The sequence below is a fragment of the Neoarius graeffei genome, chromosome 6 (genome assembly GCF_027579695.1).
Source record: "Neoarius graeffei isolate fNeoGra1 chromosome 6, fNeoGra1.pri, whole genome shotgun sequence".
Classification (NCBI taxonomy): Eukaryota; Metazoa; Chordata; class Actinopteri; order Siluriformes; family Ariidae; genus Neoarius; species Neoarius graeffei.
The window spans coordinates 31,619,152-31,763,330 of NC_083574.1; the positions used below are offsets into that span (position 1 = coordinate 31,619,152).

Below are 144,179 nucleotides of genomic sequence, written 5' to 3' on the forward strand. Positions count from 1 at the left end.
TTGCATCAAAACCACCAAAGGTTTTTTTGTGTGTGTATGTGTCATGGTAGCTATTAAAGCTGGATTGATTCAGGGGAAAAAGCAAGACAAACTGAATCAATGTACAGTACTAGTCAAAAGTTTGGAAATGTCTTCTAATTCAATGTTTTCTCTTGATTTTTATTCATTAGATACTTCATATATTAAAGTAATGATGGATTGTTTCTCTTTACTTAGTTGAGCGTTTCTTGACATAATATGGATTACTACAGTTGTGGAATAGAGCTATTTACTGTATTTTTATTATTTATTGTTTACTGTTTGATTATCTCAAATGCATTAACAAGGCAACAAATTCCACTAATGAACTTTTGACAAAGCACACCTGTTAATTGAAAAGCAATCCAGGTGACTATCTCATGAAGTTGCTATATAGACCTTGTGCACCTATGTCATAGGTCAGAGGTCAAGTTTGTTTATCCGCCATATTGGGTATCAAGCCGCAGCTCACTTAACACACGGAAATTTTTGGAGAGTAATTAACATTTTCAGTCAGAATGGCTTGTTGTGTGGCAGTAGGGTGCTCTAACAGAAAAAGCACGAAGGGTTTATCGTTTTACTGGTTCCCCGCTGATCAAGAGTGGAGGAAGAAGTGGATTGCTGCCATTAAACGTGTTGGCTGGGAACCAAGCGAACACTCGCTTTATATTTCATGATCCAATTACATGAAATATAATTACTCAAAATTTGATTTAAATAGTTGAAAATTAATATTAGAAACACTAAAGCTGTGCCATTCTCAAAAGGAAATAGCTTACAAGTTTCAACAGCAAAAAGTGTTGCTGCTACGTGTGAGCAGACTTCTCCCAGACCTGCCATACATGTGCAGTGGCCACTCACAATAACACCATCCTGCTCGCATATGATCCACACATAGAGTGGTTTGTTGCTGAGCCATTGAGAGTGTAACACCTTTATGATTATAAACATGGAGATTAGACTGGGACACGAGTATATAATACTGAATGTCATTATTTATATTACTATTACAGTATTCCTAGACCCTGGTACTATTTGTATTACTACCGTATAAGTTCTTATTTTTGTTCAAACAGGATTATGTTTCGTTTCAACATTGATAATAGCAATATGCAAATAAGATCTATTCTGAAAAGTCAATGCATGGTACGGACCTGTGAAGAAATAACAAAACGCTTTTCAGGCATATGAACTAGCACGTTCCGTACCCATCCTGAGGAGAAATATCTGTAAGCTTCTAGTGACTTGTAGGCTTTTAGTGACTGACCACTGTAACCCCCTGGCGTGTTGATTAGATAGTGATATACATCGGGGTAACTTATGTCTGGCAGCTCATTACTTGAACAATCAAGCGCAGATTTGGTTTCACTCTTATATGTGGGTCGACCCCTAAGACAGCAATCTTATCTCTATAGTGATTTTTTGCTGTGACATCCAGAGATTCAGCATAAGTCAAGAGGCAGACTTGAGAAGACGACATCGCGACAGCGGGTATCACTTACAAACTTGTGAAAGCGTGATCCCCAATATGACGGTGTAAACAGATAATCACGTGACCATAACGTCACATGCACAAGGTCTATACTCACTTTAGTAACACATGATAGACAGAAGACCATAAATGACTTCTATCAGAGAACCTGCTGAAAGACCAAGGTAAATGATGACAACCAATGACAGATCTTCCATGTGAACTGACAACAAAATACAATATTTTCATTCAAACATCATACTGTTTAAGGAAAAGATTTTAACGTGGGTGCATTTGTTAAACTTTTTTTTTCTTTTTTTTTAAATGGATGCAATTTCAGATATCCGGACATCATTGCTGTGTGAAGACTGGTGGAGAGAAATAACTACAAGTAGGTATTTCTTACATAAATATGGATTGATAAAGGAGAACAAGGGATGTGGAGGGCCCCATGGCTGTGTTTGCCTTAGGCCCCAAAATACTAAATCTGCCCCTGAGCAAGGGTCCAAAGAACTGATTGTGGCAATGCAACTGGCCGGTGAACTGGTCAATGAAGTACTAAGCTCTTTCTTCCTAAGAGCTTAGTAGCATACTTTATCATAGTTTAAGGCCCACCTTTGGCAGAGAGTGCTGAAAGCCTGCAACCAGAGTCAAATAATCAGAGGGTAATGCAGGAGTGCGGCTCAGCAGCAGCACTTAATGCATTGCAAGCTGGTTTTAAAGTTGCCTTTGTGAAAATGGAACTGGGCCTTCCACACAACACAGCCTGGGGCTTCCACACAACACAGCCTAACCTAACTCGTACAATTTGTTAATGCATTTATGAATCTACACAGTTAGATGGGTAGGCTGTAAAGAAGTTTAAATGCTAATTCTATAAGGATGGAACCATTCATTTGTTCAATTATTTATTCATTTTCATGAAAAGTTTTATCATGGTCATGGTTGTGGTCAACCCACAAAATAACACTGGACACAATGCAAGACTCCACCCTTGATGGGATGCCAGTCCATTTTACTATGTCCCAAATACACATGAATTCACACACAAGGGAAATTTAGAGTTGCCAATCCACCTACCTATTTTTTCTAGGTGGGAGGAAACAGCAAAACCCTAAAGAAACCCAAATGGACACAGTAAGAACAATGGAAACTTTTTGGAATTAGGCCTAATGATGACATCGTGATGTAACAAACAGACCTTTTGACCTTTATTATTCCTCATCAGAATATTCAACAGAATAGCAGTTGGCGACACACAGTCCTTCCCCATTTTATTTTGATAACTTTTGGGAGTTGCCTCACCTTCATGCAGCTGTGTGTGTGTGGGTCTGGAAACAGCAGGAAGTGCTAGTTAATTAATAACTTTGCTACAGGTGTTACAGGGCCAAGGACATGAGCTGATAAGCAGAGAGCGCGAGAAGAGAGTCACAGTTACCTCGCCTATTCTTTTGCTGTCAAAATTACCCTTTTCACATTATTACTAAAAGTGGAATTAGATAAAAAAAATTCAATATGATTGTTTCTCTACTTATTTTATTATTTAATTCATATTTATATTGTTGAACTGATGTTAGGGATATTTTTAACTGCCTGTGTTCCAAATGCTTCACTGTTCACTGGCGAGCACAATGTAGCACACTAATAGACCACATTAGTGAAGTACACATCCATTTCTGAGACAAAGACAATATTCAGAATAATTACAGAGAAACAATTAAATGATTGATAAATGTATTTAATTTATTAAACAATTAATTACAATTGTTCATTAAAATGCTTAGTATTCCATCCATCTCTTATTTTTCATTCCTGACCTCAGGCAGAGCCCTGAACATGGAAAGGTATTTGGGACTTTTCAATTGTTTTTACTGATCATCAATGAGAGGGAAATAAGATAGACGACAAATAAGACAAAACTTACATAAAATATTGGATACATATTGCAGTATTGCTTTAAAATCTGAATAGACTTCTGAGGTCAGTGAGACAGCACAGCTAAGTTAGTGTGGACTAAAGATGATCCAGTCAAGTGATTTAAATGGGCAGTCAGTACTATAAACTTCTAAATTTCAATTAAATTGTGCTAAAGTTCAAATCAATATTACATGCTCCTTTTCCCGTAGATCATCTGCGTTCGATCTGATGGGTAATGAATAAACTGCCCCATCTGCCCCTTTTATCGCTTTACCTTGATGAACAAACTGTTTGTAAAACCCACTCAACCAACCAACACACACACATCCGTATGTTTGTATGTCTATTCGACCAGTCTCACAACTGCAAATTATTTTTTTTATAAACACAACAACATGCTCCATTTTTTCCATAGGTATGTGCTGATAGACAGTTATATGAAAAATGCACATAGATAAAAAGATGTATTTTATTTAGTACATTTAGTTTCATATTTAGTGTTAACTTTTTAGTACTTAAGGGTCTGGATGCTCACCTGAGATAATCTGGCAATATAGGGATGACAGGAGGACACACACTCAAAAACATCATACATGCATGTGTGCATGCAACATTCATGCACGTGTGCGCACACACACTACAATTACATTACAGTTAACAAACTACAAATGTCTGAACTTTGCTTTTAGTATTTCTTGTTTGTAATAACAAACATCTTTCTATCTTTTTCTCATATATATATATATGTTACAAAAAAGGCAATACATTTGCAAAGTGACCAAGCAATTAACTGTCTGACTATCAAACAATTCTAAAGCACATTACACTTTACATACATACAGTCTTTGTTACTACTGATATATCATGATGTGATTTCCATTTCCATTATAAACTATTATAATAAACTATTATAATGGAAACTATTATAATTATCAGCACCACTCACCTATGTCAACAAGTTTTAACTCATGATTAAAGCATATTTCATAGACTGTATATATGTACAAATCATGCATAAAAGTCATGGGTATAAAAACATTTAAATTGTGGCCATGGATATAAAAAAAATTTAATTCTGCACAAAGTTCTTTATTCATTCATTCATTCATTCATTATCTCTAGCCGCTTTATCCTTCTACAGGGTCGCAGGCAAGCTGGAGCCTATCCCAGCTGACTACGGGCGAAAGGCGGGGTACACCCTGGACAAGTCGCCAGGTCATCACAGGGCTGACACATAGACACAGACAACCATTCACACTCACATTCACACCTACGGTCAATTTAGAGTCACCAGTTAACCTAACCTGCATGTCTTTGGACTGTGGGGGAAACCGGAGCACCCGGAGGAAACCCACGCGGACACGGGGAGAACATGCAAACTCCGCACAGAAAGGCCCTCGCCGGCCCCGGGGCTCGAACCCAGGACCTTCTTGCTGTGAGGCGACAGCGCTAACCACTACACCACCGTGCCGCCCTACAAAGTTCTTTATATGCTACATAATTAACATGTTTGGAGGCATTGAATTTTTTATTTATTGATTTTTTTTTTAGCTCTGAAGCCATAGTGAAGAATATTACTCATGAAATCCCATAATAGTGCCCAGATATGATTGATTAATGCTTAGCAGTTACAAAGTACATGTGAATGCCATTTTATATTTGCAGGGAATAGAGAGAATTGTCTGCCTGTTGGTCTATCTTCTATTTATCTGTCTATCTATTAATCTAAGTTTATCTGCCTTTTTATCTATTTGTCTGTCTGCATATCTATATTATGTTGTCAGTCTCTCTATCTGTTTGTCTATCTGTCTATTTATGATAATCACCCATAACCTCCAGTATACTTCTTTCTCTCTTCATATTGTTGATAAACTCAGTGTTAATGGTTGGCCATGTCTCACACCATTGTTTTACTTGGCTCATTTTCTCATTTTTATGACTCTGGGTGCTGCTCAATCGCTTCTGCCTCTGGATGCTTATAAATGAAAATAAAAACTGGAGCATTTAACTGTTTAAAGCCCAGCCTGTCTCCAGTTTCTTTCTTTTCTTTTAATATAAGGATTATAACTAAAGGAGCCAGTCATCCATATTAAGATGTTCCATCAGTGCGAAACATATACTGACTGCTTTTTCCATAATCTGTCAGTTGTTTCAGTTGCATTTTTATAAAATAGCTACTGATTTGTATTTGCTTGGTCACTGCTGTCGAGTTTCTTGTCCTCCCTGATGTTTGGCTGCATCATTCCCATTGTGTTTCTCACTAAATAAAATCTATGTACAGGACTTTCCCACTGCAGAAAAGTATGTTATGTATTGAGTAAAAGCTGCATCTTCTCAAGTTTCAGAAAGTGACTGGTAAGTCACAATATCACCAACACTGTGTTAACACGAAGCAAGCAAAGTACCATAAAGGTTTTCTCCATTTTATGTAAATTAGTTGTGACATAGTAAAACCGCAATTCAAATACTTGGCACAGAAAAATTATTGGACCAATCCTGTTTGCAACATCGAGCAATACAATGCAAGATTATCCATATTACAAGGTATGAATACATTTTGGCTACAATCCATCCTTTTCCTTATCTAAATTTTCCAGCATGGATCTGCAGTTGGTAATTGTTGGTAATATACACTGCCTGGCCAAAACAAAAATCACCATTTGAATTTAAATAAGCTAATACTTAAGAGCTTTTGATTGGATAATTACTGCTGTGATTGATATGTTTCAGCTGGCAATAATTTGTTTAACCCTAACTGATGCAGTGAGTAGCTTCTTATTTCTTTAAAAACCATGCTGGAAGACATATCCCGTGGTCATGAAAAAGATGCTATTGTGTTTCAGAAGAGTTAAATTATTGGCCTGTGTCAAGGAAAGAAAACAACTAAGAAGATTGCTGAAATTACTGGAATTGGGTTAAGAACTGTCAAACACATTATTTAAACCTGGAAGGATAGTGGTGAAGTGTCAACTTTGTGGAAGAAATGTGGTCTTGACTGACCGTGATTGGAGATCACTTAAATGCTTGGTGAAGTTGAATTGTAAAAAATTGACAGCAGAACTCACAGCTATCTTTATTAGTGAAATTAAAATTTCCACATGCACAATGTGATGAAAACTCACAGGATTGGGACTAAACAGCTGTGTGGCCAAAAGATAACCACTTATTAGTGAGGATAATCAGAAAAAAAGGCTTCTATTTGTTGGGAGCATAACAACCGGACTCTGCAGCAATGGAAAGACATCATGTGGTCTGATGAGTTCAGATTTACCCCATACCAGGGCGACGGGTGTGTCAGGGTAAGAAGGGAACTGCATGAAGTGATGCACCCATTATGCACAGTGGCCACTGTACAAGCCTCTGGAGGCAGTGTTATGATATGGGGTTGCTTCAGTTGGTCAGGCTGAGGCTCAGCAGCATCATATGGCAATAAAATGAAGTCAGCTGATGACCTGAATGTACTGAATGAGCAATTTATCCCATCAATTGATCATTTATTAACTGATGGCATGGGCATACAATTAGGGCTCAAATTTTGAAAAAGTGGTTCAGGGAGCAAGATGAATTATTTTCACATGAAATGGCCACCACAGAGTCCTGAGCTTAACCCCATTAAAAGTTTCTGGGATGTGCTGGAGAAGACTTTACAGAGTGTTTCAACTCATCCATTGTCAAGACAAAATATTGGCAAAAAACGAATGCAGCTCTGGATGGAAATACATATAATGTTGTGACGTTGCATAAGGTTGTTGAAACAATGCCACAGCAAATGCACACCATAATCAAGACTAAAGACAGTCTAAAGAAATATTAGTGTTTGCCTTTTTTTGGATGGGCACTGTATGTCAAAAATTTTTGATTGATGAAACTGTAGGCACTACAAGTGTGGGCCATTCATGTGCCCATTCATTAGCAATAAAGACAGTTGGATAAGCCATGTTCTCATGCCACAAAATTAGTGGTTGCCACATAACTACAAGAGTCAAACTGGGTGCAATTGGGTTGCCCCATCCAGACCAATTACCTTTTTATGAGATATACTCTATACCAGGGGTTCTCAACCTTTTCTGTTTTGAGGCCCATCTATTCATACTTGTAATGAGTCAGGGCCCATTAAAAAAATTCCCAATTATTTTTGCTCATCTATTCTATTAGAATCTAATAATCTATTGTAAATTGTATTCATGGAATGCAACATCACTCCCTGTTACAGATGGGGGCCCAGGAATTAAGTAAGTAAGTAAGTAAGTAAGTAAGTAAGTAAGTAAGTAAGTAAGTCAACTTTATTATCAGTAATGCCATATGTGCAGGACATACAGAGAATTGAAATTGTGTTTCCCTCTTATAGTCTGATGCCATGGGACAAGTTGGCTCTTGCTGATCTCAGACCAGCCTCATCACCTGCTCTGAAAGCAGCGTTCCAGGCTTTCAGTAACCGATAGACTTCCCCCCCGTCAGCCATGATTTCTGGTTGGCCCGTATTGTGATGGTCTTAATGTCCGTGACATCATCAATGCATTTACTAATGTAGGTTGTAACAGTGTCTGAATACTCCTGGATGTTGATCTGGTGGTTGTAGCTGGCTGCCTGCTTAAACATGTCCCAGTCTGTGATGTTAAAGCAATCCTGAAGTGCTGAGGAAGCACCCTCTGGCCACACCCATACCTGCTTCTGGATCAGTCTGGTGACTTTGACCTTCAGCCTGTATGCTGGCATTAGCATAACAGTGAGGTGGTCTGAAGCACCGAGATGGGGGAGGGGTGAGGTCTTGTATGCTCTTCTAAGTGTTGGGTAAACCAGGTCCAGTGTGTTGTTTCCCCATGTTGCAAAGTCAATGTGTTGATGTAACTGAGGAAACACTGTTTTGAGATTTGCGTGGTTGAAATCTCCAGCTACGATGAGAAGTCCCTCTGGATGGGCTGTCTGTTGGTCACTGATGGCGCAGTACAGTTCACTCAGTGCCTTGTCCCTATCATTGTTGTTGCAGCTGGGAGGAATGTAAACTGCAACAAGCAGGATGGCAGAAAACTCCCTCGGTAGATAGAAGGGCCGGCACTTGATGATCATAAACTCCACAAGGGGTGAACAGTGTCTGCAAACTACCACAGCGTCCTGACACCAAGCATCCCTGATGTAAACACAGACCCTGCCACTGCGGGTCTTACCTCCTTCAATGAGGGCTTTGTCTGCTCGGTAGCATGTTGGCCAGTCGAGCTGGATGGCGGAATCTGGTATGCTGTCGTTGAGCCATGTTTCTGTGAACACAAAAACACAGCACTCTCTCACAGCCTGCTGGGTCACTCTCAAAAGGTGTATATAGTCCAGTTTGTTATCCAAGGAGTGTACATTGGTGAGTACGATGGACGGTATAGCCGGCTTGTGTGGATTAGCCACTAGCCTGGCCCGGATACCCCTGCGCTTTCCCCGCTTCTGCCTCCTCTCGCACCACCTACGGCGCTTCCTCTGCGGGTGTGCAGCAGTAGTGGGAGTCAATGTCAAAGCGGGGCACTGGAGTAGGCCAAGGTCGTGTAGCTCCTTAGCGTGTGCCTGGCTTAACTTACAGAAAAAAGTGTTGCCAATGTCAAAAAGAGTCCCACGGCTGTATGTGCGCCTAGGGACGGACAAACGCGACGAAAACATACAATCACGCGAGCACACCGACGAAGACAAATATGTAAATACCACATTATTGGGACAGAGAGGGGCTGCTGCGTCCGCACGCGCCACCATCTTGAAGGATTAAATAAATACAATAAAAACAAACTGTTTTTAATTGTAGGTATTGTATTTAAAACTGTATGGATGTGCCAGAAGCCAAGTAAGGCATTCTCAGTCAAAAGGGATTAATGATCCAAAGTGGAGTCTGGTCCATTAACATGAGAACTTATTGCCATGTCTGTGTACAGCAAAGAAGCAAGTTATTAAAACCAAGAAGTACATTCTAAAGAAGTGGATATAGAAACCACTCAATGGGATAGATCCTTATATGTTAACAAAGAAGTATTTTTCTTATGAGTTGGAAAATCATCCACCCATTGAGTTCCCTGACATCTTAAACTACCTGGTTCTGCAGATATCGTTCTACATGGACAAACAGATGAAAACCTGGAAGAGCATGGAGGCGTACAACTTTTTATATGTGGCTGGGTTAAAGATCTAGGAATCAAGACACTACAAGATAGATGGCTGTAGATGGATCTAAGTGCGGGAAGAGTATTTATTAGGAGGTGTGATATTTATAAAAGTGAAAGCAAATGAGAATCATAAAGCAGAGTATTTAAATAGTGTTATAAACATGGCTAGAAACTAACATGACAATGATAATACTTCATAAAGCCTCTGTGAAAACAGCATCCATATCTGCATGTGTTGATTGCGCTTAAATCAGTATCAGGTGTTTCCCATAATGACTGGGTCTCAAGAGCACGCACAAAGTGCTCTGTGAGTGAGCGTAGCTCAAGTGCACGAAGGCGTGACAGTCCATTGTTCACCTGCTGTGTGACCACAACTTTTAGCTCACGTGTATATCACCATGCATCACCACCAAAATGCTTCATTTTCATCAATAACCCATCACAAAGCATCACGAGCTGTAGTGTGACCGTATCTTAATGAGGCAAATGTGATGTCAGATGCAACCCAGCAATTGTACCCTACTATGAGTAAAAATGAGCTTCAGCTTGGAAAAAAAAAATTTGCGGCCCACTAGATGGTGCTTCGCAGCCCACTAATGGGTCACAGCCCAGTGGTTGAGAAACACTGCTCTATACAGCATAAAGGTAAGAACAGCACCAAATACACACCAGGAAATAGCAAAAAACTGACAAAAATGATCAGCACTGGGCGGCACAGTGGTGTAGTGGTTAGCACTGTTGTCACACAGCAAGAAGGTTCTGGGTTCGATCTCAGTGGCCGATGGGGGCCTCTCTGTGTGGCGTTTGCATGTTCTCCCTGTGTCTGCATGGGTTTCCTCCAGGTGCTCTGGTTTCCCCCACAGTCCAAAGACATGCAGGTTAGACTAATTGGTGGCTCTAAATTGACCGTAGGTGTGAATGGTTGTTTGTCTGTATGTGTCAGCCCTGTGATGATCTGGCGACTTGTCCAGGGTGTACCCCGCCTCTCACCCATACTCAGCTGGGATAGGCTCCAGCTTGCCCACGGACCTGCACAGGATAAGAGGTTACAGATAATGGATGGATGGATGGATGATCAGCACTGATAAAGTACAACCCCGATTCCAAAAAAGTTGGGACAAAGTACAAATTGTAAATAAAAACGGAATGCAATAATTTACAAATCTCAAAAACTGATATTGTATTCACAATAGAACATAGACAACATATCAAATGTCGAAAGTGAGACATTTTGAAATTTCATGCCAAATATTGGCTCATTTGAAATTTCATGACAGCAACACTTCTCAAAAAAGTTGGGACGGGGCAATAAGAGGCTGGAAAAGTTAAAGGTACAAAAAAGGAACAGCTGGAGGACCAAATTGCAACTCATTAGGTCAATTGGCAATAGGTCATTAACATGACTGGGTATAAAAAGAGCATCTTGGAGTGGCAGTGGCTCTCAGAAGTAAAGATGGGAAGAGGATCACCAATCCCCCGAATTCTGTGCTGACAAATAGTGGAGCAATATCAGAAAGGAGTTCGACAGTGTAAAATTGCAAAGAGTTTGAACATATCATCATCTACAGTGCATAATATCATCAGAAGATTCAGAGAATCTGGAAGAATCTCTGTGCGTAAGGGTCAAGGCCGGAAAACCATACTGGGTGCCCGTGATCTTCGGGCCCTTAGACGGCACTGCATCACATACAGGCATGTTTCTGTATTGGAAATCACAAAATGGGCTCAGGAATATTTCCAGAGAACATTATCTGTGAACACAATTCACCGTGCCATCCACTGTTGCCAGCTAAAACTCTATAGTTCAAAGAAGAAGCCATATCTAACCATGATCCAGAAGCGCAGACGTCTTCTCTGGGCCAAGGCTCATTTAAAATGGACTGTGGCAAAGTGTAAAACTGTTCTGTGGTCAGACGAATCAAAATTTGAAGTTCTTTATGGAAATCAGGGACGCCGTGTCATTCGGACTAAAGAGGAGAAGGATGACCCAAGTTGTTATCAGTGCTCAGTTCAGAAGCCTGCATCTCTGATGGTATGGGGGTGCATGTGGCATGGGCAGCTTACACATCTGGAAAGACACCATCAATGCTGAAAGGTATATCCAGGTTCTAGAGCAACATATGCTCCCATCCAGACGACGTCTCTTTCAGGGAAGACCTTGCATTTTCCAACATGACAATGCCAAACCGCATACTGCATCAATTATAGCATCATGGCTGCATAGAAGAAGGGTCCGGGTACTGAACTGGCCAGCCTGCAGTCCAGATCTTTCACCCATAGAAAACATTTAGCGCATCATATAATGGAAGATACGACAAAAAAGACCTAAGACAGTTAAGCAACCAGAATCCTACATTAGACAAGAATGGGTTAACATTCCTATCCCTAAACTTGAGCAATTTGTCTCCTCAGTCCCCAGACGTTTACAGACTGTTGTAAAGAGAAAAGGGGATGTCTCACAGTGGTAAACATGGCCTTGTCCCAACTTTTTTGAGATGTGTTGTTGTCATGAAATTTAAAATCACCTAATTTTTTCTTTAAATGATACATTTTCTCAGTTTAAACATTTGATATGTCATCAATGTTCTATTCTGAATAAAATATGGAATTTTGAAACTTCCACATCATTGCATTCCGTTTTTATTTACAATTTGTACTTTGTCCCAACTTTTTTGGAATCAGGGTTGTATAATAGAAAATAAACATATGTTTAACATGGGTAGACCTTCAAACAATCTCATTCCTCATGGCTTGGCTTCGCAAACAAAGATTTATGATGGGGCTGTCCACGTCTCCTACAGGCACGCTCGTGGCTAAAGAGTCCTATGCAAGATAAACAGGCATGACCACACAGGCTGCAGGGTAGGGTCTGGTAAGGAATAGGAGCTATGGATTGCCTGGCTTTCCTCCTTGCTCGCTTGTCCTCGAGGCTGGCATGACGGGTGTTCTCAAAGGATGCAATTGCATTGTGCACAGTACTTCTCCAGCAGTCTCGGTCAGCGGCTAGGGAGGACCAGTGAGTGGGGCTGATGTTGCAGTCCTGGAGGGAAGCCTTGAGTAAGTCTTTAAACTGTTTATTGGGGGCTCCTATGTTTGTGCCTATGGTGGTGCCTTTCTTCATATGCTGTATGTCCAAAATTCTTTGGGTGCATGCATATATCATATCATATCATATCATATCATATCATATCATATATCATATCATATCATATCATATCATTCTCTCATTCTTCACAAGTCCTCACACAGGTCAAGGTGGCAAGACAAAGCCTTTCCCAAGCGTTTCCCTAAAAATCCAAACCCGCCTAATTACCCTAAGCCAGTGGTTCTCGAACTGGGGGGCACACCCCCCCGGGGGGGTCGTGGACACTCAGTGAGTGGGGCATGTGGTCACAGACCACTCAGTGGCAAATGCAAGGGGCTGGTTTACAGTTGCACGAACAAATAACGAACGTCTTCATCTTCAGTCCAGCCAATGAAAACAGAGAGTTATTATTTGAAATCTCAGCAAGGAACTTTTATAGACACACCTCAAGTACATAAGAGATCACAGACATTGGAAACACATCACTGTGCAATCGAATCGAGCTCATACCATTGCAGCTTTCATATAGCCTACTATTAGCTTTTCAATTACCTTTTATCAACAGCCTTTTTAAAGGCTATATCCTTGCATATATAGCTAGCCTTCCAGCACTGCTATTGCAGTAATAATTTAAACAGTCTTTTTAAAGACTATTTCAGCCCTCTTTTCTCGCTTTAAAACTCCATTTAAATCCAATCTTACCATCTCTCTTTCCTACTTGTCAACTTACTTTCTCTGTCTCCTTTGCTTACTTGTCAACCTACTCTTTCATCTTTCTTTAATCTTTCTCCTACTTTTTTCTCTCTTTCCTCCACCTTTTTTCTTCGATTAAAATTGTAAGGTCCAACACTGTATCACAGTTAATTATATTTTAACTTAATTACATTAAGCACAGTTTGTAGATTGCTCATTTTAGCAGAGCTAAGTCTGGTGCGTGATGGTAAGGTGCTAGCATTCTTAGCTGAGCAAGTTCCTTTGCTACATTCACACTTACAGCATAATGATCTTTTATTGAGTTAATAAACAATATGGACAAATTTCTAATTCCTGAAAAAAGAGCTGGTTCCACTGATGCACCAGTTCCCAAAAAAACCAAAACTCTGCAAATATGACAAAAGTTATTTACAATACGGTTTTTCTGTTACTGGCACACTGTAATCACGTCTGCAATGTGTCGTTTGTGTGGAGGTGCTTGCCAATGACAGCATGAAACCATGCAAATTAAAGAGGCATTTGGACACCAAGCACCCTGACATGAAAAACAAACCGGTGGATTATTTCAAAAGAAAGCGTGATGCCCTTCATCTACAAAAGTCCACCATAACCAAACATACCACCGTGTCTAGTCAGTGTCTCAAAGCTTCGTGCGTGGTCTCCCAAAGAATAGCTAAACTTGGGAAGCCACATACTATAGCCAAGACGCTGAATTTGCCTGCAGCACAGGATATTTGCAGAATAATGCTGGGGGAAAGTGCCGCCACTAAACTTAGTGACATTCCACTATCCAGTGACACTGTAGCTCGCTGGATCTCTGATTTGGCCAGTGATGTTAAGGAGCAATTGCTACAACTAGTTAGACAGAGTCCTTACTATGCATTGCAGTTAGATGAGTCGACTGATATTGCTGGGCAGGCTCAGGTGCTTACCTATGTAAGGTTTGTGAAAGACCAGGGGATTGAAGAGAATGTTCTGTTTTGTCTTCCTCTTCAAACCCGTACAACTGGGGAAGTAATCTTTCATTTTATTGACTCGTTTGTCAAAAATGCAGACTTGGTCTGGGAGAAGTATGTTGGTATTTGTACCGATGGGGCACGATCAATGACAGGATGTGAGAGTGGCCTAGTGATACACCTTCAACAGGTAGCTCCGTTAGCAAGATGGACTCATTGCATGATCCATCGCGAGGCACTTGCAGCTAAAAAAAATGCCGATGCTCTTCCAGTCTGTGCTTCAACAGGCAGTTCAGATGATAAATTACATTAAGTCACGTCCATTGAACTCATGGTTATTCTGGGTCCTCTGTCAGGAAATGGGTTCTGGGGATGAACAGCTGCTCTTGAGGTGAAGTTGTTTTTGACCGAAAGCAATTCAGAACTGGCCAAGCACCTCCATGATTCCCTGTGGCTAGCTTCCTTGTCGTATTTGGTCGACATATTTGACTGAATAGTTTGACTCTGTCTTTCCAAGGCCGAGATTCCAATGTGTTGGTCCTTGCTGACAGAGTGGATGCTTTCATCCAAAAACTTTTCCTCTGGCATGACTGCATAATTGTCGGAAATTGTGACATGTTCCCCAGCCTCACAGACTTCATCACTGAGGCACGCGGCAGTGATTTCTCCTCTATTTTTCAATCAGCTGCAGATCACATGTCTGGGCTTAAGCAGCAGTTAGTTTCTTATTTCAAGGAGGACTACCAGTCATTTTCATGGGTTCGGGACCGCAAACGATTTGTCACTGCAAATGCAAGAGCAGCTTATTGAGCTGAAGAGTGACAGCAGGCTGAAGCACCTTTTTAGCACCTGTTCTCTTACATCCTTCCTGGTAACACTGATGCAGGAGTACCTCCAGCTCTGTGATGTGGCCTTAAAAATTCTCCTACCTTTCACGTCAACATACTTGTGTGAAGCAGGCTTTTCAAAACTGACCACACTCAAAACTAAGTACCGCAATTGCACACAGATTGAGGATAACCTGAGGCTGTGTTTAACTAAAATTGAGCCTAGAATTTGAGAATTCGAGAACTCTGCCAAACAAAGCAGGCTCATGTGTCACACTGAGACATTCGGTACGCCGGTAGAGTTTGTTTGTTCATTCATATGTTTGTTTGTGAGCAACTTTGCAGAAAAAAATGTACAGATGGATTTTCATGAAAATTTTACAAGATACATGTCTTGGCCCAATGAAGAACTTAAATTTTGGAGGTAATCCGGAACTGTGTCTGGATCCAGAAATTTTTAAAAGCATTTAGGGCAAAATTGAAGATTTTCAGTCTCGGACTGTGTTGTCTAACATTGTATCCATCCACTGCATCCATTATCTGTAGCCGCTTATCCTGTTCTACAGGGTCGCAGGCAAACTGGAGCCTATCCCACCTGACTATGGGTGAGAGGCAGGGTACACCCTGGACAAGTCACCAGGTAATCACAGGGCTGACACATAGACAAAGACAACCATTCACACTCACATTCACACCTACGGTCAATTTAGAGCCACCAATTAGCCTAACCTCCATGTCTTTGGACTGTGGGGGAAACCGGAGCACCCAGAGGAAACCCACACAGACACAGGGAGAACATGCAAACTCCACACAGAAAGGCCCTCACCGGCCACTGGGCTCAAACCCAGGACCTTCTTGCTGTGAGGCAACAGTACTAACCACTACACCACCATGCTGCCATCTAACATTGTAATAATACAATAATACACAACAATAAAAAACAGCCCAATAATAATAATAATAATAATAATAATCTCGTCTTGTCTTCTTCCGCTTATCCGGGGCCGGGTCGCGGAGGCAGCAGTCTGAGCCTGGAAGCCCAAACTTCCCTTTCCCCAGACACGTCGGCCAGTTCCTCGGGAAGAACACTGAGGCGTTCCCAGGCCAGCCAAGAGACATAGTCCCTCCAGCGTGTCCTGGGTCTTCCCCGGGGCCTCCTCCCAGGAGGACATGCCTGGAACACCTCCCCAGGGAGTCGTCCAGGAGGCATCCAAAAGAGATGCCCGAGCCACCTCAGCTGATTCCTCTCGATGTGGAGGAGCAGCGGCTCTACTCCAAGCTCCTCCCAAGTGACTGTGCTTCTCACCCTATCTCTAAGGGAGCGCCCAGCCACCCTGCGAAGGAAACTTATTTCGGCCACTTGTATCCGTGATCTTGTTCTTTCGGTCATTACCCAAAGCTCATGACCATAGGTGAGAGTCAGAACGTAGATCGACCAGTAAATCGAGAGCTTCGCCTTTTGGTTCAGCTCCTTCTTCACCACGATGGACCAGTAAAGTGACCGCATCACTGCGGAGGCCACACCGATCCTCCTGTCGATCTCACGCTCTATCCTTCCCTCACTCGTGAACAAGATCCTGAGATACTTAAACTCCTCCACTTGAGGCAGGACTTCTCCACCAACCTGGAGAGGGCAAGCCACCCTTTTCCGGTTGAGAACCATGGCCTCGGACTTGGAGGTGCTGATTCTCATCCCAGCTGCTTCACACTCAACTGCAAACCGCCCCAGTGCATGCTGAAGGTCCTGGTTTGAAGAGGCCAACAGGACAATATCATCTGCAAAAAGCAGAGATGAAATCCTGTGGTTCCCAAACAGGATTACTTCCGGCCCCTGGCTGCACCTAGAAATTCTGTCCATAAAGATTATGAACAGAACCGGTGACAAAGGGCAGCCCTGCCGGAGTCCAACATGCACTGGGAACAGGTCTGACTTACTGTCGGCAATGCGAACCAGACTCCTGCTCTGTTCGTACAGGGACCGGACGGCCCTTAGCAAAGAGCCCCGAACCCCATACTCCTGAAGCACCCCCCACAGAATACCATGAGGGACACGGTCGAATGCCTTCTCCAGATCCAGAAAGCACATGTGGACTGGTTGGGCAAACTCCCATGAACCCTCAAGCTGTTAGGACTTGGACTGTTTTGGCCTCTAGAGGCCGCTGTTATTTCCTTTTCGTGTCTTGTTTATTTTGGCCTCTAGAGGCCGCCACTGTTCCTGTGTTTTGTGTTTTTGTTAATTGCCTGTTAGTCCTAATTATCTTCACCTGTGTCCTTAATTAGTTTGTGTATTTATACCCCTGAGTTCAGTCCTCTTGTCACGGAGTCTTTGTGCTGTTATGTTTATCTCCAGTTTCCTTTGTACTGTGTTTTGTGGATCTTCTGAGCTTTTGCATTTTTGCCTTTTTCTTTTTGAATTATACTCTTTGTTTTTGTTTTTTGTTTTGCCCTGGATTGTATATAGTGTACATAGTATAAATAAACCTTTTGTTACTTTTTCTACTTCCGCCTCACGCCTCTGCATTTGAGTCATTCCCCTGGTGGCCTAGTGGGGGTTTGCTGGATCATCACACCAACGAACCAGGTTCGAATCCCAGCAAAACCCTAACAGAAAGACTCCGTCTTGACCGACTCAGCAGAGGCTGCTTCAACTGTCTACCCGGCCAACCTTCAGGGAATTATGGCAGCTTTGACACGCTTCGGAGCGACCATGGACGCTCATGGACGTACGCTCACCAGCCAACGTGAGGCCCTTGCTCACCACGAGGAACTGCTTCAGCAAATTGGGAAAACCCTGGCACAGCTGACATCTCTGCCTGCATCTCCTGCTCCTGATCCAGTTCCTGCTCCTGATCCAGCTCCCACTCCTGCTCCAGTGCCTCCTGCCATGCTGCCTTCTTCACCTCGCGAACCCAGCCTTCCTGCACCACAGAGGTATGACGGCAAGCACAGTGAGTGCCGAGAGTTCCTTACCCAGTGTCAACTCACCTTTGAGCTTCAGCCTACCACCTACACTACGGATCGCCGCAAGATTGCCTTTGTGATCACCTTATTAGCTGGTAAGGCGCGAGCCTGGGCTACTGCTATCTGGCAAAGACAGGGACCTGAGTGCTTTGATTTCCAGCTGTTTTCTGAAGCGATGCTTCGGGTCTTCGATCAGGCAGACATCAGTACTGACGCAGCCCGAAAGCTCATGTCCATCCGGCAAGGAGGAAGCGTCGCAGATTACGCCATCTCGTTCCGAACACTCGCAGCAGTAAGTGGATGGAACGAGACTGCCCTGGTGTCAGCCTTCCACCATGGTCTGTCTGACCCCATCAAGGATGGTCTGGCCTCTATTGGATGCCCAAGTGACCTCGAAACCCTCATCTCACATGCTATTCGTCTGGACAACAGGATGAGAGAACGCCACCAAGCCTTGAGCCCCCCCAGCCTCCCTACCTCTACCTGGAGACCATCTACCTCCTTCAGTGACTGTCCAGAACCCATGCAAGTGGGTCGTACTCGCCTCTCCGCATCTGAGAGGGAGCGCAGAAGGAGGGACAAGTGCTGCATCTACTGTGGCAAGCCTGGTCACTTCCGAGCATCATGTCCCGAACTCTTGGGAAAAGGACCGCCCCGTCCAGCCGAGGGAGGGTTGTGACGGGGCCTACCCTCTCTCCCGGACTCCCTGGTCAAGGAATCTACATCCCGGTCTCCATCTCCTGGGGTGAGTCTGTCCACTCTTGTCAAGCTTTGATAGACTCAGGGGCGGCTGGGAACTTTATGGATATTCACTTCGCCCAAAGCATCAATATACCTACTGCACCTCTTGAAGTCCCTCTGTCTGTGTCTGCCCTCGATGGCCAAGCGTTAGGTGATGGAAGAGTCACCCAAGTTACTTCTCCAGTCTTCCTCCAGTCTCAAGGTCACAAGGAAGAAATATCCCTGCACCTGATTCCTTCACCTGAGTTCCCAGTAATTCTAGGCCTTCCTTGGCTTATTCGCCACAACCCTCGCATAGACTGGGTAACAAGCCAGGTTGTGGAATGGGGCCCTGCATGCCATGCCTCTTGTCTGCTCTCTAGCTCTCCTGTGTCTCCTGCCGAGCCCCCTGATCTCACCGAGTTATCTCAAGTTCCCACAGAGTACTGGGATCTCAAGGAAGTATTCAGCAAGAGCAGGGCCGCCGTTCTTCCTCCGCACCGGGCCTACGACTGTGCCATCGACTTGCTCCCTGGGACTACCCCTCCTCGTGGCAGACTGTTTTCCCTCTCTCAGCCAGAACGCAAGGCTATGGAGGAATACCTCAAAGACGCCCTGGTCTCTGGGTTCATTCGACCCTCCACCTCACCTGCTGGTGCCGGCTTCTTCTTTGTCGGCAAGAAGGATGGGGGGCTTCGACCATGTATTGACTACAGGGGCCTGAACAAGATCACTGTGCGCAACCGATATCCCCTTCCGCTGATGTCCACTGCTTTCGACCTGCTCCAAGGCGCCACCGTCTTCACCAAGTTGGACCTACGGAACGCATACCACCTCATCCGTATCCGACAGGGAGACGAGTGGAAGACTGCGGAAGACTGCCTTTAACACCCCGTCTGGGCACTACGAATACCAGGTGATGCCCTTCGGACTCACCAACGCACCAGCTGTTTTTCAGGCCCTAATCAACGACGTCTTAAGGGACATGATTAACCTGTACGTCTTTGTCTACCTCGATGACATCCTTATCTTTTCCAAGACCATGCAGGAGCACCGCCACCATGTCCGCCAGGTTCTCCAGAGGCTGCTACAGAACAATCTGTTCGCCAAGGCCCAGAAATGCGAATTTCATGTTCCCGAGGTCTCCTTTCTGGGATTTATTGTACGGACAGGCCAACTCCAAATGGACCCTGCCAAGACCCTGGCCGTCCGGGACTGGCCTACTCCCAAGTCCGTTAAGGAGGTTCAGCGGTTCTTAGGATTCGCTAACTTCTACCGCAAGTTCATCAGGAACTTCAGTTCTGTGGCAGCACCCATGTCAGACCTCACCAAAGGGACAGGTGGATCTTATGGCTGGTCTCCTCAGGCAGAAAAGGCGTTCAAAGACCTCAAGGCCCGCTTCTGCACGGCACCCATTCTGGTCCTCCCGGACACCTCCCAACCATTCATCGTGGAGGTGGACGCCTCAGACAGTGGTGTCGGCGCGGTACTCTCTCAACGTTCGGAAGGAAAGCTGCACCCCTGCGCTTACTTCTCCCACCGCCTGAGTCCTGCGGAGTCCCGGTACGATGTGGGGGATCGAGAACTGTTAGCGGTCAAACTGGCCCTTGAGGAGTGGAGGCACTGGCTGGAGGGAGCGCAACATCCATTCCTGGTTTGGACTGACCACAAGAACCTGGAGTACCTCCAGCAAGCCAAGAGACTGAACCCTCGACAGGCTAGGTGGGCCCTGTTTTTCAGTCGGTTTGACTTCACCCTCTCGTACCGTCCCGGCTCCAAGAACACCAAACCTGACGCACTGTCCAGGCTGTTCTCTGCCACTAACAGGGAGAATGAAGTCGGGCCTATTATCCCGGTGTCCCGGATTGTGGCCCCTGTCCGCTGGGGTATTGAGGAGGCTGTTCGACGAGCCCAACGCCAGGACCCCGGTCCTGGGACGAGGCCACCGGGCCTCTTGTACGTCCCACATCAAGCCCGGGCCAAGGTTCTCCAGTGGGGTCACTCTTCCCCTCTCACCGCCCACCCGGGAGCTCGGAGGACCCTGGACTTCCTGAAAAGACGCTTCTGGTGGCCTAACATGGAGCAGGAAGTAAGGTCATTTGTCCTGTCCTGTGAGGTTTGCACCAGAACCAAGAACCCACGACAGCGTCCCCAGGGTCTCCTGCATCCTCTGACCATTCCCCGGCGTCCCTGGTCCCACGTGGCAGTCGACTTCATCACGGGTCTCCCTGAGTCACAAGGTAACATGGTCATTTTGGTCATTGTTGACAGATTCTCCAAGGCCTGCCGCTTCATACCTCTGTGCAAACTCCCCTCTGCTCTTGAAACAGCTAAACTTATATTTAATCATGTCTTCCGAGTCTTTGGTCTTCCACAGGACATTGTCTCAGACCGAGGGCCCCAGTTCTCCTCCCGAGTGTGGCACGGGTTCTGCAAGGTCATCGGAGCCACTGCCAGCCTCTCCTCTGGGTTTCACCCACAGTCCAATGGTCAGACGGAGAGGCTCAACCAGGACCTGGAAACCACCCTGCGAGGCCTGGCTATGGATAACCCGACATTGTGGAGCACCTGGCTGCCATGGGCAGAGTACGCCCACAACACCCTGCAGTCATCGGCCACCAAGCTGTCGCCATTCCAGTGCCAATTCGGGTTCCAGCCACCTCTGTTCCCGGACCAGGAGGAGGACGCGGGGGTGCCCTCGGTCAACCAATATGTGAGACGGTGTCGCAAGACCTGGAGCAAGGTCAGGAAGACCCTCATACAGACCTCCAGAACCAACCAGACTCAGGCCAACCGCCACAGAAGACCTGCACACACTTTCCGCCCTGGGCAGCGGGTTTGGCTGTCCACTAAGGACCTTCCGCTGCGGGTGGAGAACCACAAGCTTGCTCCTCGCTACATTGGCCCCTTCAAGGTGGTGCGCAGGGTGAACCCTGTCTCCTACCGGCTCCAGTTGCCCCGGACTCTGAGGATCAACCCCACTTTCCATGTTTCCCTGTTGCGGCCTGTACTGACGTCTACGTATGCCCCTGCCCCTAGGAACCCCCCACCCCCCCGCATCTTCCAGGGGCAGACTGTGTTCACTGTGCATCGCCTGCTTGACTCCCGCTGGGTCCGCGGCGGGTTGCAATATCTGGTGGACTGGGAGGGCTATGGTCCTGAGGAGCGCTGCTGGGTTCCTGCTCGGGATGTCCTAGATAAAGAACTGTGTCGGGACTTCCATTCAGCCCATCCGGATCGCCCTGGGAACGTCAGGAGACGCTCCTAGAGGGGGGGGTCCTGTTAGGACTTGGACTGTTTTGGCCTCTAGAGGCCGCTGTTATTTCCTTTTCGTGTCTTGTTTATTTTGGCCTCTAGAGGCCGCCACTGTTCCTGTGTTTTGTGTTTTTGTTAATTGCCTGTTAGTCCTAATTATCTTCACCTGTGTCCTTAATTAGTTTGTGTATTTATACCCCTGAGTTCAGTCCTCTTGTCACGGAGTCTTTGTGCTGTTATGTTTATCTCCAGTTTCCTTTGTACTGTGTTTTGTGGATCTTCTGAGCTTTTGCATTTTTGCCTTTTTCTTTTTGAATTATACTCTTTGTTTTTGTTTTTGTTTTTTGTTTTGCCCTGGATTGTATATAGTGTACATAGTATAAATAAACCTTTTGTTACTTTTTCTACTTCCGCCTCACGCCTCTGCATTTGAGTCATTCCCCTGGTGGCCTAGTGGGGGTTTGCTGGATCATCATACCAACGAACCAGGTTCGAATCCCAGCAAAACCCTAACACAAGCACCCTATGAAGGGTATAGAGCTGGTCCAGTGTTCCACGACCAGGACAAAAACCGCATTGTTCCTCCTGGATCCAAGGTTCGACTATTGGCCGAATTCTCCTCTCCAGTACCCTGGAGTAAACCTTCCCTGGGAGGCTGAGAAGTGTGATTCCCCTATAATTGGAGCACACTCTCCGGTCCCCTTTCTTAAAAAGAGGGACCACCACCCCTGTCTGCCACTCCAGAGGCACTGTCCCCAACCGCCATGTGATGTTGCAGAGGTGTGTCAGCCAAGACAGCCCCACAACATCCAGAGACTTGAGATACTCGGGGCGGATCTCATCCACCCCCGGTGCCTTGCCACCGAGGAGCTTGCTAACCACCTCAGTGACTTCAGCTTGGGTAATGGACGAGTCCACCTCTGAGTCATCAGCCTCTGCTTCCTCAATAGAAGACGTGACAGTGGGATTGAGGAGATCCTCGAAGTATTCCTTCCACTGCCCAACAATGTCCCTAGTCGAGGTCAACAGCTCCCCACCCGCACTGTAAATAGTGTTGGCAGAGTACTGCTTCCCCCTCCTGAGGCGCCAGACAGTTTGCCAGAATTTCTTTGAGGCCGACCTATAGTCCTCCTCTGTGGCCTCACCAAACTCCTCCCAGTTCCAAGTTTTTGCCTCCACAACTGCCCGAGCTGCGACACGCCTGGCCTGCTGATACCCGTCAGCTGCCTCAGGAGTCCTGGAGGCCAACGTGGCCCGATAGGACTCCTTCTTTAGCTTGATGGCATCCCTTACTTCCGGTGTCCACCACCGGGTTCGGGGATTGCTGCCACGACAGGCACCGGAGACCTTGCGGCCACAGCTCTGAACAGCCGCATTGACAATGGAGGCAGAGAACATGGTCCACTCAGACTCAATGTCCCCACCTCCCTCGGAAGCTGGGAGAAGCTCTCCTGGAGGTGGGAGTTAAAGACCTCCCCGACAGAGTGCTCGGCCAGACGTTCCCAGCAGACCCTCACCATACATTTCGGCCTGCCAGGTCTGTCCAGCTTCCACCTCCGCCAGCGGATCCAACTCACCACCAGGTGGTGATCAGTTGACAGCTCAGCCCCTCTTCACCCGAGTGTTCAAGACATAAGGCCAGAGATCCGATGAAACGAAAACAAAGTCGATCATCGACCTCTGACCTAAGGTGTCCTGGTGCCACGTGCACTTATGGACACTGATATGCTCGAACATGGTGTTCGTTATGGACAAACCATGACTAGTACAGAAGTCCAATAACAAAACACCACTCAGGTTCAGATCGGGGAGGCCGTTCCTCCCAATCACGCCCCTCCAGGTATCACTGTCGTCGCCCACATGAGCGTCGAAGTCCCCCAGTAGAACAATGGAGTCCCCAGTCTGAGCACCTCTCTGTACCCCTCCCAGGGACTCCAAGAAGGCCAGATACTCTATACTGCTATTCGGCCCGTAGGCACAAACAACAGCAAGAGCCCTCTCCCCGATCCGAAGGCGCAGAGAGGCAACCCTCTCGTTCACTGGGGTAAACTCCAACACATGGAGGCTGAGCTGGGGAGCTATAAGCAAGCCCACACCAGCCCGCCGCCATTCACCATGGGTGACTCCAGAGAAGTGGAGAGTCCAGCCCCTCTCGAGGAGCTGGGTTCTGGAGCCCAAGCTGTGCGTGGAAGTGAGCCCAACTATCTCTAGCCGGTACCTCTCAACCTCCCGCACAAGCTCAGGCTCTTTCCCTCCCAGCGAAGTGACATTCCCTGTCCCAACAGCTAGCCGCTGTGTTCAGGGATCAGGTCGTTGAGGCCCCTGCCTTCGACTGCTGCCCAATCCACACTGCACCAATCCCCTACGGCTACCTCTGTGGGTGGTGAACCCACAGGAGGTTGGGCCCACATCACTGCTTCGGGCTGAGCCTGGCCAGGCCCTGTGGGCAAAGGCCTGGCCACCAAGTGCTAGCATACGAGCCCCAACCCCGGGCCTGGCTCCAGGGTGGGGCCCCGGCTGCACCATACCAGGCGACGTCACGGTCCTTGATCGATTGTTATTCATAAGTGGTTTTGGTGAACTGCTCTTAGTCTGGCCTGTCACCTAGGACCTGTCTGCCTTGGGAGACCCTAACAGGGGTGTAATTCCCCCGACAACATAGCTCCTAGGATCATTCAAGCACACAAACCCCTCCACCACAATAAGGTGGCAGTTCTAGGAGGGGAATAATAATAATAATAATAATAATAGCAGTTTATCTATCTTTTTTCACCCGGGGGGCTCAAAGTACACTTGCTCCAGTCGGGGGGGCCCAGATCGCAAATGTTTTTAGAACCCCTGCCATAAGCCATGTGGCAAAATGTGGTTTGGTCTGATAGACAAAGGTGGAACTTTTTGGCCATAATTCTAAAAGATATGTTTGCAAAAAGCCAGCTTATCACCCAAAGAACACGATACCCACAGAGAAGTATGGTGGTGGCTGCATCATGCTATGGGGCTGCTTCTCTTCAACCGGGACTGAGCATTTAGTCAACATAGAAGAAATCATGGATAGCTCCAAATAGCACAAAACCTGCAGGCCTTTGCTAGACAGCTGAAGATAAAATTTCACCTTCCAGCATGAAAATGACCCAAAGTACAAATCCAAAACAACGGAGTAACTGCAGCAGAAGAAGATCGATGTTTTAGAATGGCCCAGTCAGAGCCCAGAAATAACTAATCAGTGTGAAAATTGGTTGTTTGATGTTAAATCCACATTGTCACAGTATTTTTGTTTTTGTTTTTTTAACAACACTGACACTAGAATAATGTTCCTTCCATGTGCAAGCCCTTTAAAGTGGTGTAAATTAAAGAAAGCCAGTTGTTCTGATGTACTTGTGATTTACACATATTAAAAAGGATATTAAAGGTCTATATACCTTCAAAATAGTAGCCATAACCAAAGAGGGGAAAATATTTAAAAGAATATTGATGCTTAACCACACAAAACATTCTAGAAGCCTGCTCTGTCACATCAGTTCACTGCCTCCTAGCTGAATAAGAATACTTCATATTATCTTGCTGGCAGCAGAGTTGCTATGATGGTTGTTTACTGTAATGGTACATGCTGTACTTTTTAATAAATTGCACAAATATTTTTACAGGCCTACGTCTTGATATATTATTGAAAAGACAACTGCTTCAATTTATAATTAAATGGTTGGTTAAACTCTTATTGCTGAATAGTCATCTTACATAAATGTGAATTTTGATTAAATATGTTTTATTAAAGAAATCATCTACATAAGAACAAATATAAGATAAAAATTTAAAGTAAAAACCTGCTAAAATCCAACATTCAAGCTAAACAATTAAGCAAAAAAGAATGCGTACACAAAAAGAAAATGAAGAATGAGAACAACAGTGACAGAATTGGGTCACGGTCTTGCATACTACAGAAATTGTTGTTCCTCCTTCACTTTTATCCTATTGTCAATCCCGGATCTGTAAAAGAGGACATTTAATAGGTGCACTCACTTGCTATTGAGGAATATATTTATCTAAGCAAATTAGAGGCACCTGCTCAGGTAAGCAGGATGTAGGTGATAAAAGTGTCATGGCTAGGTAAAACTTTCTCAAACACACCATCAAAACACATGAGTCAGGGTCAAAATAATAATGAAGGATCAAATTAAGTAAATTAATCAGTTAATTCAACATACATCATATTCTTGTGTGTGTGTGTGTGTGTGTGCTTGCGCATTTTGGTGTCTGTGTGTGTGTACGTGCATGTGTGTTTTCCCTTCCCCTTGACTACTTAATTGTATCCTGGATTTGTGGCGGAGGTTCTTGACTCACCCATAACGACTCTCAGGTTATAAAGTGTTAAATGCTAAACTCACTATGCATCACGAATAATTCAGTAAGGGAGAATGCCTTTACCATAAAAAAGTGTCATAGTGGAATAATGTATGTAGGCTATATTGCACTATGAACTCCTAGAATTGGGTTGTAGGATTGGGATGATCATTAGAATAATGACATGGTGCATGCTAGCTTATCTTAAGTGTCTAAAAAAACAAGTATGAGATAAAGTAAATAATATGAATGACATTAGCACCATGTAGTAACAGAGTAAAGCCATGGTCACACTGGACATGAATAAAATTCACCTGGAGAAAAAAACCCCCAAACATTTACTGAATAGCAGACTATGCAGTACACAATAAAGGGGGTTGCTTGTAGTACAGGTTAATTTCACATCCAACTCCTCCAATTTAATTTTGCATCCGGTTCAACCAAAATGAACTTTAACCCTGTGAATCTGCCAATCTTGGAAGCATGGACCAATAGAAATCAAGTCTCCAGGGCAGGGTCAAGTCTTTCTGGAAGATTCAACATAAAGGAACTTAAGGTTGCCTCCTTTTCCACATGCTAAAACCAGACATCCCCATTGCCCAACACACATTTGAAATTTTTATTTTATTAATATTTCTTTGGGGCGGCACGGTGGTGTAGTGGTTAGCGCTGTCGCCTCACAGCAAGAAGGTCCGGGTTCGAGCCCCATGGCCGATGAGGGCCTTTCTGTGCGGAGTTTGCATGTTCTCCCTGTGTCCGTGTGGGTGTGCTCCAGTTTCCCCCAAAGTAAGGGACCACAATGGAAACAAGTTTTTATGCTTTTTTGTGTCATCCCTGCCACACCTGTACCGTTTTTATTGTACGTTTATGGCCAAATAAACAAACAAACAAAAAAAGACATGCGGTTAGGTTAACTGGTGACTCTAAATTGACCGTAGGTGTGAATGTGAGTGTGAATGGTTGTCTGTGTCTATGTGTCAGCCCTGTGATGACCTGGCGACTTGTCCAGGGTGTACCCCGCCTTTCACCCATAGTCAGCTGGGATAGCCTCCAGCTTGCCTGCGACCCTGTAGAACAGGATAAAGCGGCTAGAGATAATGAGATGAGATGAGAATATTTCTTTGCTTGTTTCTTCCAGCTGCACATTGTATTTTACCTGACTCCTATTAGCAGTAGTTTGTTCTTCAAAATAAACTTTCAGAAGTCATGGCAATCCAACACTATATCGAATGCACATTTCAGCCTTGAAAAGACTGTTACATTTTGAATGTTTCATTTTCTCTCCTTTTTTAGGGATTTTTGGCCATTTCTTTGTGCTTCATCTTCATTTTAGGCAGATGCTGTGACTTGTGGTAGCTCTTGCCATTGCTTAAAAAAATTATGCTAAATGACACAATTATGCTAAATGTCTGTAGGGTATGAGTGGGGCATGACAAACAAACTGACCAACATTTGTACAAACACTCCAACAGCCAGACAAAAGACAGTTAAAACAGAACACCAGCTGGTCAATATTATTTTCAGGCTGTGTGTCCGGGTGTCCTGTTTTAACCGGGTGTTCTGAAAACCGAACTGCTTGCAACACTTGAGGAACTGCTTAGAGTTACCCTTACAATGGCAAGAAGTGCACACAGTACATACATATTTTAGAAATTAGTTAGTGGACGCTAACAACCAATCACAAACTAACTAAATAGAGCCGCTTATAATATTCTACTTAATGAATTATCAAGCTAGCAATACGTCACAGAGACTAATAAACATAAAGTCTCTTATTGAGGTATTTCACCTGACGTCACAGGGTCACGTGACGCCCCGGTGTCCGCCATTTTGAACGTCAAGCTAGCTAATGTCAACAACAGTAGCTGGTATGTTACTGTAGCAATGTTTACATTCAGTCATTTGGATGACTGTTAAAACCTTTCAGTCTCAAGTTTTTCCTTTACTGGATTTACTAGTTTACTGAGCTAGCGCGCCGGCCGCCGGCAGGCTAGCGCGCGCTAGCTCCCAGCTTGCCCGAGCACGCTAGCTCAGTAAACTAGTAAATACAGTAAAGGAAAAACTTGAGACTGAAAGGTTTTAACAGTCATCCAAATGACTGAACGTAAACATTGCTACAGTAACATACCAGCTATGATGTTGTTGACATTAGCTAGTGCTAACAGCTAGTTGCTAATACACTGCTACAACACAGACACCGACCCTAATAATACAGTTCTTGGTCATTGCCTGGTAACAGCAAATTTATAACGGGCCATGTCTCAACAGACTAAGAAGTTATTTCAATGACATTTAATAACATTTTGTTTATCCTGAGGACCGAAAGTAAATGAAAATGTGAACAAACCTTAGCTGTAATAAGATGGCGACCACCGGTTCCAGGGACGACCCGCTGATGTAGGCATGTTACCCAGCCTGACACAAAATATTTGTAGGTATCCAAACTCTTATATGCTTTCAGATCAATACCTGTGTATGGCGATGGGTTTTTAACGACATAGGTATACAGATCATGTGGGCCGAAGTCAGGTAAAGACGAGGGCTTCGTGTACTTCCGTACGTCAGTGAACAATCCTGGTGGAAGCAGGTAAACGTCGTTCTCTAAGCCTGCTAACCTCAATTTTTGTAAATACCGCTCCCTCTGCTCACCCTGTAAATGCCATACGTCGCTGGATAGTGAAGGTGTTTTCTGCATCTCGCTCCTTTTTCTTTTATGTTTTTCGTTTGTCGCCTTCCTCGCATTCAAACTGATTCGAGCTGTGCCGTCCAAAATGGCAGCATCACATGACTTGGTCACGTGGGTGAAATACCTCAATAACTGAAATAACAAACAACAAAGTAGCAGCCGAATAAGATAATCTGTCCACTATTTTCTCCCCAGAAACATATCACACCAGGACTGCCAATAATTGCTTGGTTTTACAAACTCTGGCAAAATCTTAAAGGCAATCTTTCAAATTTGTGGCGTAATTGTGGCTTAAAGTAGCACTAAAGTCCCTGAAGCATGCTGTAGATAAAGAGGCTAATTAGCATAACAACCACTGTCATCAACCAACTGGCAGCCTTTGCTAACATTTCTTATTTTATTTAGAGAACTCTTGAAGTGAACACAACAATGCCACCAAGGTTAAGGGGTGTAGGAATTAATTAACATTACAATAAAGTACAATGCATATAAAATAAAGTACATTAAAATATCATAGATCTAATTTGTATTTATACAGCCTACTTAGCATATTGGCCTCTATTATCTACCTACTATTTCTTTTATTTATTTATTTATTTACTTGTGACTACAACGGGGTATTGTATAATATGGGTATCATGAACAGACATGGAGATGGTGGTGAAAAAAGTTAAAGAGTTAAATACATTGTGCACTAACATCAACAAGTAGGTTAAATATAAAGAGTAATTAGCATAATGATTACAATGAGCAATGGATCAGATGGCAGCATTAATGTTTTTTCTTTTTTGTTGTTTAAAGGTGTTAAAGATTAATAGGATAGTGTAAACAACAGTCGGAGCCACATGAAATGAATTACAGTAACAAGTTTTAGATAGGGTAATTATATTTATTTCTTCGAAATATCTAAACAGTTTAGCAACAGAAGTTAGCAGTGCAGGCACAGTGTATAACATTGCTGCTCAGTGGGTCCAGGGCCCTAAATTTGATCCTGAGCTCCAGCTAATGTTTGCATGGAAAAGGTACAGTGTATGTATTCTTTCCATCTTTCTGCTTGGGTTTCCTCTGAGCTTCCTTCTACCTCCCAAAAATATGCATGTAGGTGAATGGCTAAAATAAATTGCCCCAGGTGTGTGTGTGTGTGTGGTGCCCTGCGATGGACTGTCCAATCCAGGGTGTATTCTTCACGCTGAGTGTTCCAGGAATAGATCTTGGAGCCACCTAGACCTGATCCAGGATAACGGTAACTGTGAGTGAGTGAGTGAGTGAGTGAATGCTTGAGCCAGTAATACAGTGATAAATGGAGTAATTGAGTGTGTAAATTGATAGACTCTTTTTGGCTGGGCATACGGGGACAAGAACGGTTCTTTGTCGCCCTCTGCTGGAGAAGCACCAGAAACTCCTTTTTCAATCTTATACTAAATAAATAAATAAATAAATAAATAAATAAACATTTCACTACACTTTTAAAACTGGATTAGAGACTGAAGGAAAGGCAACCATCAATATGTCAGCTATAAGTTATATATAGTATTCGTTATTATTCTAAAAATAGTACAAAATGCAATCGATTTTCTCAAATGGAAAAACATCAAAGCAGCATGACGTTGCTGGACTTTCTCTCTGCCCATTGGTCGGCGCTTTAAACACTGGTCACATGATCACACGTGCCCGAGCAAGGAAGAAACGAAAACAGACCCAAGCGAAACTGCAGATTCAGGATATTTGTGTTTCATTTCTCTTTTATAAGTTGTTCTTTTTTCTGCTCATTATTGTCTTAAGCCCTTCAGTCAGTCTGTATGTTCATTAGAGAGGAAGGCATCATTAAAGGTGAGACTGTTGTTTGATTAGTACATGTTCACTTTACGTTTGTTTCTTTTATCTGAATCTAGGTGAAAGTTTAGTGAGATCTATGCAAATGATGTTTGTCTAAATAAAGGTAGAAAATGCATAACTCTGCACATCCTCTATACACATTGCTGATTTTTGTCAATGTTTATAAAACTGCTTTGTGTATATGAGAAACTTGTGTTAGTATATGCCTTAGGGAACTAATCTAACTCCTAGGGGTAGGCAACAGTTTGGGGAGATAAACAAAAGGTCTGTCTTCAGTTTGGGAAATATTTATGCCAACATTTTTTTGTTCTTTTCTCAACCTAGGCAACATTTCATAAGTCCCTGACTTATGACAAATATGGTGGAAAGAACAGATACTTGAATGAAGAATAATTTTGTTAGTGACAAAATTATGGTTTGAAAAAGGATATAGTGTAATAAAAGTTTATTTTGAGCACAATAAACTTTTATTATCTATCCTTTATCATATTACTGTTATTATTAGAGTGGTGGCTACCATTATTGACAGTCCATAATTATTGACACCTTTTCAGATTTACCAATAAAAAAGCAATTTTACAAAGGTGAATTTCAGTTACAACAGTTATTATTGGTTAATTAATCAACCAGAAGACACCCCCCCCCTCGCCCTTTGACCTTGTCGTCTGATGACATAGCTCATCCGAGATGGAGGGTTTTTTTTTAGCACCAACAGCAATTTGAGGAAAACCCGGATGTTATCACCACATGGTGGAAAGATCATGGACATGTTTTTACTTATCAAATTCACAAATATTTCATGATATCCTTGTTGAAACCTACTGTGTTTCTTACTTTTTCATTTGACAGTCACGATTTTGTATCTAAATGTGTGTTTGAGAAGTCACGTGATGTGTCGATAATAGTGATCACTTTCACCGGTGTCCACCATTATCGACACCCTGTGGAATTAAGTTACATTTATTGATCTTTGTGTAACATTGTTGAAGTAGATAAAGTACTTAAATAAAAGTAATTATATATATATATATATATATATATATATATATATATATATATATATATATATATATATATATGTGTTTTTTTTGTAATTTGTTGTAAATATCTACCACATATTACAATATCAGGAGATGTTTTATATTTTTAGATCAAAAATATAAAGTTTTGGTTCGAGGAATGACATGCGACCTTTGACCTGGATTTTCATGTAGTTACAGTGTCAATTGGCTGTTGACATTTATGGGTAAACTACAAAACTAGAAATTAATACAAACAACAATGAATGATTAAAAAAATGTGATCTACGAAAATACTTAGAAAGTGGGTAGAAAATGGAACAAAAATATTTTCTGACACAGGTTAAACATTATCGGTTCATTTGCGTACAAACATTAGAATTACTTCCTCATTTACATAAGCACCGACATCGATATATTTATATAAAATATATTTTGTACTAAATATAAGTCTATGCAAAACAAATTTTAAATAAAAACTATGTGTTAACACATACTGATTTTTTTAAAATAAATAATCATCTAGATAACGATAATTTTGGAGCGGTGTCACGTGATCTGATATGCTAAGTAATCAGGAATCAACTCATTTTTTCCAGTGGAAGTTTGAGTAATTATTCATGCACATATTGAAAATCTTTTCTACTTTTGCAATGGCCAAAAGATTGTTAAGATATCGATAATTGTAGCCGTCGCTCTGTATAAGAATTTCATATAAGAAAGTTTTAGTTTTGCTTGTGCATCTGTGTTTTGCACAGTTCCTCTTACTGTGTTGTCTTTTTAATCATATTTAACATTCTAATCATCTCTGATATATGTATGTCATTTGGACTGTAGGGACACTTCTTATTTCATTGTATTAACAGACATGACTGCATGTTTATCTGTCACTATTCTCATTGATCACGGTTTAATTTCAGAGTCAGACTATATGAATTCAGCCTGATTTTGACATGATTTATTTATCAATTTTCCAATGTCGGGAATGGCAAATGGGCCATGTACTGGGGCGGTACGGTGGTGTAGTGGTTAGCACGGTCGCCTCACAGCAAGAAGGTTCTGGGTTTGAACCCAGCGGCTGGCAAGGGCCTTTCTGTGTGGAGTTTGCATGTTCTCCCCGTGTCTGTGTGGGTTTCCTCCGGGTGCTCTGGTTTCCCCCACAATCCAAAGACATGCAGGTTAGGTTGATATGGGACAGCCTTGGGCTGAGATGCCCTTGAATGAGGCACCTAACTCCCACCTGCTCCCTGGGCGCTGTTAGCATGGCTGCCCACTGCTCTGGGTATGTATGTGTGCTCATTGCGCATGCGTGTGTTCACTGCTTCAGACGGGTTAAATGCAGAGAGGAAATTTCACAACCAAATAATAAAATAAAATATTGAAATAAAAAGGATAAAATTTATTTTCAAAATTGAAATAGCAACAATAATTATCAGAACAGTGACGATAGACACGACTGTGCCACTTTCGCGGGGAAATAACACATTGAAATGGCCTGTCGGCTGAAAGGGTCGCAAGTGGCTCTGATTTATCTCAACTTACGATAGTTTTCCTCCAGAAAATTTTAAATATGAATGCACAAATATATTCTCAATGTTTCTATCGTCAAAAAGTTCTATCGTCAGGATAGCTGACAGAAAATCTTACCTTGATTTATTTGATGAAATCTAGCTGTCAGAACTCCAAGTCTTGCCCGGAAGTAAATGTCTGCTGTCACAAAAATCATGCGCAGTAGAATTTCCTCTTTGCATCAGTTAACATGTGCGTGGTGAGGGCTTGAATTTTGCTATCGTCAGGTGCATTTGACTGACAGACTGACGATAGCATTTTTTAAAAATAACTGTGGGCTTCTCTCGTGAACGAAATAGTTTTTTCGCTGTTGATCTATTTCAACTCTATCTGTTGACACCCAAAAATTATAAAGCCTGCTTCCACACGATAACTACCAAAGATCCATAATGGCTGAGTCTATCGTCAGGTCATCTGACAGAAATTCACTGACCATAGCAACAGGGATAATGAAAGTGATTTTTAAAATGGGAGTTATGTCTGTCAGATATGTCAAAGAAATAGAACTTTATTCTTTAAAAATCTTTTATTGATAAATTCAGTGTATTTTTAAATGGTGTGCTGTTTTAGAAGACCAAATACCATATTTTCAATCTTGAAAATATTACCTCACTGAAAAAAGGACAAGAAAAATTTCTTATTTTGTGGGCAAGTGGTTAATGGATCCAGTTACGGTAGAATCTGCCGTATGTTGAAATTTAAATTATTTACAAAGCATTGTTTTCAGTTTTAATCTTTGACCTGCATTGCACTCAGAACAATAAATCAGCACATTATTTGATGCTTTACCTCACAAATTTTATTGTGTTTTCAAAATAAACACTTCAATTTTGATTCTTGCAACTCATTTCAAAAAACGCTGGGACAGTTAAGTGTTTACCACTTTGTAATGTTGTCATTCCTTCTCACAACACTTAAAAGATGTTTAGGGACTGAAGACACCAAGTGATGAAGTGTTTCAGGTGTTATTTTGTCCCATCCTTCCTGCAAACAGGTCTTAAGGTCTTCTCATTTCAAAATTCACCACATATTGTCTATCGGGGACAGGTCAGGACTGCAGGCAGGCCAGTCCAGCACCTGCACTCTTCGTCATGCCTTTGGAATGTGGTTTTCCATTGTCTTGCTGAAATATGAATGGGCATCTCTGGAAAAGATGTCTTGATGGCGGCATATTTTGCTCCAAAGCCCCAGTGTACATTTCAGCATTAATGCTGCCATCACAGCAGTGTAAATTACCTTTGCCAAGTTCACTGCCAGAACCCCATACCATGACAGACCCTGGATTTTGGACTTGTTGCTGGAAACAGTCTGGATGGTCCATTTTATCTTTGGTTTGGAGTACACAGCAACTATTTCTTTCAAAAAGGACCTGCAATACTGATTTGTCTGACCACAATACACGTTTCCACTGTGTGATGGTCCATCCCAGATGTCCCTGAGCCCAGACAAGTTGATGGCACTTCTGGACACAATTAACATAAGGCTTCCTTTTCCCACAGTAAAATTTTAACTGCCATTTGTGGATGTAACTTTGTATTGTAGTGTTTGCCAAAGTGATCCTGAGCCCATGTGGTTATATCAGCTATAGATGAATGACAGTTCTTGATGCAGTGCCGTCTGAGGGATCAGAGATCACGGGTGTTCAGCTTAGGCTTGCGCCCTTACCTTTTATGCACTGAAATTCCCCCAGATTCTTTGAAATGTTTTATGATATGCACCATGGAGGGTCAAGTATCCACATCCTCCCATGTTTCTTTGAGGAACATTGTTTTTAAACATTTCAGGAATTTTCTCATGCATTGTTGATAAACTGGAGATTCTTGGCCCATCTTTGCTTCCCAAAGACTAGGCCTTTCCTGGATACTTCTTTTGTACTGAATCATGATTACAATCATGTTTCAAATCACATCATAATTTAATTGTTTAACCTCACTACTAGCCTTAAATTTCCCCCGTCCCAGCTTTTTGGGAATGTGTTGCAGGCCTGAAATGCAGGAATGGATTATATTAACAAATTAAATGAAGTTGACCAGACAAAACATGAAATATCTTGTGAACCCAAGATGTTACCCAAGTGAAATACAAGGCAAAGTAAATTTAGAAATCACTGCATTCTTTTTATTTATTTATTTATTTATTTATTTGTGTTTTCCATATTGTCTCAACTTTTTCTGATTTGGGGTTGTATAACCAGCACATTTACTGGCACTTTTCTAGTAACAAAAGGCATTAAAATGTTATTTTCATGCTAGAATCAGTGTGTTAAATCTCATACATGTGGAGTATTCTCAGGGATTGTGGCATGTATGTACCTCTAGTGTATTCACACTGTGAACTACATGTACTAGTAGTGCAGGTAAAAAGAAGCAGAACTGTATATCAAATATGAAGAGATGTACATTTTCAGCACTATCTTGTCCCATCATGCACATGCAACAGAATGTGAAGGGTTTGTGATTGAACTGCCGTGGCTACTGATGACTGCCATAATGAGCTCGTGACTGGTGGCAGTTCTGTCTCAAATTTGTGAGTTGTAAAATAAAATTAATTATACCACAGTGCTGTTGAAGTCTCCATTTTGATTGGTCACGAGGTGATAATTTATTTTCTATAACAGCACAACTCAGAAAATATTGCTATTTCTATAGTAACAATTTCTATTGGGACTTGAAAAACGTGCTGTTTATTTAACAAAGAGCTTAGAGCAGGGGTGGGCAATTATTTTTTCCATGGGGCCACATGAGAAACAGAAAATTTTGTGGAGGGCCGGACCAAAAGGCTGAACTAAATTCTGCATAATATTAATTGTATTTCTTTATATAAAGCAGTAAATAACATTGTTTTTACAAGCTGCTAAGACTGGTAAGAGTATGGAAAAAACGAGGTTGCCTTACAAAAAATGTAATTAGGGGCCAAGCAGCGAAGCTGGCGAAGGCCCCTAATGAGTTTGTCGGTTTTCTTATTATTATTATTATTATTATTATTATTCAACTTTCTTCTCCTATGGGAAGTCAATGGCAGCCCATAGAACCACACATAGGAAAATGCTCAAATTTGGCAGACACATTCGAGACAGTCTCAGCATTCCCCACAACAATTTTTAGGTCCCCAGCCCCAACCCTCTAGCGCCACCAGCAGGTCAAAGTTGCAGGTACATTTCTGCTTGTAACTTTTGAACCGTTGGTCCGATTTTCAAAAACTTGGTATCCCTGGAATCCTTGGGTCAAGACGAATCCAAAGCACCCCATGACGTCATTTTCCGCCCATATAGTTTTCCCGCCATTTTGAATTTTGTGAAAATCACTTAAAATGCTTCTCCTCCCTCAATTTTGGACCAATTTCTCCCAAACTTGGTAGATGGCAACTGTGGACTAAGCTGCACAAGAAACTTACCCGGTTTTTAGAAGTTCATAAGCGTTTGGCCGTGGCAGCCAATCAAAATTGGCGGCGCAGACGCCAAACAGGAAGTGTGCTCATATTTCGGCCGCCCTTTGGCGTATCTTAACGAAACTTGGTGACTTTATGCCACACCCCTCCATGAAGGACCCCAAAAAATTTGGAACAAATTGGCTGCTAGGGGGTGCTATAACTAGGAAAAATGTCTTTTGGCTCATATCTCATGATGCGTTTTGGCTAGAAACAAAATTCCACTGCCTATGGAATCCTTGGGTCAAGTCGAATCTATCGCACCCTATGACGTCATATTCTGCCTTGAGGATTTTCCGCCATTTTGAATTTTGTTAAAATCAATGAAATTCTATGGAAACCCATAGAACCGTCTGACGACAGGTTTTCAAATTTGGCACACTGATTCTAGGCTGCCTCACGGTTCTTGTCAGCAAATTTCAACTCAGCATCTCAAACTCTCTAGCGCCAACAACAGGTCAAATTTGCAAGTACATTTCTGCTTGTTACTTTTGAACCGTATGTCTGATCGTCAAAATCTTAGTATGGCTGGAATCCTTGGGTCAACCCGAATCCAACGCACCCTATGGCGTCATATTCGGCCTGGTATATTTTCCGCCATTTTGAATTTTGTGAAAATCAATTAAAATGCTTCTCCTCCCTCAATTTTTGACCAATTCCTTCCAAACTTGGTAGATGGCAACGTTGGACTAAGCTGCACTAAAAACTTACCCGGTTTTTCGAATTTCATAAGCGTTTGGCCGTGGCTGCCAATCAAATTTGGCTGTGCAGACGCGAAACAGGAAGTGTGCTCATATCTCGGCAGCCCTTTGACCTTTCTTAACCAAACTTGGTGGGATTATGCACCACCCCTCCAAAATGGCCCATACCACATTTGGTGCACATTGGCCATTAGGGGGCGCTATAACTTTCCAAAATGTGTTTTGGCTCTTACATCATTGAGCTCATATCTCAGCAGTCTTTTAGCACAGACACACACACACACACCTAGTACACTGGAAGTAATTTCAGCCATCACAGTCAGTCGAATTTGACGGTGAAGCCGTGCATGCCTCTAACCGTCTGGTTGGAGGTACATTCCTGCTTGTAAACACTTCCTGTGCGTGCCTATGACCGTCTGCCTGGTCAGTTCTTTCTGTTGCCATGGCAACTTAGGCTGGGTCACACTGCTTGGCCCCGGATTGCTGCTTGCAGCTATATTTTATTCAATCAAATTTCCCAAAACAATGGTTAGCAAAATGTGAATGTTTGTACCTTTTTTTCCCCAGTCACATTCACCCCAAAACACAATAAAGACATCACAATATTGTCTTTCTACTCCAAATATCAAGCAAGATACATCATATTATAATAATGATGCCCACAGGGATGTGATTTTTCCGCGAATTCGTGGAATTCCGCTTTTTTCACCTCAAAACTTGAAGAAAATTTTTTTTTCCCGATTTTTCCCTCATCCACATTCGTATCCAATTCGTTCTGACTTTGTTTGAAAGATGGCAGCCTCGGATTTGCATCTTTACGCCTCGATCACGGAGGCTGCCATCTTTCAACTCTTTGTTTGAAGCGAGCTTACGTACAGCTATCTAACAGCTTCTTTGCTTGCGTTGAGGTTCACAGACATGCAAACACACTGCCTCCCTCCAACCCCAACACCCACATGCTCTCTCTTCAGGAACATGAAGTGAGACGTATACTGAGGACAGTGAACCCGAGGAAAGCTGCTGGACCTGACGGCATCCTAGGGAAGGTGCTCAAAGCATGCGCAGACCAGCTGTCAGGAACCCTCACCAAGATCTTCAGTCTTTCCCTGACGCATGCTACCATCCCACCCTGCCTGAAGTCTGCCATCATCATCCCCGTACCCAAGAAAACAGCCATTGACAGTCTGTGACTACAGACCCATAGCTCTCACATCTGTAGTCATGAAGTGCTTCGAGAGGCTGGTCTCACAACACATCAGAGACTGCCTTCTTACATCCTTCAACCTTCACCAGTTTGCCAACAGGGCAAACTGATCAATGGAGGATGCCATCGCCACAGCACTTTACAGAGCGCTGAGCCACCTGGAACATCAGAAGAGCTATGTGAGTATGCTCTTTGTGGACGGTCAGCCTTCAATACCATCATCCCAGGCATATTAGTCAGTAAACTGTCTGACCTACAAATCCCCTCTCCCACCTGTGGCTGGATAAAAGACTTCCTCACCAACCGGCCACAGTCGGTCAAATTTGGCCCCCACCTCTCCTCCACCCTCACGCTCAGCACAGGCTTTCCACAGGGCTGTGTGCTGAGCCCTCTACTCTACGCACTTTACACATACGACCGCACTCCATCCCACCCCACCAACACCATCATCAAGTTCACCATGGTTAGGCTCATCTCCAATGGAGATGAGACTGCGTACAGAGACAAAGTGGAAAAATCGACTGCCTGGTGCTCAGGAAACAACCTTTTACTGAACACCAGTAAAACAAAAGAACTTCTCATTGACTTCAGGAAGCACAGAACAGACCCCGTCCCTCTCTTCATCAGCGGAGAATGTGTGGAAATGGTTAGCTCATTCAAGTTCCTGGGCACCCACATCTCTGCCTACCTTTCCTGGACTATTAACACCACAGCTGTCGTGAAGAAGGCACAGCAGTGGCTGTGGAAAACCAACCTGGAAAAGATGCTGCTGGCTGGCTTTTTACCGCTCCTCTGTGGAGACTGTGCTCAGTACGTGTCTGCGTGTGGTATGCAGGCTGCACAACAAAGGGGAAGAAACTGTTAGAAAGCCCTGCAGAGAGTGATAGATACGGCACAAAAAATCATTGGCTGCTCTCTGCCCTCCCTGGACGATATCTCAAGGTCCCGCTGCCTCAGAAGGGTCGACTCAGACCCCTCACATCCAGCCCATCATCTGTTTAACCTCTTGCCCTCTGGAAAGCGCTATAGGTCACTCAAATCCCACACCACTAGACTTTCTAACAGTTTCTTCCCCTGGGCCATATGCACCATAAACAATCACTCAGTGCATTTACATGCACATCCAAATCGAGCTACTGTCGGTAATTGAGCTAAGGGTCCCAGCAGGGGTGCCAGAGAAATCCAATCCTACATGCACACAAGGAAATCAAGCTGTTGTGTGAGGTACATTGTGCACCCGAGCCACAGGTGGCGCTACACGCCCCATCATGTTGGTACACTTCTGGTTGTCGTCATGAAGAAGAGGAGTGATTTCCACTTTACATTCACACCATGTCATTGCCACCTGTTGGCTACAAACTGTCCTACACAGACCACTGTTTTGTAAGACAACTTATTTTGCACAATTGTATATTTTTCTAAAGTCCATTTTTTGCTTACAATTTAACTTATGTCTTAATAAACACACAAAAAGTTCAATTGTTTTTGTTTTTTGTCCCCTTGTTCCTCCTGACCTCTTCTGCTGCTCGCTACTACTACTGTTGTCATGCCGACCGAGGCTGTTGTGTTTCCCGCTTGTGGTCTCGTCACTCGTCACTTCCGGAAGGGAAGTACAGTAAGTAGCTCGACTACGTAGCTCAATAGGGTTACATGCACTAAGTAGCTCGGCTACAATCGCATAATCTAGGTCACGTAGCTCGATTACGAGAAATCCAGTTCGTTTCGATTTCAGCCGAGCTAAGGTGTATCCATGGCATTTAGAACTTCGATTTCAGTCGAGCTACGGCAGAAATTCGATTTTCTCTATGTGCATGTAAACGCACTGACTGACACCTTCCCCCCAATCCAGTCCAATTCAATTCAATTCAATTCAGTTCACTTACACATACATGTACGCATGCGTGCTCACACATGCGCGCGCGCGCGCGCGCGCACACACACACACACACACACACATGCTCCTTTACCTGCTTCAAGAACTATTGCACTATTTTAAGAACTTTTTTATTAAAAGTTTTAACTTTTATTGCATGTTTGAAAATGCCACCTTTTTATGTTGTTTTATTTTATTGTTTTATTCTATTATTTGTTTCTGTACACTGTTTTGAGTAGAGCTACCAGAATTTCATTGTACCCCACTGTGCAATGACGATAAGAGTCTATTCTGTTCTTCTGTTCTAACAGGAACTAACTTATTTTGTAGATGTTCCACAACATTTAAATGTCAATAATAAACTGATTAAAAATAAATAAAAGTAAATACAATTTAAATTATTGACAAATTGCTCTGGGACAAGTGGAATAAAACTATTTGGGACGTGTTGTTAAAGGACAATAACTCTGTCACATCACCCAATTGTTGATTTATTTTTCAATCACAACATGTCTTTTTTTTTTTTTTTTTAACAAACACAAAATGCATAGCACCCTGAACGCTGTTGGTTAAGTTAGAAACAGCACTGGGGGGGAAAAAAACAGTGCAGTTGCTTCAGCTGTATTTTATCTTTCAAGCCAAAATTTCCAGTGGTTAAACTAAACAAACATTTCATGTACAAACCCATTTACAGGTGGTTTGAGATTAATATGTAGTAAATATGTTTAAACATGTGATTTGTGGTTGATTTGGATGCGGGAATAATATCTTGTGTAGAACACTGCTTTGTCACACTAGCAGTATGCTGTATAGTAATAGTGTTTTGTTTTTGATTGACATTGTGACCATTATAGTACAAACGTTATGATGTGCTGCGGTAACACGAGACTTCTTCCTCATGACTAAGATCACCTGCCCTTCCTTAATTTTTTTCCTATGACAAGAAAAATCACTTCCTCTTTCAGGCTGTATTGTGATTCGTGTGTGTGTGTGTGTGCGTGTGCGCGCATGCGTGCAGTGTGCACAGTCATCAAAAACAACCCTCAAGCACTTTCTGCATTGTGAGCTGGCTGAACACTCCATATAGAAAATTATTGTGTGTTTAGGAGCAACAGTAGTTTGTAAAGGGCTTTTACAAACATGTGCGTGCACACATACAGTGTCTTGCAAAAGTATTCATCCCCCTTGGTGTTTGTCCTATTTTGTTGAATTACAAGCTAGAATTAAAATAGATTTTTTTTTTTGGGGGGGGGGGGGGGGGTTAGCACCATTTGATTTACACAACATGCCTACCACTATAAAGGTGATTTTATTTTTTTTTAAATTTTTTAATTGTGACACAAGCAATAATTAAAATGAAAAAACAGAAATCTGGAGTGTGCAAAGGTATTCAACCCCCCTCATTAGTATGTCTCTATTAGCTTAGCACATCTAGCCACTGGGATTTTTGCCCATTCCTCAAGGCAAAACTGCTTGAACTCCTTCAGGTTAGATGGGTTGTGTTGGTGTACAGCAGTCTTCAAGTTATGCCACAGATTCTCAATTGGATTGAGATCAGGGTTTTGACTAGGCCATTCCAAGACATTTAAATTTTTTCCTTTAAACCACGCCAGTGTAGTATTAGCAGTATGCTTAGGGTCTTTGTCCTGCTGGAACATGAACCTTCGTCCCAGTCTCAAACCTCTGGCTGACTCAAATAGGTTTTCCTACAGAATTGCCCTGTATTTATTGCCATCCATCTTTCCCTCAGTCCTGACCAGGTTTCCTGTCCCTGCAGATGAAGAATATCCCCACAGCATGATGCTGCCACCACCATGCTTCACTGTAGGAATAGTGTTCTCAGGGTTTGCGCCACACATGGCATTTCCCATGATGGCCAGAAAGATCAATTTTAGTCTAATTTGACCAGAGAATCTTCTTCCATGTGTTTGGGGAGTCTGCCACGTGCTGTTGGGCAAACTCCAAATGTGTTTTCTTAAACAATGGCTTTTTTTCTGGCCACTCTTCCATAAAGCCCCACTCTGTGGAGTGTACAGCTTAAAGTGGTCCTATGGACAGATACTCCCATCTCCGCTGTGGATCTTTTCAGCTCCTTCAGTGTTATCTTTGGTGTTTTTGTTGCATCTCTGATCAATGCCCAGTCTGTGAGTTTTGGTGGACGGCCTTCTCTTGTCAGGTTTGTAGTGGTGCCATATTCTTTCCCTTTTGCTCTAATGGATTTAATGGTGCTCCCTTGGATAGTCAGAGTTTGGGATATTTTTTTTATAACCCAACCCTGATCTTCTCCACAGCTTTGTCTCTGACATATTTGGAGTGCTCCTTGGTTTTCATGTTGCTTGCTTAGTAGTGTTGCAGAGTCAGGGTCCTTGCAGAACAGGTTGATTTATACAGACATCATGTGACCGATCATGTGACACTTTAATTGCACACAGGTGGATCTTAATCGACTAAGTATATGACTTATGAAATTAATTGGTTGGACCAACTCTTACTTAGGGGTTTCATATGAAAGGGAGTGCATACCTATGCACACTCCAGATTTCTTTTTTTTTCATCTTAATTATTGTGTGTGTCACAATAAAACAGCAATTTTTCACTTTTAAAGTGGTAGGCATATTGTGTAAATCAAATGGTGCTAACCCTCCAAAAATCCATTTTAATTCCAGTTTGTAATGTGAAAAAACAGGACAAACACAAAGGGGGATGAATATTTTTGCAAGACACTGTACCTCTGCGCACCATACACATGCAAAAAAAAAAATCCATAAAAGTGTTGCAGATCAAAGTGTGGATCCAGTTCTTCTTAAAGCATCCAACACAGCCTTCTGATTTCTTGCTAACATAACAAGCTGCATTTCAAGAGTGAGAGAAAAAAGAGGGAACAACACATTAACAATGATAACTTGTTTTGTGGACATTACCATATTAAATGTGAGCATAGATGGTTAGAAGGTATGACGTCCCTCGTGTTAATAAATAAATCAAAGTAATTGTGAACATATTGCTTTGGTTATAAGATAAATAACAGCGATTCAGGACATGCTGTTAAAACACACCTGTAGTATGAGAGCGGGTGGGTGGAGCACAGAAGTATGGCAGGCCAGAACTGAGTTCCAGAAAAACTCTTTATTTTCCACTTTTCAGTGTAAAGTTATTCTCCCAGCCACACACGCGCGCACACACACACACAAGTCGCCTGGTTGGGGAGAGAGCTCCCTTCCTCTGCTCTCTCTCTCTCCTTATATAGGGCGTGGTCACTGGGGAAGACACACAAACACAGATTAACAGACATCAGGTGCAGTGATTCTGCCACTTACCTTCCCTGACTCCACCCTCCGGTCACAGACCGACGCTTGACCACACCCCAGCTGCCACATACCCCCACCGCCCGACTCAGGCCGGGCAGCCGTCTGGCCTGCAGCCGACTCCCCCCCCCCCCTTGACGGAAGAGGAAGTCCGCCACGACCATCTGCTCCCCCGGCCTGTGGATCACCTTGAAATTAAAGGGCTGGAGTGCCAGATACCAACAGGTGATCCGTGCGTTGGAATCCTTCATGCAGTGGAGCCACGGGAGGGGCGCGTGGTCAGAACAGAGGGTGAAAGGGCGCCCCAGGAGGTAGTAGCGGAGGGCAAGGACCACCCACTTGATCGCCACGCACTCCTTCTCTATGGTGCTGTAGCGCCCCTCATGCACCGACAGCTTCCTACTGATGTAGAGCACGGGGCAGTCCTCCCCCTCCACCTCCTGGGACAGAACGGCCCCCAGCCCTCTGTCCAAGGCGTCCGTCTGCAACATAAAGGGGAGAGAAAAATCAGGGGAGTGTAACAGTGGCCCCCCACACAGTGCAGCCTTCACCTCAGAGAAAGCCCACTGGCATTGCTCCATCCACTGGACCAGATCTGGTGCCCCCTTTTTAGTGAGATCAGTCAGCGGGCTGGTGACATCCGAATAATTAGGTATAAACCTACGATAGTAGCCAGCCAGCCCCAGGAACTGTCTCACCCCTTTTTTGGTCTTGGGCCTCGGGCAGGCCGCAATCGCTGCAGTCTTATTAATTTGGGGACGCACCTGCCCATTGCCCAAGTGGAAGCCCAGATACCATACTTTCACCCACCCAATCGCACACTTCTTCGGGTTGGCTGTGAGACCCGCTCACCTCAGCGACCCAAGGACGGCCCTCAGGTGTTGCAGGTGCCGCAGCCAGTCGTTACTATAGATTATGATGTCGTCTAAGTACGCGGCCGCATAAGTGGTGTGGAGGCAGAGGACCCTGTCCATAATCCGCTGGAACGTAGCAGATGCCCCAAACAGCCCAAAAGGAAGTGTGACAAATTGGTGTAAGCCAAATGGTGTGGAAAAGGCCATTTTTTTTCTCAGGATAGTGGAGTCAAGGGGATCTGCCAATAACCCTTTGTCAAATCCAGTGTCAAATAAAAGCGAGCCGTGCCTAGTTGATCCAGCAACTCGTCAGTACGAGGCATTGGGTACGCATCGAATTTAGACACTGCGTTGACTTTTCTATAGTCCACACAGAAGCAGACCGACCCATCGGGCTTGGGAACCAAGACCACTGGGCTGCTCCAGTCACTGTGGGACTCCTCGACGATGCCCATTTCAAGCATGGCCTTGAGTTCTTCCCGAACCACCTTTTTCTTGTGCTCAGGCAGCCTGTAAGGGCGGCTGCGCACTACCACCCCCGGGGGCATCTCAATGTGGTGTTCTATGAGGTGGGTGCAGCCGGGCAGGGGCGAGAACACGTCTGAAAATTCTGTCTGCAACTGGGCAACCTCTGTGAGTTGGGTTGGGGAGAGGTGGTCTCCACAGGGGACCAGAGAGGTACGCAATGTCAATGTTCCCTTTTGAACCTCCGGCCCCAGCTCTGCCTTCCCCAGAACCAACGAAACCAATGCCACGGGACCTCCTCATTCCAGAGTTTGAGTAGATTGAGGTGGTAAATCTGTAGCGCCCCGCCCCTGTCCGTCCGTCTCACCTCATAGTCAACGTCCCCGACTCACTGTGTGACCTCAAAGGGTCCTTGCCACTTGGCGATCAATTTGGAGCTCGACGTGGGCAACAGTATGAGTACTTTAACTCCTGGTGTGAACTCCCTAAGGTGCATACCCCTGTCGTACAGGCAGATTTGCTGTTCTTGGGCCTGCTGCAAATTCTCCTGGGTTAGGTGTGTGAGTGTGTGGAGTTTTGCGTGCAGGTCGATAACGTATTAGATTTCATTTTTGCTCGATGAAGGTCCCTCCTCCCAATTTTCCCGCAGTACATCTAGGATGCCGCGCGGCTTACGCCCATATAATAATTTGAATGGGGAGAACCCTTAGGAGGCTTGTGGGACCTCTCGCACTGCGAATAACAGGGGTTCTAGCCATTTATCCCAATTACGTGCGTCCTCGCGTACAAACTTTTTAATTATGTTCTTGAGGGTGCGATTGAACCGTTTGACTAAACCGTCCGTTTGTGGGTGATAAACACTGGTGCGGATCGGCTTAATTCTCATTAACCCATACAGTTCGCGCAGTGTGCGTGACATTCACAAAGTGCCTTGATCAGTCAGAATCTCTTTGGGGATTCTGACTCGGGAGATGACGTGGAAAAATGCTTCCGCAATACTATGTGCTGAGATATTGTGAAGAGGCACTGCTTCCGGGTATCGCATTGCATAGTCCACCAGAACTAAAATAAAGCGATACCCTCGTGTTGACCGATCTAATGGCCCGACGAGATCCATCCCAATTCTTTCGAATGGGGTCTTGATTAATGGCAGAGGGCGCAAAGGCGCTTTTGGAATGGCTGCTGGATTTACTAATTGGCATTTGCGGCACGCCGTACACCACCTATGGACATCGCCACGAATCCCTGGCCAATAGAACCAGGCCATTATTCGGGCTAGTGTCTTATCCTGCCCTAAGTGTCCAGCCATGGGATTAAAGTGAGCCGCCTGGAATACCAATTCCCAGCAGCTCTTTGGGATCAAAAGTTGTGTAATCGGCTCCTTAGTCTGAGTGTCCTGTGTCACTCGGTATAACCTATTCTTCATAATGGAGAAATAGGGGAAGGACGGGGTGGCGTTTGGCTGGAGCGTTTGACCATCGATTACTCTCACTTGGTCAAACGCATGCCGCAGAGTCTCGTCTTGCGACTGCTCTAACGGGTAGTCCGCGAGGGATTCCCCGAGAGAGGGAGGAGGAGCCAGCGGCTCCTCACTCTGACGCAGAGATGACGTAGACTGCTCTGTGACAGCTGCTCCCGCCAATGCCACACTGGGACCTCCCCCTGCTGAGCTACAGCAGGACCCACTCTTCACTAAATGAGTCATTAATTCCCGAAATCCCGGCCAATCAGTCCCCAAAATTATCGAGTGGGTAAGGCAAGGATTAACCGCCACCTTTACACTAGATTTCTCCCCTCGAAATAGAATGTGGACCGACACTAAAGGGTAGTTGTGAACATCCCCGTGCACACACAACACCTTCACCAACTGTGCTCCCCCCAATGCGTCATCTTGCACCAGGCTTTGGTGGATTGAGGACTGATTACAGCCGGAGTCCACCAAAGCCTGATACGTATCCCCTTGGACACTCACCGTTATGCGATACGCTCCGGCCCGATTGAGGGCGGTTCCTGGCGCATCGGGGATCCAGACCACCGCACCCACCTCCATTGCCGAGCACTGATGCTGGAGGTGCCCTGGCTCCCCGCAGCGCCAGCAAACTGGCCCAGGCTCTCTCTCTGCATTGGCGCTCTGGGGCTCGCTCACCTGGGGGGGGGGGAGACAGACATGGAAGCGGGAAATGATAGGGCACCGCGGGTGCGGCAGGCCGGCTGGGGTAGAGCCGGCCCCTGCCTCCGCGGTGGGGGACCAGGGCGAGGACGAGGAACAGAAAGTGAGTGGGAGAGAGGAGAAGAGGAAACATGCTGTCCTGCCATTGGAACAGCCGCCAAATGGTCCTCCGCCAGCTCAATGGTCTGGTTCAGCGACGCCGGGCGATGGCACTGGACCCACTCCGCGGTCCCCTCGGGCAGCCGGGCGATGAAATGCTCCAGTACCACCAGATCAATGATTCCCTCGGCGTCGCAGTTGTCAGCCCTCAGCCACCGCCGGTAGGCGTCCTGGAGTTGCTGGCCAAACACGAATGGCCAACCTCCTCTAGGCGTAGAGCACGGAAGCGCTGGCGTTGTTCAGGGTTGCGCCCACATGCTGGAGGATGGCCTGGCGCAGGTCTGCGTAGACCAGCCGGCTGTCGGCAGGGAGCTGTAGCGCGGCCAGCTGCGCCTCGCCCGTTAGCAGGGGGAGGAGGCACGCTGCGCGCTGTTCCACCGGCCAGCCCCAGGCCTCTGCTGCTTGCTCAAAGAGCGCTAGGAAGGCCTCGGGGTCGTCATGCGGGCCCATCTTCATTAGGGTGAGGTGGGGAGGGCCCGTGGAGGTGGTGGACCCCACTGACGCGAGGAGGTGCCGGAACGCCTGACGATCTTCCTGTTGCTCCAGCACCAAGGCCTCGAACCTTTGCTCTTGCTCCTTTCGGAGGGCGATCAGCGCTTGGTGCTGGCTCTGTTGGGCTGTGGTGAGGGTGTGGATCAGGTCCACAAAGGGGGAGGACTCCATGGGGCTGTTCTCCTCTGTGCTCCAAGTCCCGGGTTTCGGCACCACTGTAGTATGAGAGCGGGTGGGTGGAGCACAGAAGTACGGCAGGCCAGAACTGAGTTCCAAAAAAACTCTTTTATTTTCCACTTTTCAATGTAAAGTTATTCTCCCAGCCACACACGTGCACACACACACACACACACAAGTCGCCTGGTTGGGGAGAGAGCTCCCTTCCTCTGCTCTCTCTCTCCTTATATAGGGCGCGGTCACTGAGGAAGACACACAAACACAGATTAACAGATATCAGGTGCAGTTCCCTGACTCCGCCGTCCGGTCACAGACCAACGCTTGACCATGCCCCCGCTGCCACAACACTCTTTCATGCTTTTGTTCCTTATGTATTGCATTTTGTTTCAGTTTAATTAAGTTATTAATTTTTTATTTCTTTTTTTTTGTTGTTGGCCCTTTTTTTGTTGTTGTTGTTTTTTGCCCCAGAGTGTGCATCCAATGATGTTTCTTATACATCTTGTTCTGTATAGGCATCAGTATTAAATTCTTAAATCAAAATAATTACTGAAGAGTTTTGTCATAGCACGTTATCATTAGGATGGATCACTGAAACTGTAGATTGCCATTTAAATTATAGAATTGCCTTTGCTGAGCAGAACACACACAACGCTTCTTTAAAATGGAGACAAATTACTGACTTTTAGTAAGGTAAACTAAGCAAGGCTGTAGAAGACATCTGTCCTTTCAGTGGCTTCTGTTCTGACGGATATTCTTTATCTCTGCCTAAAAATTCTACCTATTTAGGCAGCCTCTTTATTTCTGTAATGTAGGGAAATCATATTTGCATAACAGTGTGTATCTGCTAGCTGTTTATTGATGTGTCAATTTCTATCCATTTTAGTATAACACAAAAATTGAAAATTTTAGTTTAATTTTCTCTTTGTAAATATGGAGCAAGAGATTACACAAATAAATATTATAACTGCATGGATTGCAGTGTGTGTTAAAATGCCTGCTTGATTTCTGAGTTTGTTTGTGACATTTCTCCTTCTAGTCCTGATTCCTGTTTTGCCTCCCATGTGTTGGTGATGTTCGCAAACATGAAGTCTGATATTGCATATGAAAAGGTACAGTTTTGCACGATTTCCAATTTAAGAGTCTAAAGCCTCATAGGGTCTCTATGACTGCATCACGGCTGTGACAATGTATTGGTATGACGATATAATGTGACTTGAAAATCCAAAGTTGATTCTCATTCTTACAGTCATGCTGCACTTACAAGGTGTGTGTTTGTGATTTGGGAACAGGAGAAGTTCATCCTTTTGTCAATAGACAACTGTAATAAAATGTTAGAACTCCAGTGTGATTAATGTAGATTAGATAGCTGAATAAAGACTTTTTTGTGTTATCCATCAAAAATCATCATCTGACAAATAACCTAATTTGCAGCTGAAATCTCTGAAGATTTTTAAGGCCCTTGTAGAAATGAGACAATGGCTGCATCCTAAATCACTCACGCATTCATTACTCCCTACTCACTATCTAGGGAATTCTATATAGAGGATTATATAGTGAGCTCATTGGTAAAATGAAAAAAAAAAAACCCACTTTCGGACACTACTCCTCTGCGCCGTTATATATGTCATTATTGCCGCACAATTAAAGCGTGCCAGATCAGTTGGCTAGTGGGTTTTCAAAATAATAAATACATGCAGGTATTTTTGTGATAAATGCATATTATACTGAGCGTATTTCCCACATTAATAAATACAAAGTACTTTGTGTCTGCCGCATCTTTCAGTTCTTTTAAATCAAGGCTGAATACTTTCTTCTTTGCTGCTGTCTTTTATTAAATCAAATTTGAGGCTTTTGATTAATTCCCTGCTCTGCACTGTAACTTTTATTCTTGTATTTTATCTGTCTTATTCTATTTTAGCTTATTTTTTATTCTCTTACTATTTTTAATTGTACTTGAATGTCCGTTTATAATGTGTTTCTTCTTCCGTTCATTCACCCCAACAAACACACTTTTTTTTCTTTCAGCACGACCGCAATGCATGATGGTATATATTGCTTGGTTAGTGACCATTGATTGTACACTACTTTTCACGGTGCATTGTGGGATACTATGAGTCCTCTATATAGGGTGTAATAATTCTCACTATACATTCTGACAGCACTACAAAATGGTGAACTCACTATGTAGTCTGCTGTATAGTGAGTCGTGAATGATTTCAGACACACGGAATGCGGTGTGTGTAATAAAGTACTGAATAAGACGAACATTGACCCTTAAAATGTCTTGTTTAAACATAAATATCTGCTTACAGATAAGCAGGGGGTTATTAGACCAGGAGATTATTATTAATCCTATATAATTTGTTCATTTTTGCAATCTGTGTTTTAATTTGGTGGTCTAATTTCTCTTCAGATGGCTGAGGTGGAGTCGAGTAAAGGAGAGAGTCTTCTGAAACCTCAAAAGGTACAAAAGAATGCAATATAAATAAAATACATTTGACAGAGAAGCTTTGGAGATTCATTTACATGTATAATTTGCATGCACACAGAATGGGTCCTCAGTTATGAATCTTTTAGTAAAGTTGCATGAAACTGAGCGAAAAAAATGTCCACCGGTTTTACAGAAGTTTTCAGAAACATTGATATTCTTTTTTTAATTGCCTGTAAAGTGCACAGCACAGTTGACTAGCTTTTGGTGACACCCACAAAACCCCATTTAGGACAAAGGACTCATAGCTGAAATGACAAGCAAACAGCAAAAAAGACTTTCTCAGAGGTAGAAGTAAAAGTTATTTTGACACACATCTATGCCAATGAAAATATATTATTTAACAGTGTAGCACCTGAAAAGGTTAAAATATAGAGACAACTTATGGAAAAAACGAATTACATGTAAATTGAGGTGAAAAGAAAAAGGTCTTGCATGAAAATGGGGGAGAAAAAAACATTTACGCTGTACCCAGGTGATCAGCACGTCACACAGGGAAACTATTATTACCTCCGCCAAGGAGGTTATGTTTTCGGTAGCGTTGGTTTGTTTGTTTGTCTGTTAGCAACATTACGGAAAAAGTTATGAACAGATTGCTCTGAAATTTTTTCCAGAGGTGTGACTAGGCACAAGTAACAATCCATTAAATTTTGGCGGTGATCCGGATCACTGTCTGGATCCCGGAATTTTTTAAAGGATTCTTGGAGGAGGTCTGCGCTCTCTGAGTGCTTTTCTTGTTTTTAATTAACCCCGCCGACAGTAGTCGGAGGGGTTATTATTTTCACCTGCGTCAGTCTGTGTGTGTGTGTATCTGTCTGTCTGTCTGTGTGTCTGCAAGATATCTCAAGAACCAATGGATCGATTTGGACCAAATTTTGTACATGTGTTGCCAATCACCCAGGAAGGAAACCATTAAATTTTGGAGGTCAAAGGTCAAGGTCATGGCAGAACTTCGAAATTTTCGCCCAATGTATTTTAATAGGGAAAAGGCAGGGTTTGCACTCGTTAGAGTGTCCCTGTCTAGTTAGTTTTAAATGACTTGGCTGATGTGCTGGATCCAAAATGTTGCACGGTGTGAAACGATGATGAGGTACCAAAAAAAACTGATTTAAATGCCACCTTTCATCCTCTTTTTTCATCCATTTTTATTTTACATATCCTGTGATAAATGCTAATATTGTAAAATGACCAGAGTTTCACAAAATTTTATTGAATGGTATAACACACTACACTTCGTCCCTGACCTCGTGAACTAGCATGATGTTTTTAATATAGAACTGCTTTATAGTCCCGAATTCGCTCTGGATAAGGGCATCTGCTAAATACTGTAAATATAAATACTAAATAAGCAGTTTAAACTGACAGTATATTCAATATACAAAAGTGTGTTAATTAAGTACATAACAATATATTGTGCGATGATAAATCGCAATACAAATTTATGATGATTTAAATAAAAAATGAATCACAATTATTTTCAGGCTGTGTAATCACAGTTTTTCCTAGCTGTAGTTGCGTAATTGTATTATTTAGTCACAATAATATACAATAGCAAAAATGCATGTGACATCACCCTTGGTGGAAGTAAAATGGCCCTAATGCCCCCACCCACACACACATATCTAAAATGGGAAAGAGCTATTGTGCTCTTTCTCTTCTCTCTTTACAGAGTGCTGAAAGCAAAAGAAAAGAGAAGCAAACGGAGGTAGTACAATGTTCATAAGTTTATTAAGCACATTGACCCTTAAAATGTCTGGTTTAAACAATAAATATCTGCTTACAGATAAACATGAAAGAGAAAGACTCGTCTTTGACTCATTCAATATCATGCTAACTGAATGGAATATATCTGATATACCACGAAAAAAAGCCAGCCAATATTATTATTATTATTATTATTATTATTATACATTACTTTCAGGTGTTCAATGTATCTTTCTCTTTCAAAATTCTCTCAAAATCTTTGGTATTTAACAAAGCAAACCTGGCGGCCATGTTTGTTTACAAATTGTCACAGTCGCTCGCTGGAACAGAAGATTTATGTCTCTGACGCAGGGCTAGAATTTTGGCGCGAATCTGCGAATCAATTCGCGTGAGTATTCACATAAATTGTTCCCCAGGCGAATCTCAACTGATTCGCGCAAAATATTCAAGAAATATCGTAATTTTATCGTAAAATATCAAAGTAATCACTTCAACACAAAAATTCCACAAACAGTTTCGATAAACAAACGTTCTGCGCGTGTGCAAAGTGTGTTTCACTCACTTGGTGTCGCTTGCATCTAGTCCGCTGAGTACTCGCCAGGTGGCTTTTGTTGTCAAGAATAACAAGATGGCGTACTCCAGCTCAAGTGATAGTCAGCCAAACACCTCAAAATCCGTTGAAAAAATGAAAAGAATATCGCGGCGCGGTTTACAGGTGTGGGGCGATGACCTACTAGACAATTATGACTTCGACTTTGAAGACGATTTCGTGGTCAAGGCGAGGTGTAAGACATGCAGCCTGCACTATGACAAAATCAAAGCACGGTGGGCATTCTGTTTCACGGTTGATGATCGTCACACATATAATGATATATAGCCTATACAGGAGTCTGACACACACACACTAGTGCAGTCATTCGAAATCAGAAAGACAAGACCAATGAAATGAATAAATATATGATAAACACACAAAAATACAGGTTACTGACATGAGAAAAGACATAAACAAGATCCTCCATGGCTTGACCCCAGAATGTCACAGACAGTGCAAGCTCTACTTCTGCCAGTACTGACTTATATGCCGTTGTGCATTCTGACCCTGACTCTAGTGTGGTTGCTAGTAGTGATGATGATTCAGACTCAGCTGTCAGTGATGAGACAGAGTAAACTAAATGATAGTTTGGCATGACCCTGACACATTGGTGCAGTTAGGTTTCTGGCATTCAGATGTTCTCTATTGTTCAGTTTTTGATGATTAAGGATTGAAATAGAGTGATGTTTGTTACTGTGAATAACTCTGTGTATTGTAATGTTTACTGTAACAGTTACTGTATTTGCGGCAGGCTTTTGAAGATGTTGTCCTTGGCTCCATTCTTCAGTTGTTGACTTGATGATTAAGGAGTGAAATAAAGTGATAATGAGTTTGATAGTGTGTATAAATATGTGTATTTTAATTACTGTAACTGGTACTGTATTTGTGGTTTGAGGGCTGAGTTGGAGGCCAACTGACTGCCTGTGAAAAGAATTCAAACTCGTACACACAGTCACAACAAACACAAAAGTTGTTGAAATTATTTTATTGGATTCTCAGGATTCTCGCAAAATGGTTTTGCGAGAATCCAAACAGATTCCTGCAAATTTTCACGAACTTCTAGCCCTGCGACCTGTGACGTCATGTCTTGACAGCCATGCAACATCGTAATCCACATTCAAGGCTTATTCTCCATTGGGTAGTGACGTAATACACGTAGGATAAGCGATATGTTGACAATATTGCATACTATCAAACCAAATGAATGAAACCCACTAGGTCTAATGTGTAGAGAAGCAGCTTTGGGACCAAAAGATCACCAGTTTGATTCCCTAGACCAGCAGGAATGGCTGCTTGAGCAAGGCACCTAACCCTTAACTGCTTCCCAGGCTGCTCTGGGTATGTTGCATGTCGCTCTGGATAAAAGCGTCTGCTAAATGCCTGTAATGTAATGTAGAAGGCAATAGAATACATGTTTTTATTCCATTGAAAAATTGTCCTGTATGTATATTTTCTTCCAACCTTTACAAATATGCTCAAATAATTACTGTTTGTTTTTAAGAAAAGGAAGCATTTTTTAAATTTAATAAAAGGCATATTTAAGTTGATAAAGAATAGGAAAGTAAATGTTTCTTTTTTTGGTAATAAAATTTTTATTTAATTTCTTTTCAGAAATACTGTGGGAAAATCAAATCATGAATCGAATCATGAATTGGGTGAATCTTTACATATCTAGCAGTTATCCATGCAAATTATATGATTTAAATTCAGTCAATCACGGTTTATGTTGGTTAGCCTAACTGTGTGTAAATTTACACACATTCAGGAAGTGGAATGTGTGTGTTTGTGTGTGTGTGTGTGTGTGTGTGTGTGTGTGTGTGGGTGGGTGAATGCTTCTACAAAGGATTTATGAATATTGTGGCCAGTGTAACATTGTCAGTTATCAGGACACTATGGAGATCTGTGTGTAATAAGAACTTTCGGTGTCTCCCATGTTAATCAGAGCGACTATAGTCAGTTGCATCTGGTTCGTGTTTAGCCGCCTTGTTACATGGCAACTTCATACGTCTTAGTGGATGCATGTGCTGGTCTTCAGCTTTAGGGTTGAAAACTCTGTGTGTGTGTGTGTGTGGGGGGGTGTCCTTGCTTATTTTATGTCCATTTAACACTGTGTGAGTCTGTGTGTTTGTGTAGTATTACAGGTGTATTTTGATCATCACCTGTCTCACTGCTTTGCTGCTCGTGATGTTTAGCCTCCAAACACTCCTTCTGCCCTCAATCTTATCATCTGGCCTGAAGAAAAATCCTCCCATCACGCACACCTGCACTGATGCCTGCAGGTGAGAAAATAAACACACATACACACACACATGCTTATAGGATGCACCTTGTACACACACTTGTAAAACTATATCTTTATTTCTATTTGTTTGTCTATCTGGATAGTATTGCCCTCTGTAGGTAAAACTGTATCTCTGCCCTCAATTTGTGTTTTCTGTCACGCATTCTTTCTAAAACTCTTTTACCCTGTTTTTTTTTCCCTCAGTGGTACTTTTAGACATTTATCCTCTCTTCAGCTATGTGTTTTTATAATATATTGATTTTGTGTGTGTGTGTGTTTTACAGACTGGTTCTGGTAGAGAGCATCCCAGTGGGGGTAGAATTCAACTCGTCTGTTGGTCATCCATCCATCTATCAGTCGTGGCTGAGTCTCTTGTCAGAGGCACAGAGCAGTCTGGACATTGCCTCATTCTACTGGAGCCTCACTAACGAGGACACACACACACACGAGCCCACAGCCAATCAGGCAAGGATACTTTGGGAACGATGTTATACAATTATGAAATCTGAAATAGTTACCTGCCTGCTCTCTGTTAGTCTACTTGTCTTTCTACCTGTTTATCTTTCTGCTTGTGTATTCTTTTTCATCTATTTATCAGTATTTTTTCTTTGTCTGTTCTTCTGTCTATTTCTGCGTCTGTATTTCCATCTTTCTTCCAGAATAATACATTATGATTAGCATAATTATAGTAATTAGAATAGTCACAGGCTTATCAGATGAGGAATAAAATTCTCTGTAATATTTGGCATAATTCTATGGTGTGTGTCTGTGTGTGTTTTATAGGGTGAGAAGATCCTGCAGGAACTTGTAGAGCTTTCTGGGAAAATCTCAGTGCGCATCGCTGTGAACACTTTTCGGGACAATCAGCCACAGCATGACATCCAGCAACTTGTTAATGCTGGTCAGTTTCTGTCTGTCCATTTCACACAGCCTGACGTTCGAGCAGTAATGAGCAGTGTTGAGCTATGATGAGTTCTCACTCCACATGAGTGTTCAGCAGCTCATGTTCATTATTTTATTACTTATTTTTCATTTCCTTATTGTTTTGGAGTAAAGAAGGGTACAACATTGCCTGTCTCTACCTGTCTCTCACTCTGTCTAGCTAGCTGGTAGACAATTGCTCTCATTTTTTTTTTAGCTCACCAGCCGTAGGGCGATGAGCTATTGCTGTCGTGCGCCGTCCGTCCGTCCGTCCACAATTCACAAAAATTGCTACTCCTCCCTGAGTTTTCAATGGATTTTGATTCTGATTGTTTTGTTTGGAAGATCTACTGTATTTGTTCTAATTGTTCTCATGAAGAACAATTTAGTTAATTATAAACAAGTCTAGTTTCTCATGGTGCGGCTGTGTGAGCTACTGTGTCGCTGACGCTCTGGGGTTTTTTTTTGTCTCTCTTTACTAGCCATTTGGAAAACTCGAAAAAGCAAGTGAAAAGGCGCATACTTTGGCAACACAGTAAATGTTTTAAAGTTTTATTAGCAGCCTGGATCAGGATTATATATTTTTAAACTAACGAATAACATCAGAGTGTTCAGAAGTGTGGTGGGGTTTATGTAAAGTTGGGGTAGATAGTTGGTCTTAAAGGATATGGGACATGGATTTTTACCTGGGCATAATTATGTATAAAGGACATAAGAAATGCCATCTAAATCACTGCAGGGCGTCAAAAATGTGAAAATCATTACATTATTCAAGTTTTTTTATATATCAGCGTAAAACAAGGATTCGTTAATGAGCTAGGTGGTCACATGACCCGTGACACAACAAAAACTTTCCAAGGAGCCAGTGCTTGGGAATCTAATGTAAACAGGTTACTGAAATGGACACCATCGACAGTGATATTCCCGATGTTTCACAGAGATGTGAAGTTAGACCCTATCAGTTTGAACCGATAGCTGGAAATTCACATGAACATAGATCTTGTCTTTACTCTGACGGGTCAGATGATTCTGAGAGTGAGAGTTCATTCAGCCCTCATGAAACTGAAAGTGGTCGGCTGGATAACACTTCCTGGTAAGTTAAAAACAATTCTGCTCAAAGGCTAATGATCTGTTGAAAGAAGTATTATTTTTGTATCATACATTGAAAGTTCATCATAGATCTAGCTAAAGTCCGTTGCAAGCTAGTTTTTTTTTTGCTGATATTTTTCGAGATTGATTGAGATACAATGCTTCCAGAGTCCGAGATGAAAACATTCAAAATGGCGAAACGAGTCAGAATTATGATAATCAATAATTGATACACCCAAAATTATAATACTAATCCTTACCTCGGCTTTCAGTCGCTTAGCGCAGAGGTCTTCAACAGGGGGGTCGCGAAATCGCACCGGATCACTCATATCAACAAAAATATTCCTGCCCTGTCCCCTGGCCTCCGTGCAGGGTTGCAAACAGCGCGCCTTTCGGCGGATGCCGCCTTTTTCACGGCTGAATCGCGCAGATCCGATTAAAAAAAAAAATAGCGATATTAATTCATGAAACATGAAGTATAAGGATGAGAAAAAAACAGTTTAAATTGGGAAGCTGCGCACATTTGTGCAGCCTGGCGCAAATGTGCGCAGCTTCCCGATTTAAACTGTTTTTTTTTTCTCATCCTTATACTTCCTGTTTCATGTTTCATGAATTAATATCGCTCAGTACCTGAGTATTAATGTTGAAAGAATCCTCAGTGAAATGGTCCGAACACAGTTTGTGGGAAACAGTAGGTGCAAAGTTTTTTCAACAGGTGTTCTGTAAAGTTATCCTACCTCTTGGATTTGTCCTACCAAGCCTACTGCGCATGCGCGAAGCCTACTGCGCATGCGCGAAGCCTACTGCGCATGCGCAGGTGAGCCCACATTTTCCTCAGCTTCGGGTCCTTGGGGAATGCAAAAAAACTTACTCCAAGGCATTTCCCATTGGAATTATTACAACCATAAGCAGCACAATACACCATGATGTCCAATGTACGTTAAAGACTATAAAAACAATTTTCTTGTCATCCACTTCTCCATTCATCTACCCGCTTGTGCTGTGCCCGAAAGTTTTTGTTACGTATGATCACATGACAGCGGCTCTTCCGGTTGCAAAAAATGCATATCGGAAGTCGAGCAGAAATGCCATATAATCATCACGAATATAACGATTTTGCTGAATTTAATAGATGATTTTGTATTTGTTGATGCAATTAATTCATATTTTTAATGGAAAGAAACTGATATAGCGTGCTTTTATGTTTCATGTCCCATATCCTTTAACTCCTTATACTTTTACATTTTTTTCACCATTTTATTTGGATCCATCCATCCATCCATCCATCCATCCCAATGAGTATGAATTCTTATTAGTTAGTGTTTTACAAATGAAATAATCACTACACATACAAAATGGTTAAATAAAGGATTGTTAACCCCCCCTCCCCCATTGTCTCTCTCTGTCTCTCTCCATTTATTTGTGCCTGCCTGCTTGTGTTGAAATATCAAAGAAATCTGCATACAAAGAGTTGGGATTTGAAACAGCCCAAGAAACATGCCACAAAAATCAAGCACAGCTTACACTCATAAAAAAATAACCTGAAACATTTTAAAAACATTTCTTTATATATGTAACAAAATCTAGGTTAAGATCATAGAGCTGTTTTTTGGAAAAGTTTTCTGTTTCCCTTTTGGTAGCCATGTTAAATGCTTTGTTGTATGTTGTGTCTCTAAGGTGCTGATGTGAGGGATGTAGACATGCAGCATTTAACATCTGGTGTGCTGCACACTAAGTTCTGGGTGGTGGATAAGAAGCACATTTACATTGGTAGTGCCAACATGGACTGGAGATCCTTAACTCAGGTGACTTATTATATACAGCATATATTTAATAAATTCTTCACTACTGTCTGATAAATAACTTGTAGTTACAGTAATTGCTGTATTTGTGTACCAACATTTCTGTGGGACTTCTGGAAATTTCAGAAAACCATGTTTTGTTTTGATATTTATTACTTTAAACTATTTGATTAGAGTATTTTGTTCCCTATTGTTTCACTCACACTTGGTAGGAGTGATTAAGAGTGCTGCTTTTGTATCAGTTAGATTCCTCGTTATCCAATAATATGACTGTGAACATGAAGGGTCGATCCCATCTGATTAGCCAAGAACCATTATGCCAGTTAATCTCTGTGTTCATTATTTTATTTACTAACCAGATTACATTACATTACATGGCATTTAGCAGACACTGTTCTCCAGAGTGACGAACAACGAGTGCAAAAGTCATGTGCATGAAGTACTGAACTTCTAGACAAGAAAGTTCTAGTGCCAGCTGAACATGTGACGACAGTACCTAGTGTAATATGCTGTTGAAGTATCAATACTCGGCAAATAGCCAAGGAAACAAGCCAACCATATAAAGTACAACTAAATAGAGAACTTGAAACAGCTAACCCCAGGCTAGACAGCACACAGACTGGGTTGGTCTAGACCAAAACGCAGTTACACAGTGGGCAGCGAAGAAGGGGAGCCTTCAGTCTGTGCTTGAAGGTGGTCAGGGAGTTGGCAGTTCTGACCTCACTGGGAAAATCATTCCACCAACGGGGAACCAGGACAAACAGCAGTCTTGAGTGGGATGGGCAAGAGCTGAGAGGAGGAGGGGCCAGGCGACCAGTAATAGTGGAGCATAGGGATCTAGCTGGCGTGTAGAGGTGGATCAGACTCTGGAGGTATGCTGGTCCTAACCCCTTGAGAGCCTGGTAAGCTAGCACCAATGTCTTAAATTTGATCCGAGCTGCGATAGGTCAGCAAGCAGAGGGGTGACATGGGAAGAATAAGGGAGGTTGTAGACCAGGGTGAGCTGCAACATTCTGGATGAGCTGCAGGGGTCTGATGGCAGAAGCTGAAAGGCCAGCAAGAAGAGAGTTGCAGTAGTCCAAGCAGGAGAGGATCAGTGCTTGGACCAGGAGCTGAGTAGAGTAGGCAGTAAGAAAAGAGTGGATCTTTCAGATGTTGTAGAGGGGGAATCTATACGTCCAGGTCACTGCAGTGATGTTCGCTGAGGAGGAGAGTTTGTCATTGAACATGACCCCTAGGTTCTTTGCACTGAGTGAAGGTGACCTAGAGATGTCCCCCAGGGAGATGATAGTGTCCAGGGGTGAAGAGGATGGAGCAGGAATGTAGATTACCTGTGGCTTCCCTGGGTTGAGCTTCAGGTGATGGTCGTCCATCTAGCTCCAGATGTCATGCAGGCAAGCAGAGATGCGAGTGGAGATCTGCATGTCAGAAGGAGGAAAAGGGAGAAACAGTTGGGTATCATCGGCATAGCAGTGGTAGGATAGACCATGAGCAGAGATAATCAGACCGAAAGGTTGGGTCTAGAGGGAGAAGACAAGTGGACCAAGGACTGAAGCTTGAGGGATGTCAGTAGTAAGTGGGCATGGTGCCCACTTACCTCATATTATATTATGAACGTATTATGTGTTAATGAGCTGATGATATCCAGTATGTTCAAGCAAGATGTGTATTGCGTATTATTTTGAATACATTGGGCCTTGTTTTTTCAATATACACCTTAGTATTTAAGGTTTTTAAGGTATGTGTTTTTAAGTTTTTTAAGGTTAGTTTCTTAGTTTTTAAGGTATGTGAGATAAATGTTTTTAAGGGTTTCATACAGAGGAAGCCAGAGCTTAGCTCTGCCTTATTGCATAAATATATTTTTATTATGAATGATTGATGATATTTATTGTGTTATATATTTGTTTCTGTCCACTAACCTCCACCTGAGAGCCTAAGTTAGTCACAAGAATTTTTCACTTTTATCCCAGTGAGTCAAGGATTAGTCCTAATAAACACACAGACATACCCATCTCTCTCATGTGTTACACTTCTGTTCAATTTTGGCTCACTCCTCAGGTGAAGGAGCTCAGTGCTGTGGTATATGACTGTAAGTGCCTTGCTGAGGACCTTGGGAAAATATTTGAAGCCTATTGGTTCCTTGGTGACAGCAAGACAATACCTGCTCCCTGGCCCAGCCAATACTCTACAGCCTTTAACAAAGACAAACCAATGCAGCTGCCAATCAATGGGACAGACTCTAGAGTTTACCTGTCGGTAAGAGATCTGTAGTGTTCACTATGGCTAAATGTAGTAAATATAAAATATACTTATAGACACAAATAGGTGATGTACAACTGCAAATCAGGAAAAAATTGGGATGGTATGTTAAAAAATTAGGAATTTTAAGTCTTTATCACATATATTAGAGCACAGTTATTTTTTTCTCTGTATTTAACCCATCTAAAGTGTTGAATACATGTGCACACAAGTGAGCTGTGAACACCCACATACCCAGAGCAATGGGCAGCTGTGCTGCAGCACCCAGGAAGCAGTTGGGGGTTAGGTGCCTTGCTGAAAGGCACTTCAGCCATGGATGTGATGTGAAGTGATGTTCAAAGATTCTTTATTGTCAATTCACTATATATCCAGGACATATAGGAGAATCAAAATGCCGTTTCTCTCTCACCTTACTTGTAAAAAAAACCATAAAAATTACACACCAAAAAAAACCCCCAACCTATATATAAATATTTATAAATATAGATAATATAGATGGCGGCACGGTGGTGTAGTGGTTAGCGCTGTCGCCTCACAGCAAGAAGGTCCGGGTTCGAGCCCCGTGGCCGGCGAGGGCCTTTCTGTGTGGAGTTTGCATGTTCTCCCCGTGTCCGCGTGGGTTTCCACTGGGTGCTCCGGTTTCCCCCACAGTCCAAAGACATGCAGGTTAGGTTAATTGGTGACTCTAAATTGACCGTAGGTGTGAATGAGAGTGTGAATGGTTGTTTGTGTCTATGTGTCAGCCCTGTGATGACCTGGCGACTTGTCCAGGGTGTACCCCGCCTTTCGCCCGTAGTCAGCTGGGATAGGCTCCAGCTTGCCTGCGACCCTGTAGAAGGATAAAGCGGCTAGAGATAATGAGATGAGATGAGATGAGATAATATAGATGAAAAAAATTAAGAAAAACAATATATATAAACATAGATAATATAGATAAAAAACACACTCTTAAATCAATGTACAAAATAGCAGTAGTGCAATACAGTGCAATAACGGAGAAGGTGCTAGAAGAGCAGCTTATGAGGTGTATATGAAAGTAGTGCAAATGAGCAATAGCAGCAGATACAGCAGTAATGCTAATGATTGTGGTGTGATGTGCAAACTGATGAGGTAGTTTTCTTGTGTGAATGAATGTGTTACAGACCAGGGGTAGGGTCTGTAACACATTCTGGTCATTCACTCTCCCCACCCATACAGTTTTCCTGCTGGTCCAGGGAATCGAACCAGTGACTTTTTGGTCCCAAAGCTACTAAATTGAAATTAATATGAGTGATTCCACGCTTATGGGTACTGAAATGGGGATATGAACTTATTCACTTAAAACCATTTCTTTTTTTACCATCAGGTCACAAAACATGTAATCTTTAATGAATAATATGCTAAAAGATAACTTTAATTTTCTGAGATGTAATAAAAACATATTTATATGCCAAAGTCAAGCCTATGACTTCCAAAATGATGTCTGTTACATTACTTCTGTTACGATTGTCCATCTCGCGTCTGTTACAAATTAATTACAATCTAGCTATATACCATGTTAATCTTATTGAAAGAATGTGTATGTTTATTCTACTACACATGTTTATTAATTATATTTGCTAAAACATCACCTTCCTATGTTTCAAAAAGTAATTCTACATTGTTAAAATTGAGAATATATATGTCCACAACACTTCTGTTACGTTCTGACTTTGGCATATAAATATGTTTTTATTACATCTCAGAAAATTAAAGTTATCTTTTAACATATCATTCATTAAAGATTACATGTTTTGTGACCTGATGTTAAAAAAAGAAATGGTTTTAGGTGAATTTTTAAAAATAAGTTCATGTCCCCATTTCAGTACCCATAAGCGTGGAATCACTCATATAGAAAACCACGATTTGTAAATAACACTGGGGAACAATTTGAAAAAAAAATTCTGTTGAGTTAGATTTTTATGCTGATTAAAACTAAAATTGGCATGCTGATTCCAAAATTGCAGTCAGTTTTTTTTCTAGCACGTCAAGTTTTTTCTCCACAGCTTACCCTCCAGATAAGCAAAATTCCACTGATTAGCTGTAGTAAGACTATTTGAATGTTATGGAAGAACGTTATCAGGGTAGATGGGATGCACATATGATGGCTGACTATTGTTGGAGCATCAAACGTGATAGTCCTCAAGTTGAACACTCCAGAAAGAGCTATAAACGTAAATTTTTACCTTAACTACTTGCACACAATTATAATTACAGTAGCCATATCCTTTGTAAAAAACATCTCATCTCATCTCATTATCTCTAGCCGCTTTATCCTTCTACAGGGTTGCAGGCAAGCTGGAGCCTATCCCAGCTGACTACGGGCGAAAGGCGGGGTACACCCTGGACAAGTCGCCAGGTCATCAAAGGGCTGACACATAGACACAGACAACCATTCACACTCACATTCACACCTACGGTCAATTTAGAGTCACCAGTTAACCTAACCTGCATGTCTTTGGACTGTGGGGGAAACCGGAGCACCCGGAGGAAACCCACGGGGAGAACATGCAAACTCCACACAGAAAGGCCCTCGCCAGCCCCGGGGCTCGAACCCAGGACCTTCTTGCTGTGAGGCGACAGCGCTAACCACTACACCACCGTGCCGCCCCGTTAAGTACAGTATTTTTCATATTTTTTTAAGAAAACGGGGATTCTATAGTTCAAAAACTTGACATGATGGAGAAAAACTGAGATCAGTTTTGGATTCCGCACCCAAAAATTAGTTAAAAACAGCTGTCAGACCTAACTCAACAAAAATTGTGTTCCCCAGTGTAATCTGTGATCTGTATTGCACTGAAAAGAACACAACAGCACATTATTTGATGTTTTACCTCATGACGTTTCAATTTTGATTTGCAATGCATTTCAAAAAATAAAGTTGGGACGGTAACGCATTTACCATTTTGTAATGCTGCCATTCCTTTTCACAACTCTTAAAACATGTTTAGGGACTAAAGACACCAAGTGATAGTGTTTCATAGTGCAGGTGTTATTTTCTCCCATTCTTCCTGCAAACAGTACCCTGTAACAGTACAGGGTCGTCGTTATAGTGTTTGTTTCAAAATTCTCCATACATTGGGGACAGAGGGGACAGGCCCTCTTCTTCCACAGACTTGCCTTTGTAATGTGTGCAGAATGTGGTTTTGCATTGTCTTGTTGAAATATCCTTAGAAAAGATGTTGTCTTGAGGGCAGAATTTGTAGTAGAATATATATTTCAGTGTACTTTACTGCATTAATGCTGCCATCATAGAAATGCAAGTGAACTTTGCTAAGGGCACTGACACAACCCCATACCATGACAGATCCTGGCTTTTAAACTTGTTGCTGGTAACGTCTGGATGGTCCTTTTTGACTTTGGTCCAGAGCACACTGCATCCATTTCTTCCAAAAAAGACTTGGAATACTGATTCATCTGACCACAATACACGTTTCCACTGTGTGACGGTCCATCCCAGATGTGTCCGAGCCCAGAGAAGTCGACAGCATTTCTGGACACCACTAACATAAGTCTTCCTTTTTGCACAGTAAAGATTTAATTGGCATTTGTGGATGTAACTCGGTATTGTAGTGCTTGACAAAGGTGTGCCAAAGTAATCCCGAGCCCATGTGGTTATATCAGCTATAGATGAATGACGGTTCTTGACGCAGTGCCATCTAAGGGATCAGAGATCACAGGTGTTCATCTTAGGCTTGCGTCCTTACTCTTTATGCACCAAAATTCCTCCAGATTCCTTGAATCATTTAATGATGTTATGCACTGTAAAAGGTGAAATATCCAAATCCCTCCATATCTTTCTTTGAGGAACATTGTTTTTAAAAATTTCAACAATTTTTGCACACATTTGTTGAAAATCTGGGGATCCTTGGCCCATCTTTGCTCCTCAAAGTCTAGGCCTATCCTGGAAACCAGTTTCATGCCAGATCATGATTATAATCACCTGCTGACAACACATGTTTCAAATCACTGCATTATTTTAATGATTTACCTCATTACTAGCCCTAAATTTCCCTTGTCCCAACTTTTTTGGAATGTGTTGCAGACTTGAAATGCAGGAATGAATGTATATTAACAAATGAAATGAAGTTGGCCAAACAAAACAAGAAATATCTTGGGTTCATACTTTATGCAGTGAAATACAAGCTTTTATGTGCCTTGACATAGATTCTGCAAGTCTCTGAAACTGTACTTAAGGGGAAAACACCATTCTTCCAAAAGATTTTCCTTCCATTGGTGTTTTGATAAACATCGCTACTATGTAACTCCAAAAGCTCTCATAGGTGTTCAATTGTTGAGAGATCTGTGACTGTTGAAGGCCATTTTCATACTCCTCAAACCATTCAATGAGCCTTTGTGATCAGTCAGAATAACTTTGTATTCATTTGCAATGACAAATCTTGCGTTATCAAAGGTACACAAGAACAAGTGGCGAAGTCACTATGTCATCGTGCTGTAAGAATGTAAGAATGAGTGTAACAATGGCAAAACTTCGTAACCAATCAGCACTTATCCTGATCAAGTTCGATTACCCATTCTACTTCTTCATAAACTTCGGAACCAATCAGAACCAGAAACGAAATAAGAGAAACCTAATTATACAGTGGTGCTTGAAAGTTTGTAAACTTTAGAATTTTCTATATTTCTGCATAAATATGACCTAAAACATCATCAGATTTTCACACAAGTCTTAAAAGTAGATGAAGAGAACCCAGTTAAACAAATGAGGGCAAAAATATTATATTTGGTCATTTATTTATTGAGGAAACTGATCCAATATTACATATCTATGAGTGGCAAAAGTATGTGAACATTTGCTGTCAGTATCTGGTGTGACCCTCTTGTGCAGCAATAACTACAACTAAATGTTTCCGGGAACTATTGATCAGTCTTGCACACTGGCTTGGAGGAATTTTAGCCCATTCCTCCATACAGACCAGCTTCAACTCTGGGATGTTGGTGGGTTTCCTCACATGAACTGCTCGCTTCAGGTCCTTCCACAACATTTCGATTGGCTTAAGGTCAGGACTTTGACTTGGCCATTCCAAAGCATTAACTTTATTCTTCTTTAACCATTCTTTGGTAGAACGACGTGTGTGCTGAAGGTCATTGTCTTGCTACGTGACCCACATTCCCTTGAGATTCAGTTCATGGACAGATGTCCTGACATTCTCCTTTAGAATTCACTGATATAATTCAGAATTCATTGTTCCATCAATGATGGTAAGCCATCCTGTCCCAGATGCAGAAAAACAGGCCCAAACCATGATACTACCACACCATGTTTCACAGATGGGATAAGGTTCGTATGCTGGAATGCAGTGTTTTCCTTTCTCCAAACATAACGCTTCTCATTTAAACCGAAAAGTTCTATTTTGGTCTCATCCGTCCACAAAACATTTTTCCAATAGCCTTCTGGCTTGTCCACATGATCTTTAGCAAACTACAGACAAGCAGCAATGTTCTTTTTGGAGAGCAGTGGCTTTCTCCTTGCAACCCTGGCATGCACACCATTGTTGTTCAGTGTTCTCCTGATGGTGGACTCATGAACATTTAAGATTAGCCAATGTGAGAGAGGTCTTCAGTTGTTTAGAAGTTACCCTGGGGTCCTTTGTGACCTCACCGACTATTACATGCCTTGCTCTTGGAGTGATCTTTGTTGGTCGACCACTCCTGGGGAGGGTAACAATGGTCTTGAATTTCCTCCATTTGCACAAAATCAGTCTGACTGTGGCTTGGTGGAGTCCAAATGTTTTAGAGATGGTTTTGTAACCTTTTCCAGCCTGATGAGCATCAACAATGCGTTTTCTGAGGTCCTCAGAAATCTCCTTTGTTTGTGCTATGATACACTTCCACAAACATATGTTGTGAAGATCAGACTTTGATAGGTCTCTGTTCTTTAAATAAAACAGGGTGCCCACTCACACCTGATTGTCATCCCATTGATTGAAAACACCTGACTCTAATTTCACCTTCAAATTAACTGCTAATCCTAGAGGTTCACATACTTTTGCCACTCACAGATATGTAATATTGGATAATTTTCCTCAATAAATAAATGATCAAGTATAATATTTTGTCTCACTTGTTAAACTGAGTTCTCTTTATCTATTTTTAGGACTTGTGTGAAAATCTGATGATGTTTTAGGTCATATTTATGTGTCAAATGTGCGAGAGAGGTGGATGTATGTGCAGAAGTGTTTTATTGAACAAAGTGCAATCTATACATTTATGCATGAAACACACACAAAAGCAAACAGTCCAGAATGGCAGGCAAGGTCCATCCATCCATCATCTGTCGCCGCTTATCCTGTTCTACAGGGTCATAGCCAAGCTGGAGCCTATCCCAGCTGACTATGGGCGAGAGGCAGGGTACACCCTGGACAAGTCGCCAGGTCATTGCAGGGCTAACAGGCAGGCAAGGTCATAAACGGGAAAACAGGCAAAGGGTCGGTTGAGGCGCAAACAGAATGTCATAGGCAAAACGAGGATGAGAACTAGGAACAGGAGTCGAGAAACCAGGAAAACCACAAACACGGGAAACAAGGCTCGGTAATGCGCACTGAACGTGGCGTAATACTTAGCATCGTCCTTGCATCAGCGCAGTCCTTAAATTGCCCAACACTTACTTCATTAATTGAGAACAGGTGCGCCTTGTTGACGGTGTGCGTGCTGGCGCTCACTCGGCGCGCGCGCAGCCTGAGGCGCACCTTTTTGTGCACGCGCCACAGCGCGCAGGACTGACATTATGCAGAAATATAGAAAATTCTAAAGGGTTCACAAACTTTCAAGCACTACTGTAACTTCGTAGTATCAGAAGATAAACGAAATTCACCTCATGGTTTGCCAAGGCTACTGATTCGATATCATCTAAGTGGTGTTTATTTTAAGAAAATTTACCTTTTGATTATCACAGCTTTTGTTTAGTCCTTCTGAAAGGTCAAATGAAAGGTTTTATAAGTTTTTGGGTTTTTTTAGCTTTTTGGTAGATATATCGAGAAGCCGATATCAAACTTTTGCTATTCGCTTTCTCATCTCATCTCATCTCATTATCTCTAGCCGCTTTATCCTGTTCTACAGGGTCGCAGGCAAGCTGGAGCCTATCCCAGCTGACTACGGGCGAAAGGCGGGGTACACCCTGGACAAGTCGCCAGGTCATAACAGGGCTGCTATTCGCTTTGATTTTTTTTAAATCTCATCTCATCTCATCTCATTATCTCTAGCCGCTTTATCCTGTTCTACAGGGTCGCAGGCAAGCTGGAGCCTATCGCAGCTGACTACGGGTGAAAGGCGGGGTACACCCGGGACAAGTCGCCAGGTCATCACAGGGCTGCTATTCGCTTTGATTTTTTTAAATGTTATTTTTTATTTTAGAGTCTTTATTTTAGAGCATTATTTAGTACTAATGAGTCACACTTGTGAAACAAAATGTGCTCATTAGTCCTAAATAATGCTTCTCAGACAATTAATGAACAAGTGCTTTCTTACTATTTTGAAAATAGATATAGTTCACAGCACTGTATTTTGAACAAAACACAGTAAACAAAATTGGTAACCAAAATGCTACAAGCCCTGATGCTGCTCACAGCTTGGTGACGCTTGCAAGAGATAAGACTAGTATAATTGATAACATGTATATATGCAATATTTACTGTATGGACATGGTATCAGAAAACAATTTCATTTATAAGCAGTAGCCACATGTACCCATAGGGTACCTATTTTTCATGAGGTCATTATCTTTGCCATCATAGTAAATAAATAAATGTCTTATATCATTAGACACATCATCACCCATCTATTATTTCCATTATTGATTCAGTTCATGATCTACACTATATAATTATATCGTTGCAGAGCTCTCCTCCATCTTTATGTGCTGAGGGCAGAACTCCAGATCTTCAGGCCATTTTAAGTATCATTAATGATGCACAACAGTTTGTTTACATTGCTGTAATGAACTACCTGCCCACTATGGAGTACTCAGCATCTAAAAGGTATGTGTTCTCTTTGACAGTACGGAAAAACAATGTGTTCAATAGTATCAATGTTCCCCCAGCCCTAACTCCCTTTGTGTTTACTTCAGAAGTATCAAAACTAGAGTCCTCCACTATTTTTCAAATGCCCTGTAAGCCATTTTAAAAATAAAATTAGGTGACTATTCATTTTATAAAAACAAGAGTTTCTGGTTTGAACACTTGGTATCTGTCAGGTCAAACCATGTTTTATAAAAGAATGTAAATCAGAATCACTTTTATTGCCAGGTATGTGGACACACACGAGGAATTTGACTCCGGTTTCACTTAGCTCTCATAGTACAAAACAGATAAAAAGTCTATACACAAAATAAACAAACAAACAAACAAAAAAAAAAAAAGGGTGCAATAGGCGCATAGTGCAAAGTAATCCAAGTAAGTCAAGTATGAAATAGATAAATATAAAGTATACAGTGTGCACAGAATGACGGTATGAGTGTGGAGGTATTTTACAAGTGATATTACTGATATATGAATCTGGATTTTAGCTGTTCATCACAGAAAGGATTTTCCCTTTTGGTGCAATATGGTGCATAGTGCAAAGATGAAATAGTAAATATAAATAAGTATAAATATAAGTAACAGTGAGCACAGAATGACAGTATGAGTGTGCAGATATTTTGCAAGTGATATTACTGATATACGAATCTGGATTTTAGCTGTTCATCACAGAGACAGCCTGAGGGAAAAAAAAAATATTCTTGTGTCTGGTTGTTTTTGCATACAGTGATCTATATCGCCTCCCTGAGGGGAGACGATTAAACAGATTGTGACCAGGGTGTGATGGGTCCGCAGAGATGTTACCTGCCCGTTTCCTGACTCTGGACAAGTATAGGTCTTGGATGGAGGGCAGGTTGACACCAGTAATTTTCTCTGCAGACCTTATTGTCCGTTGCAGTCTGTTCTTCTCCTATTTGGTGACCAATCCAAACCAAACAGTGATGGAAGAGCAAAGAACAGACTGAATGATGGCAGAGTAGAATTGTGTCAGCAGCTCCTTAGGCAGGTTGAGCTTCCTGAGCTGGCACAGAAAGTACAACCTCTGCTGAGCCTTTTTGATGATAGTGACTGTGTTGGTCTCCCACTTCAAGTCCTGAGAGATTGTGGAACCCAGAAACCTGAAGCTTTCAACAGCAGTCACAGTGTTGTTGGTGATGGTGATGGGCAGCAGAGTGGGGGGGGGGGGCTCCTCCTAAAGTTCACTGTCATCTCCACAGTTTTGAGCATATTCAGTTCCAGATTGTTCTGACCACACCACCAGACCAGCCGTTCAACCTCCCATCTGTATGCAGACTCGTCACCATCTCGGATGAGGCCGATGACCATTGTATCGTCCGCAAATTTCAGGAGTTTAACAGGCGGATCTCTTGAGGTGCAGTCGTTGGTATAAAGGGAGAAGAGCAGTGGGGAGAGCACACACCCTTGGGGGGGCACCAGTGCTGATAGTCCGAGTGCTGGATATGATGCCTCCATCCTCACCTGCTGCTTCCTGTCAGTCAGGAAGTTTGTAATCCACTGACAGGTGGAGGAGGGCACAGTGAGCTTGGTGTGGAGGACATCTGGAACAATGGTGTTGAATGCCAAACTGAAGTCCACGAACAGGATCCTGGCATACATCCCTACAGTGTCAAGGTGTTGCAGGATGTAGTGTAAACCCATATTTATTGCATCATCCACTGACCTGTTTGCCCGGTAGGCAAACTGCAGGGGGTCCAGCAGGGGGTCTGTGATGTCCTTCAGGTATGACAACACCAGTCTCTCAAAGGACTTCATGACTACATGTGAGGGCAACAGGCCTGTAGTCATTCAGTCCTGTGATATTGGTTTTCTTAGGAACCGGGATTATTATAAATGTAAGTAGGAGTTTCTTTTTTTTAATCATTTGCAAGATGTCCATCAAAAAAAAAAGTTAGGGTAATAAAGTAGTAGTTTTGCTGTTGACTGGTTAAACAGAATAGTGTCTTTGTAGCCACAGCAGAAGGAATCATATATTAAGAGAACAAGTCAGAGCTGTGTAAATAAAGAGTGCAAGTTAGGACTTGTTGGATATTTGTTTTGCATTTATTAATTTGGCTGATACCTTTATCCAGAGAATCTTCCATGCGAGTTCACTCTGAATACTTAGGACTTTAATTGCTGAGCTTCAAATGGCCGGCCACTCCAAGGGTTGGTTTGAAAGATAAAATGGGGGTATAATTAGAGTTCATGAATTAGACTTGAAGAAATGTTTGTAATTTGTGCTTTCTTCCACTAACACTGTTTAAAGGCACAGTTACTTTGACCTTGTATGTGTTCCAGATACTGGGGTGATATTGACACTGAGCTAAGGCGTGTGGCATTTGAGAGGATGATTTCTGTGCGTTTGCTGATCAGTTGCTGGAACAGCACCTCTGCAGTCATGTTTCCATTTTTACACTCGCTTGCCTCTTTACAGGATTCAAAGAGTAACCTGGACATTCAGGTGGTGAGTGACAGCAAGAATGCATGTAAAGGTTTCACACTGTGACACTCTACAATTATGTAAACACACAAGAGGTCAATTCCTCAAATATAACAGAGCAGAGTTGGATGCATAAAATCCGATTTCATTGTAGTTTGCATCTTGTACTTAGCATCTGTTTTCACCGCACGTTTTGTGTTTTTGTTTCCCATGACGTAGACTTTGATTCTGCACAGAATCTGAAACTAGTTCCCCATTTCAGTAATGTTTTTAACATGCCCTCATGCTTCAGCATTCTGTATTTGGGAGTCCAAGACAGCAAAATTGCCTTGCTCTTCTTCAAGACGCTATGCGACACATTTAACCTGAACTAATGGAGAAATAGAACCCTTATGTAAGACTTCCGCTTAAACACATGACCCCAGTCACGACATCTTTTTTGAACTGCTGCTCATGCTCCGTTAGAGGACAGCACTGTGACCACGATCAACACTATCTAATCGTGGTCACAGTGCTGTCCTCTAACGGAGCATGAGCAGCAGTTCAAAAAAGATGTCGTGACTGGGGTCATGTGTTTAAGCGGAAGTCTTACATAAGGGTTCTATTTCTCCATTAGTTCAGGTTAAATGTGTCGCATAGCGTCTTGAAGAGTCAGGGGATCGAGTCAACATGAATGTAGACAGAACAGGGGAAAAAAAAAACCTTTTCAATAAAAACTCAATTTCATTTGCAGCTGTTGATAAGTGTAAGCCAGAAAAATTAAATACATTGAAATAATGAGTATTTTAAAAAACATATTTGATTTCCTATATTCAAACTGGGCTTAATGTAGCAAACTTTTAAGCAAATCACCAAAAAAATAACTTCATCTATCTTGTGTTTTTGTGTTTGCTATTTTTAAAATACTACATTGTCATCATTTCCCTTTTTCGGTAAGCCACTTGTGTGCGTAAGTGTTATGCACTTCCAAGTTATGAGGGGAAGTCAATGAGAGCATTCTAAAAACAGTAATGAAATGGGGTATAGATCACATTACATGCACATGATTTTACAAACAGTGTAACCTCACAAATGCCAAATCTAGTGTCCAAACTGCATGATGTTTCCTATCATATGAACGTGTGTGTGTTTTGTTTTTTCTGCAGAAAATCTTTGTGGTTCCCAGCAGCCCAAGTCAAAAGAAAATCCCTTTCGCTCGAGTGAACCATAACAAGTACATGGTAACAGACAGAGTTGCCTATCTAGGTATGAAAGTGTGCTGTTAATATTCAGTATTTGGTCACATATTTACATGTTGGCACTTAATCACAGTTACAGATGGTCTGACTTAATCTAGAAGAGCAGTATTGGGGCCAATCCAGGAGTATGTTAACGGAAACACAATACACTTATAATACTTTTTTGTGCGCTGTTTATGACTGCAGTGTAAAGCTGTTTTAATGTGAAAAAAAAAGTCCAATGGCCACCTGTAATATACTATATGAACAATCTGATCATCATACCCTTATGTAGGTCTTCCCCAAACTGTTGCCAGAGCTTGAAGCACACAATTGTATAAGATGTCTGTATCTGCTTTCCCATTTAAAATTTTCCCTTTGCTGGATCTATGGGGCCCAGACATGTACACCACATTCCAAATTATTATGCAAATTATATTTTTCTCTGATTTTCCTAAATGGTCAATGCAAATGACAGTCAGTATAATTTTCAAGTCATCAGAGTATAAATCAAATTTTATTGAACAAACCTCCCAATGATAAGTGTTTTTTCAAAAATAAAAAAAAAACTCAAAATGCACTGTTCCAAATTATTATGCACAACAGAGTTTCAAAACATTTTATAGGCTGTAAAGAACTGAAAATGGTCATTTGTTGAATTTGCAGAATTAGGAGGTCATATTTACTGAAATCAAAAGCTATTTCAATCAAAACCATCTTAACAGGCCGAGTTACATGTTAACATAGGACCCCTTCTTTGATATCACCTTCACAATTCTTGCATCCATTGAACTTGTGAGTTTTTGGAGAGTTTCTGCTTGAATTTCTTTGCAGGATGTCAGAATAGTCTCCCAGAGCTACTGTTTTGATGTGAACTGCCTCCCACCCTCATAGATCTTTTGCTTGAGGATACTCCAAAGGTTCTCAATAGGGTTGAGGTCAGGGTAGGATGGGGGCCACACCATGAGTTTCTCTCCTTTTATGCCCATAGCAGCCAATAACACAGAGGTATTCTTTGCAGCATGAGATGGTGCATTGTCATGCATGAAGACGATTTTGCTACGGAAGGCACGGTTCTTCTTTTTGTACCATGGGAGAAAGTGGTCAGTCAGAAACTCTATATACTCTGCCGAGGTCATTTTCACACCTTCAGGGACCCTAAAGGGGCCTACCAGCTCTCTCCCCATGATTCCGGCCCGCCACCTCCTTGCCTTGTTGGGACATGGTGGCCATCCACCAACCATCCACTACTCCATCCATCAGGGCCATCCAGGGTTGCACGGCACTCATCAGTAAACAAGACTGTTTGAAAATTAGTCTTCATGTATTTCTGAGCCCACTGCAACCATTTCTGCTTGTGAGCATTGGTTAGGGGTGGCTGAATAGTAGGTTTATGCACAACTGCAAGCCTCTGGAGGATCCTACACCTTGAGGTTCACAGGATTCCAGAGGCACCAGCAGCTTCAAATACCTGTTTGCTGCTTTATAATGGCATTTTAGTAGCTGCTCTCTTAATCCGATGAATGTCTGAATGGGACGGATGGTATACACTCTCTCCACTGGAAGAGGGTGCATAGCACTTTTCTCAGTGTGTGCCACCCTGTGATGCAGCATGAGCAGCAGTTCAAAACAGTGGCTTCATGTGTCTCGAAGAACCTTCACCCTCCCTGGTTAGTAGCTGTTGTATGATGGGGGAGACCTAACTGGTGTGGGGGGGAACTGTCCACAACTACATTAGGGAGAAAATCAGGGAAAAATCCATTATCACTCACATTCTTTGAACAATTATTTTTAAATATGTAACTTTCTTAAATTCTTATATTACTGTTACAGTAGCTACTTTTCCTAGCATATGTTTGTGAGTGACATCTCAGCTGCATTTTAAATGACTGAATTATGGCAAATTTATACTGCAATAGCTGAACTCCTAAGCAAAAATAACTGCTATTTAATATAAAAACACTGATTCTATTAGGGTGCTCAGTGTGTCCTCCCAAAGTCAGGGAAACCATCAATATTAACAGCTGTTTATTTATAAAAACAAAGGTAACCTAGAACACGGAAAAGATTAGTAAGGTAAGGAAACATCAACCAAGGCACAGTAAAATCCTATAATGTCTTATAGGCGTATCAAAAATTTCGGAGGTGATTGTTATTAAAAGCTTTTCTAATAATGAATGTTCTGTTAAAACGTTAAGCCAGTGTAGAGAGGATATTTTAGTTCTATCTTTCCACTTTAGTAATATGACCTTTTTTGGCTAGCAGCTGTTTATAGTTTTTATCCCCCGCTGGCCGAAAGGCCCGAAGGGGGATTATGTCGTGGCGATATCTGTCCATCCATCCCGGGAAGGGTACTCGCATTCTGAAATCAACTCCTCTCACAATTTTTGGAGGAATTTCATGAAACTTGGCAGGATTCTTTGTTATATGTCAGTAGTATGCATATTGTAATTTTGTTCAAGTCAGTCAAATTTTACCAGAGCTATAGCCCTTGATTAGCAAAATTATAATTTGACAATTTCATGAGAGTGTGTTTTCCTTCTGAAATCAACTCCTCTCACAATTTTTGGAGGAATTTCACCAAACCTGGTAAAAGGCATTGTTGTATGTCAGTACTACACATATTGCAATTTTGTTCAAGTTGGTTGCATTTTACCAGAGTTGTGGCCCTTGATTAACAACCTTGTACTTTCACAATTTCATGAAGGTGTGCTTGCCTTCTGACATCAAATCTTCTCACAATTTTTGGATGACTTTCTCTAAGCTTGGCAAAAGGCCTTATTATACAACAGTAATACACATATTGCAATTTAATTTCGTTTGTGAAAATTTTACCAGTGTTTTGACCCTTGATTAAATAACTTGTACTTTGACAATTTCATGAGGGTGTACGTTATTCTGAAATCAGCTCCTCTCACAATTTGTGGAGGAATTTCACCAAACTTGGCAAAAGGCTTTGTTATATGACAGTTACAGTATACGCATATTGAAATTTTGTTTAATTTGGGCAAATTTTACCAGAGTTATGCCCTTAATTATTAACAAAGTTGTACTTTGGCACTTTCATCACGTTCATCAAGTTGCTTTCTGAAATCAACTTCCCTCACAATTTTAGCCCCCGCTGAGGATTATGTCGTGGTGATGTCCGTCCGTCTGTCCATCCGTCCCGGGAAGGGTACTCACCTTCTGAAATCAACTCCTCTCACAGTTTTTGGAGGAATTTTACGAAACTTGACAGGATTCTTTGTTATATGTCGATAATACGCATACTGCAATTTTGTTCAATTCAGTCGCATTTTACCAGAGTTATGGCATAGTTGCCAGTGGGGGATATTGTGCTCTCAGAGCACTCTTGGTTTCAGTCGTTTTCACACTTGTCTCAATACCATGTCCACTTTTTCAAAACTCTTCACACAGTGTGTTTTACAAACATGCACCTGAACACATCAGTTAACTTTTAGTGCAAAATGGACTAAAACCACCAAAAGACTTGAAAGGACTGGAGACCAGAGGTTTAAGCTGAGATACATGAAAGGTAGGGTGAACACGTCACATGGTGAGTGGTAATGCCAGTCTAACAGAACATGGGTTGATTACCTTCTTGATGAGGAAGGGTCCAAGGAACCTGGGTGCTAGCTTGCGAGAGACGGTCCTAAGTGGTAGGTGGCGCGTGGAGAGCATAACTCGTTGACCTACTCGGTAGGTGGGTGCCTTGGAGCGACGTTTGTCGGCCTGCCTCTTGGATGCTAGGGCGGAATGAATGAGTCTTCTCCGGGCCAATGCCAACATCCTCCTGCAGCGGCGTATGAAGGTCTGGGCTGAGGGTACGGTGACCTCCTCCTCTTGGTTGGGGAAGAGTGGTGGTTGGTAACCTAGGGAGCACTGGAATGGAGAGAGACCTGTGGCAGAGGGAGGGAGAGTGTTATGGGCATATTCAATCCAGGGTAGGTACTTATTCCAAGAACTGGCATCCCTGGACGCCATGCACCTGAGTGCAACCTCCAAAGCCTGGTTTGCCCGTTCTGCCTGGCCATTGGTCTGTGGGTGGAAGCCTGAGGAGAGACTACAGGTGGCCCCAATGAGTTTGCAGAAGGCTCTCCAGAACTGTGCAGTGAACAGAGGATCCCGGTCAGAAATAATGTCGGTAGGCAGACCATGTAGGCGGAAAATGTGGTGGATGAGTAGTTCTGTGGTCTCTTTGGCTGAGGGGAGCTTGGGCAGAGGAATGAAATGGACAGTCTTTGAAAAACAGTCAATAACAGTGAGGATGCATGTGTTGCCACCTGAGTTGGGGAGTCCTGTGATGAAGTCCAGGGCAATGTGAGACCAAGGTCGATGTGGAGTCGGGAGGGGTCTTAGCAAGCCGGCAGGGGGTCGATTGGGTGTCTTGTTCTGGGAGCATGTGTCACAGGCTGCCACGAACTCCTGGATGTCCTCCTTGATGGATGGCCACCAAAAGCGCTGCTGGATGAGTGACAGGGTTCGGGTGGCTCCCGGATGACAGGCCAGCTTGGAGCCATGACCCCACTGCAGCACCTGGGTTCACACAGGACAGGGAACAAATAGATGGTCAGGAGGAGTGTTGTTGGGGTTACCTTCACCAGGGTCCTGCTCCAGGGCCTTCTGCATGAGCATCTCAACCTCTAGAATGGTGGCTCCCACCAGGCAGCGTGGAGGAAGGACGGTCTCGGGCGGCTTGGACGCCTCTTGGTGGGACGAGAACATCCTGGGCAGGGCGTCGGGTTTGCCATTCTTGGAGCCTGGGTGGTAGGAGAGCGTGAAGTTGAACTGGGAAAAGAAGAGAGACCAACAGGCTTGACGGGAATTAAGGCGTTTGGCGGACTTGAGGTACTCCAGATTCTTAAACCTGTGCTTGAGCCTGGAAAAGGCTTTATCTGCTTCCTCCCCCCACTTTAACTTGGTCTTGGTCAAGGTCAGGGCTGAGAGAGGTCCGGCCACTGTGCTGAAGTCACGGATAAAGTGCCTGTAGAAGTTGGCGAACCCCAGGAAGCACTGGAGCTCTCATCTCAAAGATGGGGTGGGCCAGTCGGCGACTGCCTCCAGCTTGAGGGGGCCCATGTGGATATTTGCTGGAGAGATGTGGAACTCGCACTTCTCCGCCTTAAAGAACAGCTTGTTCTCTAGCAGGCGTTGAAGAACCTGCCAGACGTGACCCCGATGTTCCTCCAGGGAGCGAGAGAAAATCAAGATGTCGTCCAGGTAAACGAAGACAAAGGTGTTAAGAAAGTCTCTCAAGACATTTTTTTTTAAAGATATTTTTTGGGCTTTTTTCACCTTTATTGGATAGGACAGTGCAGAGACAGGAAATGAGCAGGAGAGAGAGACGAGGAGGGATTGGGAAATTACCTTGGGTCGGAATCGAACCCGGGTCCCCGGATTTATGGTGTGGAGCCTTATCCACCTGAGCCACGATGCCCCCAAGACATTGTTAACTAACGCCTGGAATACCGTGGGTGCATTAGTCAGGCCGAAAGGGACTACAAGGTACTCGTAGTTAGCCTGGCTAACGCGACTTCAAAGCTCTCCGAGCTATTGGTCTGGCCAAGATATTAAGCCCAACCGTTTCCCAGAGCCCGTGGTTGACCCGCCTCCCTGAAATGCCTCAGTTTGCTACTGGTCGAAGCCAGAAAAGGCTGTGACGAAGCTTAAACCAATCACATCACTCTTTCCTCTGACGTATGTGATGCAACGGGGCTAACTGGTAGATTAAACTCTTACCGAAGCCGGTCGGGAGCAAGGCGAAAACGTCCTTCCTTTCAATAAATACCTCCAGGGCTGCTCTTTGCTCCGTTTTCAATGAGAACTTCCCGTTGAATGCTTTCAATACAGCATCTATGCATAATAGATGCGGAAGCGTGAATGAAGTAGAGCCCTGCACTCCCGCGGGAGTCCCGCGGGACTCGCGGGACCCGCCGCAAAGCAGTGCGGCACGGGACAAATTTTGAAAGCTCATTGTGGGCGCGGGCGGGACCGGAAGTGCACATATGTGGGCGCGGGCGGGAGTGCACATATGCGGCGCGGGCGGGAGCGGTGATAAGCTGCAGTCCCGCTAACTAAAAACATGTTTGAAATAAAATTTATAAATTATTAATTTATGTCTATCATATATAATTTGTGCTGGATATTTTATTTGGCATTAATAAAAACATTTTAAGATGCCTATATTTGCAGAGGGAGTCAGATCACCAGATTGAGTGAGAAATGGCATCTTAAATTTGCCATTGATCACCGTAACGGGAAATCCTTTGATCATTCTAATGACTCGCCGTTCACACTCAGCTAGCAAGAGAACCATGAGTAAAGTGATTTACTGCTTGAGTTAGTCTACAACTCTAATCAGAGAGACAGGTTACACAGTGACGGTAGGCTTGACTCAATGCTATCCCAGAAATTCTTCCTGTAATATGCAAATTTGGCTGTCCAGTCAGAGGCGGCCAAATTTGCATATTACAGGAAGGATTTCTGGGATAGCATTGAGTCAAACCTATCGTCACTGTGTAACCTGTCTCTCTGATTAGAGTTATTCACTCATGGTTCTCTTGCTAGCTCTGCTTTACAATAAAAAAAAAAAAACATTGGTACAAAGCAAGCCCATTCACTTTTTTATGCTGATCAGAGAATTACAATGGTTTCCCATGTGACAAAAATGTGCGATTTGCTATTAAATATTTTAATCGCTTGACAGCACTAATTATTATTATTAGAGACACTACATGCTGAATTCAGAAACAAGGTAAATAATAACAAACGTGAACGTGAGCTGTAGATATTTATGCTCAAATCCACTCAAAGTAGGGGGCGGGGCACCATCACGCTGTGTCAAGACAAGAACTTTCCTGAGAAATAACGCGAACGTCTGCATCATGCGGGATTTGCGGGTGGGAGCGGGACAAAATATGGCAGGCGCGGGTGGGAGCAGGACTGAAAATCATAATTCTTTGTGGGCGGGAGCGGGACTGAAAATCATAATTCTTTGCGGGCGCAGGCAGGAGTGGGACTGCACAATGCGGGCGGGAGCGGGACTGAAAAATCCGACCCGCGCAGACCTCTAGAATGAAGCACTTCCAGCATAGATTCTGTAAACAATCTATGGCTTCCGGTTGCAGTTCTACTATGTCAGTGCCTTGAACACGCCTCTACCCAGGGCCGTTGGAGATGCTCAAAGTTGATTGGTTCCCGATTTTTCGGGAGCTTGGAAGAGCTGTAGATAGCTTGCCTGGCCAGACTAAGCTCGCAACAGGCCCTCGTGTTGCGTCACGCTTAGGATGGGCGGGCCCAGGCTAACTCATAGTGGCCTGTGGTGGTGTTAAAGGCTGTCTTCCACTCGTCCCCTTCCCTGATCCTAACTAGGTGATAGGCATTGCGTAAGTCCAGTTTAGTAAACACCTTAACTCCCTGGAGTAGTTTGAAGGCTGTGGTCATGAGCGGTAGTGGGTAGCGGTTCTTGACCGTGATGGTGTTGAGACCTCAATAGTCAATGCAGGGACGGAGTGACTTGTCCTTCTTTTCGACAAAGAACCCTGCCCTTGCTGGAGAGGAGGAAGGGTGGATGATCCCAGCTGCCAGTGACTCTGTGATGTATTTCTCCATGGCCTGTCGTTCGGCGGGTGAGAGAGAGTAGAGACGTCTCTTGGGTGGCGTCATCCCGGGCAGGAGGTCGAGCCCGCAATCGTAAGGCCTGGGAGGAGGGAGGGACACTGCTCGGGTTTTACTAAAAACTGGCTTAAGGTCCAGATATTCTGGAGGCATGTGAGAGAGGTCAGGAAACTCACTGGCGGAGGGCTGAGGTGGTTTGGCAGGAGGCAGAGCAGAGTTCAGGCAGGAGGCCAGGCAGGAAGGACTCCAGTCTAAGATGGTGTGATCAGTCCAGTTTAAGTGGGGGTTGTGTTTCATCAACCAGGGTAGTCCAAGAATAACGGGAATGTGAGGGTTGTTCATGACGTGAAGTTGTATCATTTCGGAGTGATTGCCTGAAATCCTTAGGGTGAGCGGGGTGGTGAGGTGAGTGATGGTAGTCAAGCCAGTGCTATTGAGTGTCAGGAAGGTGAGAGGGACCTCGAGAGCGAGTAACGGGATTCCGAGACCCTTGGCGGTGGCGGAGCAGATCAGGTTCCTGTCTGCCCCTGAGTCGATGAGTGCCTGAAGATGGTGATGCCGGTTGTTGTGCATGATGATAACAGGGAGCAACGGTCGATTAGCAGAGGACTGGTTCTGAGCATTGCCCACCAGGGCCCCTTGATTAACTGGTGGGCTCGTCCTTTTTAGCGGGCAGGCTCGGCAGATGTGTCCTTGCTGACCGCAGTAGAAGCAGGTCCCTATGTTCCGCTGGCGCAGTCGTTCCTCGGCTGACACCCGTAACCGATCTACCTGCATGGGTTCGACGGACGAGGCGGGAGGTGGAGAGAAGTTGAAGCTGAGGCGGCTCTTCTCTCTCCTCCATTGTAGGACTCGAGCGTCGATATGATTGGCGAGGTCCATGAGAGTGGCCAGGTCTGACAGCAGTTCCCAGGATACCATTTCGTCCTTGATGATGTCGGACAAGCCATGTAGGAACGCATCGACCTGGGCACTCTCGTTCCAGTCACATGACACTGCCAGCATCCGGAACTCGATGGCATAGTTCGAGGTAGATCGGGGCCCCTGCCGCAGCTTCATGAGCTTCCTAGCCGCTTCCCAACCGGACAGAGAGCGGTCGAATGTGTGCCTCATTTCCTCAGAAAACTCCTTGAAGCTGGAACAAAAGGACGCGTCGGCATGCCAGACTGCTGTTCCCCATTCCCTGGCCTTGCCGGTGAGGAGCATGATGACATAAGCTACCCAGGAGCATTCTGTGGGGAAAGCCATGGGTTGTAGCTCCAAGATCAGTGAACACTGAGACAGAAAAGATCTGCAGGTACCTGGTTCCCCACTGTAGGGCTGAGGTGAAGGAAGTCTCGGTTCATGGCGATCGGCGGTGGCGGGAGGTGAAGAAGGAGGCGGCTGGACAGGGGTAGGCACAGCTTGGGAGTGCTGGAGTTATGTGGCTAGAAGGTTGAGTGAGTTGGACAGAGTGGCCAGGTTCTGGGTGATCTGCTTGAGTTCCTGTTGGTGGGTCCTGAGGAAGGCTCCTTGCTGCTGCATAGCCGTTCTCAGATGGCTCAGTTCCGCTGGATCCATGTTGGCCAGAACGTACTGTTATGGGAGGTGAGATGTGGTGAGTAGGATCCAAGAGCAGAACACAGACCAGTAAATCCAATAATAAAAAAGATTTAATAGGAGTAAACAATAAACCAAAAATAATCCAGAAAAAGCTAGGGACAAAAAACGAGGCAGGCAAGGACAAAAAACGTCAGCATAAAAAATAGTCCAGACAAAAAACTTCAGACAAAAACGTAGCAAAACAAACATGAAAAAAGACAAAAACGTAGTGCAAAAAACTGTGACAAGAAACAGGCAAAACAGAGCAAAATCCAAGAAGCAATAATGGCGCAGAGACAACGTGAAAAACCAATGAGACATTCTGGCAAAGTCCCCTTCTGAGAACGGCCTTTTTCATACACAGCAGAGCAAACCAGGAAGTGAATGCCGGCAAGATGAAAGTCCCGTCCCGGATCCGGATTACCGCTGAACTGAGAGATAATAAATCTCCAGAGTGGATGTCCGGGGTGGAGCATGACATTACATTCAATACCAAAAATGCTAAATAGCATGCTTTCGGGGCGGCACGGTGGTGTAGTGGTTAGCGCTGTCGCCTCACAGCAAGAAGGTCCTGGGTTCGAGCCCCATGGCCGGCGAGGGCCTTTCTGTGCGGAGTTTGCATGTTCTCCCCGTGTCCGCGTGGGTTTCCTCCGGGTGCTCCGGTTTCCCCCACAGTCCAAAGACATGCAGGTTAGGTTAACTGGTGACTCTAAATTGACCGTAGGTGTGAATGTGAGTGTGAATGGTTGTCTGTGTCTATGTGTCAGCCCTGTGATGACCTGGCGACTTGTCCAGGGTGTACCCCGCCTTTCGCCCGTAGTCAGCTGGGATAGGCTCCAGCTTGCCTGCGACCCTGTAGAACAGGATAAAGCGGCTAGAGATAATGAGATGAGATGAGCATGCTTTCACTGTATACAGTAATTTGCACATATTGTCCATTAATGTCTCAGAAGTATACTGTTGGCTTGGCCTAATCCATCCTGTCCTCTGCATTTGGCCATAAATTTTCATCAACATCACACTAAATGCTTTCTCTTGCCATATACCAAGGTCAGAAAATCTCTTAGAGTGCCTTATCCAGCCCTGGATGTCCTCCACTGTTATGTCCATATACCCAGCATCCATTGCATCTTAAAGGAACATCTGGTCTTGTGGGTGGTGTTCATAATCTTTCCATCTCCATGGGGGGGGGGAATAAATTATATGTGGTATATATTTTAATTTATTTATTTATTTATTTATTTATTTATTTATTTATTTATTTTCAATGGGGTTGAGGAAAGGAGAGTATGGTGGTAGAAATAATGACATCATCCTGGGATGGGCTGTAAACCACTCTATGACCTGGCAGGAGTGATGAAAGGTCACATTGTCCCATACAGTCACAAATACTGGTAAATTCTGTCTGTCTTCTGAAAGTTTTTTATAGAATTCATCAAGAAAAACACTAAGGCGTGCTGTATTGTATGGGCTAATGATAGCCTTCTCCAGCTGCAATCCATTACTACATATTGCTGCTCACATGGTGATGTTAGCCCCCTACTGGCCTAGAACATCTACAGTTACCCCCTTCCCAATCGCATTCCTTTCACAGCAGCGTCTTTTTGCCAAGTTGAAACCGGCCTCATACACAAAGATGAATGTGTTAATTTTCACTGGCTTCAAGCTCCATGACTCTTCAGTAAAGTCGAGAAAGACACAAATGGCATAGTGTTTAGTATTGTGCACAATAGCTCAAAAGAAAATGTCTGTATGTGTCGTGCCGTTCAGAATTACCACAGATACCGTAACTCACCTGGACGTATTGGTGCCCAAGTTCCTTGACGCACTCAGAGTTCCTCTCAAATGGAACAGTGTACAACTGTTTCATCTTGATCTGATGTTTCTGCTGCACTCTTGTAATGGTTGTAGTGCTAACATTCTCATTGTTTGAAAATATGTTATCTGAGATGATGTTGTTACGTATTTCTTTGAGCCTGATGCTGTTGTTGGCAGTGACCATCTCAACTATTGTATCCTCCTTTTGAGGCATAAATATTCTTCCCCTTCCCCTGTGGGAGGCAACCACTGTGTCGTACAGTAGTGAGCCAAAGTACTACTACTGTATATGTATATACACATTAATCAGATGCCTTCAATCAGAATACTGTATAGGACCTATTGGTTTGCCTGAAAATCCTCACTGTTGATGTCACTGTGGACCTAGGTGCATGGGTGCAAGTTTTCCGGCATGTGTCGGAAGCTCCGTTTTTTTCGGTTCTGAAAAAGTAATTTTTCTAAATCGTGTAAATCCATTGAGATTTTCGGGGGGGTGGCCCTCTCACTGTCTCACTCTCAGCGTATTACCAGGTTACCACGGTACAGTCTCTGCACAAGACAAATCTTTTCATCTCGTCTTCGCCACAAACCTCCTTCAATTTATACGCCGCTCACCGACGAGCGGCCCTGACTAGCCCGTTGTTTCACGGTGTTATACATGTGTGATATCATGTTTCACACATGTAGCACGTTGTTCGATCAACACAGCTATTCCAGTGTATATATTGTAAAAAAGGTATCACAGCAAAAGCATATTAAAAATGGTTGTTTCAACATTTAAATTAGTAGTTGCTACAGTGGTGCTTGAAAGTTTGTGAACCCTTTAGAATTTTCTATATTTCTGCATAAATATGACCTAAAACATCATCAGATTTTCACACAAGTCCTAAAAGTAGATAAAGAGAACCCAGTTAAACAAATGAGACAAAAATATTATACTTGGTCATTTATTTATTGAGGAAAATGATCCAATATTACATACCTGTGAGTGGCAAAAGTATGTGAACATTTGCTTTAAGTAGCTGGTCTGACCCACTTGTGCAGCAATAACTGCAATTAACGTTTCCGGTAACTGTTGATCAGTCCTGCACACCAGCTTGGAGGAATTTTAGCCCATTCCTCCGTACAGAACAGCTTCAACTCTGGGATGTTGGTGGGTTTCCTCACATGAACTGCTCGCTTCAGGTCCTTCCACAACATTTCCATCGGATTAAGGTCAGGACTTTGACTTGGCCATTCCAAAACATTAACTTTATTCTTCTTTAACCATTCTTTAGGAGAGCGACTTGTGTGCTTAGGGTCGTTGTCTTGCTGCATGACCCACCTTCTCTTGAGATTCAGGTCATGGACAGATGTCCTGACATTTTCCTTTAGAATTTGCTGGTATAATTCAGAATTCATTGTTCCATCAATGATGGCAAGCCGTCCTGGCCCAGATGCAGCAAAACAGGCCCAAACCATGACACTACCACCACCATGTTTCACAGATGGGATAAGGTTCTTATGCTGGAATGCAGTGTTTTCCTTTCTCTAAACACTTTCTCTAAACGCTTCTCATTTAAACCAAAAAGTTCTATTTTGTTCTCATCCGTCCACAAAATTTTTCCAATAGCCTTCTGGCTTGTCCACGTGATCTTTAGCAAACTGCAGATGAGCAGCAATGTTCTTTTTGGAGAGCAGTGGCTTTCTCCTTGCAACCCTGCCATGCACACCATTGTTGTTCAGTGTTCTCCTGATGGTGGACTCACAAATATTAACATTAGCCAATGTGAGAGAGGCCTTCAGTTGCTTAGAAGTTACCCTGGGGTCCTTTGTGACCTCCCCGACTATTACACGCCTTGCTCTTGGAGTGATCTTTGTTGGTCAACCACTCCTAGGGAGGGTAACAATGGTCTTGAATCTCCTCCATTTGTACACAATCTGTCTGACTGTGGATTGGTGGAGTCCAAACTCTTTAGAGATGGTTTTGTAACCTTTTCCAGCCTGATGAGCATCAACAACACTTTTTCTGAGGTCCTCAGAAATCTCCTTTGTTCATGCCATGATACACTTCCATAAACATGTGTTGTGAAGATCAGACTTTGATAGATCCCTGTTCTTTAAATAAAACAGGGTGCCCACTCACACCTGATTGTCATCCCACTGATGGAAAACACCTGACTCTAATTTCACCTTCAAATTAACTGCTAATCCTAGAGGTTCACATACTTTTGCCACTCACAGATATGTAATATTGGATCATTTTCCTCAATAAATAAATGACCAAGTATAATATTTTTGTCTCATTTGTTTAATTGGGTTCTCTTTATCTACTTTTAGGACTTGTGTGAAAATCTGATGATGTTTTAGGTCATATTTATGCAGAAATATAGAAAATTCTAAATGGTTCACAAACTTTCAAGCACCACTGTAGATGTTTTGAAATATCAAGCCTTGTACTTGAAATATTGTTATTTCAGATGAATTGATGAAATGTATTAAACATTTGATGTGAATATGCAAATCATATAACTATTAATATTATAAATGTTTGCATGAGATTGCATGAGAGACAACCATTTTAACTTGTAATTTATTTTTTTTTCGAGCCCTAAGGGGGGGCTCACCACCCTTTGTAACCCCCCCCCCCCCCGCATGGCTATGCCATGCACGTCTGACCTTGTCAGACTTTTCAGGTTTTTGAAAATTTTATACTTGCACCCATGTAGGTGAGTTTGGTTGAACCCTCAAACTTGCATCCCTGATGGACAGACTATGATTTACCACATGGTCACTTATTATGGCTCTGATTTCATCAGAAACAACTGTTCTAGGTCTTTTGCGTTGCCGTCTTCTTCCTCTGCCTCTTGCTACATCCATTTTACTCACATACACGACTACATAAGGAAAGCAAATGGTAATCCAAAGATGGCTTCTTTTGTGTATGTGGTAACGGGACACAAACAGAAACACCTGGGTAGGTCTTTAGCTGAAACGGCTTATCCAGCTGCTGAATTTTGAACAAAAATTTAGAATTTCACATGTCCAAATATGAAATATACTGTAAACGTCACCACTTTCATACAGATAGTAACAAGGGTGCAAATAAACTGAATTAACCTTCAGCTAACATCAGAATAATCTGACAGTAATTCATGCTTTACAGTAGTTTACGAGTAATTTGTTGAAATGCAGCATATTTCCATCAAACATGACTTAAATTTTGTTAGCGTTTGAACCGAAAGTTAACTGTTTTGAACAGAGTATCTAAATGTCTGCAAAAATTGTGCTGGTGGTGAATATTGACAGAGGTATTGATGAATTTTGGAAGAAGTTGTCACTGAATGCATTTTGTATGAAAGCAATGCAAAATAATTCTCAGTTTATCTCACAGTCTACAGATATGGTGAATGTGTTAAGTGTTGAAAAAGTGAACATGGTATTCGTTTTCACAAGTGTGAAAATGATCGTAAAAAAATTTTTAATTATTCTTTTTTTTTTTTCGCTGTCCTTCTGTTGATGGCAACTCATAAGCCCTTTGTGGGTAAAAATCATTTTTAACAAATATGCTTTAAGTGTAATGAGTCACTGGCAAGTTTTGAGTGAGATGCAGCCATGATTCACTTGCTCCATTCATTCCACACATTTTACCATTATTTGTTTTGGAATTTGGAATTTAATATTTAGTACATAATATTAAATGTTTGTTTAGGAGAAATGTGTTCCTTCTCACAACAAACAGCCTCTGGATGCAGCATTCACCCATGAAGATGTAGAGTGCAAAGATTACAATAGGTAATCAGATTGTTTTTATTTGCTCCATGTTGCACAGGAACGTCAAACTGGTCCGGCGATTACTTTGTGAACACAGCGGGCTCAGCTTTGGTGGTGAATCAGACTTCGACCTCATCCTCAGAATCTCCAGTGCGAAAACAGCTGCAGGCTGTGTTTGAAAGAGACTGGGATTCTTCCTACAGCACTCCACTCAAATACAACAGCAACCTTGAGCAGATATGTGAAGTATAACACTGAACCAGCAGGGGGCACATTAAAATGCCCTTGTGTTCCCCAGCGTTGTTTTAATGCAGCCTTGTGGACTTCAGCTAACACCTAGGCCATGTAAAAGGAGGAGTATGGGGAAACACACTCAACCTCTGCAGCTGCAACAATGTAGCTGAAAGGATTTCATCTCAGATTTAAATACTTGGTTGCCTTTACATTAATTTCACTGTGCTTGAGTGTGCATGTGACAAAGGCTTCTTCTTCTTCTTCTAAAAAAATTGCAAGTTGACATTATATTACAAAATGCAGCCTGAACACAAATAATGAAAGAAAAATGTTTGTCAGATGGTACAGGCTACTTTTTGATTTAGTTGTATTCTTGAATTCTACAATGATCTTGACTTGATTGCCACTCCAGCATTTATCTAACCAGCTTCACTTGAGATTAACAGAATGGCCAGTAAGATAGCAACTACAGGAACGTCAATGAGAAGAGTGTGTGGGGGTGGGGGTGGGGAGGGGGATTAGAACAGAGGGCATGATGTTCAGTCCAGTGCATAATTAACTGTTTTCTCCTTGCATTACATAAACCATAACACATAACCAACACAATGAACATAATTGCAGGAACTTCAATGAGGAATAGTTACATATTCATTTCTAAGATTGAGACATTTAATGTCCTTTTTTTTAAAATCATGACTCAGTTATTACAGATAGCATTAAAATCCACTTGCACTTTGGCACAAAGCAAAGGTTTGGCCAAAAATAAAAGGTACGCACTGTCCCCCCACTCCAAATTTAGTCAGTCAACCAAGATGTGTTTGGTGTTCAGGTAGGAGGTGTGGGTTTCTGATTTCTAAAGGCTAAATGCAGGCATGTAAATTAGAAGTGATTTGGATTATAATAAATTTGTCTGACTTGTTAGCTACATTGCTTTTGTAACTGCAGAAGCAAACTTCAGATCAAGCTTGTCTTAGCTGTTGATTGATGATGCACTGAATGCAGTAATGCGTTCTTTTGCCAAACTATCAGGGTTGTTTTACAATCAGGGTACAAAGTTTGTGTCACAGGGGTCCAAAATTCAAATTGATTCAAACTGGTTCTTGTACCAGTTTTTAAGTGAAGGACACGTTAAAAACAGATTTCAGGTAATTTTTTGACATATGTGTATGGTAGTTTTGTGTAATCTGTTATAAGATAAAGAAGATTAAGTGTAGCTTTAAGCAGGGCTGGGAGAAACAAATAAAGTGATTCTCGGAGAGGACATTTTTTTTGACAATTCAGAATCCACTACTTCCATAGTGCTTTTAAATATAAGGCTGTAAGCTTTGTGTTAGTTGTCTCTAATATTTATGTCCCAATATCTTGACCACATTTTGGGATGAAAATAATCATTTTAGATATGTTATTTTATATTGAAAGATTAGCTGTCTCGGAGAGGACATTTTTTTGACACAATTACATACTAATTTGATCAAAATAGTCTGAAAACTTACTGGCATTCAACATTAAAACTTAACTATGTTTCCAATGATATGGAACCAAATATTTGTTTTATGGTATAAAGAATGATTTAAGTGCATCCCTTTTGGAGCTACCTGTGGTCAAAAAAGCACTTTTTCTAAATGACACGAGTAATTTTGCTAAATATGACATATATTGCCATACATTCACCAAAAATAACATTATCACCAATTTTTTTTTTTGCATGGTAGAGCTATCACAAGGCTACAATAAACAACCAAGTTTATTTAGTCAAGTCTTTTGATATTGAAGATAATAAGTGTTAAATGTGGTTTTTAGCTTGCGTACCCTGATTGTAACACAACCCGTCACTCTTACAGACATAGTAGCAATCTATTATTTTGGCTTTTGTAGCAAAGAGAATTTAAACACTGTACCTGGGCAGATCATGTTTTTAAAATTTTCGGCTAAAATATTAAGAAATTAAACTGGTATGAATGTTATTTTCTCAGGTAAATCTATGGCTGGTCACTGATGCCCAGAAACCCCAAAATAATAATACTGCTGTCATTTACCAGCCTTAAATGTGTTACTTGAAATGCATTACCATTTGTACCCATTATGTTTTGGCTTTTCTTTTCAGTGAATAAATATTTTTACTGACTTTTCCCCTCGACAAGGCTATTCTGTAACCAATTCTGAAAAAATATATATATAGGTATAGTACAGATGTACTCCACCTACACCTAAGGGACATTCTACAGTGGTCCCGAAACCCAGGAAAGGTGGAGCACAGAGGACGGCAGGACAAAGCTTTAGGTAAGGAACAGGCTTTATTGCCAGACTTTTCAGTTTAACAATATTTCCCAAAACACACACACACGCTGTGTTCTCGTCCCGGGAAGAGCTTCCCTCTGCTCTCCCTCTGTCTCCTTAAATAGGGCGCAGTTACTGGGAAGCCACACAAACACAGGTTAATTACCATCAGGTGTAGTGATTCTGCCACTCACCTTCCCTGGCTCCGCCCTCCCGTCACAGACCGGCGCTTGACCACGCCCCCGCTGCCACAGCCATGTAATGTAATATAAATGCCTTCACTCACTGTTCTGTCCTCCAAATAGGTTTTGAATGATCCCTGCTGAAATACTCATCCCCTGTTCTTCCCAGATTGTCTGTTTTAACTCTGCCAGATGTTTTTCCCAATCTCTGCCAATTATTCATGACATCTGTTTTTCGCCAGATGTCATACACTGTCTTGAGCTTGTATGACATCTGTTGTAATGGCAGAAATTAAAAATTATAATTTTTTTTAAAGATTAAATATTTTTTCAGTTTTCATGCATTTAAAATAATATCACATATCAATGTTCAAGGGGTGACAAGTTTTGAGCCTCCAAGAAATGATAGCCAATAGAAATATTTTAATGCTTTATTTTTGAACATAATCTCCCTTCAAGTCAACACACTTCTTCTACCAGTGGTGGACTGCCTGGATCCTACTGGAGTAGAAGTCTTTATTTTAGGCTTTGAGGTAGGCATCCATGGCCTCCTCATTGGTGGCTGTGACAGCGGGGGCGTGGTCAAGCAGCAGTTTGTGAATGGAGAGAGAAGCTGGGGAAGGTGACTGGCAAAGTGGAAGCACCTGTGTTAAATTAATGTGCTGTTTGTGTGCAGTAAAAAGGAGATAAAAGGGGAGAGCAGCAGAGTGAGTTTTCTTCTTCCCCCTGATTGATGTCATGCTCATGCAGTGGTGCACAGCACCTCCAGGGAAAACTGCTGAAAAGCATTTTTGTGTAATCTGGTTGTGTGCAAATAAAATTTGAGTTTGAACTTGATCCCACCTGCCTGTGTTTCAGTGTTCACAGTAATCAGGGAAGTGTTACAGTGACAGTCTGGCCAGATCCTTTTTCAGGTTCAGGAACAGGTGGAAGTCAGAGGGTGTGAGGTCTGGTGAGTATGGCGGATGAGGAACAAGCTGGAAGCCACAGTCATGGATTTTTGCCATCGTCACCACTGAGGTGTGGGCCGGAGCATTGTCCTGATGGAACAAGACCCCTCTGGTCAGCATTCCTTGCTGCCTCTTGATTCTCTCACGTAGATGTGTCAGCAGGTCAGCATAGTATTGTCCAGTGATAGTATTGTCCAGTGACTATGTGTGGTCCTTTTGGAGGTAATCTAACAGCAACATGCCTCGTTCATCCCAGAAAACAGATGCCATGACCTTTCCAGCCAAGACCGTGACCTTGGCTTTCTTTGAGGTGGGAGAGGAGGGGTGCTTCGACTGCTGTTTGGTTTCAGGATGGTAGTGATGAACCAAGGACTTGTCCATGGTAACAAATCGAGCCAGGGAATTTTCCGGATCAGCTTCAAAGAGTTCTAAATTGTTGGTAGACAGGGTGCACTGTGTGCGCTTCTGTTCCTCGGTCAGGAGATGTGGCACCCAGTGAGCGCACACTTTCGACAAGCCGAGCTCGTTCCTCAGAATGTTGTCGGCTAGCTCCTGGGGGACACCCAAACTGTCTGCTATTTGATGAGATGACAGTCAGCAATTTCCTATAACCATCCTGAGGACAAGGTCAAGGTTCTCTGGTGTAAACATGGTTGATGGCCTCCCTGACCTTGGATCGTTGTTGAGGCTCTCCCTGCCACACTTGAATTCTCTGACCCAATGTTTGACCATGGCATACAAAGGAGCATCTTCCCCTAATGTGTTCACCATAACTTTTATGGATCTCAGATGGCGTCATGCCTTTCAACCGAATGTGGGGCTCTGTTATTTGCAACACAGGCAGTCACGCAATACAGGTAATTACATGAGGCAGGTCACATGACAAACCAGGACATTTATAAAAGTTTGGTAGATCAGACTCTTACACTCTCTTGGTGCTAATGCTTGCTACTGCTGCTTTGAGTTGGGCTCCCCTTTCATGCAGGGCGATTGCTAGAAGCATGTTTCCCTCTTCATGGAGGACACAGAGGCTACTGCATGGCATTTTAATATTGATGTGACCCCCTATGAGCTGCTGGACTATAGATGTTGATGCACTGGTAAATTATATAATTGTGTTTATTGTTTTGTACTGATATTTAAAATGGGTTTACTATATATATATATATATAATATAAATAATTTTTTTTTTTTTGCAGCATTGGAATGTTCCCTTTGCCCTTCCTGTGTTCTTGTGCTGTGGAAGTATTGAGCATTTGTGCAAAGTAGGCTTATATTTGCTGGTCATGTTTGGATATGTTGTGCTGTTAAATGAAGCTAGGAACTAACATGCCTTGTTCTCTTTTAAAACAGACCAGGCCAATCACTGTTTTACTGTTCATGTTTGTTTTCTTTTGATTTTTAGTTTTGTTTATCTTTTATTACCTGCCCTGTATGCTTACTGGGTATTGTCAAGGAGTCCATTCCTACTGCAGTATTTATAGTTAATCTAGCATCTTGTGCTATTGATGGTGGTGGATGCCGGTTGCTCTCCTCGCTCTCTATATCCCTCACGTAGGTTGTCCTTGTACAAGGCCAGATCCGCACTGACTTACTGCTCCTTTACTGGGGGGCGGTGGCACACTGTATTGGTGTGTAATGTTGCATGCTTTGTTTGGTGTTGGGTTTGTTGTCTCCTTTTCTGTCTCCCACTAGGGGCCTCTTGAGAGGGGAGCTGTGTGTGCCGATCCAACCTTTCTATTTTGAGGAGAATCAGCCGGTTATCCTCTGCAGTCGTTTTTATTTTTATACATACTGTGTATTTATACTAATTTGTAATAAATTTGAACTGTTTATATACACATGCCTCTTGTCAACTGTCCCTTTGCGGGGAAGGCCTAGAACCAGCCACACTGTACCTAAGGAAAGATTAGGGGTTTCTCCTGCCCTTTATCAGGAGGTGGTGTAGTCAGACAGTAAAATAGGTATTCTGCATGTCTGGTACCACATGAAGACACTTGATCACAGACCAGTACTCAAGTTTCTCCATTTTCTTGATGCCTGTCATGTGTATTCACTTCGAGAGCCCGCAAAAAGAAAATAGTGTTAGGATCATTTAAACTTGGGGAGCACAATAATGTTATTTGGCAGATTATGTAGACTAAATTTAATTTGCCTATCTCACGGTTTTCTGGGTGAGGCTCAAAACTTATCAGTCACCCCTCATATTATAGTCTAATCATTAGCCTACAGTAAATCGAAATTTTATGATGGATACTAATGATTACAAAGCACATCTAATCGGGGTCTCAAAATTCTCTCCCGGCATACGGCTAAGCGAACTAATTCGGCTTCAACATCAGGTTAGTGAGGAAAGGAAAGGACGCGTCATGTCCAACAGCCGCTTCATGCTCAGCAAGCTGAAGGAGACAGTGAGAAACTCGGGGTTTGTTAAAGAAAACCCACCAGCGAATAGATTAGGGTCACGGAGTCTGTTACCATGGCAACTGACCCAGTGTTTGAGTTACCTATGTCTGGAATGGGAAAGCCCAGAGTTTCCCTCATCTCAGGCAGTGCGCTTACATGCACATCCAAATCGAGCTACTGTCGGTAATCAAGCTAAGGGTCCCAGCAGGGGTGCCAGAGAAATCCAATCCTACATGCACACAAGGAAATCGAGCTATTGTGTGAGGTACATTGTGCACCTGAGCCACAGGTGGCGCTACACGCCCCATCGTGTTGGTACACTTCTGGTTGTCATCATGAGGAAGAGCTATTCAAGAGTATAAACAAAGTTATCAGTTCCGTGTTCACAAGAAGAATGACGAGGACAGCAACATTGAGATATATTTTATATATATTCAACTCCTTAAGCTGAATGAGCATGAACTCTATCTCCTCATTGCTCCAGAAGCGCATGTTAGCCTACTGTTGTCATGCCGACCGAGGCTGTTGTGTTTCCCGCTTGTGGTCTCGTCACTTCCGGAAGGGGCAGTGCTGAAGTAAGTAGCTCGACTACGTAGCTCGATAGGGTTTACATGCACTAAGTAGCTTGGCTACAATCTCATAATCTAGGTCGCGTAGCTCAATTACGAGAAACCAGTTCGGTTCGATTTCAGCCGAGCTAAGGTGTTTCCATGGTATTTAGAACTTTGATTTCAGTTGAGCTATGGCAGAAATTCGATTTTCTCTATGTGCATGTAAACGCGCTGACTGTTAACAAAGTCATTTTTCACTTTGGAATACCCACCAGGTCTGGAGAATGAAGATTATAACTAAACTTTTTTTTTTTTAAATAAGCTACTGTTCTGTTGATTTTTGTCTTATGTTTTGGATTGTTATCTTGTTCCACAATAGACCCATGATTATTCTTCAAGTTTCAGATAATGTTGTTTTAATTTAATTGAATCTTTTAATATTTTAAACTTGCTTTAAAATCTATCTAAACATCTATCTATCTAAACTCTCCCACGTAATGTCAGTTTCAAGTGTACTTGTCTATACTGTCCATAAAGACTGCATTCTTGTTTTCACTGTAAACAAATTTTCTTGATTTCATCTGCATGTTTAAAGATTTCTATGAGTGTACTCTCAAACTGATGGCATTTAACATTAAAAGTCTGTAGCATGTCCAGGTGTCAGTGCTGTGATTCAGTTCACATTCCAGTAGGGATGTTAAAGGCTTATGATTCGTTGTCACTCCAAGTTTTCCCAAGCTGCCTGTTTCCTGCTGAACACAAAACAGTTAGTGGTATCTGTATGAGAGGAGCCCAAGAAGAGTTGCTATTCACCATAGTCAGAAACAGCAGTCAGTCAGGATCAAACCAGAGACCCTGGAGCTGCGAGACAACAAGGCTACCTGTTGTGCTACTGTGACGCCTGTATGCAGTCAAGCACGGGCGATTGCTCTAAGACAACGAGGGAGGCTCAGCCTCCTCTAAAAATGACGAACATCGTGTAGGATGAATTGCGCTAGGCTTATGTTATAGCCGACCTTATAACATTGCTATTTCAGATCCAGAATCATAGAAATATATGTGCTCAACCCAACTACAGTGCGAAATCATTCCTTTATAACTTTCCCCAGTTCGCCTAATGTGTGTGTGTTTGTCCCCCTTGTGACAGCGCGATGCAGCCCAGCCTCAGTGGATTTCAATGGTATTTGGGAGTTATGCGCTTGTCAATCTCAAAATGCAAGATGATTATTGGATAAATACTGCGAAAATGCCCGCCCACGGAGTCTCATGGACTCCCAGCCTCAATGGACTTCAATGGCATTTGGGAGCTATGCGCTTTTCAATCTCAAAATGCAAGACGGTTATTGGACAAATACTGCGAAAATGCCCGCCCATGGACTCCGAGCCTCACACTGGGAGGGACATGGCAGTTTCTGCAAGGAGACTGGTGATTGGTGAAAGCGGCCGGATATTTTCTTTGATTGACAACTCGTTTCAAATATAGACAGGCAGTGGTGAATTTCAGTTCAGTCCCATGCGGATTCGCAAGTGCTGTGGTGTATTGTAAGAGATCAGCTTACATTTCGATTTCATTCATTACATACGGTTTATACCAGCTTTTTTAGTTTGTATATATTTTCATTGTAAATAAAGTGTAAATATAGTGTTGTCAAGTTTGCTATATAGTTCCAGAAATTTCGTTTATTTGAGTGACTGAACTTGAACTTGAGGGGGCTAGTCAGCTAGCAAGAAAGCTGCGCACGAATGCCAAGCATTGCTGATTTAATTTTGGCGAAGCCATTTGCCAGTCTTCCTTTCGAGGAAAAAATTAAAGAGCAGGGTAGACCAACGCCTCAAATTGACTTGGTGAAAAAGGTAGGGAATAATACTTGTTCCTTTCAGCTCTCCTGGTACGAGAAAGTGAATTGGCTAACAGCAAGTGACCCACATCAACAACAGTAAATAGGCTACTTTAGTAATATGTCATGGATGGACCAAAAATATAGAATCTATTTAAAATGTTTATGCTGAGTATATTATATTGGAATATATATTTCTCTGGATATGAATTAAACACAGCTACAATTTGGAAAACATTTTTAAACAAAAACACAGCCAAGAACATTTCACACTACAGACCTGGATTAAAAGTGAAGGGTTATCAAAATTGTCAATAAAATATTTCTCAGTCAAAATAAGTAAAATATAGGGAAAGTGTCATTGAAGGAAATGTGTGGCACCCAGCTCTATGTTTGGCTCCCCAAGGTCAGTGCTTGTGTCTATTCCAGAACACTCTGCTGTTACTGCTGAGGTTCCTGACAAAGAGCTGCTTTCAATAATGATCAATTTTTAAACAACATGCCACAATTTTAAAATATAAAATGTTAAAATATACCCCCCCCCCCCCGCCCCCCAACACCACCATCATGTATATTGGACAGTAGGCTAATGGGCCAAAAGAACCTGTTATTTCACAGTTTGTGACCCTGCCAACAATCAGCCAGATCAGAGGCAAGAGTATGGGCAAAATTGATGTTTTTTTTCTTTTAAAATCTGGAAATATCATAACCGACCAGCCTCCCGTTTGAAAGACTACCAGCCGCCACTGCAGTCAGGTCCATAAATATTTGGGCATTGACAATTATTTTAGCTGTCTACCACAGTAGATTGGAGTCAAAATTACTATATGACCTCAAAGTGCAGACTTTCAGTTTTAATTCGAGGTTATTTATATATAAATCAAGTGAACAATATAGGAATTACAGGACTTGTATGTGACTTGGCACCAATATGCCTACCTCCTGTGGGGGGGTTCTCATCAAGATTATAATATCACAGTGTGACTGAATAAGCAGATCACAACAAAGTAATAAATAAAAGATTGTGTGTGTTGTATAGTGTATTATTACTGCTACTTCTAGGTTGTAGTTTTCCACTCTGTGACCTATAGATCATATCTGGATCAGTGCTTTCTGCAGCTCCTCGAGTGACAAATCATAATAACTTTGAGTGTCTGGGGAGTCAAGATGTGTGAGCGTGATGAATGGGTGCCTCAGGGCTGCATCTGGGGTTATTCGCTGATGGGAGATGAGTGCCAGCATTCGTTTGATAAGCTCGACCATGCAATGGCAGTCTGTGATCTTGGCAGCTGCATCCTCACTACAGGATGTCTTGTTTTTCTTTGTGATATTCAAGTTGCATAGTTGGTCCAGAGAACTGAAGGCATATTTACGATGCTCATCAATGTCTCCATTAGGACCCCACACTGAAGGTTTCAGCTCCCATGCAGGTGCACTATGTTGGTCTTTGGTAAGTTGGAAGAACTTGTTGGTTTTTGTAGCTATGTTCAGCAGATGAGAATGTGGAAGGCCCTGAGTCTCACAGATGTAGCGCACTTGGTCAAATTCAGATTTGCCTGGATAAAGAGGCCATCCTAAATAAAGTTCAGCCATCACACAGCCTAGGGACCACATGTCTACCTTTTCACAAAAGGGAAGTCCAAGTAGAATCTCTGGAGCTCTGTAAAATCTGAAGGAAGAAAAAATAATAATAAACGTCCTATGTGTATACAATGTAATGATCAAGGTCATCACTTCTGACATTTTTTAAAAATCCTCAACCTATCTTCTCTTTATGTTAGTGATCAATATAAATACCGATAGAAATAGAGCTCCAAAATTCCTTTCCATGTTTAGGTTTCTTTCTGATAAGTGTGTGTGTGTGTGTGTGTGTGTGTGTGTGTGTGTAAAGCTATTGTCATACAGGATTCACTATGTGTTTCATAAGGTTCCATATACAACCCCAATTCTATAAATTTGGGACACTGTAAAACGTAAGTAAACAGAATATGATTTGCAAATCATGGAAACCCTATATTTCATTGAAAATAGTACAAAGACAAATAAAAGAAAATAGTATCAAATGTTGAAACTGAGAATTTTTTTTTCAAAAAATATATGCTTATTTTGAATTTGATGTCAGCAACATGTTTCAAAAAGTTGGGACAGGGGCATGTTTACCACTGTGTTGCATCACCTCTACTTTTAACAACACTCTGTAAACATTTGGGAACTGAGGAGACCCAATTGCTGTAGTTTTGAAAGAGAAATGCTGTCCCATTCTTGCCTGATATACAATTTCAGTTGCTCAACAGTTTGGGGTCTCCTTTGTCATATTTTGCACTTCATAATACACCAAATGTTTTAAATGGGACACAGGTCTGGACTGCAGGCAGGCCAGTTTAGCACCCAGTCTCTTTTACTATGAAGACATGCAGTTTTAATATGTGCAGAAAGCGGTTTGGCATTGTCTTGCTGAAAGAAGGAAGGCCTTCCCTGAAAAAGATTTTGTTTGGATGGCTGCATATTGCTCTGAAATGTGTATATATCATTCAGCATTAATGATGCCTTCCCAGATGTATAAGCTACCCATATCATGTGCACTAATGCACCCTCATACCATCACAGATGCTGGGGTTGAACTGTGCACTGATAACAAGCTGGATGGTCCCTCTCTTGTTTAGCCTGGAGGACGTTGTGTCCATGATTTTTAAAAAGAATTTCTGATTTTGATTCGTCAGAACTTGGGACAATTTTCCACTTCTGCTCAGTCCATCGTAAAAGAGCTCGGGCCTGGAGAAGGTGGCAGTGTTTCTGGATATTGTTTACATATGGTTTTAACTTGCATTTGTGGATGCAGTAATGAACTGTTTTCACAGACTGTTTTTCTGTAGTGTTCCTGAGCCCATACAGTGATTTCCACTAGACATGTGTCTGCTTTTAATGCAGTGTCTCCTGAGGTCCTGAAGATCACAGGCATCCAGTGTCAGTTTTCAGCTTTGTCTTTTGCATACAGAGATTTCTCGATTCTCTGAGTCTTTTAATGATATTATGTACCATAGATGATGTGATCCCCAAATTCTTTGCAATTTTACATTGAGGAATGTTACTCTTCAATTGTTTCACTGTTTGCCCATGCAGTCTTTCACAGAGCAGTGAACCCATTCCCATCTTTACTTCTGAAAACTCAGCCTCTCTGGGATGCTCTTTTTATGCCTAATCATGTTACTGACCTGTTGCCAATTAACCAAATTAGGGTTTTTTAGCATTACACAACTTTTTCAATTTTTTTGTTGCCTCTGTCCCAACTTTACTGAAACTTGTTGCTGACATCAAATTCAAAAACATATATTAAAAAAAAATAACATTTCTTAGCTTCAAGATTTGACATGTTGTCTTTGTACTATTTCCAATTAAATATAGGGTTTCCATGATTTGCAAATCATATTATTTTTATTTATGTTTTACACAGTGTCCCAATTTTTTGGAAATGGAGTTGTATGCTACCTGAATGTACTGAATGACGTTATCCCATAAACAATTTTTTTTTCTTTTCTGATTGCATGGGGATATTCCTGAATGACAATATCAGGATTAATCTGGTTCAAATTGTTAAAGTGGTTCAGGGGGCATGAGGAATAATTTTCCAACATGATTTGGCCACCATAGATTCCTGATCTTAGCCCGAGTGAAAGTCTTTGAGGATGTGCTGGACAAGACTTTATGGAATGGTTTGATTTTCTCCTTGTCAATATCAGATCTCTGCAAAAAACGTTAGATAAAAATAAATATTGTGACATTGCATATGGTTGTCGAAAAAAAATAGGTACCCTATGGGTACATGTGGCTACTGCTTATAAATAAAATTGTTTTCTGATACCATGTCCATACAGTAAATATAGCGTATATATTTACTCTATGAGGCAGTAGCCACAAAAATGAACAATTTAAAAAAATCACAGAAGTAAATTATATCAAGTGTTTGTACTTTATATTATTCTACTCTTACCTCTTACAGTAGCAAAGACAGGCCATTTTTTAAATATAGTTGTGATCAAAGAGTGTGGCATATGAAAAAGAGCATGAAGTTCTGGATTCAAAACTGGTTTTATTTTCCCCCTAGGTTAAATAGAACAGAAGTTGCAGCTGTTTGAAACTTTGAATTTTTTTAAAAAAGAAAAGGAAAAAAATCTGGTCAGCCTTATTTGGACGCTTCCAGCAATATACATCCATCTTGAGAAAGTAAAGTAAAGCACCTTCAGGAGCAATTCTTGTGCCCAAAACATCTATCAATTGCTCAGAGTTTAAAAATAACCTTTTGCTCCAGTATTTTTTTTTCATTTATTTTGAAATTGAATTGCATTATTTGCATAGTGAGGTGGCGTAAACTACTCAAATCAGTTTCAACAACTGAGCCATGGCATGACCAGAGCTGTTGATTGTAGGTACTTTGCTGGCAATTGCACCGAATCATTCAAACCCAACTAAAGATCATTAAGGATATCAATCTACATAGATTCCTTTTAAAGTATTAAATCGGTCCCCTCTAACTGTATTCTCTTCTCAACAACTTGCCTAATGGGCATACAAACGCCCCTTATTGCATGTGATGGCACAACAAGCCAAAAGCTGGGAGCACAGATCCACACGTTACTTTTCAGAGGGTGGTGCTCAAAAGCGCTACGTATTACATGTTTCTAATCAAATGTGACTTCTTCAAAACAATATGCTTAACATCTCTGAACCTTCTCTTTTTTCTCTATCCTACAGAATCCAATATTTTTACTGTTTTCCATAGAAGGATACACACCTATTGACTGTGAAAAAGACTTCCACTGTCTCTGGCCAGCTTTCGGTTTGACCGAAATTACCATGAAAAGGCCCACTAGGGGTCATGATTGTTCCCGATCTCTGGTATCAATTTTGGCCAGTGTCGACCAATTGAAAGCGAGCTAGAGTCTAACGTCACAGAGGTGGCATGTCATTGGCTTTCGACCAAAATCCAATATGGCCACACTCAGAGGTTTCACCTTCAACATTCAGGAAAAAAAAAAAAAAAAAAAAATCGCCGTGTCAAAAGTAATCAGTATCATGCAAATCTGAGTACATATTCTGAAAATTCAGGGTTTTTTTCCTATAAGATACCCAACTCTTGTGAAGCTGAACGTACTTTTTATGTTGGTACACAACAATCGAAAATTTCCAATTTACTATGTAAACGGATAGGTGCTTCCCACACGGCAAGCGCTGCTGGCATTACTACTTACAGTTTTTGAAACAAACCTCCGAACCGAGGCTGACATACACATACTGTTGCCGTGACCGAAACTCTTCTTTCCCGGAAAAGGCCCGGCGCTAGAGCTCAGTGGTCTCAATACTCTTTTCGACAACTTTCTGTAACAACTCGGAAGTGCGTCACATCTACATTATTCATGGGACCACTGTCCAAAGAAGGTGAGGAAAGGGGGACAACCTGGAGTATATTTTAAAATAGGAACACACTTTTCCCCTGTAATAAGCATAAACATGTCTGAAAGTGATTTCTTTAGTCCATTTATTTCGAATGGTGAACTGAATTGTATACACTCACTGGCCATTTTAATCACCACACATGTATGTGCATGCGCAGTATGCTATTCTTACACTCATGCTTACATTCTTACAACACAATGACAGTGGCTACAGCCTCTATGTGAGGCAGTAGCCACAAAAAATGCCAAGGCACTTTGTACAGTATGTCCAGTTAAATTCATAGTGGAGCGGAGCACCATGAGTATATGGTAATGCATTGACCTGATTTTTGATGGCTTTTGTGACCGTTTGTAAGAACAACATACGTGTACCACCACAGGGAACCCTGCAAGTGCAAGGCAATGTATCTCATAAATACTAAAGTAAAATAAACATCTGTGTTTATAACGCTTTAATAAAAGCTAAAGGCAGTCCACCAAAATAGTGTGTGATTTTTTATTTTTTTTTGGCCAGGCAGTTTACCTTTTGACTTAAAATATGAAAAGTTCTTCAAATGAAGATGAGAAGGGATGCCAGTTGTACCAAAAGAACTTTTCACAGGAATGTCAAGTTTAGCTTAATTGAATTAGCTAGTCAATTAGCTGAAGTGCTATAAAGTGAGTGTGGTTTCTTTCCCCTCATCCTGTTTGACTCCTCAGTAACCTCTGTGGAGTATTTCTGCTTCCTTGGCACTATAATCACTCTGGACCTCAAGTGGGAGACAAATACCTGCTATCTCACCAAGAAAGCACAGCAGAGGATGTACTTCCTGCAGCAGTTGAAGAAGTTCAATCTGCCAAAGACAATGATGGTGTATTTTTACACCACCATCATAGTCCATTCTCACCTCCTCCATCACCATCTGGTATGCTGCTGCCACTGCCAGGGACAAAGGCAGACTGCAGTGCATCATTTGCTCTGCTGAGAGGATGATAGAATGCTGCAGCCAATCTCTTCAGGACATGTACAAGTCCAGGACCCTGAGCAGAGCAGAAAGGATTGTGACCAATCCCTCTCACTCCGGACACAAATGTTTTGAATCACTCCCCTCTGGTAGGAGGTTGCGGTCCATTTTGGTCCATTAGAACCAAAACCTCACACCATAAGGCCAGCTTTTTCCCCTCTGCAGCTGACCTCATCAATAAGCTCAGAGACCCCCACTGACTCTAATCTCACACTTTCAATCTGTGACATTAAGGCACTTCATCTCTGAACTGATTTTGCACAGTTCATGGTCATGTCATACATCTTCATCCTGTGAATTTGTATTGCACATTCTGGCACACACTGTACAGCTTGGCTATTTATTTAACCCATTGCACATATTCTCCTTTTCTCACACATTCATGTCATGACTCTTCTTCATCTTCATCCTGTGACCTATTTTTGCACATTCAGGGACATACTGTACAGCTGGGACTTCAAAACAATCCATGCACATACCCCTTAAATATGTCCATTTTTCAAATTTGTATATTTTAGATTCTTCTTTTTTTCTATTTATATTACTACTTTTGCCTTTTTTTTTTATTCGTGTATCTTAACTGTTCAAGTCCCAATCACCAAAGCAAATTCCTTGTATGTGAGAATGGACTTGGCAACAATTTGATTCTGATTCGGGATCTATTTCCACTTGAGGAGCAAAAATAAATGGAACATTTGGCCATATCGTGTCCAAAATATCACTTACTCATTAATTTCTTGTTTATACAACTGTTGTATAAAAGCAATATCCAACTCAAGGTCATGCTATTGTACTGAATATTAGCATGGCTGTGATTAGCCTTCAGCCCTTGTGTCTGTGACCGAATCACAGCCATGCTGAAGTACAGCAGCTCTCTCTCTCTCTCTCTCTCTCTCTCTCTCTGATATTGCTTAAATGAACCTCATATGAGGTTACTGCTGACATTTGCTCTGCACAGGAAAAGCAGTAAAACATGTTTCTCTATTAACCATTATATTTAACTACATTAATGTTAAAATAATCATCTTTAAAATCTCAGACATGAATATTAACAGGTTAATGAAGTATCCTGGTGAATGTCTGAAGCTAATAGGACATTTTTAATAATAATAATAATAATAATAATAATAGGTTTTCAATAAATGTTCAAAAATTCATGATGTTTCTAAAGTCAGTGAGTAACTGTGTTAAATCGTGATCTCAGTATTGACAAAAATCATCATGTTTATAATTTAACATTAAAAGTCTGCTGATCAAGCAGCCCTACCCTAAGCATGCCAATAAACACCCATTCATTTTGTTTATGTATTTTCTGCATTTGATTAATATAAATGTAGAAAATGTTTTGGACCTTAAATTCTCCCTGAGGAGCATGCTTCCAGACCCCCTTAGTTGTAGCAGGTTCTCTATCCACATAATGTTCTCACCTCTTTTACCCTTTACCTGTTTGTATTCCTGCAGACACTCCACATGAGATTTATAAAATGAATAGCCTTACCACTTATTTTACAAGAAGCTGACACTAGAGACTAATCCTCCTCCCCCTCAAAAAAAGAGAAATGCTCAATAAAAGATTATCAATAATTACACACATTAAGCTTTCTGACACTTCAAAGTTGCACTAGCCAGACCAGATCAGACAGACAGACAGACATATGTTTTGTTCAGTGTTTACAAACCTGGACTGGATGTAGGGCTCTTTGACACAGCGCACTTCGCTGAAAATGCCGGATGAGCCAAAATCAATCAATTTGACCCTGAATGGAAAGCGCTGTTGATTAACAATCATGATGTTTTCAGGTTTGAGGTCAGCATGAATGATGGCCAGTTCTCTGAGTTTAGCTAATGCTGTCAGCATCTGGCAAGTAACAGTCCTGATGTTGCGCATAGGTAAAGGCTTGAAACTGTTCTCATTTTGCAGCTGGTATAGGCTTTTCTCCAGCATCTCAAACACCAAGTAGTGCCGAGTTGTGTCACAAAAAGCCTCAAAAAAGTGAACTATATGACTCCTCTTGAGGTTGGACTGAAACATGGTAGTCACCATTTTCAGCTCATTCTTGATCAACTGGCTCCCAATGGCATTGTAATTCAGGATTTTGACAGCCACCAACTCACCGTCACTCTGTCTGCAGCATTTTACGACTTTTCCAAATGTCCCCTTCCCCAGCACATCAAGAATGTGATATACTTCAGTTTCGGAGCAGATAAGAGGCATTTCTCTGCATGCTTGGTCCTCCGCACTTAATTTCAATAATAAACAGCCTGGTCAATAATTCTAGAACTTATGAGGTCACAATACCAAACCATTCTGTGATGCATGCACAGTGCTCAGTGTAAATGAGTACACCCCTTTTGAAAAGTAACATTTTAAATAATCTCAATGAACACAAACAATTTCCAAAATGACAAGACAAAGTTTAATATAACATCTGTTTAACTTATAACGTGAAAGTAAGGTTAATAATATAAATTAGATTACACATTTTTTTCAGTTTTACTCAAATTAGGGTGGTGCAAAAATGAGTACACCCCACAACAAAAACTACTACATCTAGTACTTTGTATGGCCTCCATGATTTTTAATGACAGCACCAAGTCTTCTAGGCATGGAATGAACAAGTTGGCGACATTTTGCAACATCAATCTTTTTCCATTCTTCAACAATGACCTCTTTTAGTGACTGGATGCTGGATGGAGAGTGGTGCTCAATTCGTCTCTTCAGAATTCCCCATTGGTGTTCGATTGGGTTCAGATCAGGAGACATACTTGGCCACTGAATCAGTTTTACCCTGTTCTTCAGAAATCCAACAGTGGCCTTAGACGTGTGTTTAATCATGTTGGAAAAGTACATGATGACCAAGGGCACGGAGTGATGGTAGCATCTTCTCTTTCAGTATAGAGCAATACATCTGTGAATTCATGATGCCATCAATGAAATACAGCTCCCCAACACCAGCAGCACTCATGCAGCCCCACATAAGGACACTGCCTTATTTCACTGCCATGTTTCACTGTAGGCACCATGCATTTTTCTTTGTATTCCTCACCTTAGCGACGCCATACAGTTTTGAAGTCATCAGTTCCAAAAACGTTTATCTTGGTCTCATCATTCCAGAGTATAGAGTCCCAGTAGTCTTCATCTTTGTCAGCACAGGCCCTGGCAAACTCTAGGCGGGCTTTTTTTGTGCCTGGGCTTTAGGAGGGGCTTCTTTTGTGGACGGCATCTATGCATGCCATTCCTCTGCAGTGTATGCCGTATTGTGTCAACCTGGACGTCTCTGTGAGATGGTTGCAGTTCCATCTTTCTTAAATTTTTGTACCACTTTTGCTACAGTATTCTGACTGATAAGTAAAGCTTAGCTGATCTTCTTGTAGCCTTCACCTTTGTGGTGTAAAGAAATCATTTTCTTTGGGGAATTCTGAAGAGACAAGTTGAGCATCACTCTCCATCCAGCATCCAGTCACTAAAAGAGGTCATTGTTGAAGAATGGAAAAAGATTGATGTTGCAAAATGTTGCCAACTTGTTCATTCCATGCCTAGAAGACTTGGTGCTGTCATTAAAAATCATGGAGGCCATACAAAGTACTAGATGTAGTAGTTTTTGTTGTGGGGTGTACTCATTTTTGCACCACCCTAATTTGAGTAAAACTGAAAAAATGTGTAATCCAAGTTATATTATTAACCTTACTTTCACGTTATAAGTTAAACAGATGTTAAATTAAACTTTGTCTTGTCAGCATTTTGGAAATTGTTTGTGTTCATTGAGATATTGTTTAAAATGTTACTTTTCAAAGGGGGTGTACTCATTTACTCTGAGCACTGTAGATCCTGAAGCCAAAATTGGACAGGACACCTGTCTATCACCAGTGCACACTCACACTTGGGGCCAATTAAGAATAGCTAGTCCACTAACTGGCATGTTTTTCAAATTCTCTATTTTCCCAATCCCGTAATGCTTTGCGCTGGGTGCCTTCCTGCTTCATAAAGCAATTTAAATCGTATAAAGATATTTCAAAGTCAACAAAACCTAAACCGAAAGACATCTGCAGAAAGCTTTCAATTGACGTGGAGAAATAATTGGGGGGGCTTTAATCAACAGCGTTTGCAACACGTTAAAACATCTCAGCGTCAAGCACGTATAACTCCTAGGGAAGCCATGGCTAAATGGTTGGAGAACCAACTTTGAGACCAAAAGGTCGCTGGTTCTTGAACTAGCAGAACTGGGTCAAGTGCCCGAGTAGTGGTGTACCTTGTGTCTGATTAGCCAGAGAAAAACTGATTATGCGATTATCAACTCGGGCAAGAACCCGGCCATATCTCTGTGAGAGAGACTTTCTTTGGGAGCAATTTGCTGCCTAAAAACTCTATCACTGGTCACCCTTTTTTTTTTCGAAATAAATAAATAAAATTGTATTTTTATATAACAAGCTTTTTGTTTGTTTTTATTCACTCAAAAACGATGTTTTTAGACGGCAAGAATCGTGTTGCTATCGCAACATTATCTCACCGAGTGAGATTTAAACTTAGTAAACGTGAAATCTGTTGATTTGCGTATTTTATTTGCCAGTAAAAATCACACAGTTACAGAAATTTCTGATTTAGATTTTTAGAATTAGAAACCTTTTTTGTCATACAATTTTTTGTCTCACACACACTTTTTGTCATACACATAACTATATTACCAGCATCACTGTGATGCTTTATAAATCCTCACACTCTAATACGACGACTCTACTGAACTCTAAAATCTGGAGGGCTCATAGGCTTGTCAGAGTGAAGCCAGCTGGCCGCCATCTTACCACTCTCATTGCAGAGCGGAACAGTCATTTAGACTACTGGAAGCTACACAGAGCTGGACAAGTTATTCATGTAGTTGGTGAGAAAAAAAATTACAAGAAAAATGCCTGAATGTGCAGCAGTGAATTGTACAAATTGTCAAGTCAAAGGTTGTGGATGGACATTTCACCTGTGAGTATTGATAGTGTGTGATCATTTTTACGTGACTGCACAGTGCCGTTTGCATGGATAAAAGTTGCATTTATTTGTCACATTGTTTGCCAAATTGTATTTCTCATTGCATTTGTTTACCACATTAAAGGTTACCCCATTTGCTAAACACTGTGTGTTCTTAAAAAGAAAAAAAGCATTAAAATTGATTTGTTTGTGTCAAAAATGACAGTGAATTATGTGACGAATAAATACTGTTAAGACGTGAGAATGAAGTGAAAATGGCAAATAACATGAGAAAATAATCCTGTTTCAACAACTGTCCTAAACAGAAAGGAAGTATTGTACAGCCTTTGTGTTGGTATTATTATTATTATTAGGATGCAGTGCTGCAGCACAGCAACCTATGGGCTCCCCTAGGGGAGCCCATAGGTTGCAGTGCAAAGCACTGCAACTATTGTTCTTCTACGTATTTCTTCTCTTCTTCTTAATCTTCTTATTCCTATGCAAATTTCGATTTCGATTAACTCAATAACCGTACGTCGCACACAGACAAACAATATATCAAAACGTGCGGCTCGATCGGACTCGCTATGCTATTACTTTTCTCTACAGAATACGATTTTTTCGCGACTACATCGCAAAAAAAAATCGCCCAAAAAAACCCCATTCATTTCTATGGAATTAATTGAAAAAAAAAGCACTTTTTCAAACATCCGCTGCTCTGGCATGCTTTCGCCTAGAGACGTGATTCAAACTCTAAAACGTAGGAAAACTTCTCCTCTGTGGATCTGGCATTCAACTTTTCTGCTAGGTTCTACACTTTTGTATCAGTCCCGGCTCAAACGCCATGTGGGTTCCGGGAGAAAATCCGGCTTTTGAATGGGTGTCTATTGCGTTACACACCAGTGAAGCTCGTTAACTCAGAGTGTAGTGAGTTTGAAAAAAAAGCTCAAACTTTCTCGCTTAAACTGTGTTTTCAGCCACAAATTTCACTCTACAGACATGATTTTCTCAAAAGTAGTAGTAAAACTTGTCCTGATTCACACAATGTGTCTACCTAAACGATAGGATTTACAGTTTTTGAATGAGAAGCCTCAAACTGAGAAGAGGGCAGCCGAAAGGCCTCATTGACACCCATTATAAACGGGACAGAAAAGTCACTCATTTTTAACTCGCTCTAGTGTCCTCATTTTTAACACTACAGACAAAAAAAATTACATCAGTTTATTCAGGAGACCCTTCTAGCGCTCACTGTGAAAGAATTTTGTGAATAGCTGCTTTCGTTGTCGAGTTGTCATTGTTCGCGGCCTGCTCCTTAGTAAAAAGCAGTGGAAAACTCAAGACCTTGTGTGTCTTAACTCATTGACACCCATTATAAACGTGACAGAAAAGTCTCTCATTTTTAACTCGCTCTAGTGTCCTCATTTTTAACACTACAGACAAAAAATTACATCAGTTTATTCAGGAGATCCTTCTAGCGCTCACTGTGAAAGAATTTTGTGAATTTCTTTTTTTTGTGAAAAAAAAAACAGCCTCGGTCGGCATGACACTTCACCTTAGCCGCCCACTTTATTAGGAACACTTCTGTTCGTACATACAAACTACAAACACTCTTCTTAGAGTTAAGTGTTTATTTTATTTTTAAAAAGGACAGTGCACAAATTAAACATTATCCTTGTGGTAAGGACAGATGTCTGTCCCAGGTTATAGCAGTACATGCTAATTTCCGCCTGTAGTCACTTTGTTTATACTCTTGAATAGCTCTTCTTCATGACGGCTGCTGTCTCAAGCACACACAATCATTGCATTGAAACATCATAGCAGGTCACACATTCACGGCCAGCAAACATGCTTGACCGAATTGCTTCGCGCACTGCATCCTCTCACAATTTCCCCCGGGGAATTGTCCAGTCTAGTTATTATTATTATTATTATAGAAAGGAAGAAGAAATATACGAAAGACAAAGATACACTGTATAAGAGAAAAACTGAAATAATCTCCGTAAAAATAATTATAGTAGTAAAAGAGCCATTCAAAAAAAAAAATGATCAGAGACTGGACTGGAAAAGAGAAAAAAATAACAGTGAAGGCGCGCACTATAAAGATATGTAAGGAAAATGGAGAAAATAAGAGGAGGTAATAATAAAGGGGGGGAAGTCAAGAGATATTTTTCTTAGGGCAAATTTGATCAGATACAATGGTTTAACATAAGTCAAATACACGCGGTGTGAGTGGTAAGATGGCGTCACTCGTCTCGCACTCGATGTGACATAATCGCGATTTCTCGTAGGGGAGGAGCCACTTTTCTTAGACCTCCAGGTAATTCTCTCCCCCGGTATAGATAGTTTTCACTGACGTCACGGCATTCCGGGGAACGCCCCCCAGCTGCCATCTTGGAGGGCAAACAAAACGGACCATCGCCACTACCAGCTACGTTATCTCGGACGAATTTATGAAGTTATATAGTCAGTTTTCTAAAATAAAGATCAATGTCGGCAAAATCAAGCAAACAGAAGTATATAGATACATTAGACATCTCACGACAACGGTATGCAGCCAAACTGGCCTTGATTGGGGGAATTGACCCCTACGAAGTGGACAAAGATGCATTTTCAAGTGACTATGCAGGGCTGCCAAAGCCCGAAACTGCCAAAGCCTGCTCCAAAGCCTGAAACTGACTTCATCAAACTTTAAAGGCTGTCTGATATATACAACTTTATATATTCACAGCGCGCCTTTTGGCGGATGCCGCCTGAATCGCGCAGATCCGGGGTTTTTTTTTTTAGGGGGGGCGTTGGGAGTGTCTGATTGTAATTTCAAAGTAAATTCTGTATTAAAATTACTAAATAAGCAAATCCGTTACAGTCCATGAAACAGGAAGTATAAGGATGAGAAAAAAACAGTTTAAATCAGGAAGCTGCGCACATTTGCGCAGTCCTGCACACCGCTCAGGCTGCACAAATGTGCGCAGGCGGTGCGCAGGCGGCATTCAGGCGGCATCCGCCAAAAGGCGCGCTGTTTGCATCCCAAACACAAATGAAATCATACAGAATAGACCTAAAATGTTTTTCAAAAATGAACCTTGCGTGAGTGAAGTGACAAGTTTCAAATAGAAACGTGACAAATGAGCGATATTAAGTGTACATTACAATGTAAACGTACACTCAGCGGTTCCAGTTAGGCATTCTCCAGAGATTGTTCACATGATGTTTTGGTTTCCAAAAACAAACTTAAACACAATTGATTGTTTATTTAAACAACTTGCCACTTATAAAATGATGGGAGCAGACTTTGCTGTGTTTGGAAGGCTGATAATCCTTGCGGGGGCGGCACGGTGGTGTAGTGGTTAGCGCTGTCGCCTCACAGCAAGAAGGTCCTGGGTTCGAGCCCCGGGGCCGGCGAGGGCCTTTCTGTGTGGAGTTTGCATGTTCTCCCCGTGTCCGCGTGGGTTTCCTTCGGGTGCTCCGGTTTCCCCCACAGTCCAAAGACATGCAGGTTAGGTTAACTGGTGACTCTAAATTGACCGTAGGTGTGAATGTGAGTGTGAATGGTTGTCTGTGTCTATGTGTCAGCCCTGTGATGACCTGGCGACTTGTCCAGGGTGTACCCCGCCTTTCGCCCATAGTCAGCTGGGATAGGCTCCAGCTTGCCTGCGACCCTGTAGAAGGATAAAGCGGCTAGAGATAATGAGATGAGATGAGATAATCCTTGCGGTTGATTCTCGCAAGCCATAGATTTCTCCTTTGTATGCTGAGTTTGTTTGCTTGCCTTCGTGCTCCCATACAGTGGGAATTCCATAAAAGCTCCGCTTGACTTCATCATCTGACCTATTACGACAGCCGTGAATACAACAGGTGTGCACCATTGCTAGCTTTAAATAGTAGTAATGTAACTATAAATGTAAATAATATATAAATGAATGTAACTCGCGCGCTACAATGTGTGCTCAGTGACCCGTATGGTAAGCTAGCCCTCCAAGATGGCCGCCACCAGGGAATCCCCGACTCTGTGACGTCATGTGAAAACTATCTATGGAGCACTTGCATGTGACGTCACAGCCGATCCAGATTGTGACAGACGCCATCTTGTCGGTCATACGCCATATTTCCGCCTTCTACTTCTACTTCTGGTTCTACTTCTGCCTTTTCTTCTGGAAAACCCTACTATATACAATTGTACTACAACGGCTGCGGCTACAAGCTCTCCCTACCTGTGCACATTTTTTATGTTTTTTGTGTGTATTTTTGCGTGTTGTTCATCTGTACCGGACTTCAATATCCACTACAACCGTATGGACTTACTGGACATTGGTTTCCAGCAGAAAATGATGGTTTGTAGCGATTTCCATCGCATGCACAACATTCCGGACGAGAAAAAAAAAAAACATTCCGGACGAGATAGCGAGATCAGCGGGGTCTCCGTGGATTGTTATCGGAAGCAAAGCGAAGGAGGCGGCGCCGGGAGCGGAAGCAAAAGCGAGGCTGCAGAGCTGGCCTGTTGACTAAGCTCAGAAAACAGTCACTCAAATCTCCACTGCTAAGCCTTTACCTCTCCAACGCCAGATCCATGGTAAACAAGACGGATGATTTGGAATTACAGCTGGAATTACCTTATTCTATTCTATAATCGGCTGGTCAGTGCTATACTCAATACTTAAGTGACTTACCCATCCAGTGAGGATCATTTTCTTGTTTACAAGATGCCACATCTGAGTCGCTGACAAATCCTGAATTTCTGTAAAGATAACTGTCCAGAGATTTATAAGCACACAGTGCTTCACCACTGAACAGCGAGGGAAAGTTGATGAGGTAATTATACACGTCCGGGTATTCCACCTCTGGCAGTTCAATATCCACTGACACAGTCATGAAAACTCCGTCCGGTAAGCCATAAGGGTCACTAATCTGTAGATCGTTTATTTTAGACATATATCTAGTTATTTGTTCATTAGAAAAATGAGCCGTGTAGTCCGTCGGTTGAAATTGATCCATTCTGTACACGAGTGCAGCAATATTCAGCTGTGCTGTTGACCGACAAGATGGCGGCTGTGTACTTTCCGGTCACGTGACTGCAAGATCTCTATTGAGGTATTTCACCTGACGTCACAGGGTCACGTGATGCCCCGGTGTCCGCCATTTTGAACGTCAAGCTACATACTAATGCTGCAGACAGAGAGGGAGAACCAGCTTGAAAAAAAACGTGTTACAGACACCTAGAATAGATTAATTTGTCAGTAAGCACTCTATAAATAACCATGGTGTTTGCTTGTTGTGCTGTGGGCTGCCACAACAGACAGGGACAGCGTGCAGGACGCTCCTTTTACCGGTTTCTAGTGATGGGAAATTCGGGTCTTTTTCGGGAGCCAGCCCTTTTGGCTCTTCTTACTATAAGGAGCCGGCTCTTTCGGCTCCCAAACAGCTCCTGAGATTTTATTTTTGATTTAATTGCTGCAATTAACTAGTTAATTAATTACATTATTATTTATATTTTATCAATAGGATGTTTTCCATTTTATTTTTTAGTTTTTGTAGCCATTGTAAAGCTTTGTAAAGTATAGCAGTGTAACAATGTTCTAGCTATAGAAATAAAACTTACCAATTAATAAATTATTTTCTCACAAACATAATGCAAAACTGTGTTATATTACCAATATAAAATACACAGCTGATTTTCCCCTCCTCAGGTGCCTCACAGACTCCTCTCCCCTGCGCTCCACAGCTTTAAGCATTACACCAATTTTTGTATTTTCGCAGCTGTGAATGACATCAACCCCCCCAACCAAAAAAAGTAGGCGTACACCATGCTACTTTTTTCCTTTGAATGGTAATAGACAACACAAAGACACAATCGGACAGCAACTTATTTTGTGAAAGTCTCTCTCTCTGAGGCACCTAAGGACAAAAAACTAATTCGGCTCCCACCGAAGAGCTGGCTCCCGTCGTTCACTTCAAAGAGCCGGCTCTTTGAACCGGATCGTTCGCGACCGACACATCACTACCAGTTTCCTACTGACCCAGACAAGAGGGCCAAATGGATTTTCAGCTGTGAAGAGACAGGATTGGGAGCCAACAGAGTACTCCAGACTTTGCAGTGATCATTTCATTTCAGGTTAGTTTATCAGTTAATGCAATTTTGATAAAATATATAGCAAAAAGTAAATGGGTCAGTGTTTGTTAACCCATCTGAGCAGTGAAACAAGGCAGTGTTAATTTGTCTAGGGTTGCATGTAGCAGACATCAGACATAAAACGCAATAACAAAGGCTAGAAAGAAACGGGACACAGAAATAAATAAACAGGGCTCCATACCAAGGCTGGGTACAGTGTTTGTGATAATAGACAGATCCAATTTAACACGAATCACAGCTTACTTTCTTGTTAAAATGTGCAAAGGTCTCCACCATCTCATACCGCCTTGCACTGAAGGACTTAAGCATGCCGTCCAAAATGGCTGCGTCACGTGACTTGGTCACGTGGGTGAAATACCTCAATTCTCAGTGTAAGAGACTATTCAATCGTGACGTCACGAGGTCACATGATATTTATTTATCCGCCATTTTGGACGGCAAGGTCGCGCATAGAACTTAGACGAACCCGTTCTAATTATCAAGTGTGTGGGAGTAGATCTTTCGAGAATGGTTATATCTTGTTCAGCATTTGGTTGTACCAATAGACAGGGCCAAAAGGAGGGCCTGTCATTTTATAGATTCCCCGCAGACGAGGAGAGACGTGCAAAATGGGTGTCCGCTGTGCGAAGAGAAAACTGGAACCCCAGTTCTACCAGCCGAATTTGTAGTGAACACTTCATATCAGGTAGGTGTAATCTTCTAATTCAATACTCCTAGTACATCTGTTAAGTTGATTTTCGGATTGAATGATAACTGCATACTTAGAAACTAGACAGTCTCTAACGTTTAAAATGGCTATGCCTAGCCCTACTACCCCGGCCTAGTCTATGACAATGTTTTATCTTTTTGGCTCATATATGCCTTTGAAAGGCCAATCCATAGTAGGGATGGCGAAAACTAAAAAAAAATCTTGACCGACCACCGAGCCTCATTAGCTGGTTAAAGTCGGTTAACCTATGAGTTTAAACAGGGATGCAAACGGCGGATGCCGCCTTTTTCACGGCTGAATCGCGCAGATCCGATTTTTTTCTTTGGGGGGGTGTTGGAGTGTCAATAATTTCATCAGAGTAAATTCTGTATTAAAATTGCTAAATAAGCGATAAAACGTCCTGCATAGTCTCTTTATGATAAACGTCTTAATGCCACTTACCCGTTATCAAGTAGACATTCTTCTTCGGAACCTTCCAGAGGTATAGTTGAGATATCCATCCTGCAAAAAAATATTTATAAGCTTCCAGGCTCTTGTAAGCTTTGAGGGCTTTGCCAGTGTAACACGATTAACGAGAAAATTGTAAATGTCGTGGTAGGCCAGATCGGGCAAATCACCGGCACCGCAGCTCCGAATTTCCCTGAACAAGGATTGCGGCAAGTTGTACGGATCTGCAATCCCCAACCTGGAACACTTTTCCATGTAACGCTGCCTCACGTCACCTTCAAGATGCTGAACAAAGTTAGACAAGTAATCGCGCGATGTAGATGGGGTATTTTCCGAATTTTCTTGGGGATTACTCCCTGGATCCATTACACTCGCGCAAGGTAAACAATCCTGAAGCCGTCCAATATGGCGGAGTAAACACGGACGGGTCACGTGACTGCACATCCTCTATAGTTGAAACCTGTTGTACATAATGGTGATACCTAAATACATCACCAGCATTACCGTACTGCATTATAAGTAATCATACTGTAATTTGCCGGGGGGGGGGGGGGGGGACCCCACTTTTCTCAGGACTGCAGGTAAACCTCTTCCTCCATGTTCTCAGTGGAAACAAATGCTCTGAGGGTGAAGTGTGAAGAATAGTTGAGTTGATAAAAACATGTACCAGGGTTCCCGCAGGGTTTTAAAAGGTAGTTAATTAAAATAGGCTAAATTATGGCCAGTAAAAAGTAGTAAAAGGTCGTAAACGTAATCTGACGTGGTAGTAAATTTTTTTGACCCCCATCCAACTGGGCCTATGTGTTTTCTAATTCATTTAATTAACCTGCATGCCATAATATCCATAAATTACTACATTTGGGCGAATTTATTTTTATGTATCGAGGAGGACCGCAGTGAGGAGTTGGTGGCGCATGCGCATTGAATTCCAATAACGGTCGAATCCAGTATAAATTTATACCAGAGATTGTTTAGTACGAGACTGACTTTGTTTATACGGCTCTAGTCGAATCTATCTGTTGACCCGACTGGCGACATCTGCACGAGAATTAAACAATGGGGAAATGCAAATTTTCAGACCTCTGGCTGGAGGAACCTGATTTTAAAGACTGGCTAAAGGCGGTAGATGGCGAGAGGCGTTCATTGAAAAGTTGATCGAAGAAAAGGTCAAACAACTGAGGCACATGTAATGCGTTGTGTGTGTGTGTGTGTGCCTGGTGCGTTGTGTGTGTGTGTGTGTGTGTGTGTGTGTGTGGGGGGGGGGGTTCGTGTTTGCCATTTGACCTGATCTAAATGTAATGAGTTGATGTACCTAAGCACATAAGATTTTTTGTGCAAATCTGTTCACCTGTTCAAAAGATTATTCCACAAACAAAAGGTTGGCCATCTTGAAAGTGTTGGCCGACAAAATGTAATCAGATCTTGTACCTAATGTGAAGTGTTGACACACAAGGTTTAGTGCAAATCTGTGTACCCATTAAGAGGTTATGGGCCACAGTTTCACAGTTCAATAAAATTATAAATTATATGTGGAAGTTTGTTTTCTTTTATGCAAATATGCATTACTCCATGTGTAGCCCTAGCAATGGGAGGTTCTATTATGCGTCCAAAGGGAAAGAGTTACACTACCGGTACGTTCAGATTTTCTTTCTATCTTGTCTCATCAATCCAACTCTTTGGGTAGAGTTGTCACTAACTTATATGTAGCACATTCACTTGGACTAACACATACACTCAAAGATTACCTTGTTAAATTGTGAGAAAATGTCCAAATCCAAATTGTCGCTGTGGTAGTAAAAAAAAATTGTGAAGGTAGTAAAAAGGTAGTAAAAAGGTAGTTAATTCAACATAAAATATCTGTAGGAACCCTGTGTACACAGTACAAGCACTACTGTACTATTTTAATCATACATCATTGCATAGGCATAGAATTCGGTATGGACGTGTCCCTACCAATATCAAACGATAGCTGATCTGTCCCTACCAATATTTATGATTGCAGAAAAAAAATCACGCTCTGTGCGCTGTACACAAAAAGTTACTGTAGGTTTCCACTGGGCGAAACAAGACGCAAAATTCGCTCATGAATATTCGCTCTGTGGGCGTGGTCTTGAAAACAGCAAGCAATTTCGGCTACCATGTCAATTAGCAAGTGCGGTTGCAGTGCAGTGACCAGCTGCTAGCTAGCAAACTGTCCTTGAGGAATGTAACGTTAGATCAGCTTGTAAAACGAATCGGTTAACAACAGTTCGTATTCAGTGTGTAAAAGTGATAACATACAAATATGACTGTTTTCTAAGTTTGTGTGGCATGTAAATAACAATCCGACTTGATACAACAACTGGTGTTCATTAAGGTCACAAAGACATCATTAAATCATATCAAATTTAGTCATGAAAGTGTTCTGGATTTTTAGATTTTCATGAAAATTCCTCTGGATTTTTTTCCGCTAATGACGAAATACCCGGAAATCCAGATATTTGACAAAACTCTTGAAAATCTCCGGTTTTCCGAATGGAGAAATTTATTTTTCGGATTTTTCGTGTTCCTAGACGTGGCGTAATACTTAGCATCGTCCTTGCGTGGGCGCAGTCCTTAAATAGCCCAAACATAGTTCATTGATTAAAGACAGGTGTTCTTTGTTAACGGCGCGCATGCCGGAGCTCGTTAGCACGCCTTCAGGTGCACGTGCTAAGGCGTGCAGGACTGACACCGTTCTGCGCAAGCGCAACACAATCGCACTAGAAAGCATGCTCAAGCTGCCAGTGTAGCTGCGGTCTTTTTAGTTGCGAATTACGAGTATTTTCTCTTGTGTTAATAATTCGCCATGTCAAAACAAGCAAAACTTTCCTCCTTCTTTTGACGTAAAGAGAGGTAAGCAATTTATTATATTTTTTTCCCACCAAAGTTGTATTTTGTCGTTTCAAAGCTAAGTTTTAGTGCCGTTTATAGAACACAACATCAAGAAAACGTGGAAGAAACAGCAATAATGGAAGAGCCGGTTTCTAAGCTGCCTAAAACTAGCAATGGTAATTCTCTTTTGTTACATAATGTACTCAGGCTGCCAGTCAGTGTGTGACACACACACACAACGCCCCTGATTTATATGAAAAATTTGGTATTCATTGGTGTGTTTAAATTTACAGACAATACAAACTAATGTGGGCGGCACGGTGGTGTAGTGGTTAGCGCTGTCGCTTCACAGCAAGAAGGTCCGGGTTCGAGCCCCGTGGCCAGCGAGGGCCTTTCTGTGCGGAGTTTGCATGTTCTCCCCTCGTCCACGTGGGTTTCCTCTGGGTGCTCCGGTTTCCCCCACAGTCCAAAGACATGCAGGTTAGGTTAACTGTGTGGAGTGAGGTGTGAATGGTTGTCTATGTCTATCTGTCAGCCCTGTGATGACCTGGTGACTTGTCCAGGGTGTACCCCGCCTTTTGCCCGTAGTCAGCTGGGATAGGCTCCAGCTTGCCTGCGACCCTGTAGAACAGGATAAAGCAGCTAGAGATAATGAGATGATATGAACTAACGTAAACAATTGGCTTCAACTCGCATAAATATGAATTGGAAATTTTTAGTTCACTTTAGCTTATGCAAACGCACAACTCTACTAAAAGATTGAGCCTCGTTTATCAATGTCCTCAACATTGAAACCTAAAAGCTTTAGAAACTCTAACAGACCTTTACTTTTTAACAGTACTGTTTTGGGATTTTGCTGAGTTTACCTTCAACTGTCTGATTTTTTTTCAAAGTAATGAACTGTGTAGCCAGGAAAATCACCCCGTTTTCTAAATGCACTCCTGAAAATTACTCATTAACTAGGGGAATTAAATTTGATATTTTTGACATGTTAATCATTAATGTACATGAAAGAAAAAGGCTTAAAAGTTATAACTTGTTTTAGTGAAAATAAGTACTAAAATGCACTAGAATGCAGGGTTTTGCATGTTATGTTATTAAAATATTTTCGGGGGACGTTGCCCCCCCCCCCAATCTTAGTTTGACTTTCAAAAGTTCAGGGTTTTTTTCTTTGCTCCACTTTCATCTCTACAAATTGTGCTAATAGTGCTAATATTGCACCTAGTCTTGCTTTTGAAGTGCCTGCAAACTTTAGCAGCCCACTAACCCTTAGTTTGAAGTGCTTCAGTTAAGACCTGCAGAGCCCTGACTGGTCCTTCAGTGCCCCCTAAACCTTAGAACTCACTTCCTCAATCTCTCTGTGACTGCTGCTCTTTCTCCACTTTCAAATCCCAACTGAAGATTTCTCTTCCATGAACATTTCTCTTCCTCTCTTACTGCTTTAGTCTTCCTTTTTCATCTCCCTCCTGTAAAGCAACCTTGGAACTGTGAAAGGCGCTATAGAAATGTAACATTTATTATTATTATTATTATTATTATTATTATTATTATTATTGTCACAGTATATCTAACTAATGAATGAGTGATAAAACCTCTGACAACACATTCTGTACTTTACAGTATGAACGTGTGGAACGGAACATGCAGAATACCTACTTTACTGTCTGACTACATCACCTCCTGATAAAGAGCAGGAGAAACCCCTAATCTTTCCTAAGGTACTGTATGTCTGGTTCTCAGCCTCCCCCGCAAAGGGACAATTATATATAACAGTTCAAATTTATTACAAAGTAGTATAAACACACAGTTAACAGAGTATGCATTAAACTGCAGAGTACTAGCACAGAGGATAACCGGCCAATTCTCCTCAAAATAGAAAGGTCAGATCAGCGCACACAGCTCCTATCTCAGGAAGCCCCGGTGAGACACAGAAATGGAGACAGCAAACCCAACACCAAACAAAGCATGCAACACAATAAGCACTACACAGTTAAGATCTGTAAGTGCCACTAAATACCACCCCGTGTTGCAGTTACAGATACCCACCAATAGTGTCCCCTCAATATGCCACCCTCCTAGAAGAAAGTAGCAGGAAGCCAGTGCGGATCCGGCCTTGTACAGGAAAAGCCTCTGCAAGGGACAGAGAGGAACGCAACCAGCATCCACCACCATGAGTAGCATGAGCTGCTAGATTAACTAATAAATAGTGCAGTAGGACTGGACTCATTGATAATACCCAGCAAGCATACAGGGCAGGTGATAATGAAGGATAGTCAGATAAAACTTAAAAAAAAATCCAAAGTAAACATATGAAAAACAGTGCCTGTCCTGGTCCTTTTAAAAAGAGAACAAGGCATATTAGTTCTCAGCTTCATTTAACAGCACATATCCAAACTTGGGGAGTGGGGGGGACCATGACCAGCAAATATAGGCATACTTTGCAAGAATGCTCAATTCTTGGATTTCAGTCACGTGACTTTTCTTAATGATTTCACTTCCGGTAAAATGGCTGCCGTAGTGCAAACAACTACAGTAGCAATAACTTATCAGAGTATGCTCGTAATCTAGAAGCCACTGCTTGTTTTAGATATATTCAGAAGATTGCTATATACAATGGAATAGACCCCTACAGTCTGGGAAAGAAGGATTTGTCATACGATCTCGAAAATTACCCTTCAGTCGAGTTCCCCGACATCTCGAACTATCTGGTGTTGCAGACGTCCTTCTACACCGCAAAACAGATGAAAGTGTGGAAGAGTATGGAGGCTTACAACTTTTTTGTATGTGGGTGGGTAAAGGACCTCGGTATCAAGTCACTGGCGAATGAATCCTGTATTGTTTTGTGCCTGTGTAAGTATTTATTTAAAAAAAAATTTTCATCTTTCCGTTCGGTCTTTACAATGAAGTGCTGCAAGTTGAAGTGTAAACAAAACAGTTCACTTCATTTCACTTGTGTTCACTCTTATCTCTCAGGTAAATCATTCACAAAGATCATCAGAAACCCCTTTAAAGACCTGGATCTTCGTTAAATAAGACAGAAGTGATCATGGCGCATTGTAACTGTATGGCTGGGTAAGAATTTTGTCACGAACTTCATGCATATGGACTTTGTGAGCCCTTACAGAAAAAACACATGAATTTCCCATGTATTTCACGTTACCACGTGTTACCATGTAGAGCACATGTGGAAAACGTTACCACGTGTAAAACATTCCCACATGTGATTCACATAAAATTGGGCCAAAACCACATGTTTCCCATGTGCAAAACACATTTTCCACATATTTCACATGTGAGAAATCACATGTGAAGTTCATGTAGTTTAGGAGTAAACAAAGAAACAGCTGGAGACTTTAGCACTTCATGACTAAAAAATAAAGTACCGTAAAATAAACTACATGACAAGAAAAGTACTTGGAAAACACTACGACATAGCTGAGAGGACTATACAAACCTTTCATGAAGTGATCACTACAAACTTGAGCATGCTTCGACTCGGCTCCCTTCAATTTCAGTGAGAGGTTCAAAAGCCACCTTTCTTGATGTCTTTTTGTCAAATCCTGTGTCCGTTCACCCTTTTTTATTAGTTCACAGGGAACCCTGAAGAAACTTATCAGTTTCACAGTTTGATCGATTTGAACAACCTAAAACAACGCAAGCGTAAGGCACTTTTCATGCGAGCAATGCACCTTCTCTGTACAAACGCTTTGTCAACTGAGCTATGGTAGACCACCAGCTAAAGTTTTGAATAACTAATGAGGCAGATGTGACGTCACTTGAAACCCAAGAATACTCCCACAGTGCAATAAAACAGGAAGGGAGAAGGGAACATTCTAATGCTACAGATACAAAAAACAAAACATTGTAAACACATTATTTTATACTGGTATTTAAAAGTCAATAAAAATGCACACAAATATTATAGAGTTTACCAGTGCATCAGTGTCTATAGCCCAGCAGCTCTTAGGGGGTCACATCAATGTTAAAGTGCCATGCAGTAGCCTCCGTGTTCTCCATGAAGAGTGAAATGCATGCTTCTAGCAATCACCCTAGTAAAACTGAAATAAAGCATAAAAACTTGAGTTCTGATAAGTAAACATGCTTTATCATCACTTTCATTACCTGCATGAAAGGGGAGCCCAACTCAAGTCAGCAGTAGCAAGCGATAGCACCAAGAGAGTGTAAGAGTCTGAGCTGCCAAACTTTTATAACGTCCTGGTTTGTCATGTGACCTGCATCATGTGATCACCTGTGTTGTGTGACTGCCTGTGTTGCAAATCACATAGATCCCCATAAATGTAATTACAAACTATCTAACAAACAACGTGACATTTACCTTATGCAGATGAAAAGTAAATGCTAATACTATAAACAAACACACGTGATGATAACGCATGCATTAGCCGCTCAACACAGCAACAAGAGAAAACGTCACCATTGTGCACATGCACACTGAAGGGGAAACAGGGCAACTGAATTCTCTTGAACACCGTGCTGCACAGTGCTGGCTTAACATGATGCATGCAGGACTTAAAACAATGCATACTGGTTAGAAATTTTGTCCGACTTTCACCGGCGTTGCGGAACGTCACCATGTCACATGACATTAAAACCTCACGGGAGTAAGGCGGCTGTAGTTGTCCTCCAGCCACTGCACGAGCGCCTTGATGACATGAGAACATCACACCCATTGGCTGGAATTTCCAATGACAAGGAAAATAACATTTCAAAAAAGAAAAAAGAATGTGTGAATAGTGTTAAATCTTAAGAAATAACTGGGTTTGATATGTGATTTCTGCAACAGTGGCTCTGAAAACCTTTTATTACTCATTATTATTATAAGCTTCTAAGCTTCATGTGCAACCACGTGACAAAAACAGCACGACATATGCACCTGCCGCCATGTTGAATGGCATCCTTGCATTCTGGACTTGTATATGTACATAAGTAGTACATTTTATTTTGATATTCTAATTATTCTTGTGTTTATATTATTAACCCAACAAACCTTTACATTAAAAAAAGATCTTTGACAAAATAGAGTACAGTCTAAAAGTATGCAATAAAAACATCACTAAGCAAGTAGTACTATTTTATGCTAGAGCGGCAGCTACAATTATCAATACCTTAACAATCTTTTGGCCACTGCAAAATAGAAAAGACTTTCAATACATAAATTGTGCATGAATAATTACCCAAACTTCCACTAGAAAAAAAATGGGCTGATTCTTGATTACTTAGCGTATCAGATCATGTGACACTGTTCCACAATTATTGACACCTTTGTCCACAGTTATCAACATCGTTCCACAATTATTGACATCCTGATGATTATTTATTTAAAAAAATATATAATTGGTATGTGGTATTAAGTTAACAAAAGTTTTTATTTAAAATGTGTCTTACATAGACTTATATTGAAGAAGAAGACGACGAAGAAGAAACCTTTATTTGTCACATGCACACTTCAAGCATAGGGAGAGTCATCCTCTGTATTTAACCCATCTGAAGCAGTGAACACACGCACGCACACCTAGAGCAGTGGGCAGCCACACTACAGCACCCAGGGAGCAGTCAGGGATTAAGTGCCTTGCTCAAGGGCATTTCAGCCCAAGGCCACCTCGTGTTAACCTAACTGCATGTCTTTGAACTGTGGGGGAAACCAGAGCAACCGGAGGAAACCCATGCAGACTCCACACAGAAAGGCCCCTGCTGGCCGCGAACCTAGAACCTTCTTGCTGTGAGGCGACAGTGCTAACCACTACACCACCATCCCACCCATACATATTGGAGTACAAAATATTTATATATCAATGTCGGTGTTTATGTAAATCAGGAAGTAATTGTAATGTTTATAAACAAATAAACTGATAATGTTTAACATGTGTCAGAAAATCTTTGTTCCACTTTCTAAGTATTTTCGTAGATCACATTTTGTTAATCATTCACTGTTTGTATTAGTTTCTAGTTGTATAGTTTACCAATAAATGTCAGGCAATTGACATTGTAACCACATGAAAATCTAGGTCAAAAGTCACATGTCATTTCTCGAACCAAAATATAAAATGTCTACTGATATTGTAATATGTGGTAGATATTTACAACAAACTGCAAAAAATGTTTTCTGAATGGAATAGAAAAATCTGAATATTTCAAGCATGTAATTTTTTTCTATGCTAGGAATTCAATTCTGGTCTAATTGTATTTATTTCAATAGGATTCCAAATACTCTAAGCATTCCATTCTTTTATGAATCAGGAAAAAAATTATAAATCACAGCACTTTTATTTTTTGAAAGTACTTCATCTACTTCAACAATGTTACACAAAAATCGATACATAACAGTTGTAAAGGTCACTTAATTCCACAGGGTGTTGATAATGGTGGACACCGGTGAAAGTGATCACCATTATCAATACCTCATGTAACTTCTCAAATGTGCGTTTAGATGAAAGAGTAAGAAACAAAGTAGGTTTTGACAAAGACATCATGAAATATTTCATGATTTCATGATTATCAAATTCATCATGAAATGAATTTGATAAGTAAAAACATAATGGATGGAAAACATGTCCATGATCTTTCCACCATGCTTACCTGCCATGATATAACGTCCAGGGTTTCCTCAAATTGCTGATTGTGCTTAAAAAAAAAAAAATTCCATCTCAGGTGTGTCATCAGAAAACAAGATCTAAGGGCAAGGGGGATCTTCTGGTTGGTTAGTTAACCAGTAATAATTGTTGTAACTGAAACTCACCTTTGTAAAATTATTTTTTATTGGTAAATCTGAAAAGGTGTCGATAATTATGGACAGTTGATAATTGTAGCTACTGCTCTAATTCTATTTTCTTTTCATAGACAAAGTAAAAATCACTCTAATCAAAAGGAACAATCAGTGGAGGCACAACCCCGATTCCAAAAAAGTTGGGACAAAGTACAAATTGTAAATAAAAACGGAATGCAATAATTTACAAATCTCAAAAACTGATATTGTATTCACAATAGAACATAGACAACATATCAAATGTCGAAAGTGAGACATTTTGAAATTTCATGCCAAATATTGGCTCATTTGAAATTGACAGCAACACATCTCAAAAAAGTTGGGACAGGGGCAATAAGAGGCTGGAAAAGTTAAAGGTACCAAAAAGGAACAGCTGGAGGACCAAATTGCAACTCATTAGGTCAGTTGGCAATAGGTCATTAACATGACTGGGTATAAAAAGAGTATCTTGGAGTGGCAGCGGCTCTTAGAAGTAAAGATGGGAAGAGGATCACCAATCCCCCTAATTCTGCGCTGACAAATAGTGGAGCAATATCAGAAAGGAGTGTAAAATTGCAAAGAGTTTGAACATATCATCTACAATGCATAATATCATCAAAAGATTCAGAGAATCTGGAAGAATCTCTGTGCGTAAGGGTCAAGGCCAGAAAACCATACTGGGTGCCCGTGATCTTCGGGCCCTTAGACGGCACTGCATCACATACAGGCATGCTTCTGTATTGGAAATCACAAAATGGGCTCAGGAATATTTCCAGAGAACATTATCTGTGAACACAATTCACCGTGCCATCCGCCGTTGCCAGCTAAAACTCTATAGTTCAAAGAAGCCGTATCTAAACATGATCCAGAAGCGCAGATGTCTTCTCCGGGCCAAGGCTCATTTAAAATGGACTGTGGCAAAGTGGAAAACTGTTCTGTGGTCAGACGAATCAAAATTTGAAGTTCTTTATGGAAATCAGGGACGCCGTGTCATTCGGACTAAAGAGGAGAAGGACGACCCAAGTTGTTATCAGCGCTCAGTTTAGAAGCCTGCATCTCTGATGGTATGGGGTTGCATTAGTGCATGTGGCATGGGCAGCTTACACATCTGGAAAGACACCATCAATGCTGAAAGGTATATCCAGGTTCTAGTCTAGAGCAATATATGCTCCCATCCAGATGATGTCTCTTTCAGGGAAGACCTTGCATTTTCCAACATGACAATGCCAAACCACATACTGCATCAATTACAGCATCATGGCTGTGTAGAAGAAGGGTCCGGGTATTGAACTGGCCAGCCTGCAGTCCAGATCTTTCACCCATAGGAAACATTTGGCGCATCATAAAATGGAAGATAGGACAAAAAAGACCTAAGACTGTTGAGCAACTAGAATCCTACATTAGACAAGAATGGGTTAACATTCCTATCCCTAAACTTGAGCAACTTGTCTCCTCAGTCCCCAGACGTTTACAGACTGTTGTAAAGAGAAAAGGGGATGTCTCACAGTGATAAACATGGCCTTGTCCCAACTTTTTTGAGATGTGTTGTCATGAAATTTAAAAATCACCTAATTTTTCTCTTTAAATTATACATTTTCTCAGTTTAAACATTTGATATGTCCTCTATGTTCTATTCTGAATAAAATATGGAATTTTGAAACTTCCACATCATTGCATTCTGGTTTTATTTACAATTTGTACTTTATCCCAACTTTTTTGGAATCGGGGTTGTAAATTACACAAGGCACAGCATACTTTGGTCATCTTGTCAAGTTAAATCAGCTTCCAATATATATATTTAAGTTCCACGAATTCACAAGTCATATCTCTATTGCACTGCTCCATTTGTGATATTTGTAACCCAGTGAGTTCCATCTGGCAAACACTTTCAGCGTGCATCTCTGCTGGAAGGGTTTCAGGCAATTTCATTTGACTCTGGTATGTCAGTAAAACAAAAAATGTGCAAGTAAAACAAAGTTACTAGGTTACTGGAACAGCATCGCTAATCTCACCTGGCAAAATTGACCCACATTGTTCTCCTTGTGTACCCAAACTCACTAAGGTTTGTGTTGCTTCTGCTCTGGCTTTCTTGGCAGATCTTTTATTTAACCTGTTGCTTCTTGATACTGCGAGATGAGTTTTCATCTTGATCTTATCATGTCCTAATTTGAGTGTTGGTGCCCAATCTGGATTTTTTTTTCGCGTAGGTTTGCCAGCGCTCCTGCAAGGTGAGAAACGGAGTATTCACGCTAAAGCTCAAAAGTTCAATTTAACCAGCAGAAAATATAGCTTTAATTTGTAATGAACTCCTACCAGATATAAAGTTTTCACCACAGACATGGGTGTTATTTGCTTTTTCCTCAGTTAAGTCCTTATGATTTATGTTTTTGAACCACAGTGCATGGTGTTCTCTGGACAGTTCATCTGTTTTATCCCCACTTTGAAATTATTCTGGGAATTATGAAGAACCATTTCTCCTTGTCACGATAGCATTATTACTGCAATTATATCCCGCACACGGGGCGGCACGGTGGTGTAGTGGTTAGCGCTGTCGCCTCACAGCAAGAAGGTCCGGGTTTGAGCCCCGTGGCCGGCAATGGCCTTTCTGTGTGGAGTTTTCATGTTCTCCCCGTGGGTTTCCTCTGGGTGCTCCGGTTTCCCCCACAGTCCAAAGACATGCAGGTTAGGTTAACTGGTGACTAAATTGACCGTAGGTGTGAATGCGAGTGTGAATGGTTGTCTATGTGTCAGCCCTGTGATGACCTGGCGACTTGTCCAGGGTGTACCCCGCCTTTCGCCCATAGTCAGCTGGGATAGGCTCCGGCTTGCCTGCGACCCTGTAGAACAGGATAAAGTGGCTAGAGATAATGAGATGAGAGATCCTGCACACAAAGTAGGCATTGTCTTTCTTCAAAGACAATGAAATCAAAAGAAAATCATGAAGCGTTGCAGCAGCTCACACGTGAAGCACTGGTTCCTGGTTGTTATCATCTAACATGGCGAACTTCCGGGTTGGGACATCAAGCATGAGGTCACTTGCACACAAATAGTGTAGGCTGATAAAAATATGCAGAAAACACTCAACAAAATTTATGTGAATATATCCTAACAATTATTTAATTAAATGAATACTATAATACATTTAATCAATTATGTTCAATTTAATGAAAAGAAATGGGAGTTTCGACTTTATCAACTGTAAACAATAAGGAACACAATTTCATGAGATCTCCAGTTAGTCACAGCAGTTGCAAACTATAGTGGGAAGGAGAAACTGTCCAGCTTGACTTCTGTACTTTACAACTCTAACCTGACTGAGACTGATTGTTCACATTGACCATGAAGTTAGTTGCAGTCAACCGAAGGCAAAAATGAATGCACCGATTGTTACCATTGCTCCTCTAAACACAATTTGATGATAAGCATGTATGCAATATGTAACGATCTACATACCTATGTAAAGAGTAAATTTCCATCCATTATCTGTAGCCGCTTATCCTGTTCTGCAGGGTCGCAGGAAAGCTGGAGCCTATCACAGCTAGTGTTGCCACCTGTCCCGGTTTTTCCTGATTGTCCCGGATTTTCATGGTCTGTCCCGGAAAAAAAAAAAAAAAAATCCGGGACACTGAATGTCCTGTTTTTTTTGTACATGATGGGCAAAATGTGTATTTCAGTTTAATCAATACTAAATTGAAGCGTGCCTACGTCCATAAACTTATGCACAGCCTTATTGGCTCTAGAAAAATGACATAGCATACTCATGTGTGGGTGGGGCTGGCGGCTCATTCGGAATGGTGAGGTGGACAGTGTGTTGGGACAAGGACAACGAAAGGATCCAGTGACTAAAATCAGAGAAGTTTTAACGTGAAAATGGGTGGAGAGACCAAAGACGAGGGTGCTACAGGAGGCGATGACAGTGACAGGCCAGTAAAGAAAAAATGTAAAAGGTCGACATGCTTTAACAATGAGTGGTTAAAACAGGAGAAATATGCTATGTGGCTATCAGCCAGGACTCATAGCAGCAGCAAAGAAAAACACCAAATATAAATGGAAGATTAGGTAAGGTTTTGGTGAATTAAATGAAATCCAAATAGTCTTATTTGCCTACTCCTGTATGTACTGTATGTGCCCAGTTATATCAGTTACATGTCCTCCTATGTATTTGTTTAGCCAAGAGCAGCAAGCAGCAGAGGCACAGGCAAGCACAAGCAAAGCACACACCACACTCTAAGCAATCAGGTAAGCTGTTTGACACTACACCTTACATTGTTACATTCAGGTATTCTTAGATACAATGAAAAATTAGATTATTTTTATTCCACATAAGCAAACAAACAGAACTTAATTATTTATTCCCCTTTTACCTGTGCCCACTACTGCCCCCAGGTGTCCACAACCAAAAACTGTTGGAAATAAACCAAAATAATGAAGACCTGCTATATTATGTAAAGCAATTAACTAAAATAACTAGCAAAAGCGTCATTTTTACTAATTAGAGCAATACAATTTCGGCGTAGAAGGGCGATTTTTGTCTTGGGTTAGATGTGCGAAGGGTGCCGTTGCTTACAAGCAAAAAGGTCGATTGGATGGTCAAAATGTCCAGGATTTTTGTCAGACACAGGTGGCAACCCTAATCACAGCTGACTATGGGCGAGAGGCAGGATACACCCTGGACAAGTTGCCAGGTTCTCAGGGCTGACACAGAGATAAACAACCATTCACACTCACACCTACGGTCAATTTAGAGCCACCAATTAACCTAACCTGCATGTCTTTGGACTATGGGGGAAACCAGAGCACCCTGAGGAAACCCACACAGACACAGGGAGACCATGCACCCTGAGGAAACCCACACAGACACAGGGAGACCATGCAAACTCCACACAGAAAGGCCGTTGCCGGCTGCTGGGCTCAAACCCAGGACCTTCTTGCTGTGAGGCGACAGCTAACCACTACACCATCGTGCTGCCCAAAGAGTCAATTTTCATTTATAAATTCTATTAACACATCAGATGGAGAACTGTGACATTACTTAAAGCTTATTTTGTAAGCAAGACCCAGACAGCCAGTGAGTTTGGCCCAAAGTTGTTTCTGAGTTGCTTGGTGCAGCTCTGAGTCAGTCAATCACAAAATAACATTAGGCCAAATTTCTACGCATTTGTCTCTGATCTGTCAATCAACTTCTAAATGACTGCAATTTGTTTGCTTATGTTGCATGCTCACTCAACCGAAAACAAAATCTACTGTAGTCTGCAGTATATCAACTACAGAAAACTTGCTTCACCCTATTTAACATATAGTAGAAGTCAAAAGCTTGGACACACCTTCTAATTCAAAGTTTTTTCTTTATTTTGGAGTGTGTGTGTGTTTGAATATCTATCCATTACCAATAGAGATCTTGCAGTCACGTGACCGGAAAGTACACAGCCGCTATCTTGTCGGTAAAAAACACAGCTGAATACTGCTGCACTCGTGTACAGAATGGATCAATTTCAACCGACGGACTACACGGCTCAATTTTCTAATGAACAGATAACTAGATATATGTCTAAAATAAACGATCTACAGATTAGTGACCCTTATGGGTTACCGGACGTAGTTTTCACGACCGTGTCAGTGGATTTTGAACTGCCAGCAGAATACCCAGACGTGTATAATTACCTCATCTACTTTCCCTCGCTGTTCAGTGGTGAAGCACTGCGTGCTTATAAATCTCTGGACAGTTATCTTTACAGAAATTCAGGATTTGTCAGCGACTCAGATGTGGCATCTTGTAAACAAGAAAATAACAATCCTCATTGGACGGGTAAGTCACTTAAGTATTGAGTATAGCACTGACCAGCCGATTATAGAATAGAATAAGGTAATTCCAGCTGTAATTCCAAATCGTCCGTCTTGTTTACCATGGATCTGGCGTTGGAGAGATAGAGGCTTAGCAGTGGAGGTTTGAGTGGCTGTTTTCTGAGCTTAGTCAACAGGCCGGCTCTGCAGCCTCGCTTTTGCTTCCGCTCCCGACGCCGCCTCCTTCGCTTTGCTTCCGATAACAATCCACGGAGACCCCGCTGGTCTCGCTATCTCGTCCGGAATGTTGTGCATGCGATGGAAATTGCTACAAACCGTCATTTTCTGCTGGAAACCAATGTCCAGTAAGTCCATACGGTTGTAGTGGATATTGAAGTCCGGTACAGACGAACAACATGCAAAAGTACACACAAAAAACATAAAAAATGTGCACAGGTACAGAGCTTGTAGCCACAGCCATTGTAGTAGAATTGTATATAGTAGGGGTTTCCAGAAGAAAAGGTAGAAGTAGAAGCAGAACCAGAAGTAGAAGGCGGAAATATGGCGTTTGACCGGCAAGATGGCGTCTGTCACAATCTGGATCGGCTGTGATGTCACATGCAAGTGCTCCATTGTAAGCCGCTTATCTGTCAGGGTCGCTGACTTCAGGCAAGAGGCGGGGTACACTATTGGCAAGGCACCAATGTATCACAGGGCTAACATAGAAACAACCATTCACACCTATGGGCAATTTAGGGTAGCCAGTTTAATGTCTTGTTTTTGTACTTTGAGTATTGTATTACCTCTGATATCCTGTCTGTGCCTCATTTGACCACTGCCTGTTTTTCCAACTCTGCCTTTTTCTACATTTTGGATCTGTTTGCTCATGGGCTTTCAATAAAACTCTTCCTGCACTCACATCCATCTCACAACCTTACATCATAGAAACTGTCAATTGTCCAACAAGCTAGTGGACTAATAAAACTCTTTTAACTACTTTTATGAAAGTGTTGTGAATATTTTCTGAAAAATGTGTTGGTAAATAATCCCATGTTATTTTTTTAAAAAGCAAATTAAAAATAACTGCTGGATAAAAACCCATCTACCTTACATAAATAAAGATACAAATTCCATTGTCCATTGGTCAAGTGTTTATGAGATACATTTGTTAGGGGTGGTGAGATTAGGCTCCAGAAGCAGAACACACAGGCAGTAATCCAATAAATAATGAGATTTAATCCAGGGAAAGGGCATGGCAAAAAAAGGTAAACAAACAAATGGCAAAAATAGTCCAGGTACAAAAAGACAAAAAACTTGACAAAAACACGAGACAGACAAGGACAAAAACACTAGAGCAAAAAAAACAAACAAGAAAAAACCCTAAGTACAAAACCATGAACTACAAAAAACCCTTAGTGTAAAAACCATGAACTAGAAAAATAGCTTGAGCAAAAAGGACTGGAGACCAAGGGTTTAAGCTGTGATATGTGAAAGGTGGGGTGAACACGTTGCACGGTGAGTGGTAAAGCCAGTCTGATGGAACATGGATTGATTACCTTGCTGATGAGGAAAGGTCCTAGGTACCTGGGAGCCAGCTTGCGGGAGACGGTTCTGAGTGGCAGGTGGTGTGTGGAGAGCATGACTCGTTGCCCCACCCAGTAGGTGGACGCCTTACAGTGGCGTTTGTCAGCCTGTATCTTGGATGCTAGGGCGGAGTGAATGAGTCTTCTCTGGGCCATTGCCCACGTCCTCCTGCAGCAGTGTATGAAGATCTGGGCTGAGGGTACGGCAACCTCCTTCTCCTGGCTGGGGAACAATGGTGGTTGGTACCCTAGTGAGCACTGGAATGGAGAGAGACCTGTGGCAAATGAAGGAAGAGTATTCTGAGCATACTCGATCCAGGGTAGGTACTTACTCTAAGAATCAGCATCCCTGGATGCCATGCACCTGAGTGCCACCTCCAAATCTTGGTTCGCCCGTTCCACCTGGCAATTGGTTTGAGGGTGGAACCCTGAGGAGAGACTACAGGAGGTCCCAATGAGTTTGCAGAAGGCCCTCCAGAACTGCACAGTGAACTGAGGACCCCGGTCAGAGACGATGTCAGTGGGGAATCCGTGTATGCAGAAGATATGGAGGATGAGTAATTCGGCGGTTTCTTTAGCTGTGGGAAGCTTGGGCAGAGGGATGAAATGGACTGTCTTGGAGAAACGGTCGATAACTGAGGATGCATGTGTTGCCACCTGAGTTGGGGAGTCCTGTGATGAAGTCCAGGGCGATGTGAGACCAGGGTTGATGAGGAATCAGGAGGGGTCTTAGCAAGCCAGCAGGGGGTCGATTGACTGTCTTGTTCCAGGCACATGTGTCACAGGCTGCCATGAACTCCTGGACATCTTCCTTGATGGATGGCCACCAGAAGCGCTGTTGGACGAGCGCCAGGGTTCGAGCAGCTCCCGGGTGACAAGCCAACTTGGAGCCATGACCCCACTGCAGCACCTGGGTTCACACAGAACAGGGAACAAACAGATGGTTAGGTGGTATGTTGCTTGAGTTACCTTCACCGGGGTCCTGCTCCAGGGCCTTCTGCATGAGCATCTCAACCTCTAGAGTGACGGCTCCCACCAGGCAGCGTGGAGGAAGGATGGTCTCGGGTGGCTTGGACTCCTCTTGGTGGGAAGAGAACATCCTGGACAGGGTGTCAGGTTTGCCGTTCTTGGAGCCTGGGTGGTAGGAGAGCGTGAAGTTGAACCGGGAGAAGAAGAGAGACCAACGGGCTTGACGGGAATTGAAACATTTGGCAGACTTGAGGTACTCCAGGTTCTTATGGTCGGTCCAGACTAGGAAGGGGAGATCCGACCCCTCAAGCCAGTGCCTCCACTCCTCCAAGGCTAGCTTGATGGCCAACAACTCTGTCGCCGATGTCATAATTACGTTCAGCAGGGGACAGCCGGTGAGAGAAGGAGCAGGGGTGGACCTTATCACTGGCCCTCTGGGAGAGAATGGCTCTGACCCTGGACTCAGAAGCATCAACCTCCACGATGAACTGTTTGGTCGGATCAGGTATGGTGAGAATGGGTGCTGTGGTGAACTTGTGCTTGAGCATGGAGAAGGCTTTCTCTGCTTCCTCCCCCCACTTGAACTTGGTCTTAATCGAGGTCAAGGCAGTGAGAGGTCTGGCCACCATGCTGAAGTCACAGATAAAGCACCTGTAGAAATTAGCGAATCCCAGGAAACACTGGAGCTCTCGTCGCAAGGATGGGGTAGGCCAGTCTGCAACTGCCTCAAGCTTGAGGGGGTCCATCTGGATCCTAGCCAGGGAGATGATGAACCCCAGAAACAAGACAGAGCTCTGGTGTAATTCGCTCTTTTCCACCTTGACAAACAGCTTGTTTTCTAGCAGGCGCTGGAGGACCTGCTGGATGTGGTCCCGATGTTCCTCCAGGGGGTGAGAGATCAGGATGTCATCCAGGTACACAAAAATGAAGATGTTAAGAAAGTCCCTTAGGACATCGTTGACGAGTGCCTGGAAGACTGCGGGTGTGTTGGTCAGGCCGAAAGGGACCACGAGGTATTCGTAGTGGCCAGTGGCAGTGTTAAAGGCTGTCTTCCACTTGTCCCCCTCCCTGATCCTGATGGGATGGTAGGCATTGCGCAAGTCCAACTTGGCGAATATCTTGGCTCCCTGGAGTAGTTCAGAGGCCATAGACATGAGCAGTAGGGGGTAACAGTTCTTGATGGTGATGGCATTGAGGCCTCGATAGTCAATGCAGGGGCGGAGCGACTTGTCCTTTTCCATGAAGAAAAATCCTGCCCCTGCTGGGGAGGAGGAAGGGCGGATGATCCCAGCTGCCAGAGACTCAGAGATGTACTTCTCCATGGCTTGCCTTTCAACGGGAGAAAGAGAGTAGAGTCGCCCTTTGGGTGGCGCCGTCCCGGGCAGGAGGTCGATTCCACAGTCATAGTGTTTGTGAGGAGGGAGGGACACTGCTTGGGTCTTGCTGAAAACAAGTCTTAAGTCCAGGTATTCCAGAGGCACGTGAGAGAGGTCCGGAAACTCACTGCCTGAAGGCTGCGGTGGTTTGGCGGGAGGCAGAGCAGAGTTCAGGCAGGAAGCTAGGCAGGAATGGCTCCAGCCTAGGATGGTATTATTGGCCCAGTTTAGGTGGGGGTTGTGTTGCGTTAACCAGGGTAATCCTAGAATGATGGGTACGTGGGGGTTGTTCATGACGTGGAGTTGGATGGTTTCAGAGTGGTTGCCGGAAATCCTCAGGATGAGCGGGGCGGTAAGATGGGTGATGGTGGTCAAGCCGGTGCCATTGAGTGTCAGGACTGTGAGAGGGATGTCAAGGGCGAGTAGCAGAATTCCCAGACACTTGGCGGTGGCAGAGCAGATCAGGTTCCTGTCCGCCCCTGAGTCAACGAGAGCCTGGAGATGGTGATGCTGGTTGTCGTGGATGACGATGACAGGGAGTAATGGTCGATCAGCAGGGGGCTGGTTCCAAGTGTTGCCCACCAGGGCCCCTCAATTCATTGGTGGTCTCGTTCCCTTTAGCGGGCCGACTTGGCAGATGTGTCCTCACTGACCGCAATAGAAACAGGCCCCTGTGCTCCGCCAGTGCTGTCGTTCCTCTGCTGACACCCGACCCCGGTCTACCTGCATGGGTTCGACGGACGTGGTGGGGGTGGAGAGGAGGTGAAGCTGGGGTGGTTCTTCTCTCTCCTCCATTGCTGGACCCGGGCATTGATGCAGTTGGTGAGGTCCATGAGGCTGGAGAGGTTCAACAGCAGTTCCCACAACACCAGTTCATCCTTAATGGCATCAGATAGGCCGTGCAAGAATGCGTCAATCTGGGCACTCTCGTTCCAACCGCACGATGTCGGCAACATCCAGAACTCAACGGCGTAGTCCGAGGTAGACCAGGACCCCTGCCGCAGCTCCATGAGCCCTCTAGCCGCCTCCCGGCCGGACAGAGAGCAATCAAAAGTTCACCTTATCTCCTCGGAGAAGTCCTTGAAACAGGAACAAAAGGGTGCATCGGTGTCCCAGACTGCTGTTCCCCACTCTCTAGCCTTGCCGATGAGGAGCGTGATTGTATAAGCTACCTGGGAGCATTCTGTGGGGAAGGCCAGAGGTTGCAGTTCTAGGCTCAAAGAGCACTGAGACAAACGATCTGCAAGTACCTGGTTCTCCATCATAGGGCTGAGGTGCTGGAAGTCTCGGTTCACGGAGAAGAGCAGTGGCAGTAGCTGAAGTAGGAGACGGCTGGGCAGGGGTAGGCATGGCTTGATAGCGCTGCATCTGTGTGGTGAGGAGGTTGAGTGAGTTGGACAGGGTGGCGAGGTTCTGGGTGATCTGCTGGAGGTCTTGATGGGTCCCAAGGAGAGTCCCTTGCTGCTGGATGGCCGTTCTCAGACAGGTGAGTTCTGCTGGATCCATGCTGGCCAGAACGTACTGTTGGGGTGGTGAGATTAGGATCCAGAAGCAGTAATCCAATGAATAATGAGATTTAATCCAGGGAAAGGGCATGGCAAAAAAGGTAAACAAACAAATGGCAAAAATATTCCAGGTACAAAGAGACAAAAAACTTGACAAAAACATGAGACAGACAAGGACAAAAACACTAGAGCAAAAAAACATAAGAAAAAACCATGAACTAGAAAAATAGCTTGAGCAAAAAACATGAAACACAATAAAGGCACAGAAACAGCTAGAATAGCAAAACAAGACGTTCTGGCAAAGTCAGGGTCTGAGAACGGCTTATTTATACACAGCAGAGAGAACCAGGAAGTGAAATGCAGGCTAGATGGAATTCCTGTCCCGGATCTGGATTAGCGCTGACCTGGGAGATAAGTAATCTTCGGAGTGGAAGTCCGGGGCGGAGCATGACAACATTGCCTTGCACTTGCGGTCGGGTTCCCTGTGGTGGTACACGTTCATGGATCGTATGTACAGACATCGTATGGTTAAAGCCATCAAAAATCAGGTCAGTCGTTTAACTTAAGTATGGGGCTCTGCTCCGCTAAAAAGAAAGCCGTGATTTCTAAATTTACTTTGAATTGTATTTCATTGCAGACAATATGAACCCAAGATATTTCATGCTTTGTCAAGTCAAGTTTATTTGTATAGTGCTTTTAACAATAAACATTGTCGCAAAGCAGCTTTACAGAATTTGAACGACTTAAAACATGAGCTAATTTTATCCCTAATCTATTCCCAATGAGCAAGCCTGTGGCAACGGTGGCAAGGAAAAACTCCCTCAGACGACATGAGGAAGAAACCTCAAGAGGAACCAGACTCAAAAGGGAACCCATCCTCATTTGGGCAACAACAGACAGCATGACTATAATATTAACAGTTTTAACATGAAGACAGTTTCGTTGATGTTGTAACTCTTCATCGATGGAAACTTGAGTGCAAAACTGTTCATGATAACTGCAGTCCTAAAGTTAGCAAGTCAACTGTAGTCCTCAGCCATAAAAGCATTACTGTAAGAGTCCAGAGCGTCCTCCAGGTGTGACTTTCCTCATGGGGCCATCCTCCACAAGAGCGATGCGATGAGACTCCAACCAGACACAGGGCACCAGGATGGATCAAGCAGGTCCAAGGAGCAGAAGAGGTCAGCATCTCGATCCCAGGACCGACATGTAATTCAGAGGGACAGATTTGTGGGGGGGGAGGGAGAGAAAACACAGGTTGTTAGGTATGCCCAATGTCACCTGAATAAGTGTAGGCAACAGGTGTCAATGTCTAAAAATAACACAACTATTAAGTCTGTGTGGTAGGCTTGCAGAGACAAGAGTCCTGATATCAGGTATAATACACAACAATGGCATGTTAATATGGTTAAAAATATCATGACCTGCTCTGGCTGGATGCTTGATTGGGTGATGGGAGCACACTCCTCAGCAATGAGACAGTTGGAATTATAGATCAGAGTGAGTGCAGGCAGATGCAGATGGGACCCTTAGGGCTGGCCAAGACAATTCAGTTACATTTCACCGGGTCTGGGACATGCGACAAAATGTCAGACGGCCGATTCCTTGCAGGCTACAAGAGCCAGTCAAGGTCTCCACCCTCTCCACCAAAAGATTTCCTGTTGACTCCATGTAACTCAGAGGGACAGATTTGGGGGGAGGGGGGAGAGAGAGAGAGAGGGAGAGAAAACACAGATTGTTAGGTATGCCCAATGTCACCTGAATAAGTAGGAACAGTATACATATTGCACTGAGTGCAAGCAGGGACTCTGGCAACTAACTATGACAGCATAACTAAAAGGGGAGAGCTAGAAGGTAACACAGACATGAGGGAGCCCCAGGACATAAAGCAGCAAGCCACTACACTGTCAACAAACTTGAGTGAGCAAGCAAGTGGGGACTGACAGCATCCATACATCCCAGTTTACCAAAACACTCTAGGTCTGAGGACCCTCCAGATCTACACCTTTACCTCATAAACACCATTAACAAAAGGCTTGACTAAACAGATATGTTTTCAGCCTAGACTTAAACGCTGAGTCTGTGTCTGATTCCCGAACATTACTTGGAAGGCTGTTTCATAACTGCGGGGCTTTGTAAGAAAAGGCTCTGTCCCCTGATGTAGTACCACTATACGAGGTACCAACAGATAGCCTGCACATTTTGATCTAAGTAGGTGTGGCGGGTCATAGAGGAGCAGAAGTTCACTTAGGTACTGTGGTGCGAGACCATTTAGTGCTTTAAAGGTCAATAGTAGTATTTTATAATCAATACGAAAATTGATTGGGAGCCAATGCAGTGTGGATAAGACAGGCATGATGTGGTCATATTTTCTAGTTCTAGTAAGGACTCTTGCTGCTGCATTTTGAACTAACTGGAGCTTGTTTATGCACTTATTGGAACATCCAGACAGTAAGGCATTACAATAATCCAACTTGGAGGTAACGAAAGCATGAACTAGTTTTTCCGCATCATGTAGTACATTAAATTTCTTATCTTAGCAATATTTCTGAGATGAAAGAAAGCTATCCGGGTAATGTTATCAATGTGAGTTTCGAATGAAAGACTGGGGACAATAATCACCCTGAGGTCTTTTACTGCTGCACGTGAAGAAACAGAAAGGCCATCCAGAGTTACTGTGTAATCAGAAAACTTACTTCTAGCTGTATGTGGTCCTAGTACAAGTACTTCAGTCTTGTCAGAGTTAAGCAGAAGGAAATTAATAAGCATCCAGTGTCTAATGTCCTTAACACATTCCTCAATTCTATTAAGCTGGTGTCTCTCATCAGGTTTTGCAGAAACATACAACTGTGTGTCATCAGCATAACAGTGGAAACTAATACAATGTTTACGAATAATATCACCCAGAGGTAACATATATAAAGAAAAAAGCAGTGGACCCAAGACAGAACCTTGTGGAACACCAAACTTTACCTCAGTACGTCTAGAAATATCACCATTTATATCAACATACTGATTTAGACTTTAGACTGTCTTCTTCACGCCCTAGGTGGCACATAAGGCTTCAGCAGTTTCTCTCCATTTCTTCTTGTCCACAGCAGTCTCCCTCGCCTCATCCCATAATCTCCATCCAGCCTCAGCTCTTTCTTTCTCAACTGTTCGGCGCCATGTTGTTTTTGGCCTTCCTCTCTTCCTTTTTCCTTCTGGTGCCCAGGTCATAGCCACATTCATGAGATTGTTTCTGTCTTGCCGTAAGATGTGTCCAATCATCTTCCACCTCCTCCTCTTTACTTCGTTGCTTAGTGGCCTACAGTTTGCTTGCTTCAGGAGTTCCTCTGTGGATACATGTTCTTCCCAACGTACTTTCATTATTCTTCGAAGACATTTGTTGTTGAAAACGTCTATCATCTTACTATCTCCTTGATTCATTTTCCACGTTTCACAGCCATATACCAGGATTGGCACAACCAGCGTCTTATAGAGCCTAAGTTTAGTTTTCCTTGATATATTGCAGGATCTCCAGATCTTTTTCAGTCTCATGAATGCCCCTCTCGCTTTCGACAAACGGTTCTTCAGGTCTTTCATGCCTCCACCATCTTTACATACTGTCGCTCCTAGGTAATTAAATTCTTCGACATCTTCAATCCTGTCTTGTGTTCCAATGCTAAAGTGTTCTTGGCTGCTGGGGTTAATTCTCATCATCTTTGTCTTCTGCACATTGATCTTCAATCCCACATGCCTAGCTTCTGCGTCTAACTTGTTTAATTTATATTGCATTTGTTGCTTGGTGGAAGAGAGCAATGCAATATCATCCGCGAAGTCTAGGTCATCCAACTTTGATGTAAATTTCCATCTTATTCCATTTTCGCCATTCCCGACTGTTCTCCTCATTACCCAGTCAAGTACTATCAAGAACAGGAACCCTGACATATTACAACCTTGCTTTACTCCTGTGGTGACTTCAAACCATTCGCCTAGTTCACCCCCTTCTTCAACTGCACATTGAAAGCCATCATAGAATAACTTTACCATCCTCACCAACTTCTCCGGTATTCCATATTTCGTCATGATTATCCATAAATTCTCTCTGTGTACCGAATCAAAGGCCTTCTCAAAATCTACAAATCCTAAGTATAAGGTCGCCTGCCATTCATTCACTTGTTCCAGTATGTTTCGTAGAACAAACACCTGTTCTGTTGTTCCTCTTCCACTTCTATAACCGGCTTGTTCCATTCTCAGTCTTTTGTCTACTCCATTACGTAGCCTGTCGATAATGATCCGACTAAGTATTTTCCCTGCAACAGACAGAAGGGTTATACCCCTGGAGTTCTTGCATTCCTTCAGGTTTCCTTTCTTTGGTAATTTTATTATCAAGCCTTGCTTCCATCTGCTGGGTACTTTCTCGTACTTCCAGATGTTCTTCAATAATTCATGTATTTTCTTTACAGAAAATTCTCCACCTGCCTTCAGTAACTCTGCCGTAATCGAGTCTGTCCCTGGTGCTTTTCCATTCTTCAGTCTTCCCATGGCTGATTTTACTTCTCCCATTGTTGGTTCATTTGTTTTTATCTCTTCTATGATATCAGTGAATTCAAAGCCGTTGTCTTCCTCCTCGGTTATTGGGTTTGTTGGTGCTTCTCTATTAAGAACTTCTTGAAAGTGCTCTGTCCATCTAGCTTTTATATCCTCCTTGCTACTTAGAAGATTTCCCCCTTTGTCTAGGACTGCGCTACTCCTTCTTGATCTCTCATTGCACAGGGTCTTAGTTAGTCTATACAGCGTTCTCATATGTTGGTTCCTTGCAGCGTTCTCTGCCTCTTTTGCAATGCCGTCCATCCATATCCTTTTGTCTTTCCGTATACTCTTCTTCACCTCTGACTTCTTCTCTACATATTTCTTCCTGAGCTGTGTCTTCACTTTTTCTGAGCGTGTTCCTAATAGCTTTTTGTTGATCTCTTCCCTCTCTTCTATGAGCTTCCATGAACGGTCACTTATCCATGGTTTTTTCCTTCTTTTCGGTTTTCCAAGCACGGTCTCAGCAGCTTCAGCATGCGCCTTCATCATGACATTAAACTCTCGCTCTATATCCTCTTCAGCGTGTTTATCTTCCTGCTCTATCTCTTCCTCCTCCAGTGCATCATACCTATTTTTAAGGCGATGGTAAAAGCCTTCCTTGTATCTTCATCCTTCAACTTCGCTGTATCATATTTTGCCCTTGCCCTTCCTTTCTCTCTTGGGTTTGTTTTTAACCTCAACTTGACTTCCATGCACAAGAGAAAATGATCGCTTCCTATGTCAGCTGATCTGAAAACCCGCGTGTCCTTCGCAGAATTCCTGAATTTCCTGCTAATGAGTATGTGGTCTATCTGGTTTCTGGTCACTCCATCTGGTGATGTCCATGTTGCTTTGTGTATCGTTTTGTGAAGAAAGAGCATGCCAGTTATCATTAGCTCGTTCATGTCACAGATCTCGCATAATCTTTCGCCATTATTATTCTGTTGCCCCAAGCCATGTTTACCCATCACTCGTTCGTAGTTCTGGTTTTTATCACCAACCTTTGCATTCATGTCCCCAGTCACAACCAGCATATCATGTGTCTTGCATGAACTCAACACATCCTGCAACCTCGCATAGAACTCATCCTTTACCTGCTCTTCAGCATCCTCCGTAGGTGCGTACACATGTACTAGCATCAACTTAATGTGATTGGAGTAAAACCTTGCTTGGACAATCCTTTCACTAATTGGTCTCCAGTCTATCAATGCTCTGCTTGCGCTCTTCGACATTAGTATGCCTACCCCTTGCCTATGAATATTGTCCTCTCTTCCTGAGTAGATTATGGTCTCTCCCTCTTGCAGCTGCAACTTCCCATGTCCAATCCAGTGTGATTCACTTATACCCATGATGTCAATCTCTCTCTTTGCCATCTCTCTTGTTGCCTGGGCAATATTACCGCTCTCATATAGTGTCCTTACATTCCAATTACCAATCTTGGTGATGCTCTTTGGGTGTAGAAGTGGCTCCATCAGTCTGGGGGCTTCCTGCTGGCTTTGACCCCCTTGCGTCATATGTTCTCCGTTATTTGGGAAAGTGCCTCCTGTGCACCCAAGATTAAATGAATTGTCTCTGCTTTCAGTTTCTGTAATAAGATCTTTTTTATAAGAGCGGGTTATCAGCCCTCAGCCCAACCCCCAACCTGGAGGACTAGGGGATCATTCTTCGTCTGGTTCCTACCCATTGACCTGTTCGGCATGGGTGACCCTACTAGGAGTATTAAACTCCAGCCGACATAGCTCTAAGGATCACTGGAACACACAAGCCACATCACCACTACAAGGTGATGATCCCAGCGATGTGGATCAACATACTGATAACGATCAGTTAAATAAGACCTGAGCCACGAGAGGGCTGTTCCCTTAACTCCCACAACATTTTCTAGTCTATCCAGAAGAATGGAATGATCAATGGTATCAAATGCTGCACTAAGGTCAAGCAACACAAGTAGCGAGACACAGCCCTGATTAGACGCCAACAGTAGGTCGTTTACTACTTTAACCAAAGCTGTCTCTGTGCTATGATTAGGTCTAAATCCTGACTGATACATTTCATGGATGTTATTCTTATGTAAATATGAGCATAACTGCTGTGCCACAGCTTTTTCAAGGATCTTGGAGATAAAGGGGAGGTTTGATATTGGCCTATAATTGGACAGCTGACAGGGATCAAGGTCAGGTTTTTTAATCAAGGGTTTGATAACTGCTAGTTTAAAGGATTTGGGTACATAGCCAATCGTGAGAGAAGAATTTATTATTTTTAGAAGCAGTTCAATTACTTCAATTACTTAATACCAGGGTGCTAATTTTTTGCCTCTGACCATTTTCCTTTTAAGAGGAGCTACATTATCTAAAGTATGGCGGAATGTTGACTCTAAGCATTCAGTTGCCTGATCAAGTTCTGCAGGGGCTGACAGTGACCCAGTCAAAGTTGATAACTCTGGGAGATCATTTATAAAGCTCTGTGCAGTAGTTGACGTGAATGTACGTTTAATACAGTAGCGTGGTGAGGTGCATATATTATTACTCAGACATAGTTTGAATGAGATGAGATAATGATCTGAGATAACTTCAGACTGTGGAAGTATGACTATATTGTTTACGTTTAACCTGAATGTTAGTATTAGATCAAGGGTGTGACCACCATTATGGGTCGGTCCTATGACATTCTGATTAATCCCTACTGAATCTAAAATGGACACAAACACTGTTTTTAAAGGGTCTTCTGGGTTATCGAAGTGAATATTAAAATCTCCGACAACTAAAGCTTTGTCTAAGGAAATAACCAGATCTGAGATAAAATCTGCAAATTCAGAAAGAAACTCAGAATATGGCCCTGGGGGACTGTAAATAATAAGTAATGGAATTAACTGGGTAGACTTATTTTTCGAGGCTACATACATTATATGAGTATGAAGAACTTCAAATGTATTAAATTTATAACCAGGTTTTTGTGTTACACCTAGATAATCGTTATAAATAACCGCAACGCCTCCTCCTCTGCCAGTTTGACGAGGATGGTGTATATAACTGTATCCAGGAGGACTCGCTTCATTTAATGCTATATATTCATTTGGCTTAATCCATGTTTCAGTTAAACAAAGTACATTAAACTTCTGATCAGTAATGAGTTCATTAACCATTAGCGCTTTAGATGTAAGAGATCTAATATTTAATAGCCCCACCTTTAGATCAAAGGTGCTGGCAGCAGCTGTACAGTCAGTATGATCTAATTTTATATTGATTAGGTTACTGGAGCAAACTCTCTGAAAATTTCTACCTTTTTGTTTAGCTCGGGGAACAGACACAGTCTCAATGTAGTGGACCCTGAGTGATGACTCTGTGCAGCTAGCAGACAGTCGGTTTAGCCTGTTCATCTGCTCCCTGGCCTTGGCTCTGGATTGTCAGGAATTTACTAGGCCTGTTCTGAGACTATGACCTATGCTGCAGGAAATGAGAGCAGCACCTTCCCGAGTGGGATGGATACCGTCCCACCCTAACAGGCCAGCAGTGCCCTCAAAATTAGCCCAATTATCTATAAAGCCCACACTGTTTTCAGAGCACCACCTGGACAGCCAGCAGTTCAGCGACCATAACCTGCTGTAAGCTATATTGCCACGCTGAATTGGGATGGGGCCAGAGCATACTACAGCATCGGACATCGCCTTCACTAATTTAAACACCTCTATAAAGTTACTCTTAGTAACCTCAGACTGACGAAG

At 42.4% G+C, this 144,179-nt stretch overlaps 2 protein-coding genes across 8 annotated transcripts; one reads left to right on the forward strand and one right to left on the reverse strand.

The window, feature by feature from the left end:
- The first annotated feature begins 30,748 nt into the window (after positions 1-30,748).
- Positions 30,749-93,430, forward strand: pld3 (phospholipase D family member 3). 7 transcript variants are annotated; one of them, XR_009654876.1, is made up of 14 exons: positions 38,435-40,220; positions 40,396-40,452; positions 49,369-49,441; positions 50,746-50,796; positions 55,250-55,395; positions 55,682-55,862; positions 56,181-56,298; positions 59,085-59,212; positions 61,268-61,465; positions 69,344-69,483; positions 71,821-71,986; positions 73,108-73,207; positions 88,007-92,691; positions 92,791-93,430. XR_009654876.1 is itself a non-coding variant. In XM_060923566.1 (13 exons), the coding sequence occupies exons 2-13, from the start codon at positions 49,434-49,436 to the stop codon at positions 88,198-88,200; spliced, it is 1,464 nt and encodes a 487-aa protein (XP_060779549.1). In that variant the 5' UTR covers positions 30,749-30,912; positions 49,369-49,433; the 3' UTR covers positions 88,201-93,430. The 7 variants fall into 7 exon arrangements, 4 of the variants coding, with proteins under 4 accessions (XP_060779549.1, XP_060779551.1, XP_060779548.1 ...); XR_009654878.1 differs by having other exon boundaries at positions 88,007-92,448; XR_009654877.1 differs by having other exon boundaries at positions 88,007-91,753; positions 91,848-93,430.
- Positions 93,431-97,478: 4,048 nt separating this feature from the next.
- LOC132888258 (homeodomain-interacting protein kinase 4-like) lies at positions 97,479-105,055 on the reverse strand. The gene is made up of 2 exons (XM_060924332.1): positions 104,520-105,055; positions 97,479-98,055 (listed from the first exon to the last, which is right to left on the reverse strand). Exons 1-2 carry the CDS (start codon positions 105,053-105,055, stop codon positions 97,479-97,481), a joined length of 1,113 nt encoding a protein of 370 aa, XP_060780315.1.
- Between the last annotated feature and the right edge of the window lie 39,124 nt (positions 105,056-144,179).

What these genes read in the sequence shown, in the direction of transcription:
- pld3 (XM_060923565.1), top strand. Translation starts at nt 40,030, where the DNA reads ATGCACACAAGGAAATCAAGCTGTTGTGTGAGGTACATTGTGCACCCG. An exon ending in CCAGCAACTTGTTAATGCTG is followed by an intron (nt 56,299 to 59,084) that starts GTCAGTTTCTGT and finishes TGTGTCTCTAAG; the next exon opens with GTGCTGATGTGAGGGATGTA. An exon ending in ACTCTAGAGTTTACCTGTCG is followed by an intron (nt 61,466 to 69,343) that starts GTAAGAGATCTG and finishes ATATCGTTGCAG; the next exon opens with AGCTCTCCTCCATCTTTATG.
- LOC132888258 (XM_060924332.1), bottom strand. Translation starts at nt 105,055, where the DNA reads ATGCCTCTTATCTGCTCCGAAACTGAAGTATATCACATTCTTGATGTG. An exon ending in GAGCCCTACATCCAGTCCAG is followed by an intron (nt 98,056 to 104,519) that starts GTTTGTAAACAC and finishes TTCTTCCTTCAG; the next exon opens with ATTTTACAGAGCTCCAGAGA.